Genomic DNA, 129,213 nt, shown 5'->3' with positions numbered 1-129,213 from the left:
CTGTTGTTGCGTCTGTTTATTCCTTTTCTTGTTGCTAAGTCATGTTCCATTGTATGAATGTACCACAATTTGTCTGTTCTCCTGTTGGTGGACATTTGGGCTGTTCTGGTTGGGGCTTTTATGAATAATGTACAAGTCTCTTTGTGGGCCTGCATTTTTATTACTCTGTGATGTGTGTCTAAGAGTAAGCCTCAGTCTTTTTAAAAGCTGCATGGTATTCCATTATAAATATGTACCATAGAATAAACAAGTCCCTTATTGATGGGCATTTGGGTTGTTTCCAGTGAATTGCTATTGTTAAAATAAAATGTCTGTACATACATATTTGTGCATCTATGTGAGGAGAATACTTTTCTGGAAGGCTGTGCTGGTCAACTGATGTGTATTTAAATCTGGGACAGATATTTCCAACTTGCTTTCCAAGAGGCTGTGCCAGTATATGGGTTCTCAAGAACTGTTCATGAAACCTTGCTCCTACCTACACGTAGCAACTCTGTGTATAATAACACTTCTTAATCTTTGCTAATCTGATAGCTGAAAAATGCTATTCATGACTTTCATTCACATTTCTTTAAATTGTGAGTAATGCTGAATATTTTTTCAAAAGTTTATAATCCATTTGTGTATCTTTTTCTGTGAACTCCCTGTCCAAAATTTTGTTTTGTCTGGTTTTTGGCAGCTGGCCAGTATAGGGATTGAACCTGGACCTTGGTGTTATCAGCACCACACTCCAACCCACTGAGCTAACTGGCTGGCCATGACCATTTTTCTAAGAGTTTTTTTTAAAAGGCCTTATTTATTTGTAAGAACTCTTTATATATTAATAAATTAATCATTTGTCTGTCATAGGAATTTTTATAACATACATTAAGATCTGGTGAGGCTGGTTATTTTCTGTTTAGTCTTCTTTTTCATTTTTTCCTCATAGCTATTCTTACATATTTTTTCATAAGAATTTCTGAATCAGCTTCTCCAGTTCCAAAAAAGTCTGGTTGGCGTTTACCTCTCTATCTGTCCTATTACTCTTCCCCTCACTCCAGGGCTTCTTGACCTCAGCGCTATTGACATTTTGAACCAAATAATCCTTTATTGTAAGGGGCTGTGCACTGTTGGATACTGAGCAGCATCCTGGCTTCTATTTGCTAGACGCCCATAGCAACCCTCTCCCCACTCCAGTTGTGACAGTGAAAATGTCTCTAGGAATTGCCAAATGTCCCCAGAGGGCAAACCTGCTTGTGGTTGAGAGCCATGGCCTGCTCTGATCCAGCCACACTGGCCTCCTTGCTGTCTAGAGTGTGTAAAGTCTGCTCCTCCCCCCTCCTGCCTTTAATCTTTGCTCAGATGTTACTTCTCAGGCTATTTGAAATTACAACCCACCCCCCGCCTGCCCCAAAGCCTCCATACATCCTTGACTTTTCTCGACTGTACTTTTCATCTTCTAATACACTATGTCATTTACTTCTTCACTTCTTGTCTGTCTCTCCCATCTGTAAGAGCATAAGCCCCACGAGGGCAGGGATTCTTGTCTGTCTTGCTCCTTCCTGGGCTCCCCATGCCTAGAACACAGCTGGCCCACGGCAGGTGCACATAAGTATTGGATGAATGAATGCATTGGAATAGATTTGTAGATAAGTTAGATGAGAAATGATATCTTTACAATACTGAACTGTCTTCCACAAGAAAATGGTGATTTTCCTTAAAGTTTTCTTTCATATCTTCCTGTAGTTTTAAAGTTTCTTACAAATAAGAAATTTTAAATGTTTTGTGTAAGTCAACATGTGCCCCACCTGTTTTTAAATTTTTTCCTGTGAGTGGACTTGGGAAGCTAATCTGCCCAACTCATGGGGTGGGGATGAGCCGCCACCTGGGGGTGAGGCCCCAGTGGCTTCCCTAGCCGGGGTCACCCTCGGGCCTGCTGTGGCATCTGGAGGCCCGTCAGATCTCTCTTCCCCAGATCCCAGCCCAGATTCTTCGCTCACCTCTTGGGAGGGCCTCCAGCTTGGCTGATGGTGCTTCCTGAAGTCCATCTCTACCCTCCTTCTTGAGAGGGCTCCAGCCAAGGGTCAGGTGACATTGTTCAGAATGATTCCACTGAGTGGGTCCTCCCCAGAGACGCAGGTGTGCCAACCCCAGAGGGTCAGCCTCGGGGAAGGGCCTCCTCAGTACACCTCTGGGTTCCTTCCTGAAGAAGAGGGACGATGCTCATCTCTGAGTTCTCCTGTGGGGCAAGTGACAAACAGGCTGAGGTGACCTAACCTTTCACAGCCTAGTGGGAGGGTCCGTGCCAGGTGACCCCTCATGCCCCCAGTGTTTTCTCTCGAGGGTCCAGTGGAGTAGGGTGTTGGAGGCGAGACTTTTCCTTGTCAGGGTCTGAGAGGACAGAGGAGAAGGGGCCCTCCTTCCCTTCCTGTGTTTCCCCAGACTCTACCAGATGGCCCTTCCTGTCAGACCTGAAGTGTAGGAGTGGTCGGGACACCTGGAGGCATGGCTGAGCTCTGGCCTGTCCTGTTCTGGGCGATTTGTTGCTTGTGAAGTGTGAGCAATAACCCTCCCAAGGTTCTGAGATCTCTCAGGGTACCACTGCTGCCCTCTCTGGGGTCTCCTTTCCTGCAGTGCCTATGAGGATGCCCACCAGGACCACGGGCCCCAGGTCCACCCCAAGGCAACTGACTGTGCCCAAGGAGCCCTCCAGATGGGCCTGAAGCTGTGACCTGGTGCCCCCCAGGGCAAGAGTAAAACTTTCAGAAGCACTAAGCACCAAGACCATGATGGGGCCCCTTCTGTTGGGTAAGTCAACACAAAACAGATGGGCTTGCGAGGTGAGACCAGTGCCACTGACTGCTGGTGTAGACTGCTGTGTGGTGTCCTGCCTCCCACTCTCAACCGGGGCTCTGCACCGTCTCTGGGATCCCCTCTGCGAGGCCCCCGGCATCCCTGCTCAGGGCTCAGAGCTTGGATTCCAGTGGGCAGGTCTGGGCTGTTTTGGAGGCTTGGCAGGCAGGCCCTGCAGTCTGCAGGGAGGCCGGGGAGCAGGCGCCTGCCCGCTGCTGGGCTGCGGCGGTGTCCCGCGGTTCGCCGCTTCACATTTATAGCTACAGCGCTTCTCAGTTTACTGTCCCTGCGGTGGGAGGCCCGGCTCTCTGGAAACCGCAGCTGTGGCTTGTTGGTGAAGGAGGCTCACAAGTCCCAGGTGGGCGAGGCCCAGTCCCCAGCCTCAGGCTTGCCCTGGTCTCTTCCAAGAACTGACTGAGGCTGGAGGGAGCTGCCAGCGTAGTGAGGGGCTCTGGCACCCCTCCCCCAGCCTGGTGCTCTGTTAGGGGCAGGAAACTCACCAGAGAGCAAGATGCTCCTTATGCCCCAGTGGGACTCCCGAAGACAAGGGGACAGATGGAGGAGGTGAGGGTGAGTCATGAGACTAGAGAAGGGGCAGAACTGGTGACCAAGGGCCTCCTGGCCCCGTGGTGCCACAGCCATGCTGTGCTCAGTGCGACCAGCTCCTTCCCTGTTCCCCTGCTATGGGCCATGTGGCTGCTCTCAGACCTAGACGGGGGTGGCCTGGAGCTTGAGCTTTGAGGAGGGCACAGGAAGCATGGAGACTATTTCTGAGCTCCCAAAGCTGCTCCTCTCAAACCTGAGTTTCTTCCTCTGCTGGGTTTCACAAGCAGCCCCATTGCTGGCGTGGCTGACGCTGGGCCTTTCCTGCCTCACAGTGTGACCTGATTGGTCCTTTCAGCAGGCGAGGCTCCCTTTAGCCAACAAGGAATCTGTGGCTCAAAGGGGTTCCAGGAGTTAGCAAGTCATCTAAACAGGACCAGAGCTGTAACCCTGATTCCTAAGCCCCTACCCTTTGCTCTGAACCATGGTGGCCCTGTGTGCTGTCTGAACTAGGGAGGAGGGCCCTATTGGCCGACAGAGGCCTGGGAGAAGCAGGGCCTGGCTCCTTCTGTGTGCCCAGGCATGAATATGCCCTGTTCTGGGTCAGTTGAGGGGCAGATCCAGTCCAGACTGATTTTTGCCTGTCCCCACCCCCTCCTGTAGGGCCCCTCAGCCCTGGCTCTGGCCTGCTCCTCACTAACTCTAGGGCCAGGGAGGGAGGGAGTCTGGGGCCAGCCAGGAGACAAGGCCCTGGGGCGTCTGGAAGCTCACACCCTGCAATCCAGGGAAACCCCAGAAAACAAACAGGGGAGGGAGGTGGGGCAGGTAGGGCCATGATTACTAGGTAGACTGTGGAAAGGAGCGGTGGGAGGGCAAGGCCCACCTTGGGGAGGTGAGGGGAGAGCGCTGCTGTCTAAAAACAGAGCTGATTTTCATATAAATAGAACACCTATTGGGTGTGTTTCTTTTTTAAAGTTAGGATTTATTTCAGTGTTCCCTTCCTCAACAAACATCCCTGGCATGCCAGCCTGTGGTGGTTTTGGCCCAGTAACATGGGCAGCTGGTTAGTGCAGGTCATGGTGCCCTTAACCTGGGTCTGAAGCAGTGTGTGTGAGTGTGTGTGTGTGGAGTGTGTGTATGTGTGTGTTTGCAACTGCAAAGAGCAAGTCAGTTCTACGTTTACTGACCCCTGCTAGATGCCTGGTCTGTGCTGAGAAAGGGGGTCACAGAGAATCGGTCTCTGTCCCTGCCCTTGAGGATATACCCAAATAAACAATCATCTTACAGATTGCATAGGAGAGGACAGGGTTAACTTGGTCCATGTGAATCAGGGAAGGCTTCATAGGATTTATTCTAAGCAGAGTTTTGAAGACAAATAGAGGGTTTTCACTCTCTCTTCTTGTAACGAAGAGTTACTGAGCACCTACTATGTGCTATGTATCAAACTAGCAATGAAGAGGACACAGGCCCTGCCCTTGGAAAGTCTGGCAGGAGACAGTCATGTGAATGGTGACAATACAACGTCTTAAGGTTTAAAATAGAAGCATGTGCAAGATGTCTGAAGGCCGGAGGAGGGAACTATCCACTCTGTGTAAGGGCCTGTGCAGGGAGTTGGCTTGTCCTGTGGCCTGGCTGGAGCAAGGGGAGCAGTGTGTACCAGGAGGACAGTCACGCTGGGAGACAGGCACTGGGATTGGGCTTCCTTAGGCCCAAGTGTTTAGCAAGTTTCCCAAGAGCGTGGGACCACCTAGGGGCAGCCGAGGGGTAGCCAGGAGCAGGACTGGTGATTTCAGACCAGTTGCCCATGGATGAGCTGTGTGGTCTGCGGGTGTTTGGACAACTTGGTTCTAGCTCTCTCTTCTTCACTTATGGGCTGGGCTCCCTTGAGCCACACGCTTTGCCTCTCTCAGCTCCATTTCCTCACATCTCAGGTGGGGATTGCGATGACACTAGTTACACCTACTTGGCAAGGTGATGTGAGTAGTAAATGAGACCATATGTGAAGGGCCAGGGACAGAGCCAGGTCCCACAGCTTATGGATGAATGGGAGCTGCTCTACGTCTTCTGCAGGGCTGCGGGGAGCCAGGGCCAGGACCGGGCCTGGGAGGGCCATGTGGAGGAAGGGTGGTCAGCACTCCTGACCCTGGTGCTCCAGGTTTGTGAGCAGGGACCTGATCCCACCCATGCTGACTGGGGTGTCATTGTTGGGCCAAGAGGTGGTGTGCTCTGGTGGACCCAGGGCTGGGAGTGGGGCAGAGCACTGTGGGGGACCTTAGCTGGCCCAGACTGGTTAGTCACAGGGGCTGTCCATGTAGGCCTGGCTCCTCCATGCTCCTTTGATTTTCTATTTTTTTACTTCTCTTCTTTTGTAAACTAGGTCTTGTTGGGCAATACCAGCCTATCTGTCAGAACTGTGCCAAACAGTCAGGGCTTGGCCCATCCGACGCTGGGACTCTGGTCAGGGCCGAGGGTGGGGTGGGAGTAGAATCTTCCAGAGTGCAGAGGCTCTGACCAAGGCCTGCTCTGAGGATAGTGCTCACCTCAGCTCTCCACGCCCCTGGCTCAGACCTGAGGCCCTGGGTGAAGCTAGGCAAAGCTGGAGCATCCCAATTACGCACAAGTCACCAGCGGTCTTCTCAAAAATCTGGTGCTGACTTGGCCTTCGTGCAGGCTGCCCTGGGAGGGGATCCGGCAAGACCGGCCTTGTGAAAGGCCCCGTTACCTGCCAGTGGTTGGCATCCAAAATAGAATCTTAAAGAGCAGCAAAGCCTTTAATTCAATGTGTCCCAACAACGGGTCGGTGTGGGGATGACTATGATTGGACTGGTCTGGAGCTATAATTACGGAGTCAGAATAAAAAATTACAGGCATTGTGTGGGCTTGTTTTAAATATAACGTAATCCATACCGTCCTCTCTCTTATTTGCTAGATTTGAAGTGGAGTCTTTGGCAGTTGGCACAGGTTTTGCCTGACGTGTAGCAGATAAAAATGGCCCTTGCCCAGTGAAGAGGGCACGGTGGGAGGCCTCCCCATACCCCTAATGTTCCTGACTGCCCACTGCCCAGCCCACAACCACACACGCACAGGCGTCTGAGCAAGTCCTCTGTTGATTACAGTATCTGAATGTTGTGTCTCCCCAGCTGGCCTCCCTGTCTCCAGTCTCCCCCAGGCTGGCCACTAGAAACGCCTTTGTAAAACCTGGTCTTGATGATTAAGAACCCATTAATGGCACCCCTCGGTCATAGAGTAAATCCAAACTTCAAGTTTTTTCATGACTTGGCCCCAAACCACCTTTGAGCATCCTATCTGGGAACAGCAGCTATAGAGCAGAGTGAAGTACAAGGGCCCTGAGATCCGGCTGTGTAGAATCAAGCTCAGACTCTGCCTCTTACTAGCCGAGTGCGAGTCTGAGCAGGTTACTGAACCTGTGTGCTTGGCTCCACCCGCTGCAGAGAGAATGACAGCGCCTCTCACCAGTGAAGACAGAATGAGGTAACACACTCCTAGAGTGATCCCAGCATGTCCCCTTTCCTCTCCAAGCCTCAGCTGACCTATCATTGAAAGGAGGCAGTAGACTTATTGACTTTCAAATCAGTAAATGCTTTTAAAAATGGTATTTCTTGGTGTGGCTAATGGTGTGTGGTGAAGTGGTCACTTGTTAGTTCAAACTTTCTGGAAAACAAAATAAAAATCCATATGCAAAGTCTTAAAACATGCTTATACCTTGTGAGTAAGAAACTAAGCTAAGGGAAAAATCAAATTGTGGACAAAGATTGACGCAAAAAGATGTTTACTTCAGTGTGTTTTTATACTCTTGAAAAACTGAAAACATAAATACTCAACAGTAAGTAATTAAGGTGTGTTCACTCAAAAGACTATTATGCAGCCATTAAAAGTGTTTGAGAAGAATATTTCATTATGTTGAAATTGCTTATAATCTAAAGTAAATAAAGCAGGTACAAACTCGTATATATCGTGAGATCTCAGCAATAATATATATATATGAACATGGAAGAAAGCTGAGATGGAAATATAAATAGCAGTTCCATTGAAAGTGGAGCAGCGTCAGAGGCCTGCTCTGGCCCCAATATACCATGTGGCATTGGTGGTTCCCTGTCCACCTGGGGCCAAGTGGATTTTCTGCCTGAGAGGTGAACTCTTTCTGCCACTCCAGGTAACAGGCTTATTGGAACAGGCAGGTAGGCTGAGACACTGTCACCTCCATGGATCCCTCTGCTGTCTACACATCTGGACTTTGGGGATCTCACTCACTGGCTCTTTCAGGCCACACATCCCCAACTGCCAGGACATGCAGCCCTTCTGGCAGGTTGTCTTGGGGTGGGGTGGGGGTGGGGGAATGGGCATCTGGAACACTTCATTGCAGGGGCTCACTGAGGGACAGCCTTGTCCCTCCTGGCTACTTCTTGGATCTTAAAACCACTGTTTCTGACCTAGAAGGTCAGTCCAGGTGAGGCCACCAGGGGAGATGAAAGGGGCCCTTCATGAGGCCCTGGTGGAGGAAGTGCACCATCTGAGTTGAGAAAGGTAGCTCCCCAGGGAGGGAGGCCTTGGAGGCCAGAGCCTAGAGCCCCATGACCAGAACCCTGTGTCCAGCATCTAGCCAGCAGCTTGGCAGGGCTTGGCTAAGACAAACCAGCCAATGCCTGGCCAGTTAGAAACCAGAGAAAGACAAAGGATTCAGAAGCTGAGAGACTAAGACAGACAGACTTGGAGAGATGGCAAGAACGACAGTCAGCAAGAGGCAGACAAACGTGTCGAGAGACACAGTATGAGAAACAGACAGCGTCTGAGATGTGGCAGGTGGCTATGACCAAGAGTGGACTATTTACATCAGCACCTACGAACAGGCTCATCCTCACAATAATCAGGCAGATGCAAATTAGAGTAACCCTGATGTGCCGTTTTATGCCAACTAAATTAGCAAACATTAACAAAATTATAATGTCTCATGCTGTTGAGGCTGTGGTAAAACCAGCTTAAACACACTGCCAGTGGTAGTGCAAATTAGCCCAGCCTTTTAGGGAAGAAATTGGGCAATATGGTTCCAGAGCTATTAAAATGGCAATTCCACTCCTCGGAATGTGTTGCAAGGAAGTAATTCAATGGAATAATACAAGATCTGTATATAAAGATGATGAATGAAGTGCTATCTGTTATGTCCAATATGCTATATAGTATAGCCACTATGATTATTTTTAAAAATAGGGAATGTGAAGACTATATAATAATATTTAAGGAGTCTTATGATATGTGAAAATAAGCATAAATAAAACCATTTGTACATTAAGATTAATAATTACATAAAACACCTGTCTGGAAGCTTGGCATGGCCCCACCCCTGCCGGTGAATAGTGAACTGTCCTTGATCCCCAGCTAGCCATATAGACACTTCTGTCTTCCCACTGAGGGGCCTGCCCTGCCACTCCCTGTCTGGAGCTGCCTCAACCACGAAGCCTGATCCATAGACCTCAGACTGGTGGGAAGACAGTCTCAGCAGAGCCTGCCCACCTGGCCAGTTCAGGAGGGTGGCCCCTGGGGGGCTCTCGCTGAGTCACACCCCCAGAAGTGTGATTCCAATGTCACACCTCAACAGGACAAACTGGAAAAGAAATGGTGGAGTTGGGTCTTCATTTAAGAAAAGAGAAAAAGTGATTTTGCAGGTTCTGAAGTGTCTTGCTTTGTATTTGCAAGCACAGAGATCTGTTTAAGCTGGCTGATGTCTGGACTCCCAGCTGGAGCATCACGGAGTGAAGGCAATTTAGAACAGATTGAAGGTAAAGGAAGAAGGGGTCTTGGGGTCACCTCTTTTGGCCTGTGCCAACAGTAGGCATGATCTGATTCTGAACTTGAATCCTCCAGTTCTGCCTTTTCTCCTAGCCCCTGTTGCCCATCACAGAAGCTGGTACCACGTGGGAACTCAGTAAGTTGTGGGTGAATGAAAAGGCGAGGGAGAAAAGACCATGTAGCATATGAATGAACATGTGTCACCAGACAATCCTGTCTTTATTCAAGGCCTGTCTAGCTTTCCAAATGTGCCCTTAATCATGTTCTGCAAAATGCTAGCCCCTTATGCCTGCCCTGCTTACTGCCAGAGGATGCCATGCCTTACAGAGGACAAGAACTTTCTGTGACCATGCCCGTGTCCAGACAAGCACAACCTTGTTCATTCGCTCCATGGATAGCTATGAACACAAAGAGGCTTTATGACAGTCCCTGCCCTTGATGTGCTTTCAGTCTCATGGGAGAGACTGGAGTAAACAATGAAGAATAATCCCAGGAGCAACCACATGGGTGCTGTAAAAAGAGGTGGCAGCAGTGGGGAGTGGGAAACACCAGGAAATGAGCTCAAGATGGGGGCCTGGGCAAGGCTTCTTAGGGGAGAGGAAATGAAGCAGGGCCTTGAGGACAGATGGGAGTTTACCTGAGAGAAGGAACTTTAGAGGCCCAGGGGCAAGTGGAAATCTACCTTGGCCTCCCCCAGCCTCTTGTCTGTGATCCCACCAATGGCCTTGGCTCAGCTCTGGCCAATCCTGCCCAGACTGAAGCAGAGAGCAGTGGCAGTCTCAGTCTGCACCCACACTGCTGAGGGCCCTGACATTCATCTTGACCACTCATTCATTCATTCATCCCTTTGTTCATTCCACTAATACTGACTGCACACCTGCTCTGTGCTGGGTACTGTTCTAGGTTTGGTGACACAGTGGTAAAGAAGTCAAAGTTCTTGCCCTCCAGTGGGGAACATAGACAGTAAACAGTTAAGCAATGAATAAAGAATATAAATTCACATTGTGATAAGTGATATGAAGAAATGCAAAGTAAGGGTTAGGAGATAAAAGTGATAGAGGTGGGGAAACTGGAGGGAGAATTAAATCAGAGAAAACCACAGTGGGGAAGCTATATTTGATCTGACACCTGAATGATGTGAAGGGGCAAACGATTAAAAAATCTGGGAATAGCATTTTTGGCAGAGTACATGTCAAGTGCAAAGGCTGTGAGGCAGGAATAAACTTGGCATGTTTAAGGATTAGCATTAAGTCCAGCAAGATGGGAAAGAAGTGAGGGGGTCAGGTGGTAGATGAGATCAGAGAGGCAGCAGGGATCTAGGCCTGGTCATAGCACTGGCTCCCGGGCTCCAGGGCATTACAGCATCACCTGTGTCACAGCCAGGCCCCTGCCTTGTGTTCAAGGTCTCAGTTGGGACTGGATTCAGGCCCTGAACACAATGTTCTTGACTGGATACGGGTATATGTCACACCCTTACCCAGAAGTGCTAGTGGGGTCAGCCTAGGACAATGGACAAGCCATGCTTAGTCCACTGCTCCCACAGGACACTGGGTCCTGTTGTTTTTTTGGTTCCATTAGTTCTAGTCCTGTACCTTCCTCTTCCTGTTCCTCCAGGGAGTGTTGTTGGAGTCCCAGTACGACTTGAAATCACGTCACATTAAGTGTGCTATTCCAGAGTGAGCCCTAGCAACATGTGACTGAGCATGGAGTGCCTAGAAGGACCTGGTGGCAGATGACACCAGAGAACTGAAGGTTGGGCCAGGGAGGAGGCAGGCAAGCACCGAAAGTGTTTGAGGGAGGGGTGAAAGAAGGAGTGAAATGCGTTTTTTAAAAACATCATGTTGGAAGCATTTTGGAGATGGATCAGAAGAGAGGAAACACTAGGCAAAGTGACAAAACCCTGAACTAGGGCTCTGGGGCTGGTTTCAAGAGACAAAGCAGATGGATCCCCTGGCCTGACTCGTGTGAGGGGGGAGGGGTCACCGTGAGAGAGAAGTCCAAGATAATGGAGGTTTCCACCAGGTGGCTGGGCAGATGGTGTTACTCACCGAGGAAAAGCAGGCAGAGGTATGTGGGAATATGGCCAAAGTTAAGGTGGGGAGTTGGAGACAAGGGGCAGACGGGCGTTTTGGACACTCTGAATAGAAGATGAGTCTAGTTTAGCCAGAACAAGATGTCCAGCCCATGACGGTCTGGTGCTCAGGAGAGAGGAGTGGGTGGGAGGAGCATCAGTGGTCAGGCAGCAGGTGACACTGAGAGTGCCTAGGCAGAGTGTGCAAAGTGAGAAAATATGGCCAAGGAAAGAATTCTGGAGACCACTGACATTTTCAGGGTTTGGGGTGAGGGGAGAGGACATAGTGAGAGGAGACTGGGTTAGAGAGTTCAGGCTCATGGAAACCAATGGAGGAGAAGATTTTGAGCAGGAGGGAATTATCCCTATTGTCAAATGCTACAGAAGGATCAGAGAGGATGGGGGCTGAGAAGAGGCAATTGAATATGACACTGGGAATAACAGGAAGAGACTTTGGGAAGAACAGAATTGGTGAGGATAGACGCAATGGTAGGGAAGGACTACCAGGATAGGGAAGTTTATGCAGCTCTTTGGAGAAGTCTGGGAGAGAACAAAATAAGATGAACTGTGGCTTAGGGCTGGAGTGGGGTGGGCAAGAGGCAGAGAAAAGGAAGTCCTGTGTGGGCAGAGGGGAGATGAAACATTTTTGTTGACACAGGTGAAGGAGCAGGAGGAGAGGGAAAGGCTGAAGACTCTGGAGAGGGAGAAGTGATCCATGGGCCTCCCACTGCTTTCTTCTCCTCCCCTGTCCTCAAACCTCAGGCTACCTGGGACCTTGCGGGGCCCCTGTCCAAGGCCAACCTAAACTCCCTCTTTTTGCTGAAGGAGACAGTGCTCACCACTGCATCACAGGACTGGCTCAACTGTTGGATCTGACATAGATGTGGCAGAGTGTTGGCTTTCAATGGGGCTAGCTGATGGGTATTGCTTTTCAGGTCTGTCTGTAGATTTAAGATTTTATAAGTGTGTTTTAAAAAATTCTTCCTTTTTCTGAGCCCAAACTTACTACCTTATAGCTTTTTACCCTTTGGTTCTAGTTCTGCTTTTGAGAAGACAGCCCTTCAGAGAGCAAGATGAAGCAGTGTCCACCTGGTTCTCCTGTCTTAGGCCTGAATCTCCCCTGCTCTCCTGATGGTCTCCGGGATATCTCCTGGACACACCGCACCCACCCTACCTTAGAAGCAGATACAATATGTAGAGGACTAGGCATCTATTCCTCTTATATCAACAGAAGCTAGTGGTTAAGAGCACGAGCTCTGGAGTCAGACTGCCTGGGTTTGAATCCTGCCTGTGCTTCTTCTGAGCCAGGAATGCTGGCTAGGTCACTTAACCTCTCAATCCCTAGTGTCCTGACCTACCTCACCTAGGTGTGGGGAATGCATGAGTTAGAGTACTGTATATAGAGTGCTTTGAACAGTGTCTGGGGGAGAGTAAGAGCTCAGTGCATGTTCACTGCTCTTAGATATCAAAGCTCCACATCCCTTCAGAACTGGGGGATAGGAGAATCTTCCCTGAACCAATGTGGCCGTGTCACATGAAGATGCTTTGATTTTCCAAGATAAACATGGCCCAATCCTGAATAACAAGACCTTGATTTGAGAAGCTAGACACCTGAAGCATTCCCAGGGGGTTTAGAAGAATCCAGAGACAGAATCAACCTGGCAAGTGGAGACTGGAAAGTGGCTGCAGCAGTGCCACCCAGAGAGTGACCCATGCCTGGGAGGGCCAGGGTGCTTGTGCTGTTGCTCTTGGAAGCTGTCGCCCCCTGGAGGCAAATAGGCTGGATCGTTTGTTAACAACTGCCACCTCAGGCCTGGCCTGAAGCCTCTGTCCTGCTTGGCACTCTCCCAGGTTTTCTGCTCCTCCTTCAGCCTTTGCCACTGTGTGGGGATTATCTGACCTCTACTGTCCACTGTCTGCTATGGCACAATCTTAAAGAAGGCCATGGACCCGGAGGGAACACTAGTGGGAAGAGGCATCAGAGGAACTTTTCGCCAATTTTTTTGACAGTGACTCCCAATAATAAATATATTTTACACTGTGACTCTGTACACAAATGTTTCACCAAACAATTCTTACCTTTACTATGTGTGAGCACTATGATGTTTTCTATATTTTATTAATAAGAAAAATGCTGATTGCAATCCACTAAATTGATATCACACTCCCAGGTTTTCTGGAATTTGAAAACATTTAGTGTACTAAATTATAGTTTCCATTCCCTCACCCCACCCCCTGCCCACCATCCGCAGTTTCACTTTCTGTGGTTTCCATTACCTGTGGTCAATTACAGACCAAAAATATTAGATGGAAAATTTCAGAAATAAAACAATTCATAAGTTTTAAATTGTGGGTTGTTCTGAGCAGCCTGATGAAATCTTGTACCATCCTGCTCCATCCCACCTGGGACGTGGATCATCCCTGATCCAGCATATCCACGCTGTATATACTACCTGCCCATTAGTCACTTAGTAGCCATCTGGGTTATCAGATTGACTGTCTCGGTATCACAGCACTTTTGTTCAAGTAACCCTGATTTTACTTAATAATGCCCCCAATGTGAAAGACTAGTGATGCTGGGATATTGTTATAATTGTTCTATTTTAATATTAGTCATCGTTAATCTCTTACTGTGCCTAATTTATAAATTAAACTTTATCACAGGTATGCATATATAAGAAAAAACATAGTATCCATAGGGTTTGGTATCATCTGTGGTTTCAGGCATCCACTGGTAGTCTTGGAAACTATCACACTGCAGACAAGGAGGGACTACTATAGCATATTAGTTTCCCAAACTTCAGTCAGTATGGACCATACCACTTTTGAACCTTTAATCACATCCCAGGCCAATTGTTTACGGAATTTGATTATCTTTAAATGAATTCACTTAAACATTTTTAGATACCGACTGTAGCCTAAGTAAAATACTGATGAAATTACAAGTTTGAGGTCTAGTTGTATTTTTTTCCCAGTGCACACTAAAATAAATATTTAACTACCAAAATTTAAAATGTGCTTCTATACCTCCTAAAATCACCTTGCACACCAGCAGTAATCTGCATTCCTCACTTTGTGAATCACAGATCTAGGGATGTGTCTAAAACATCTCATTTCACAGTAGGGGAAGTGAGGCCCAGTGAGATGAACTCACTTATCCAAGGCCCCCAGTAATCACATTTGCCCCAATTTCTCAGTCAATGGGAAGAAATGTGTTGTCTTAGGCCAGCTCTGGCCATATGATGTGCTAAGTCTATCAGTTTTATCACTTTTGGAGAGAGGTCCCACTCTATAATCTCATCAGAGCCCAGATGTCTGTGTATAGACACCTTGGAAGAGCCATTTAAAGACCTTCCTAGGTTCTACACGATCTTATTTTTGGAGGCCCTGATCCATATCATATAATGCATATTAGATTTTATCCACATTGGGACTTACCAACTTCTATTTTGTTCTTTTCTTTATATATTTCAAAGTCAATAAAATTTTCAGGTCTCAACTATTTTTGTAGGTCTTTGAAAAGTTGTAGTGACTTAATGGGTGAAGTGGCCTTGGATCTGGTAAAGGAATCTAATCAATGAATACATATTAAGGAGCAATTTAATTACTTAACCCCTCTCTCCTAGTCTTCTTAAAGGTACACTAAATACATGAGTTTCCACTGGTGAAATGTTTGCTATTCTGGTAGACTGCTGGGGGGTAGTACAATTGCAGGTGGGCCAAATGCTGTGTGGGAGAGTGCTTTCTCTCTGAGTCTGTCTCCTCACAGGAAAACAAAAGGATTAGACTAACTTGATACTTTTCAAAGATTTTATTTTAGCATTGGGGCCCCTTTTGCAAATACAATCTTATGAGGTAAAAAGTAGACCTGGGATGGACAGACTTCTGAGTCTAACAGAAATGCAGGTAAGTTTGTGAAGATATCCAGGAGAACCTCTCCTAGCTGCCTGCAAAGATAGAGAGGTTTCCTACAGACAAGGACAGGTTTAAGGACCCCTGGAATTACTGAGGCCTTGATTAGATGTCAGCTCTCGAGAACAGCACAATGTTTTTCAAAACTTTTTGACAGTGACGCACAGTGAAAAGTACAGTTTACTTTAAGACATAGTACACACATACTGAAACACAATTTTTCATGAACTGTACCTTTACACTGTAAAAGAAAAGACTGTCTCATACCTGGGCTGGGCCAGAGATGTTCTGGGGACATAAGCCACAAAACCTCTTCTCGGGAATCAATTTCTGCTAAAGTGCTTAAGCAATTTTCTGATGCATTTTAATGGGATTAAGACCTCTTCTGAGAAACCAGTTAACCTATCTGAAACAAAGCGAGCCGAGATGCCAGGTACCATTCAAGCTTTATTACAGGAAAAGAATCTGCCAGGCTGTGCCCAAAGTGGTGGGCAGCCCAGGGCTGCCTTCAAAATGGAAGGCAGCACTAGATGTGGGCGGTGAGAGGGCTTATATAGACTGATACAATTAAGGAGGGGCATTATGCTAATGTAGATCGGGGTGGAGAACTGTGTCCTTGTGGAAGCAAAAGGGGTTTCTGTTTAAGTCAGGAGGCTTCCCGTAAAGGGAAGGGGGGAGGGGCTCGGTGCTGGAGTGGAAGACGAGGCTGGTGGCTATTTTGTGCTTATTGTGTGCACAATGGTGTCCGTCACGTCCAAAATCCATCACTATGCACTCAGCTAATGTCAGCCTTGAGAGGGATGCAATGGCCTTTAACCGTTTCTCTAATAAATCTAATAATTCTTAACCAGAATTTTGTTTCTTGTATCCAGTCTAACAATGATTACCTAACCATTCTCTTTTCCTGTAAAATGTCCTTACCAATACGTATTCATTGAATTGGCTTGGTAGAAGTCTATTCCCCTGCCACAACATTGTGATAAAAAATTTGACACTAGATCATACTAAATTGTCTGAATCTTTTTTTTTTTTTGGTCTCTTCCTTCTTCCATACCTTCCATCCCTCCCTCCCTCTTTTCTTTTTTCAAACAGTGTGATGCACCCTGATATTTTTGTTCTATTCTATTTCATTTTTTAAAATGCTGATTGTGACCCACTAAATTGATTTCACTGCCTTTAATAATTTTGACTGGAAGTTTAAAAATCATTGGAATAGCACTCCTGGCGGGTCAATTTATTAAGACAGAAACACATTGCTGCCATTATGAAATGAAACCAGAGAAGGAAACCAAGTAAGATAAAGGCACATAGTGGGAGGTAGGAACTGTCTTTTAAAACTTAAAAAAAAAATGAAAATGAAAAGAGGGAGGCAAAGCACAAACTTTGGGAATATGCTTACAATGCAAATAAGTAAGAATTTGTATTCAGAATATTTAAAGAGCTCACAAAAATCAATAAAAAAAGGCAAGAAAGAAGAAAAATGAACAAAGGATATGAACAAGCAATTCACTGAAAAGGAAACCTGTATGGGTAATAAGCATATGAAAAGATGCTCTATTTCACTAGTAGACAGGAAAGGAGAGAGATCAGAATTACAAAAAGAATTACTAAAACTTAGAAACCTAGAGGAAGAACCCCACAGAGCTGAAACTCAGATTTCTGAAAAGGGGTGTCAGCTAGCTGGTACTGGTGGAAGTGGGATGCAATATAAGTGGTTCTTGAAACATTAGAAAGTTGCAAAGAGGATTCAGTGGCCACCAGGAGACAGCACTGCTGCTGCCAGGGTGAAGAGTTGCTGGTGTGGGTGTGCTCACAAGAACCACAGGAGGCAGGAAGACTAGAGAAAGCAGACAGGAAGCAGCAGTGTCCCCCTCCTCCAGACATAAAGCCTCGGTCTAGTGCCCCCTGTTGGCAGAGCTCATCATGGAGCCAGGCAGCAAAGCAGAAATATGGTTTGTGGAGATGCTTAGCCATGAAGCTGAGAGTAGAAGGAAGGTTTGGAGCAACAGTCAATCCTACTGGCTAATAAGCACTTATACTTGAACTTCTATACAAAAAAAATGTTTGTTTTTTCTTCTTTCAAATACAATGCAACTCTTCTTCATAGAAATAAAGATGCTATTACCCTCTCCTCAAAAAAAGAGAGGCGTAAAGTCTCAACAGTCAGTGTATCCATCTCTGGGAGACAGTAATATGAACTATCTTTGGGCTATAATAAATACTCCAAAAATTCAGCCACAGTCCCATCTGAATATTCTGTTGACTGAAACTAAATTGTAAAGTTAATCTTCAACAAAATTTGTATTAAATAAGGAGAAGGCTTCCAGCTAGAGTGGAGTAACAGGGGCTGGATTTATCCTCTTGCCTGAAGTAACTGAAGAAACAAACAAGAGTGAGCCCTACAACTGTCCCCACTTACTGCTTGAGAAAGCTTTCAGGCTGCAGTGCAGGGAGGAGGAAGCTTGGCAGAGTCCTTTTGTCTTCCTGAGTTGAGAAGATAGAGCTGGGAATACAGTGAGGCCAACACAGCCAGAATTCATGGGCAGCATACTGAAAATAAGAGAGATGCACAGGAAGAACTCTAGAAGCACAGGTCCCCATCAAGTACTTAGTTAAGTCCTTATCATTGCATGTGTGGGAGGAGACTATTCAAGTGCAGGAAAAGTGCCACCTGAAGGGGAAGGAACAATCCCCAAAGTTTACACAGCACTGAGAACAGGGCTTGTTCCCACCAGCCAGAGTGAGAAGCCTCATAATTCAGGGGTATCAGATAGAGTATTCAGAGAGTTTTTGCCTCAGCAGTGGGAAAAAATCAGCTCCTTCATTTAACACTTCTCTGGACCCACCAAATAAAGCTTAAAATCAAGACCCAAAGAAGATCAAACTTTTTCCAAGTAACTTACAGGTTACTAGAGGTAACTTAAAGGTTACTAGAACTAAGCTCAAGAATATTCATAAGAATACAAAAATATGCCAACACTTGATAAAGTAAAATTCACAATGCCTGGCATCCTAATAAAAATAACCAGACAGGAAAAAGCACAAAAATACAACACATAATGATGAGAAAAATCAATCATCGGAAATTGTCCCAGAAATAACACAGATGATAGAATTAGTAGATAAGGACATTAAAACACTTATTAAAACTATATTGCCCATGTTCAAAAAACTAGAGGAAAGGTTGAACATGCCAGGTAGATATAAAAAGGAATATATAGAATTTACTTATATATGGAAGGTATTTTAAAAACTCAAATTGAACTGCTAGAGATGAAAATAATGAGTAAGATGAAAAACACACTGGATGGTATTTATATTAGACATTGCAGAAAAAAGATTAGTGAACTTAGACATAGCAGTAAAACTATCCAGTGAAACACAGAGAAAAAGACTAAAAAAAAATGAACAGAGCATCACTGAGATGTGGGACCATTTCAAGTGGCCTAATATACCTATAATTGATGTCCATAGGGAGGGTGAGATGGAAAAAATGTTTGTAGAAATAATAGCCCCCAAATTTCCAAAGTTTTTTAAAACTATAAAACCAATGATCCAAAAAGTACTATAAACCCCAAACACAGGAAACATGAAGGAAACTACACAAGGCATCATAAATTGTTTAAAACCAGTGATAAAGAGAAAATCTTTTTAAGCTGTAGAAAAGCCTTTGTACAGAGCAAAGACAAGGAAAGAGCAAATTTCTGCTGTTGGAAATAATGCAAGTCAGAAGACAGTGAAGCAACACCTTTAAAGTTCTGAGGGGGAAAAAAAAGGAGAATTATTTACACAGCAAAAATATTTTGGATGTTCTGCTCCACAGCACTGATATGAGAAAAAGGCTATAAACAGTGCTTCCTGACTCGGCCTTCAGGAACTGACTCTAAGTCCTCTGACCAATAATGCACTAAAGATGAACAAAGAAGAATGAGGTTCTAGCTTTGAGGCCTGAAAGAACTACTGAAGATCACCTGAAAGAAGTGTCATACTTGGAAGGAAGGTGTGGAAAATACTATAGGTTGGCTCACTCAAAACCAACGCCTAACCACCTTCTTCCTTTCTTCTACTGTAGAGGCCAGAAAGCTAAAAATTGATTTCCCAACCTCCCTAGCAGGTAAGGGTAACTATTATGATTCAGTTTTGGCCAGTGAAATGCAGACAGAAGCCCTTAGGAAAGGGTTTCCCTTCCCAACTAACAAGGCAAAACCCTGCTGAGGAAAAAAACGCTCCACTCCTTCCCTTGTCACTTGTGTAAGTCTGGAATGCAGGTGTGAGGACCGGAAGTACTAAAGTACAGTTATGCACCACATAATGATGTTTTGTTCAAAGACAGACCGCATATATGATGGTGGTCCCATAGATTATAATGGAGCTGAAAAATTCCTTTCACCTAGTGACTTCGTAGCCATCCTAACGTCCTAGTGCAATGCATTACTCACATGTTTGTGGTGATGCCGGGGCAAACAAACTTTGCACTGCCAGTTGTGTAAAAGCATAGCACCTATGTTATCTCAGTACATAATACTTGATAATGATAATAACCATATTACGGGTTTATGTATTTTACTATACTATACTTTTTACTGTTATTTAGGGTGTACTCCTTCTTACATATATAAAAAAAGCTTACTGTGAACCAGTATGCCATGTTCTGCCAGCAGCAGCCTCAGACACTTTGTGTTTACAGAGTCTCTTGACAGCATCATTTCCTCTTGGGCTTGATTTAATCTCGTGTTGTTTTGTTTATCATGGTCCCCAAGCATACAAAATCCACAGCTAATGTTGTCAGTTAAGAGGCCACATCAAGTGACTGTGAAGTAGGCTATGTCATCTAGGTCTTTGCAAGTAAATGCTATGATATTTGCAGAATGACAAAATCACCTAATGATGCATTTCTCAGAACATCTCCCTGTCATTAAACGATGCATGACTATCATGTAACCATGAGGTAGTATGCAAGAAGGCAAAGCCAATGCACTAAAGATTGTAAAGCAGAAAAACAGAAATAAGCTGGACCTCTGATAGCACTGTTGTGGTGACAGACCCTCAGACTTCTTGTTATATGAGACAAAGCAGACTCCTACCTGTTTCAGCCACTTTGGAGCAGGTTTTCTATTATCTGCAGCCATGTAGTTCTAACCAGAGATAATTTACAGTGATATTTAAGATGCACAGGGCTTAGGCTGTTAGTAGGAGAAGCAGGGATAAAGGTTATTCAATCCAATAGAGGATAGGTCAAGTGTCCAGGGCTTGGATACTTGTACTACCTATACTGGGATGGGAGTAACAGAAAGAATGGAGGAACAGTAATTCTAGAAAGTCTAGATGAGGACTTGAACCAAATACCTCACTGTTTGGGCTCTTCTTTCTTCTTATGGCTTGTGTGGTCGGGAGTAAGAGTATTCTACCAATGGCATTTTTTCCTTTCAAGTATTTTCAACTAAACCGAAAGTAAATATACGTGATGAATCTTGTAGACTGCCCTCAGCTTATACACAAACAAGAGGATTATGAGGAGAATGAGAAGTGCTGACCTCTTCCTCAGAAGGATTTGTACTGATTTAGTTTTTCAAACTAACCTGGTAACTGAAGGCATGTCACAACTATTACCTGGCACAGCAAATCCAAAGGATTGTTAGATTGAGCCACTAAGGGCTTTCTTGGCTGAGAAAGGAAGGAAAGCCTTGCTCTTTGCTCATTACTGAACATACATTGTGCCCTTCATTACATAACACGTCACAGGTACAACAGTACCGTGTTCCTTTCAAGCTTCCAAGAGAGGACAACGTGAGCAGCATGACACACAGTATGAGTAACACGATATGGGCATAATGAGGAAATCATGTGACATACTTAATACGCAGCAGGCATAATTATGACAAACAGGCTTCTTTAACATACAGCATCATTTTTAAGCTGTGGAATATGGAATGTAAAACAGTATGTAAGGCAAATATTTTGTCACGTCCTTTTTCTTCATGTCTGTTGCCTTTTTTGACACTTTCTTGCTCTGTATCTCTTTGAATTTCAGCTTTAAAACATGAATAAATGAAATTGGAAGAAAAAAACTTACGTAAAACTCCTCTTATGAAAAAAGGATAACAAAAAGAAAGAAGATACCAGATCCTGTATCCCTCCTAGACAGTCCATCATCAAGAAACCAGCTGTCTTGCTTTTCAGAGTAACATTCAAAATAGTGTTCCAGGTACTACTAAGAAGGGGGATAAGAAGCAGTTAGTTAATGGAGAAAGGTCTGGAAGGATATGCACACCAAGTTGTTGACATTAGTTATTTCTAGAGGATGAGAATGGAAAGAAACAATGATAAATTACTAAATTTTTCTTTACATACCTTTAAATTATTTCGTGTTACATTAAGCACATACCACTTCTGTAATAAAAACAATAAGGAACATTATTCAAGAGAAACTACTTTGTTCATTTAAAAAATGTTGATTGAGTGTTTATATATAATGCACACAGTCTGTCATGTTAAAAAGAATTAGTAAGCTCACAAAAACAAAAATGCCAAAGGCTAATTATTAGTTTATAGCAGAAGTTTTATGAGGCAGAAGCATTAGGGTAGCCTCTGGGGTTTTATAACATTTCTCCTGGCATGAGCCTGTATTCTAGGGGACAGGACAGTGCACTCCCCTGTAATTAAATGAAGTAACCTGGACAATGACTTAGCACTGTGCCTGGAAATGGCAAGTATAGTCATACACTGCATAATGATGTTTCGGTCAACGACGGACTGCATATATGATTATGGTCCCGTAAGATTATAATACCGTATTTTTACTGTACCTTTTCTATGTTTAGATATGTTTAGAGACACAAATACCATTGTGTTACAATTGCCTACAGTATTTAGTACAGTTACATGTTGTACAGGTTTATAGCCTATAAATCATAGGCTATTCTATCTATGTTTTGTAAGTACACCCTATGATGTTCGAACAATGACAAAATCACCTAATGACGTATTTTTTAGAACATATCCCCATTGTTAAGAGACACATGACTTTACTGTAATTCACAATGAGGTCCCACGTAATCAGGGCCATTGACAGCCTGCTAGATGGGACCCTTATTGAACGCAGGGATGGACAGCTCCTCAAAGAGCAACATATCCCTTTCCTCCGAGAGTTCCTGCCCTACTATTTGCCAGAGGTCACTACCCCTAACCCTCTTCTATTAGCATTTCTTAGGCCTTACCATAATTCTGCTATGCAGAAGTGGGGTGCTTCCCCAGTGGACCATGCTCTAGCTTTCCAAGCTGCTAGAATGTTCAGTGTTTCTCAACCTTGACACCATTGACATTTTGGGCTGAGAGATTCTTTGTTATTGGCGGAGGTGTGGGGTGCTGACCTGTTTATTTAGTGGCATCCCTGGCCTCTACCCGCTAGAGGTCAGTAGTACCCTTTATGTCCCCTCACCCCATCCTGAGCCAAACAAAAATGTCTCTAAACATTGCTAAATATCCCCTGCGGGACAAAATCACCACCAGTTGAGAACCACTATCCTACATCCTACACACAGAAGCTAGAAGGATATTTTTAAAATGTAACTTGCATCGTATCACTCCCATGCTGAAAACGCTCCATTGTTTTCCAATTGACTTTAGAATAAAATCCAAGCTCCTTACTGTGGTTTACAAAACCCTCTATTAACTGGCCCTTGTCTACTTTTAACCTCCTCTCTTCCATTCCACACTCTCCCTCACTTACTAAGTTCCAGCCACACTGGTCTTTCTGTTCCTTGATCATTCAAAGCTTTTCCCCATCCGCCCTTTGTACTTGCTGTTCCTTCTGCCTGGAATGCACTCTCCCCAGATCTTTGCATGGCTCACTGCTCACCCACAGATATCTCAGATCAAATGTTACCAAATCAGGAAGGTCTTCTCTAACCACCTTATCTAAAGAATCTTCTTAGCTCCATTCTCTATCACGTTACCCATTTATTTCCTTCATATTGCTAATCACAATAGAAAATTGTCTTGTTTTGTCATGTGTTGTATGCCTCTTCACCAGAGGGAATTTGTCTGCCTTTTTCACTGCTATAGCCTAAGTGCTCAGAATAGTGCTTTCCACAGAGTAGGTACTCAATAATCTCCTCCTCTACCTTCCTCAAACCTCAGGTTAGGTTTCAATGACCTCCTCTTACTTTCTCTTCTAAGATTATTTTTGGTTGTTGGCGGGTTTGCCTTCATTTTTAATTACATCTGACCTACGTTAAAAAGTGGGTGGGTGGGGGTACCACGTACAAAGGCTTAGCATAAAGAAAATAACTGATTATTTTGCAACATAAATGCCAATTAATAATTTATGAAAGTCTATTTCATGCCCTTCAGGTTTTTGGCAAGCATATAATCATTCCATGGGTCATGATTTCAGTTCGGTCTCTGTTCCTTTTTCAAGTGGTGAAAATCTTTCAGGGGCTATGGATCCAAAACTCACCTGACTCAGAGGCTCAAACAGCGTCACTGTCCATCAGCCCAATTTATACTGTCCCACGGGCCTGAAAACCTTCTGTGCCTGCTTCAAGTTAAAATAGTTCACTGGGTCAAAAACAGGATGGTCCAGGGTGCAGCATGGTCAATAAATGTTGGCTGAGTCCAGAAACCGCAGCTTGGCTATTTCTCACATTGATTTCTGGGCTGCTTCCATGAAATCAAAGGTGACTAGCCGGCCTGGCAGCTGGCTCGCTGGCAACTGGGGGCAGCTCCATCTTGGCTGAAGGCCATGGCCCTTTCGCGCAGCCTTCGTAAAGCATTTCAGCGGGCCATTTTCACGTTCTGGCGAGCTGCCAGCTTGTCCCGCCGGGCCGGGCTCTCCACGCGGTGCAGAGACGTCTCCATCTGCAGGGACGAGGCCCGGAGGTGGCGGGAGGACGTTTCCGTGCGCTGCGAGGAGGTTTCCACGTGCTGGGAGGACACCTCGAGGACGTGGGGGAGCCGCTTCCCAGAGGGGGAAAGGGAGGGCCCCTTGCCGAGGCGCTGGGAGGTCTCCACCTGCCGGGAAGACGTTCGCACCTGCCGAGAGGATGTCTCTATGTGGTGGGACGAGGACTCCACGCGGACCGTGGAAGTCTCCTTATAGTGGGTGGTTTTCACCTGGGGCGAAGAGGGCTTTCCCCCAAGGGGTGAGGCCATCCTGCGGCTGTAAAAGGGTCAATGAGGTCTCGGGAAGCCTCACAACCCAACGGTCACCCTCAGTGTGACGCCTCGGGGTTACGTCACAGGGTAAGAAATGACGTCACCACGGGCACAAGGGCGGGAAAACTAGGATGCTGTCACAGGCGAGTACCACGACACGATGACGTGGCCGCACTATGGTCCTGTGGGGGCTGAAATGAAATGTCCCTTCAAAAGCCTGGGCCCCTGCCCAGTAGGCGCACCCTCGGCTCCGGCACCGCCCTCTCGCCGTTTGGGAGTCTGCGCGGGTGGAGCGGAGCAGGCCGGGGCAGGCCAGAGATGGGCGGAGCCGCCCGCCTAGGAGCGAGGTTGGGCCCGCCCTCGTATCCCACACTGCGTCGGGGCCGGAAGGGGGAGCCGCGGCTTCCGGAACCTCTGTAGGGCTTCTGGTTCTGTGGTGTCTTCGCTGGTTATGGCCGCTGCCGTCGCTATGGAGACAGGTAAGTAGCTCTGAGTCTCCAGTCTTTGCAGATACGTTTGTCCTCGGCCCAGACCCCTTCTTCCGCTTCCCCGGAACTTCTTTTCAGGCCTAACTCTCGGCAGGATAAGAGTTCGGGCCGGGAGAGGAGGGAGCTCTTGTAGCTTCTGGGGAGACGAAGGTAGTTTTGTATTTTTTTCAGAATTTGGTTGGTTGGTTCGCACATCTTTTCTCCTCTCGTGCCCTTCAAACACCGATCCCAGGGGCTCCCTGGCGTGGGTGAGACTAAGGGAGAAGACTTGGATCTTAAACCGTCTCCTCCTTGATTGGTTTTCTCCTTCTCCCAGGAGCTCGCCTAAGTTTGATGTCCTTGACAGACTTGTGTATCATTCTGCCACTGGTGCTTCTCACATGTGTAGACACTCCGTGATCTCTCACGCTCTCCGTAATCTGTTTTCAGCTTGCTTTCTGAACTTTTCCCTGATTAGCAACTAGCTTTTGCCTAATTTAATCACGTTAACAATTATTATAATGTATTATTAAAATAGGGGAAGCCGCAGTTATTACAACCTACCCAGTGGTCACTGTTCAAATCCCTACATTGTGGTCCACAAATGGTAGGTATCCTGGCCCGTTTGTGTTTGTTTTCTTTGGTGATTTCTCTTTAGCTTTAGAGAAGCTCCTTACTTATTCCTTTTGATCAGGACTCTGCTTTTCTTAGGATTCTAGGGAAAGTTTGTCTCCTCCCACGCTCAGTTTAGAAAGACCATCACATGCCTTTCTTTATACAGAAGTATATCTCAGCATTAGTCAGGTTACATTACTGCTGTTGCCTTTTTACAATCAGTATTATATACAGCGAGCTTTATTTTGGATGATTTTTGCTGTCTTCTCTCCTAGATGATGCTGGAAATCGAGTTCGGTTTCAGCTGGAGTTGGAATTTGTGCAGTGTTTAGCCAATCCAAATTACCTTAATTGTAAGTTGTTGAGCACCTTATTAAATTGAATAGCTGTTAATGATTTCTGACAGGAGAGTTGCAATTCGCAATGGTATCTGCTTTTGTACATTCTCAATTGAATGGAATCGCATTTATGCTGGTATATAAGTATAATTGAGCAAACTGGGACTTGTGTTTTAAATTGAGTTTGTGTTGGTGGTGGGGATGTTATGTAAATAAATTGTTTATATTAGAGGTCAGAAATCAATAGTCCATAGATTGGTTTGACCTACAGATTTTTTTTTTTTTTATGCCTTTCAGTTCTTGCCCAAAGAGGTTACTTCAAAGACAAAGCTTTTGTTAATTATCTTAAGTACTTGCTTTACTGGAAAGAACCAGAGTATGCCAAGTATCTAAAGTAAGTTTAATTTTTATAATCCTAATTATGTGTATACTTTATTTTAATCCAAAACACTGATATTTAACAGATTCTTAGTTTCACTTTGGAAAAAATATATTCTGAAACTCTCCCATTCTTTTAGTTCTCACTACCTTAATACAACACACTTTCATCTCTAACTTGGAGTACTACAGTAATCTACTCACTGGTTATCTCTGCTTCCACTCTTACCTTTCTCCCCCTGCACATGCCCCCCCGCCCCCCCAACCAAACAGCAAAATAACTTTCTACACAGACCCCCAATTTGATCTCTTAAAAATGTAAATCAGAACATGTCACTTTCTTGCTTAGAGCTGTCATTGGCTTTCCATTCCATGTTACTCTGTCATGGTCAGCTGATTCAATTGTTAGTCAGATGTTAGAAAGTTCTTCCTTATATTCCCTGGATTAACCCAGAACCAGTCCATGCTCTCTTTAGGACAACAGCCCTTCAGATATTTAAATTCAAGAGAGGTTGCAAATGAACCTTTGTTGGGTGTTTTCATTCAGTCTGCACAAGGTTTTAGTTTTTATTTAAATAGTTGCCAACATTTAAAGACTGGAAAGTTTTATATAACAATCCAGATTTCTAGCTACTCTTTAATATCTAGAAGATCTGGTAACTCCAGGTCTTCATTCTCCCAGGTCAACAGCTGTCTGGGACTGAAAGCCTCTTCTAGACACTTTCTACCACTTGGCCTACTTCAGGGATAGCCAGTAGGTGCATCCATATGTTTCTCTTACATCTGTTTTCCTCAACTACTTTGAGCCATTTCTTAGGTGCCGTGCCTTCCAGACTTCTTGAGTTCAGGTGCCCTCCTTTGTATATTTGGCAGTTGTACCATATCCAGTGTAGTCAATAAACTAAACACAGGCCCGCAGATGTGGTCAGAGTATGTTGAACCAAATGGCATTTCTTAGGCTGGCTGGTTAGCTCAGTTGGTTTGAGCGGAGCCTTTTAACACCAAGGTCACAGGTTTAGATCCCCGTCCCAGACAGCAGCCAAAAAAAAGTGTTACCCAAATGGCATTTCTTTTCTTCATGTGGACTTCATTACACTTCTTCATTACACCTTTATTAATTCAACTTAAGTTGACATTACTTTTTGGTGGGGAGAGAAGGGGATCACATTGTTGACTTGCTGGGAGCTTTAATTCAATTAAAATCCTTCAGTTCTTATTTTCTCAGTGCTGTTGAGTTAATCATTCATATTGTATCTTATTTTTAAAAAATCTAAATGTAGATCATTCCTTTTACCTTCTGTTTCATCTTATTGAATTGTAGCTTATCAGAGAATATCGTAGACCATCAGAGAATATTTATAATTCCTTATTCTGTCATCTTATGTATTCTGAGCATTGTCTTCTACAAGTTCAATATGATAAATGATCACTGTGTACCTAAATTCCAGTTATTGACTGAATGCTACTTGAGACCATTCTCTTGATTGTCATATTAATTTATTTTATGAATGAAGAAACTGAAGCTTAGAGAGGTTGACCTTGTTCAAGGCTACCCAACCTAGTACTCAGAACCAGGTCTTTTAAATTACTGATGCTGTCTTGAAAAAGAATTAGCCAGGGTAGGTGTGAATAGAGCATTCTAGGCTAAACTACCAACAGTTGCAGGCACTTATGTATTTTTGGAATGTAGATAGCAAACCTGTAATATCGAGGACAGCATGGTATCGAACCTTGCTATTCAATGTGGTCTTGAGACCAGTAGCATCGGTATCATTTGGGAGTTTGTTAGAAATGCAGAACTCAGGCCTCGTACCACACCTAATGAATCAGAATCTGCATTTTAAGAAGTGATTCGTATGCACATTAAAATTTAAGAAACACTGCTTTAGTGTACTGTTTCCGAAACTTTCGTTATTTGCATAGCACTGTACAATTTTGGCTGTGTTTACTGCATATAATGATGTAATGTATTTTAGTTGTCTCATTTAAATTTTATGTCTTTTCAGTTTGACGTAATTTCACTTACAAAGTAGCTGGAAGAATAGTAAAAAGAATTCCTGTATATTCTTCATGTAGATATTCTAAATGATAACATTTTATATAACCACAGTCCAGTAATCAAAATCTGAACATTAGTATTATTATCTAATCTACGGACCTCATTTAAATTTTGCCCATTGTCCCGCTGGCGTCCTGGATGTAGTACGGTATCCAGTCTAGGCTTATATGCTGCATTTTGTTGTCATGTTTTATTAGTTTCCTATAACCTGATTTCCTTGGTCTTTTTTTTTTTTTCCCCATGACCGTGACATGGAAGTGATGTATCCTTCATGGTGTATCTTAGTAGGAGTCACATGAAGTCTGTTTGTCCCACTACTGGTGATGTTAATTTTGATCACTTTGTTGAGGTGGTGCCTTCCAGGTTTCTCCATATCAATTTGCTATTTTTCCTTGTTTATTTAATAAGTATCTTATGGGGAAATACTTTGAGACTATGTAAATATCTTGTTACATACACTTTTGCTGCTAATTTTAGCATCTATTGAAGATACTTGCCTGAAACAGTTTTTACTGTGGTGATTTTCTAATTCCATCATTCTACATTTATTATTTGGAATTCTATTGTAAGGAAGAACATTCCCTTGTTTTCTACTTATTTATTCATTAAACAAATTTATATCAGTGTGGACTTTTGGATTCTTATTTTTATCCTGTGGATTAAAATTATGTATTTTCTTCATTTAATTATTCTAGATTTGGCCATTGGGAATGCCTTCAAATTGGCTCCTGAGTACTTTTGATATATCCCCATGAATTTTTAGCACATTTTTTTTTCCTGGTACAACATAGTGTTTTAGGCTTTTCTCGTACTTTCCATGTCCTAGCTCTGGAATCAGCTATTTCTCCAAGGAACCCTGGAAAATGCTATTTGAAAACCATGATCTGGGCAGTAAGTGTGCTGACTGGTACCATAGTGTCATTGCTTCTGGGCCCTCTCAGCACACAAGGCTTGGAACTTGTATGTATGTATGTGTATACATACACACATGCATATCTATGTCTATTTCTATGTCTGTCTGTAGATATATTAAAAGGTATAAGTACATACTGATGTTTTTACTTCCAACTAAGTAAGAGTTCATTCTAGTCTTCCCCGTTATCTGTCACTCCTTCCAGTAGCCAGAAATTTGGCTCTCTTTATCCACAGTATACTTATTTATTTGCTCAGTCCTAGAGTATACATAAAATCATTTCAGAATTGCTGTATTCTTGTGGAAAACTTAGAGTACAATATTTGTGCATAGTTCTTTTTGAAATTTACTTTTAAATAAAAGTTGTCTTTATCACTATTGATAGAAAACCAATAGCTATCAATTAAATACATAATTACTAAAAAAAAGTTCAGGTTCCTCACCTTGGAAACCACTAGAATAGAATGGCATGATTTGTACCCAAATTTTAACTCTGCTTACCAGTAACTGTGTTGTGTGGTTTTGGGCAAGTTATTTAATCTTTCTGAATTTAAATTTTCTCCTTTTGAAAATTTTGCTTAATACTGACTTGATGACTAGCTTTTTTGCATAAGCAGGGGAAAAAACCTATACTACCAAAGTGTGCTAAGTTAATGTTACAGAAATGGTAGGCTACAAGATCATTTTTAAGAGAGTAACTGAACTAGAACTTGGCATTATTGACTTAAATTATGTTGATCATTAACTTATAAACTTAAACCCAGGTACCCTCAGTGTTTACACATGTTAGAACTGCTCCAATATGAACACTTCCGAAAGGAGCTGGTGAATGCTCAGTGTGCGAAATTTATTGACGAACAGCAAATTCTACACTGGCAACACTATTCCCGGAAGCGGATGCGCCTTCAACAAGCTCTGGCAGAGCAGCAACAGCAAAATAACACTTCAGGAAAATGAAAAGCGGGATACAGACCAGGCTCTTTAAGACATATATATAATGTATTTCTTTTGTACAGTGAAGACAAAAAAAAGACTTTTCCTACCTAACCTTATTGTGGTAGCATCTAGAACGTTTAGTGTGCTTCTTATCCAACTAACTTTTTATTGTTAATAGATTATTTCTCTTAAACCAGAATTGTTTCCCTGTGGATTTGTATGTTTTTATTAGCATTTAACATAACCAACTGAATAAGAATGGAAAAGTTAGGTGCTTTAGACCAGTTTAAGGAGGCAGTGGGAATGGTTTAGGGGAGGGCCACCAAATATACTAAACTCTAGGCCTAGCTCTGTTTCTGACATATAGCAGTGCCTTGGGAAAGTCCATCTCCTGGAATCTTACTGTCTCTCAGATCAGCTGTTCTACCCCTGTTATCTACAGAATGAGAGAAGTGGAGTCACTGGCCTCTTTAAGTCACAGAGCAGGAACTGCACAAAGTTCTTAAATCCTACGTGAGAGGGCATACCTGTATCACCACTTGCTTTACAAGATAGCTTTAAGAAAGAATCACTGGTATGTCACTGATGTAATGATGGCAGGAAGAAGACTGGTGGTTAACCACTAATTGGACTCTTGACCTTAGAGTAGAACAAAGATGAGGAGCCTCAAATACTTGTGCTCATTTGGGAATGTTAACATTTATTTGGCAGGTACCATAAACCAGGTGCTAGTTAAGTGCTTCTTTGCATTCTCATTTATTCTCAGAACAATCCTTGTTTATAAAAGCAGAAATTGAGGTTTAGACAAGTAAAGTAACTTGCCTGTGGTCACATAGCTAGTGAGTGGTAGAATCAGCGTGACTGACTCACAGGCTGGAGTTCTTCCCACCACTAGGTTAATACGGTCTCTGTAGCCATTCTGTGCCAGTGAATGCCATTCAGCTGGAAAACAAAACTGCCTGAATTAAGCAGGGACTGAATTAGATGTACTGTGCTTACCTTCAGTGTTTAGACTGTTCTGCATTCGAAAGCTAAAGAAGGGGTTTTAGGAATTTATGAATTTACTTTGCAAATTCACAGAATTTAAGGTAAGAGATCCTAATCCCTTTAGAGATTTGAAAGTTATCTACTGCACTATTAGAGTCTTTTAGATATTTCTGTCACCTCCAGTAATACATTGCTTTGAGCCATTACTGCCACTCCTGAAGGAATATCGCATATATTAAAGATATCCACATATTACAAGCAAACAAGTTTCATGAGCATTTTAATGCACTCTCTTAGATATATACCAGTTGTTTTTAACATCATTTATTTATTCCTAACATGAATTCAAAACAAGTTGCAGTTTCTTTTATACTAAAGTAAATCAGGAAATCATGATACAATTGCCATCCTCAAGTCTTAATCTTCAGAGAACAACATCTCCACGAGATTGGCCTGAAGACACTCAGATTCTACCAGTTTTTGAGGCTGTAAGAGAAGAACAGTCAAATCTTAGCTACTCCTATGAAATGTTATTAGGAGTGGAGTGAGTTCTACTTTGAATGACATGAATCTTTGAACTGAGAAATTATGCCATTCAGAAATTATCAACTAGTTATAACAAGTTTTATGAAATAGTTAAGATATTTGCCTCAAGATGAATCATTAAAATACTTGGCTCAAGGGACTTAAACCCCAAATACCAGAAGCTCCACACACTAAAACAGGAGACAGCAAGCCCAATGCTATCTCCTTCCCCATAACCCTTTAATTCAGAATCCCAGGGGCATGACTGAACTAGAGGAGGAACCCTCTCTTTTCAACCATAATTATGGATTAAATAGAAAACAGCCAAGGATGCAAATGTTTTAAGGAATTATGACTCAACTTTCTGGCTATAGAACTTAAGAGTGGCTTAAAAACATGAAAAAGAGATAATATTTAGATATTTGCATTTTAATAGCTTATTGGGTTTGGCCACAGGGATGGACAGCCAAGTGGTTTGTTTTTAATGCACTCTGAACAGCAATGTTATGTTTGACATGAAATGTCAAGATCTGTTCAAATTTGAATCCAGAACAAGTTAAAAAGAGTTTTCACAGTGAATTATAGCCCCACCCTATTTAAAGAAAGATACTCACTGTTCCATATTTAAGTAGTGTAGGGACTGCAGTTACTTTCAAGTTTTTTCTGAAGTCATTATTTGGATCTTTCCAACTATTCCAAAAAGAAAAAGTGATCATGAAAAAAATTTACTTGGTTTATTAGTTTGCTTAATATTTGATATATTATTTAGTTTTTTAGTAATCATTGTTCTTGTTGTAAACATTTAAAAAACCTTGAGGACTATCTATTACCCTGTGCAAAGTTTTCATTTAAACTGTGACTAAGATATACAATAAATGTAAAGCCAGTTAAGTTCTGAACTTACACCTGGCCAAATTCATTGAATTACCCTTACGTAATTCAAGTGGCTGAACATTGGCATTTTAAATTTGTATTTAATATCTTTTAAATGTTTGACCTACCTCACTTTACCTTAGAACACAGAACCTGAGTGAGTCCCTGAGGCTCTTTCTGCTTAAGTTTGCAAGAGTCTAGTGCATGTTCTGTGAAATACAGTATACACTGCCACTTACTAAGGTTTTTCTCCTACTTGGCAGTAGATGAACACACATCCTTCACAAATGTGCTTCAGCCCCTCTCGAACAACTGGTTCGGCTTTAAAAAAAAAGTTGATATAAAATAATTACACATCGACTCTACATTTAGATATGCAATGATAAACAGCATCCCTCTGCCCTCCCCCCAGTCTTGGTACTCAGACTTTAACCTGAAGTTAGTCCTGCAGTTAACTGAGGTCAACAGAAATCAGGTGTTCTCTTCTGGTCTTAGTGACACTTTAAGGGTAAGGACCAAGTCCGAGTCCTGCTTGCCCCCGCGCCACACCATCCAGAACAATGAAAAGCGTAAATATTTGCTGACTTAGTGAAAGAAGAACAACTCACTACTCTGCAAGACACACATCATTTTGGGGAAGTGAGAAATTTTAAAGAACTAGATTCCAAATTATCTGGGTCGGATGGTAAGAAGAGTGCTTCTGGCAGGGCGGGGAAGGGCTTAAAAGGAGACACGAGGACAGCTCAGGTGGCCCCGCGGATCTCTGGGACCGAGACTCCTTCCTCTTCTCAACTCCGCTTTCTGCTGTATCCCGGGCCCTCCCGCCTCCTCCGTTGGGCAGCAGCCCCGGAGTCCCAGCCTCACCCTGCACGCAGTCGGGGCACCAGCTTTTCCCTTCGGCATCCTTCGAACCGGTGAAGTAGGCGAAAATGGTCTTGGCTTTGTGCTGCTCCACAGCCCGGTTGAACTCCTCGAAGCCCGACACTCTCACCTCCTCGTAGGGGGCCATCAGGACAGCACACAACAGGCTGCAAAAGAAGTCGTTCTCGGATCCCGCCGCTGCGGGGCGGAGCACACGAGGGGCGGGGAGAAGCCACTTCCGGGTGGGCTAGAGCAGGGCGGCGCATACAGAGGCCGTCGCCACTCTGCAGTGCTACGGCAGCCTCTAAAGGCCATAACTCATCCGTACCGTCTTTCTGCTCTCGTTCCTCAGTTCTTTTGGTGCTAACTTCACTCCCCAGCCCAGGCTTCTGCCCTAAGATGGTCTCGGTCCCGGCCCCGGCCCCACGGGTAGTGGCTGCAAAACCTGCTGCCCTGCAACTCTTGGACCTTTAAGTGGCTCGGGAGTCTCCACGACTCCCAAGCTGCCCTGCGCCTGTTGCTATGGCGACTGGGCGAGCGCCCGGAAGCGAGGCCTAGTTGGGGGCTCCCTGCCCGCCTTCCGGTAGCCGCGCCTTGCCCCAGGCCAGGTGGGCTCGGGCCGAAGCTGGGGGGATTCTGGGAAGCTGTGTTAGTAGTCAAGGACCTGGGGGAGAGGAGACCTTGACCAGGCAGGCCTTGCTGCTCTGTCCCCCCAATGACCTTTTCTTCTGTCTAGGCTTTAGGGAGGCCCACAGCGGGGACGGGGGGGCGGGCGTCCGGGTCTGAGGCGGGGTGGGAGGGGGGTGTTGGGTGCTTTAGGGTGGAGGGCTGGGCAGGAGAAAGGCTGCGAGGGCCGGAGCTGAGAGTGTGAGTGCGTGTTTGGAGCAGACTGAGGAGCGAGGTGCTAAGATGGAAAGTGCCGGGGCTGCGTTGGGGACGAAGGGAATTGTCCTGGAACTATGAGCCGGGTGACTGGCCGTGGGGCCTTGCCCATGGTGCGCGGGGGTGAGCAAGCGGCAAAGATGCTGGGTCGCTGCGTGGGACCCAGCAGGTCGGGGCGGGGAGTTCGGCGACCGTGGGGGAAGAGATGGGCTGCAGGGATGTCCCAAGGCCGTGGAGCAAGGCGCCGGCCGAGGTCCTCGGTGTGGGAGCCGCATTGTGTGATTGCAGAAAGGATGCAGGACTGTCGGCAGCCACGGGGGAGGAGACGAGCTGCGGAGACAGCCGAAGCCGCTAGGACAGATGAGGCTTCCGGGACATCTGGGGTTGCAGGCTCGATTGAGGCTGTAAGGGACCCTGGGGCTGTGTGGGTGAACGGAGCTGTAGGGGAGCCCGAGGTGATGGGGCCTGCCGGGGCCGTGTGGGTGACTGGGACTGGAGAGGAGGAAACAGACCATGGGATTCCCCGGGGCTGCGATAGAAAAGGTCGTCCGGGATCTCTGGGACATGAGAGCATTCTGGAACTGTGGTTGAAGGTGCAGGCTATGAGGGCAGCTTCAGGATGTGGGGAAGGAAGCAGGGTGGAACTGCATCCTGTGCTGGCAGAGTGGCCAGTCGAAAGGGGCCTGTCTGGCTGTGCTTCCTGGGTAGAGACCAGCCGTGGTGGTCTTACAGGACCCTGGGTGAAAGGACAGGTATTTCCCCTGAACTCAGGAATATCTACAGCTATGACATTCGGGGCAGCTTATGAGAGAGCCTCAAGTTTCTGTGGGCAGGGACAGGCTAGGCGGATGCCTTCTCGTGTAGGTGTGCCTAGGGCTGTGGAGACACACCTGTTGGGGAGGGGGCAAGCTGTGGGGGTTCCTGGGGTTGTGGAGGAGATAGGTTATGGGGTTGCCCCAGGCCCTTGGGGAAAAGGAGAGCCCATGAGGGTGTCTGGGACCCTTGGGTGGCCCGAGGCTGTGGGAGTGCCCAGAGCTGTGGAGGGAGAGAGGGGCTGCGGGGGTGCTCCAGGTCTGTGGGGGAGAGGGCAGTCAGTACAGGTTCCTGGAGCTCTGGCACAAGAGGCCGTCTGTGGGGATACTCCTGGCTTATGGGGAAGTGGACAGGCTGCAGGGATGCATGATGCTGTGGTGGTACCTAGAGCAGCGGAGGAGGAAACTGCCTCTGTAGGTGCCCCAGGTATGTGGCTGAGAAGACAGGCTGCAGAAGAGATAGGCTCCGGGGGCTTGTGGGGCTCGGAGCAGCCTGTAGGGGTGCCTTGTGCTACTGAAGAGGAAGCTAGACGTAGGGGTAATACAGGATTCAGGGAAAGGGGACAGGCTGTGTGGGCAGAGACAGGCTCTGGAGGTGACTCGTCATCATGGGGAGCCACACACACTGCAGAGTTGTGTGGTCCTAGTGAGCAAGAGGCAGGTTCTGGGGGTGCTCCAGGCCTGTGGGGTACAGAACAGGCTGTGGATGTACATAGAGCTTTGGAGAAGGAGAGAGGCTGTGCTTGTGTCACGGGGCTGTGGGGAACAGGGCAGTCCATGGAGTTGTCCCAGGCTGTGGTGGTACCGGGAGCCATGGAAGGAGAGACAGGCTGTGGTTGTGTTCCGGGCTGGTGGGAAAGGCAGCAGGCTCAGGGGGAGGCTGTGGGGGTGCCTCTGGCTGAGGCAGTGCCAGGGCTCCTTGGGGAGGAGACACGCAGTGGGAATGCCCCGAGCCTGTGGGAAAGGAGGCAGCCTATGGAGGAGCAAGAGGCTCTGGTGCCTACACCTTTAGGGGTAGCTGGGCCTGTGGACCAAGAGGCTGGCTATGGGGATGCTTCATGTCTGTGTGGGAGGAGGCAGGCTGTGGGGATATCTGAGACAGTGGGGATACCCAAGGCAGCAGGTGTGCCCAAGCACAGGCGTGCCCCAGCAGGGGTACCTGTAGCTGCGGGTGTGCCCAGGATTGGAAAGGTGCCTGCTGCTGTGTCGATATCTAGCCCAGTGTGTCAGGAAAGCAGTTCTAGAGATGTCTTGAACCCATGGGAACAGGCTCTGAAGGAGCTGTGGTCTGTGGGAGAGGATAGTGGTTCTGAGGCTTTCCCAGGATCATGGGGAAGGAGACAGGCTGTTGGAGCTTCCATGGCTCCTGAAGTACCTGGGCTTATGGGGGAGACTGGCTCTGGGCGTGTCCCGAGATCTTGGGGAAGGAGACAGAGGGCCAGGGTTCCTGGGGCCACTGAGGTTCCCACAGCTCCTAGCGTCCCTGGTCTTCTGGAGGTAGAAATTGGCTCTGGGGGTTTCTCAGCCTTGTCAGGAACGAGAAAAACTGCAGGAGTACCTGTGACTGCAGGGGTATCCACAGCTGGTGAGATGCCCATGGCTCCCAGGGTGCCTAGGCTTGTGTGGGAGGAAACTGTCTCTGGAAGGTTTTTAGGCTTGTTGGGAGAGAGAGAGACAGCGGGGGGACCTGCAGATGCCAAGGGTCTCACAGGAGTGGGGTTTCCCACCTCTGTCAGGATGCCTGGGCCAATGGAGGAAAAGATGGGCTCTGGAGGCATCTCGGACTTGTTGAGAGGCAGACAGACTGCAGGGGTATCCATGGCTGTGGGGCTGCCTGGACCTGTAGGGGGAGAGACACTCTCTGGGGGTCTCTTGGGCTTGTCGGGAAGAAGACAGAATGCCGGGATGTGTGATGCTGCTAGAGTTTCCATGGCTGTGGGAGTACCCACAGCTTCTGGGGTCCCTGGGCTTATGCTGGGGGATTCTAGCTCTGGGGACGACTCAGGCATATGGGGAAGGAGACAGGCTACAGAGCTGCCCACTGCATCTTCTGAACCTGTGGAGGGGGAGACGGGCTCTGAAGGTATCTCAGGCCTTCGGAGGATGAACAGTGGAGCAGCCCCTGAGGCTGTGAGAGTGCCTCTGCCTCTGGGGGTGCTTGCAGCTGTAGGAGTTCCTGTGGTGGGACGCCTGCCTGCCACAGTGTGGGTGACTGGGTCCACAGGAGAAGCAGCAGATGTGGGTGTCTCAGGTCTGACAGTGGTAAGGAGACAGTCCACTGAGGGAGCGGGGGCTTCACGGGAGGAGACAGGAGGTAGAAGTGACCTGGGACTGGCAGGAAGGAGCCAGGCTATGGGAGTGTCTTATACCTGTGGGTGCACAGCCAGACAGTGGAGCTGTCCAAGGTCTGTAGGGGAAGAAATGGCCTATGAAAATGTTCCAGGAGTGTCAGGGACAAGAACAGCGGTGGGGGTGCCTCCAGATTCAAGGAAGGAAACAGGACTTGGCCATTTCAGAGATCACCCACAGAGTGGGAGGAGACAGGCTGGAGGAGGGTCTGCAGTCAGAGTGAGGGGGAACAATTTCAGAGAGAATTATGTGGGGGACAGATTGAGGGAGATGTTCCAGTAGTATGTACAGGGAATAAGTTGGGGGGAGGTGTCCTGGGGTTCTGTGGGAGGGAACAGGTTGGGGAGAGGTTTGCCCTGGGTTGTGCATGAAGGCACAGGCTGTAGGGGTGTCTCAGGATGGGGGACAGAGATACTTTATTGACATGTCTCAGCATATATAGGGTGACAAATTGGTAGGTTTCCTGGAGCAATGGGGAAGGGACAGATTGCAAGGAGAGGGGTGTCCCAGGACTTTGTGTAGGGGAACAATTTGGGGGTGGGGGTTCTTGAACTGTGTGTGTGTGTGTGTGTGTGTGTGTGTGTGTATGTGTGCGTGTGCGTGCGTGCGTGTGTGTGTGCGTGTGTGTGTGTGGCATCACTTGAAGTGTCCTGGAACTGGAAATCACCTAGTTTTTTTCTAGTGGAGAATGGATTGTTAGGTTTTTGGCACATGGAAGCATCCGGAGGCAAAGTACTGACCACATAAAAGTCGCAGATGCCCTGGCCCTAATTCTACAGACTCTCTTCTGCAGCTCCACCCCCAGCCTGTAATGATGTCAAGCCAGTTGGGATTGCCTTGCTCATGTGCCTCCTGCCGTCCACTTTTTGATCATGTCTCTACAGCCTTAGCAATAGGAATCTTGGACTGCTGCCTTTATATTACTACAGATGTATCTGTCTTGAAGTATAAATCCAATTAGCAAACCTTGGATTTATTCAGAAGCTTAAATTAGGGATTTTTTTTTTAACCTTGAATTTTCCAATTGATTTACTGTAGCATTCTTTGAGAGAACAAATTCCCCAGTGCACTTACAACTAGTCAGTTCACAGAAAATCAGCTTAACTCAACAAGTGTTGAGTTAAATTGTCCACTATGCTCAAGGCATGGTGTTGTGGGAAATAGAGCGAGACAAGGCCCTTATCCTCGAGGAAAGTTGTCTAGCCAGGACGGTGAGACACATACCTGTGAAATAGGTAAATAACAATATGAGACAACACAGTGTGTGATAAGCAGCTGAGTGGCAGTGATACTAAAGTGTCTATAAAGAGGCCTTCTGAATAGCAAGAGACAATGGTAAGGGTATAGCCTTTATAGCTTACAAAATATTTTCATATCTATTGCGTGTGTGTAGGGTGGGGGGAAGAAGGGGAAAATTGAAGATTGAGAGAGGTCATTCAGCTAGTTAATGACAGATCCTGGTTTAAATATAGGAATTCTGATCCTATTGGGCTACGTGGTAGAGTGAAACATATGTGTACTACTTATAGACTAGTGGTATAGACGCATTATAGACTGTCCATAAAACTACTCTGCTGGAAAGTGCTAGTTTACCTTAGCAGAGCTCTGTTTTTGGAACAGTATCTTACTGGAGACCCTTGAAACTTGATTTGAAACTGAAGGGCCGGCCCGTGGCTCACTTGGGAGAGCGTGGTGCTGACAACACCAAGTCAAGGGTTATAAGATCCCCTTACCAGTCATCTTTATATATAAAAAAAGAAACTTGAAATGAAAAGGACCCAAGGGATTGTCAGTAAACTAGTAAGTGTCCCCGTTTTTCAAAAGTGTGGTTGCTTTAATAAATGGAAGAAACTATCATATACCTGTCCTTAAGCAACCACTCTTAGTATGAGGTTGCTGTGGGCTACTTCTGGAATATTGTTCTATGAGCATGGCATTGTGTTTATTCTTTTCCCTTGTTTGAACACTGTTGGTCTGAAAATAGCTTCGTTTCATTTTAGGAATGGTTTTAGGGAAGACTTGCCCGATGACAAGGCTGTCACTATTGTTCTACACTATCTGACATGATGGGACCAGGCCAGCCAGCTTCAGCCTGTATTCATCTAGCATCTAGTACCCAGCTAGATGGGAGTAGTGACCCCAGGAAACTTCAGACCCAGGTAGTTTTGTTTTTTTCTTCAGATTTTTGTTATAAAACATTTCAAAAATAAAGAAAAGTTGAAAGAAAAGGACAACGAACACTTTGAAATCACCTTGTGGTTTCAACAATGATTAACAAATCATTGTTCTATCTGTTTTTCTAACTATACAACTATCTGTCCCAAATTTTTGCAGACCCATTCCAAAGTAAGTTGCAGACATCATGACACTTCTAAATATTTGAGAATACTTCTAAAAATAAACTCTCCTTCTTAATCATAATACCATTATCACTTCGAAGAAAATGGTCAAAAAATAATTCCCTTGTATTATCTAATAATCAGTCTTTATTCAACTTTACTTAGTTGTCCCAAAAATGTTTTTTTCCCCAACGTCATATTATGAAAATCTTCAAACGTACAGCAAAGTTGAGTTTTACAGTGAACACATAGATTCCATTAATATTTCACTGGATTTGCTTCATTGCATACCTGTCCTTTGATCCATTCCTCTAGAGATCTATCCATCAATCCATCTTATTTTTTGACACATTTCAAATTCATTTGCAGACATGAGTACCGTAACTATTTCCGCAAGTAAAGTATACACTGGAATTCATTCTTTGTTGGCTGTTTTTTCACTTTTGATGTAAACTTTACATCAAAAGCGAATGCATTGAAATGTATACATCTTGTCACATTTTCTGAGTTTTGACAAATGCATGTATATGTGTAACCCATACCTCTATCAAGATATAGATAATTTCTGTTATCCTAGAAAGTTCTCTTAAGGCATTTCCTAGTCAATCCCCATCCTTCCCTCCAGAGGCAGCCACTATTCTGATTTTTTTCACCATAGACTAGTTTTGCCTGTTTTAGAATGTCACATAAATGGGATCATACAGAATGTACTCTCTTGTTTAAGTCTTCTTTGATTACGTGTAAAGGTTTTGAGATTCATCCATGTTGTTGCATGTATCAGTAATTTGTTCGTTCTTAATCCTCTTTCTAATTCCATAGTATGACTGTACCACAGTTTGCTTATCCATTCTCCAATTGATGGACACCTGGGCTGTTTCCAGGTTGGGGTTATTATAAATAAAACTGCTATGAATGTTCTCGTACAGATCTTTTTATGAGTATGTTTTCATTTGTCTTGGGTAAATACCCAGGAGTGAAATTTCTGGTTAATGGGGTAGGTGTATATTTAGTTTTATAACAAACCATTGGACCTTTTTACAAAGTGGTGGTACCATTTTACATTCCTCCTGACAGTGTATGAGAGCTCCAGTTGCTCCACATCTTTGTCAACACTTGGTGTTGTCTTTATTTATTTATTTTTGGTGGCTGGCAGGTACGGGGAACTGAGCCCTTAACCTTGGTGTTATAACACCATGCTCTAACCAATTGAGCTAACTGGCCAGCCCCTTGATATTGTCTTTTTAATTTTAGCCATTCTGGTGGGTGTATAGTAATATCTCATTGTGATTTACAAAGAAAAAAATTAAAAAGAAATGTTTTTGACAATTTCAGACTGACAGAAAAATTCTAAAGATAGTACGCAGAATTCCTAGATACTTGTCCCAGATTTTCCAAAGGTAAACATTTAACTACATGTCCCCCTTTGTTTCTTTCTCCTCACACATGCATATATTATTTTCTAAACTGTTTAAAGTAAGTTGTATACAGACTACCCTTTTATCCCCAAGTGCAGTACTTGTGTATTTCCTTTTAAAAACAAGGAGTTCTCTTATATCATCATAGTATGATTATAAAAATCAGGAAATTAACATTAAAATACTATCATATAATCTACTGACCTTATTGAGATTTTGTTAGGTGTCCCAATAATGTCCTTTATAGCAAAAGACAATCCAAGATCATAAGTTGTATTCAATTGTCATGTCTCTTTAGTTTCCTATAATCTGAATGATTTCTGAGTCTTTTTTATTTTATGATATTTTTGAAGAATACAGGCTAGTTATTGGAAGATTTTCTGTCAGTGTGGGTTTGTCTTATGTCTTCTCATAATTTCATTCAGGTTATGCGCTTTTGGCAGGAAAACCCCTGAGGTGATGCCGAGTACTTCTGAGGGCATTATATCAGCAGGTATACTGCTGTCGATTTAGTCCTGTCACTGGCAGTGTTGTTGCTTAAGGTGGTATCTGCCAGGTTTTTCCATTGTGAATGTACTCTTTTACCCTTTGTAATTAAAAGTATCTGTCTTTGAGATATCTTTTTACTCCTCAGACTTTCACCTACTAGTTTTAGCATTCATTGATGATTCTTACCTGAATCAATTTTTTCTTATGATAGCTGGCAAATGGTGATTTCAAATGGTGATTACACACTGTAAGATTTCACCCTTCCTTCTACATTTATTAGTTGGCTTTTCTGTGAGAAAGAACTTTCCCTTCTCTTCCTATTTATTTAAAGTCAGTGCAGACTCTTAGATTTTTACTTTATTTAGTAGGTTATAATACTTTATTATCATTATTTATTTTGATGTGCCAAGATTTATTTTGATGTTTAAATGGTCTCTGACTTGGCCAGTAAGAACCACTTCAAGCTGGCCCAAGTGTCCCTTTAACATGGTTCCATCAATCTTTGACCAGTTTATGGTATAAAAAGGTACTCCGGGCTGAGCTTGTTTTTTTCCTGTTCCAGCCATTGGAATCAGCCATTTATCCATGGAGCCTTCAGTAGAGAATGGAACTTAGAAATGAATATCTGGGACTAGATATACTTATTGATACTGGAGTGTCATTGTTTCTAGGCCCTCTCAGAGGGCAGAACTGGAAAACAATGTATACTCTTGTGTGCATATACACGTGCATACACACGTTCTTACTACATTCACAGACATCTATATTTCTCTCTCTCTCACTCCTTCTCTCCATCTCTGTCTCCTTTCTGTTTATTTCTTTTCTTTCTTGCCTCTCTTTCTTTCTGTATATCTGTCTGTCTTCCTATCTGTCGATATTAAAATCCATGAGTTCACACAGATATCTCCAATTCCAAACTAACCCTCCAAATCGGTAACTCCCTTGTCCAGCAGTGCAGAACCTGGCTCCCAGTATCCACAGTGTATTTACTTATTTGCTCAATCCTGGAATATACAAAATGTAGCTTCAGAATCATAATCCATGCCTCTGCAAGAACAGAAGTGTACAAAGTTTAGTATTTGTTTAGAATACTTTTGTCTTTAGCCTGTCTTTGGTCCAAATGCAGTGTTCAAAAGTTACATGGGTTATTTTTTTTCACCTTCACTTTTTAGTGTGGTTGTATTATTCATTTGAGAAATTCAATTTGGTTCATTGGTTTCTTTAAGTATTCATTTTCATGTTTTTCCTTCATCCTTATGGATTTTATTTATTTTCTTCCTTCTTTTCCCTCTCTTTATTCATTCATTTCTTTCTTCCTTCTTTCCCTTCTTCCTGTCTCTCATGTATATATGAAACATTAACATGGTTCCAAATATACATACACAAAAATGCAATTCGGAGGTATATTTGGGGAAGTGTTATGTGCTACCCCATTCCCTCTATTTTCCACCCAATTCCCATCTATGCTCTGTAGATAACTAATCTCAATAGTCTCCGATTTTTCTTTTCTCTTTCTTTTTGCACAAATGATCAGATGCATATATATTTTCTCACTACCCTTACAACATGGGAGTATTCTGAGATTGTCTGTATACTTAGTTTACTAATGTGTCTTGTACCTTCAGATGTTCTCTTGTTACACTTTAGTGTTGTCTTCTTTCAGTTTGAAGAACTCCCTTTAGCATGTCTTGTAATGCAGGTCTAGGATTGATGAATTCCCTTAGCATTTGTTTGTCTGGGAATTACTTTATTTCTTCTTCATATTTGAGGGTTAGTTTTGCTGGGTACAGAATTCTTGGATGATAGTCTTCTTCCTTCAGCATTTTGAATATATCATCCCACTCTCTCCTGGTCTGTAGGGTTTCTACTGAGAAATCCACTGAAAGCCATATTGGGGCTCCATTGAATGTTATGTGTTTCTTTTCTCTTGCTGCTTTCAGTTTTCTTTGTCTTTGGTTTTTGATAATTTGATTACAGTGTGACTTGGGGTGTTCCTCGTTGGATTGAATTTGATTGTTGACCTCTGTGCTTCTTATACCTGAATGCTGTCATCTTTCTACATGCTTGGGAAATTTTCAGCCATTATTTCCTTAAATACAATTTCTTTTCTTTTTTTAAAAAAATCTTTGAGGATGTTGGTAACTTAAATATAAATTCTGGATTGGGTTTCAAGATGGCGGTGGCTGCGGTGGTTGGCGCGGAGTAGCTGAGGTGGAAAAGGCGGCCACTGGGCCTCAGGTAGCCGGGAAACTTGTGGACCTTCCTCTTGCGGTCTCTTAAGGGAGGACTGCTGCTGCTGGCTGGTCGTGGGGGCTGACCGCCACTTTGCCCCCGGCAGGAGAGGCTGCCTCATTTACAGGCAACAGCTTTGAAGTGTGAAGCAGGAAAAGAACTGTTTCTTAGCTGCGAAAGCGAGTCTCTAAACAGGGAACACGGCACCAGGGCTGCTGTGGATGCAGACAGGATCCCGGAGGCCGGGGCCGCGCTGAAGGTGGCCAGATGCCCTATTCAGGATTCGAGGTTTCAGGCTGGCATTAAAGAAGATTCCTGGGAGTGCCGGAGCCGCGCAGTGGGACGACTGAACAGCCCGAGGCTGCAGCAGCCGAGAACGGGGAAGGCGACAAACCAGAGGCAGAGAGTGAGCGCCCGACCTGGTACAGCCCTGTGAGTGACCCCTGGCCAAGCCCTGCTCGGGGGGCTGAAGCCCACCCGGCTTCCACCTGCATCACCGGTTCACTCACCGCCCCGGGGCTGCCTCCATTTTCCCAGGTGCTGGCAGCTCCGGCCCGGCCCCTCACTGAGCCTTCCCAATTGCTTGGCCCGGCGCGGGGCTACCCGGAGAGCTGGCTGCAGGCGGGCGCTAGACTCGATCCATGCCGGGGGGATACAAAGGTGAACAAGTCCCGAGAAAGATCTACAGAATGCTATAAAGGCACCCAGAGTGACCGGTTGTCTGTGCCTAGCAGAAACCTGGTAGACTTCCTGGGCGAGGCGGTGCCGAGCAGGGTCTTGAAGGCCCAGCTGATAGACGAGGGTTGCAGAAGACACGTCCCCGCCCAGCCCAGTGCGCACAGAGTGGGGAGACGTGCGGTCAGGGAGGTGGAGACTCGACAGAAACCACACACCCTGTGGGGTCGCCACTGCATGATCCAACAGCCTGGGCCAGAGCACACGGAACAGGGAGAAGTCCTGCACGTGAAGTGAAAGCTCAACAGAGATCACACACCCTGTGGTACGTGATCCACCAGCCCAGCAGAGTCCAAGCTGACCAGAAAGGTGGCTCCCCGGAGAGGCCCAAGACCCGAGACAACCATACACACAAGGCACTAGAGGCCAACTGAGCAGTCACGGAGGTAGCCATACGAAATTGGCAACCACAGCAACATCTTAGTTAGTCTTTAGTCTCAAACCGGTGGACTGTGAAACCCCCTGCCACAATGAATAAACATCAAAAAAAAGATACCAGAAATACAAAAAATCAAGAAAGTCCACCACCAAAAGTTAATAAATCTCAAACTCTAGATCCTATAGAACAAGAAGCCCTTGAAATGACTGACAAGGAATTTCGAGTGATAATTCTAAGGAAAATGAATGAGATACAAGAAAACTCAGCTAGACATCATGATGAAATGAGGAAAAGTATACAGGATCTGAAAGAGGAAATGTACATGGAAATCAATGTCCTGAAAAAAAATGTAGCAGAACTTGCTGAACTGAAGAAGTTATTCAGCGAAATAAAAAACACAATGGAGAGTTTAACCAGCAGGCTTGTCAAGTTGAAGAGAGAACCTCTGAACTTGAAGATGGGCTGTTCGAAATAACACAAGCAGACAAAAAGAAAGAAAAAAGAATCAAAGACATTGAAGAAAATCTGAGAGAGATATCAGACAACCATAAGCGCTCAAATATCCGAGTCATGGGTATTCCAGAAGGGGAGGAAAATGGAGATTCCATTGAAAACATATTCAATAAAATAGTGGCAGAAAACTTCCCAGGTATAGGAAAAATCACAGATCTTCAGATCCAGGAAGCTCAACGATCTCCAAACGTATTCAACCCAAAACGGCCTTCTCCAAGACATGTTATAGTCAAATTGGCAAAACTCAGAGACAAAGAGAGAATCTTAAAAGCTGCAAGAGAGAAGCGTCAAATCACCTATAAGGGAGTCCCAATCAGGCTAACATCAGACTTTTCATCACAAACCCTAAAAGCTAGAAAGGAATGGGATGATATATTCAAAATACTAAAAGACAAAGATTGCCAGCCAAGAATACTCTACCCTGCAAGGCTATCCTTCTGAAAAGAAGGGCAAATAGTATATTTCTCAGACAAACAAAAACTGCGGGAGTTCACTACCACACGACTACCCTTACAAGAAATCCTCAAGGGAGTACTGGGTTTGGTTCCTGAAAAATAACTACCACTGCCATAAAAACCCAAGAAAAATCAAAACCCACTAGTATAATAAAAATGGCATTCATGAAGAGAAAACATGCAAACAAAAACGCTATCTACAACCTAAGGAACCAACAAACACAGAAACCAAACAGTAAATCAGAAAGCAAGGAACAAAAGACACCTAAGACAACCAAACAATAATCAATAAAATGCTAGGAATTAATCAACACCTTTCAATAACAACTCAACGTAAAAGGCTTAAATTCCCCAATCAAAAGACACAGACTGGCTGACTGGATCAAAAAGCAGAACCCAACTATATGCTGCCTACAAGAGACCCACCTCACCCATAAAGATTTACACAGACTAAGAGTGAAAGGATGGAAAAAGATTTACCATGCAAACAGAAAAGAAAAACGAGCTGGAGTAGCTATTCTTATATCTGACAAAATAGACTTTAAACTAAAAACCATAAAAAGAGACAATAAGGGACACTACTTAATGATAAAAGGACTGATCCATCAAGAAGACATAACAATCATAAATATGTATGCACCCAATGTTGGAGCAGCCAGATTTATAAAACAAACTCTATTAGACCTAAAGAAGGAAATAGACACTAATACCATAATAGCAGGGGACCTGAACACCCCACTGTCAATATTAGACAGATCATCTAGGCAAAGAATCAGTAGAGAAACACAAGATCTAAACAAGACTCTAGACCAATTGGAATTGGCAGATATCTACAGAACATTGCACCAAACAACCTCAGAATATTCATTTTTCTCATCAGCACATGGATCATTCTCCAGGATAGATCACATATTAGATCACAAATCAAGTCTCAATAAATTCAAAAAAATTGGAATTATCCCATGTATCTTCTCAGACCACAATGGATTAAAACTAGAAATTAATAACAAACGAAACTCTGGAAACTATACAAACACATGGAAATTAAACAGCATTCTACTTAATGACATATGGGTCCAAGAAGAAATCAAGCAGGAAATCAAAAAATTTATTGAAACTAATGAAAACAATGATACATCATACCAAAACCTGTGGGATATGGCAAAAGCAGTATTGAGGGGAAAATTTATTGCATTAAATGCTCACTTCAGAAGAATAGAAAGATGGCAAGTGAACAACCTAACACTTCACCTTAAAGAACTAGAAAAACAAGAACAATCCAAACCTAAAGTTAGCAGACGGAAAGAAATCATTAAGATCAGAGAAGAACTAAATGAAATTGAAAACCAAAAAACAATTCCAAAGATCAATGAATCAAAAAGTTGGTTTTTTCAAAAGATAAATAAAATTGACAAACCATTAGCATGGCTAACAAAAAAAAGAAGAGAGAAGACTCAAATAACAAAAATTAGAAATGAAAAAGGCGATATTACAACTGATTCATCTGAAATACAAGGAATCATTCGAGACTACTATAAACAACTATACGCCAACAAATTTGAAAATCTGGAGGAAATGGATAAATTTCTGGACACACACAAGCTCCCAAAACTGAACCGTGAAGACGTAGAAAATTTGAACAGACCAATAACAATAAAGGAGATTGAAGCTGTTATCAGAAGGCTCCCAACAAAGAAAAGCCCAGGACCAGATGGATTCACAGCAGAATTTTACCAAACATTCAAAGAGGACTTGACACCGATTCTTTACAAACTATTCCAAAAGATTGAAACGGATGCAAATCTCCCAAACTCATTCTATGAAGCAAACATCATCCTGATACCAAAACCAGGTAAAGATATAACCAAAAAAGAAAACTACAGGCCAATATCCTTGATGAATATAGATTCAAAAATCCTCACTAAAATACTAGCAAACAATACAGCAACACATACGTAAAATTATTCACCACGATCAAGTGGGATTCATCCCAGGGATGCAAGGTTGGTTCAACATATGCAAATCAATAAATGTGATACACCGTATTAATAAACTCAAACACAAGGACCATATGATCATCTCTATAGATGCTGAAAAAGCATTTGATAAAGTTCAGCACTCATTCATGACGAAGACCCTCTATAAGTTAGGTATAGAGGGAAAGTATCTCAACATAATTAAAGCCATATATGCCAAACCCACTGCCAATATCATCCTGAATGGGGAAAAGCTGAAAGCTTTTCCTTTAAGAACAGGAACTAGACAAGGATGCCCACTCTCACCACTCCTATTCAACATAGTGTTGGAAGTACTAGCCAGAGCAATCAGAGAAGAGAAGGAAATAAAGGGCATCCAGATTGGAAAAGATGAAGTCAAACTGTCCCTGTTTGCAGATGACATGATCCTATATATCGAACAGCCTAAAACCTCTACAAAAAAACTGTTGGAATTGATAAATGATTTCAGCACAGTAGCAGGATACAAAATCAACACACAAAAATCAGTAGCATTTCTTTTCTCCAATAGTGAACATGCAGAAGGAGAAATCAAGAAAGCCTGCCCATTTACAATAGCCACCAAAAAAATAAAATACTTAGGAATTGAGTTAACCAAGGAGGTGAAAAATCTCTATAATGAGAACTACAAACCACTGCTGAGAGAAATTAGAGAGGATACAAGAAGATGGAAAGATATCCCATGCTCTTGGATTGGAAGAATCAACATAGTGAAAATGTCCATACTGCCCAAAGTGATATACAAATTCAACGCAATCCCCATCAAAATTCCAAAGACATTTTTCTCAGAAATGGAAAAAACTATTCAGACATTTATATGGAACAATAAAAGACCACGCATAGCCAAAGCAACACTGAGCAAAAAAAATAAAGCTGGAGGCATAACACTACCTGACTTTAAGCTATACTACAAAGCTATAATAACCAAAACAGTATGGTACTGGCATAAAAACAGACACACTGACCAATGGAATAGAATAGAGAATCCAGAAATCAACCCATACACTTACTGCCTTCTGATCTTTGACAAAGGCACCAAGCCTATTCACTGGGGAAGGGACTGCCTCTTCAGCAAATGGTGCTGGGATAACTGGATATGCACATGCAGGAGAATGAAACTAGATCCATACCTCTCACCGTATACTAAAATCAACTCAAAATGGATTAAGGATTTAAATATACACCCTGAAACAATAAAACTTCTTAAAGAAAACATAGGAGAAACACTCCAGGAAATAGGACTGGACACAGACTTCATGAATATGACCCCAAAAGCACGGGCAACCAAAGGAAAAATAAACAAATGGGATTATATCAAACTAAAAAGCTTCTGCACAGGAAAAGAAACAATTAACAGAGTTAAAAGACAACCAACAGAGTGGGAGAAAATATTTGCAAAATATACATCTGACAAAGGATTAATATCCAGAATATATAAGGAACTCAAACAACTTTACAAGAAGAAAACAAGCAACCCAATTAAAAAATGGGCAAAAGAGCTAAGTAGGCATTTCTCTAAGGAAGATATACAAATGGCCAACAGACATATGAAAAAATGCTCAACATCACTCAGCATCCAGGAAATGCAAATCAAAACCACACTGAGATACCATCTAACCCCAGTTAGGATGGCTAAAATCCAAAAGACTCTGAACGATAAATGCTGGCGAGGTTGCGGAGAAAAAGGAACTCTCATACATTGTTGGTGGGACTGCAAAATGGTGCAGCCTCTATGGAAAATGGTATGGAGGTTCCTCAAACAATTGCAGATAGAGCTACCATACGACCCAGCTATCCCACTGTTGGGAATATACCAAGAGGAATGGAAATCATCAAGTCGAAGGTATACCTGTTCCCCAATGTTCATCGCAGCACTCTTTACAATAGCCAAGAGTTGGAACCAGCCCAAATGTCCATCATCAGATGAGTGGATACGGAAAATGTGGTACATCTACACAATGGAATACTACTCAGCTATAAAAATGAATGAAATACTGCCATTTGCAACAACATGGATGGACCTTGAGAGAATTATATTAAGTGAAACAAGTCAGGCACAGAAAGAGAAATACCACATGTTCTCACTTATTGGTGGGAGCTAAAAATTAATATATTCACACACACACACACACACACACACAAACCGGGGGGGGGGAGAAGATATAACAACCACAATTACTTGAAGTTGATACGACAAGCAAACAGAAAGGACATTGTTGGGGGGAGGGGGGAGGGAGAAGGGAGGGAGGGAGGTTTTGGTGATGGGGAGCAATAATCAGCCACAATGTATATCGACAAAAGAAAATTAAAAAAATAAATAAATAAATTCTGGGTCTCTTCCTTTCTTGTCTCCTTTGGGTTTGCCAATTATGTGGTTATTTCGCTTGAAGGAGTCTCATCATTGTTGCAGTTCTGTTTCATCTTTTCTCATTCTTTTTCCTTTTTTGCTCCTCTGATTTTATAATATTATGTGTTCTGTCTTTGAGCTCATTGATTCTTTCCTTTGTTTGATTAAGTCTTCTGTAGGAGGTTTCTATTGAGTTTTTCAATTCAGATAACATAGTCTTTATTTCTAGAATGTCTATTTTTTAAAAAAATTGATTCTATTTCTTTGTCAGGTTTCTTGTTCTGCTCCTGGATTGTCTTCCAAATATCATTTAATTTTTTATTTGTATTTTCTTATGACTCCCTGAACATCTTTAAGAGAATTATTCTGAATTCTCTGTTAGACATTTCTTAAATCTGCTGTTCTTCTGGGTCTGTTGCTGGTGCTTTGTTAGTTTCCTTTGGTGGTGTCATATTTCTCTGTTCTTTCTTGATCTTTGTGTCTTTATGTTGCTGCCTGAGCATTTGAAGAGATGACTACCTCTTTCAGGCTGTATAGGTGTTCTTTGATGGTGTTAGACCTTTCCTGTTCAATGTCAGAACTGTGTCTCTGGTCTGTGGTTTTTGTCTGTTCGATGGTGGATTAATAGCAATATCTGCCACTTAAAAACTGTACTTGAAGTAATTTGCTCTCCTATGGTTAATTCCTGGATTGGGGGAAACTTCTTGTGGGGACTAGAATTTGAACTCTGTGCCTGAGCTAAATTACTGCCTACTTTCTCAGACTGGGAAAAACTTTCTGTGCAGAATGGATTTTAAATGTTGTCTGTTTAGTCACTTTTGGGTTATGTGGGGTCACCACAAATGCAACTGGGCTGTGTGGAAATTCTGGCCTGCCCTCTACAGTTCTGTCACACTCACTGGTCTCCATGTGTGGCACTCATGCCAGTCGGAAGGCAGATCAGCTGCCTGTGCTGCTCCTTGATGTACCAATGGTGTATCAGCCCCAACCCCCACCCCTACCCCGGCACTGCAGACATTTCCTTGTGGAGCAGGCTTTGCATGAGTCCCCAGTGAAGACTCACTGACCTCTGGGTGAATCCTTTCTCCCACTGGCTGTGGCCCCTCCCTCCTACGTGGGCGCAGGGGAAGCTTGCAAGTAATGGGATGGTGCACTCAAGTGTGTTTTGTTTGTTTGTTTGTTTTTTGCCAGCAGTCACAGCACCCTTCTCCCCTGCAGGCTCCAAGTAGCTTCATGCAAAGGGTGCTACTGTGGTTTTGCTGTCTTCAGGTAGCTGCTCCGTGTGCTGATAGTTGCTCTGTGAACAGCTGGGACTGGCACTGATTGGGGTAATTCCTTTTCCCGCTCGCCATGGCTTTCCATGCCTTCATGGACTCAGTAGGTCTCTCTTCCTCTCCCCCACATTCCAATGATTAGAGGGTGGCAATTTTTGTGTTTTAATAGTTGTAAATTGATCTGTTGGTGTGGAGAGAGCTACGCCAAGATCTTCTATTCCTCCATCGTGGTGATGTCACTCTACATTCTATTTTCTCATGTCCTCTTTTTTTCTTCCATGAAGAGTAGTATCAGATACACTTTTTGTACTTTGCTATTTTTGCTGAACACTGTGTTTAGAGAGTTGTCATAGGGATCTTCCTTGTTCTTTTTTTACGTCTTCATAATACTCCATTGTGTGGATGTACCACAATTTGCTCAGCCACTCTCCTACATAGGTATTTAGGTTGATTCCAGTAATTTGCAATTACAAACAATTCAGCAATAGGTAACCCTGTGCATGTGTATTATTGAGGGTGTATCTGTAGGGTAAAGATTCCTAGAAGTGAGAGTGCTAGGTCAAAATGTAAATGCATATGTGATTTTGTTAGATATTCCCTAAATTCCATTAGAGTTGTGCTGATTTGCATTCCTGCCAGCACTCTGTGATGGTGGCTGTTTTCCCATAGCCTCACCAACAGCAGTATTGTGACACTTTTTAACTTTTGCTAATCCATTGGGTGAGAGATGTTATTTCGGTGTATTTTCAATTTGTATTTTTATGAGATTGAACATCTTTTCATATGTTTAGGGGCCATGTTTATATCTTTTTTTGTAAATTGTCTGGTCATGTATTTTTCCCATTTTCTGTTGAGTTTTAATCTTTTTTTCACCTCAGTTTTTAAAATTTCTTTATATATATAGGAGCTCTTTCTATTTGCAAATATTTTTTTTCCTGTTTTTCATTCTTTTTTTGACTTTGTTTATGGTGTTTTTTGCCAGGAAGAATTAAAAACATTTTCTAAAATTTTAATGTGGTCAAACATTTCACTCTTTTATCACATATTGGATTTTGAGTCACATATAGTTAGAAAGCCTTTTCTTATACCCAGATTAAAGTGGAATTCACCCATATTTTTTTTCTAGTATTTATATTAAATCCCTGAGGTATTTTAGGTTATTTTTTATTTTGGGGGGAGAGATTTCCTACAAATAAGGCTGTAAGTTTCAAGTACTGTTCATCAGTCTGTGTACCTTTCAGATGGTAACTCTTTTTTTCTTTCCAGTGAGGTTTTTTTTAAAACCACATTTCTTTTTCCAAAATATGTTCCTGAAGTTTTATCATAATGAGTTATTTAAAATTGACTCTGCATGTGATTATATAAATACAGTGACTATAAGATTTGGGTGGCCATCTCCAGGATAAAGGCATCACAGGACTGGGTTCATTGAATTTGTAAGCATTTACCTGTCTTTGACAGGTCCATTCAGGAAGCCTCAAGGAGGATACATATTTAAAGCCATAACATTATTTGTTCCCTTTGACATAATAATTTCCAGATTATTTATCCTAAGAAAATAATTTCAAAACAGAAAAAAACTAAATGCATGGAGATATTAATTGAAGTAATATTTCTACTAGTGGAAAAACTGGAACAATCTAATGTTTAATAATAAGGTTATTGTTAGGTTAGATATGAAAAAGCCATTCATTGGATTCTGTAAATGCAACTGTGAAAAATAATAAAAACTGAAGAAATATGGAAACATGCTTATGTTTAAGTGCAAAACAAAATGAAACTTGTATCTGTTATGAGGAAAACTGACAAAAGCGGACTGTTTAGAGCAAGATGTGCTTAGGTGCAGGATAAAAGATGTATCCAACCACTGTATGAAAAATCTTGAGAAGACCTGAAAAAATATTGTCAAATGGCTTAGGTCTGTTGTGGCTGTGTAAACATCTGTGGAGCAATTTTTAGGAAAGGTCTAATGGGTTGTATTGATCACTTGCTGGAGCCTGACATTTTGAAACGGGATGGAAGTCCATAATTGAGGAGTTGAGGAATTTACTGGTTTCTGTTTGAAGCTTTCTGGGTTGACTTTCAGAGGAGGATCCAAGTATATGATATTAGTAAACAGAAGGATAATACTGTGGGACTGGGTGACAGTAGGATAGAACCAGGTATATGTGATGAACTCAAGGGTGAATGAGAGTGACTGGGTCTATCAGTACAACAGAAAAATACCTCACAGCACTAATAATTTTGTGGGTGAAATTTTAGAAACTTGGTTATAGACATATGCCAACTATGCAGTGTGTCGTTTTTCTAATGTGTGCTTGCTTTTATTTACTTTTTAAAGAACCAGCTGCAGTTTAATAGGAATGTTCCTACACATTCAAGCAACTTGGCAATCCGATATTCTTGCCCACATGGAATTAGAATTGAAAAACTGAAGCACTCATACAATGAATCATACCATTGTAAAGATTCAGATTTTAGAGTCGGTCCTGACCTAAGCAGTTCTGTTTCATTTTCTGTCATATCAGAAGAGAGACTTAGCTATGCGGTCCACCTAGCCAAGAGAGATGTGAAACGAAGACAATTTGAAGACCACATAAAAGAACATCATCTCAGAAGTCAGCCCCAAAGCACTCAGAACTATGGACATACTAAGCATAAAACTTCTGACCATAGGGTGGAAAGGAGGGAATCAGAGAGTCAAGAAGTCTGTCAGTGCAGCCACCATCCATCCAAAGTAGACATTTCCAGCTCAGGTGCCAAGGTATACCTATACACATCTCATCCGGGACAGTCAGATCTTACTGTGCCAAATTTACCACCCACCCGTGATTCAGGACTTCAGCCACGGCCCAGGATAGGTAACCGCAAAAACTTATGTGAACATAAAAGCCTGCTGGAAGTTCAGCGACTTCAGAAAGAATTGAGCAGTTGTATCCACAAAATTGAAGAGGTAACTAAAAAAGGTGAGAAAAATTAGATTCTTCATTTTGATGAGATGCCATGAATGCAGGGTGGTTCAGATGCGTTCTTTGAGGACCGCCATCCCCATCATCTCTCCCACCACATTCCCTCCTTCTATGGATTGGTTCACTACAGTGTGAGCACACATGACAAGAGAGTTGGGCTTACAGTTTGACCAGAGTTGTCTTTCTCTGAAGAGTAAGCCCTGCCCTAGCCTCGCTTCCCAGCAGAGGCATGTGAAAGAGCTCCTTCACTGTGGGCTGCACTCTGTATATGTACTGACTGAGGGCCCAGCCTAGGAGTTATGTGCCTGCTGTCTGAAACTCACATCCTCTGGCACCCGAGTGCAAATTATACTCTGTTTTCCTTCCTTATTCTGAAGTCCTTCTGGCAAAATTATTTTTATTTTGCTCAAACAAAGAACATAGTATGTGTATATTTTAGATTAAATTAGTTGTAACTTTGGTTGTGTTTAGATGAATACACACCCGTGACAAGGGAAATTGTGAATATATGTGCAAAATGTCTGACCTCAGGGTAGAAAGGAAGGAGTGTAATCATCATATACTGTTTTCTACAATTCTTCAGTGTTCTTGGGGTCCTTGCATTTCCCTGGGGAATAGAGGATTGCTTCCTGTGGAGGATTTGGGGTTACTATAGCTAACAAGTAGGGGATCAAGCTTATCTTTCAGACTATAATACACAGAGTTGAGCATCAAAAGAAACTATTGTGCTAGGATGGTACGTAGTCTAGCATTGTCTTTTGCATTTTAAATTTAATATATGCATATGTACATATGTGCATGTTACATAAAGAATTCAAGGTACCTTAAAAAAATACCGGTGATGGAGCAAGATAAAACAAACATATGTCAATGAGGATATTGTGGCATAGGAAAAAATAAGGAAAGGAAAAAGAAGATTTACTAGGGATGGGTTATAAATTTATTTCTGAGCTTCCTAGAAGCCAGCTAAAGAGGGAACTGTGATCATTTGCAAAATTTACAAAGTCTTAAAACGGAAAAAACAATTGTGGAAGGAAAACGATGTTCCACCTACTGAGGCCAGATGAAAATTTCTCCTGTGAGTCTTCTTAAAGAGTATGTTGTGTAATCATGAACAATTCAAATACATTCTGACATTAAAGTAACAGAAGTGTTGTGGCTCGTTCCTCATAAACTTCCTCAATGTCAGTCTGTGGCATGACCTTACCATATACTTTGGGGAGAAACCATGTTACCAGGGGGACAAAGCCACGAGGCCCACTGCTCTAGTGATCTGGTATAATGCAGGAGGACCTTTAGAACAGAGCTTTTCAACTCTTGTGGGAAGGACTGGTTTGTTTTATTTATTTACATTTTCAGTTGGTCAGAAGTCAATACTTTGTAAACTATAATAAAAATGCCATTACAATGTCAAATTGCTATAAAACTGTGTAAATCCACACTTTCAGCTTCTGCAGTTACCTAATGGTGGATTAATAATGGTTTGTGATGGCCCTTAGCTGCACACCACCCCTTCAGTAGCCCTGAAGTACCCATTTGTGCTTCCCAAGTGCTGCTCTGTAAAATGGTTGTATCAGAATCATCTGCAGTATGTGATCCGGATTTTCTCCCTACTGTGCAGCCCAAACAAAAGATGGAAATAATTTGGTTTCTATACTCCTATGAGACCGCATCTGTATGTACAACTTCTGACTTCAAATTTTTGCTGTCTTCAAAATTAACTTCTTAATCAGTACATATTAAAAACTTGAGCTTATAAAATACTCTCGTACTAATAAAATATTTTTTTATCTGCCTTGCATATTGAAGTTTTGTGTAAGAATTTGTTTGTATAAACATATTTGAAAACCACAGACTGAAAGGAATAGATACACTGCATCGCCCTCAGGCAATGTTCCAGAAACAGTTTCTTTAAACTAATGTTGAAAATATGCAGCAACAGTGTGTACGAGGGGAAGTGTGTCTTCCTGACAAGCTGATGAAGACTTTTGGCGTTCCAATAATTTTAGCACTTGCTATTAGAGAAGGGATTTCTTTTTGGGGTTCAAGATAAGAAAGTATAAAAATAATCTTGCTAAACATAAAAATAGGCCAATATAGAGTTTTTGAAAAAATAGAAAGTATAACAGATTTTGGCTTAATATAGAGAATTTTAAAATAGTAAGAGATGCTGCACAGTGAAATAGCTGTCCAGTGGGATTTGGTTCAGGGAATTCCGGCATGAAAGGGAGCTTGGTCAGGTTAATGTCTTCATGTCCTTTTCATCTCTGCGTCAGCACACAGGCCCTTTTCTAGTTTCTTGGTTGATGAAAAATGAAATTGTCTTATGCTTGCTTAATTTTTTCTTAATAAAATTGAAGATCTCTAGTTTTATTATCTCTTTAAATAGTTGAAGTTTTTTATAAGTTTTTATGTATGGTTTGTAATCCACTTTTGGGGAAAAAAATATTTTCAGATAGACTAGAAGAAGCTTTGGATCCAGATGAAGAACGGCGAATCCGTATCAGGAGACAGGAGCAAGGTGTTCGTTGTGCCCGAATGTTCTACGATCTCCAGCAGCAGGTCTGGAAAGCCCCGGGGGAAGAGGGGCAGTCACCCTTGTATACTGCTTTCTTTGAGAATTTCAGTTTTCCTTTTGTCTCTTAAAGATTAGCATCAAAGTGTCCTACATGAATTCTAATGGATTTGTGAGGCTAAATTTCCTGAACACATGGACAAATAATAATTCTTGACATCTACCTTTATGTGTGTGTGTATATTTTGTGTGTGTAGCTAAACTCTTTAAAGAGTGGTTCTTGACTCTTTGAAGTCATAGATTCTTGAGAATCTACTAAAAGTCATTTCTTTCCCCTGAAAAAAATCCTTATACATTATACAGCATGTATTTTCACATATGATGTCAGGTGGGTGTTACCCTAAAACCCCTGGTCCCCAAGTGTGAGCTAGTCTTAGAGGAAAGGGGCCTTGTTAGTTTCCCCTCTGTCTCATGTTTATAATGTCCTAGAAGCGTAGTATATAGTAAATAATTTGATTATTCTCTTAAAAAATAAAGAATGATGACTGTGTTCGGTGTCTTTCAGGACCCATTTAATGGCTGATAAATAGGCATTGACATTCTTTATGTTGCTATGGATTTTTAAAAAATGTTTTAACTTTAATGCTTTATGCATTGAAAAGCCTTTAACTCATTTCTGGTCACTGAAGTCACACGTTGGCCTTCTTGCTTGAACCAAAAACTGTAAATTTTCATTTAAAAGAAAATGCCTGAGTTAGATTTTGTTCTGTGTTCTTTTTGGGTTTTATTTCTGTCCTTATTCTACACTGCTGCCATAGAGATTATTCCAAAACATGAATCTACCATGTCAGACCTCTGCTGAAAAGACTTCAGTGGCTGTCTGCAACTTAGAAAATGAAAGCTAAATTCTTTAGCTTGGCACTTAAGACTTCATGGTCTGGCCCCCCTGCCTTTCCAGAGTCACGTCCACCTTCGCTCCTTCATGTTAAATTCCTATTACATTGGGGACCACGGGATGGAAGGTGAACACTATCTAGAACTGGAAACCAATAACTATTTTTTGGGTACATGAATGAAGAGCCTTTTCTCATTTGGGAGTGACTTGAATTAATAATGGTTATATTTGACAAGATGTATCCTTTTCTACAAAAAAGATCAGTGGAAAGGTACCAAGTTTCCATTTCTCCCCTTTTACAAAACAGGTAAAAGAAATCCAGGAAGAATTGGATAAATTGAGTCCACATAAAATTAAACACACTAAAAAGGTATGGTGCAATTAAATTATGATTAGTTCTTATTTATAAACTGCATTTTCCAGTGTTTTGTTAGTTTTGTGTGAGTTCTCTGCACTAATACTTTCAGTGCTTGTAGAAACCTGTTAATAAGTGAGTGAACACCTTAAATGCTCTGAATGTGGGGTTGCCTTACAAGGAACAGGTTCTGAAAACAGATTTTTGTTGTTGCTGCTGATATAAGAAACAGAATGGGAAGGAAAAGACTTTGTCATTAGAAAATTTTGTACAATTCCCTTTACTATGAAAAAGTTTTCACAGTAGGAAGCACTTTATGTAGAAATAAAATAGATGGTGAGTATAAATATTCTTAAAGTTTGGGTTAATGTTAGGAAATTCTGGATATTGAAATAACTTGTCACATCTTGTTTCTTGCCAGTCATGGGCAATGTCTAGGCTGGCGACTGCCCATCGAGGAGCCATTAGGGCCTTACAGATGTTTGTCACTCAGTTTACTGACCGAGGGGAGCACCCAGTTCCTGCTCGGTGTAGAGAACTGGGCAGTCTTATTCGCCAGCTTTCACTTTGTTCTGCCAAGCTGGATGCCGATCCTTCTGTCCCTGATGTGGTTATAGATATCCTGCAACAAATTGAGGTATGAAATTGACTCCAATTTTTGTTAAAAGTGTATTGTTTGTAAGCAGAGAAGTAATACTGTCACCTAGTTTTGTTAGGATATATGGAGAATACAAGCCAAAGCTGCTACCTAGTAAATTAAAGCTTTGCAGAGGGCAGAAGGAGTACTTCATTTTAATTTTGTTGTTTTTACAGTCTAGTCTATATTATTGTATTTTACTTCTTTGAGAATTGGTGACTTGAGTGTAAAACATATAACAGCTTAAGCCAGTTCCATTAATTAAACAGAATGTTCTATTTCCTAGTCTTGCCATTTAATAAAGAATTTATTAGCATAGAAAAGGAAAAAAGTAAAGCAGTCTTAGATTAGTGTTTGGATTAGAATTTCAGTGTTTAATCTAGATGGATTTTAGAAAAGAAGGAACATTTAAAGATATATGGAAGAAGAGCCTCAAATCTTGTGATATAACTAGAGACTTCTGGAAATCACAGCTGGCATGTACTAGTCAGGAGTGAATAGTGATCTTAGTTCTCACTGGTGACAAAGGCAACAATACTAATGTACCCTTGATTTTATAGTTTTCTGAGTTTGCCAGTGCTCCCACATAATTGCGATTGGTTATATTACTACTATTTAATAGATTAAGATTTAAAAAAAAAAAAAAGCAAAGGTTAGAGAGATGACACAATTATTTCTCTTTAGAACTGGAAATCAAATTCCTATCCTTTGACTCCCATGCCAGTGTTATTTATGCTATGCCATACATATTCATCCACAAATGCCTTTATGTTAGCGTGGCATAGTAAGCCGTTAGCTGTAGAGCAAAGGTGTTGTAGTGAGGAGAATTCTGGACTAAGTGACATGTCAGTTTTACCATTCATTAACCCTTGGTGGTCTTTAAGGCCCCTTCTACCTTTACAGTTTCATTATCCAGCAAGGATGTTTGTGATTCGTGTTGGTTATGTTTGTGTATATAGAACCCACTGTCAGGAATGCTATTATTTATTTTTTTAAATTTTTACTTTAATTTTAATTTTATTTTATTAACATTTTTTTACATTCTAGGATGTTGTTGCAGAGCAGTTGAGAGGGAGTGGGAGAGGGGAAAGGGGAAGGAAATGTGATGGAAGAAGGAGGAAGAAGGGGAGGAGTGGGATTCAGGGCTGTGGCACCCCCCTCATTCCCACAGGGGAGACTGGGGGGCTTCCAGTGGTGGCTGGCTCATTGCTAGGCTGGGTGCAGATGTCAGGGGCATGTGGCAGAAACCCTTCCCCTCCAGCACCCCAGCTGGGAAACCTGGGGCCCTTCTTGCTGCTGTTTGGTGGTCGTCACTGGGCTGGCTGCAGGTGTCGGGGGAGTGTGGCCAAGGCCCTTGGACCCCCATCACCCCAGCTTGGGAGAGCCCCGGGGATGTCAGGAAAGTCATTGTCAAATGCAGGACCTCAGAACTTTAGGCAGCATATCAAATCATGTGATGCTTTTTAAATTTATCTTTAAGAAACATTTAATGGCCATAGTGATTTCATTTAGAGGACATATCTTCATAATCCTAGGAAGGATCTCAGATTATCTATCTCTCTCCTAAATTTTGGTCAAGACTACCTTTAACATAATCTTTCTTAAAAATAATGTTTATCTCCTTTATTTTTGAAAATATCCAGTAGTACAAGAAATTTATTATCTTTCTTTTTGATGTACTATACCATTTCACAGCTTATTATCTTCTTATTACTAACTAAATCTCCTTGGCTGTGCTCAGTTGTCCTTAATTTCTACTGACCAGGTGAAGACTAGGCCCTCACTGCCCAGTAATGAGTGGGTGGGTATGCCTTATTAGAGGATATGGCTTTTTTAGAAAGTGGGGGACACAGCTCTCCTACCATTATTGTAGGAGACAAGTGACCAAAGCCCCTGGACCTGCTGAGTTTTCTTTTAGTTTATGAAAATGTATGTTAAGTATAGTATGTGCGTCTACTTAAAATACTACTTGAATTTATAAGGTTTTTGTTGATAATTAAAGTGCTTTTAAAGCATATAGGATTATAGTCTGCAGATAGTAGTTAATTTCTAAAATGATGATTCTTAATTTTAGGATTTGGATGCCTTTAAAAGTAGTCATAGTTATTATCTCTTTGCTACTGGTTTTATTGAGCTGAACATGTAAAAGAACATATAGAAATTATTTTTATTAATTAGTGAGATATCCTGAATAATAAAGTTTTAAAATTAAGTTAAACAACATTTTGTTAACCTATAGAGATAACACATTTCTCTGGAGTCCTTATTTTCAGTTTTGTGATTAAAAGTCATACTTTTTTGAGATAACGTAAGAGAATAATTGACCGTTTCATGGCAGGCTTTGGAATGTCTCCTGGAAAAGAAACTGTCACCAAAAAAGGTGAAGAAATGTTTCAGTGAAATTCAGAGCAGATTTCCTATTGGTAGTCAAAGGACCTTAGAGAGATGGCCAAATACATCGCCAAAGAATGAGAGAAGACCCTTCGTAGCAAAGGAGACATTTCCACAGGAAACAGGTCGATCTTCAGTGGTGAAGAAACTTCTTGCTGGTATGTGTGTGTCTTAAAGTGTGTATTGTGAGACATTTATTCTTTGAGATCATCTGGGCTGTAACATTAACTGCACTGAGGGGAAAGTCATGATTTACAACCTAGTCCATGACAGATGCACTTAAACTAGGATTAGTAAGTAGCAACCAGCATGCTTCCTGAGGCTGCAGATGGGAGTATTCTTCCAGAGGAGGGTGAGGAAAGTAAAATTTCCTTTTCCTGTGTCATAGCAGGACACTACCAAACTAAACTCCTACAGAGCTGGAAGTTCAAACCCAACTTTTTTTTTTAGTTCGCTTATTATATTTTAATGATAGATATACACACATACATATTTGCATTTGTCATATATGTATTTTTTCACATAGGTAATAAATAAATCCTTATTATTCCAGGAAGTGGAATTGTTGAGTTACATGGTATATGCATTTAAACATACTGCCAACTTGCTCCTTAAAAGTGGGCATACAATTATGTTTGACTAGCAGTGACATCAGTATATATTTCCCATATCCTAGCCAAGTACTTTATGTAATAAAATTAAAAAACTTTTCCAGGCTCTCAGTGGAAAATGGTATATTGTTGTTTTATATTACATTTCATTGATTCCTTGCGAGGGTTATCATTTCTTTCATGTGTTCCTTAGCCACATTTGTTTCCTCTTCTGTGATTTGCCTGTTCATATCCTTTATCCATCTTACTGCTGGGTTATAGGCCTTTTGCTTATGGATGTAAAGAAGTTCTCTATGCATTCTAGATTTTAATCCTTTTTCAGATTACATATATTGCAAATATTTCCTCCTACTTAGTCATTTATCTTTGAAATTTGTTCATGATGTCTGTCTGATACAGAAAATTTTAATTTCATAGGCAAGTTCATCAGTCTTCCTTACATATTTTAATATTTGATAAGGCGGCTCTCCTCTCTATTATTCTTTTCCAAAATTTTGCTGATGGTCATTGCTTATCTTCCTGAGGAATTTAGAATGAGCTTTCAAGTTCCATGAAAAATGCTGTTGGGATTTTGATTGGTATTACATTGAGTTTACAGATTAATTGGACACATGACATCTTTACAATATGGGTACTTTCTATCCACTTATTCATGCCCTTTTTTTCATTCCTTCAGTAGAATTTTATAATTTTCTGCATGTAGGTTTTATAAATTTCTTGTTAGGTTTATTTCTAGTTTATATTGCTATTGCGAGTGGGATTTTCTTTTTCATTACGTTGTGCAATGGGCTATTGCTACTTAAAGTTAAGCTGATGGATTTGTACAGTGCTTTTATATTGGCACACTGTGCTGAAATCCCTTATTTGTTATGATGTATTTTGTTAGTTCTGAGGTACACATTTGAACATTTCTGACATTGGGGTGCATTCTCAATTGATGATTGTAACATTTAAAAATTTTAAACATTTTGAACAGCACTTTAAAATTTCTATTGATGTGTAAAGTAATGATGTGTCTTACTACTGATGTTTTAGACTTGATGAAATATGGAATTTTGTTAGTCAGTTCTTTTGTAGTTTTCCAGATAGATGAGATCATCTATAAATTAGTATGGACAAATCCAATAAACTAGTTTTCCTTTTTTAATTGAAGTAGAACATAGATTATATTTTGTACACTTTTCTGTCTTAAATAGAAGATAGAAAAGTGTACAAAATATAAACTCACACCTCAATTAATTACCAGAAAACAAAAACATTTGCATAACTACTATCTAAATCAAGAAATAGAACATTATCAACAACTAAGAAATTCTCCTTGTACTGTCCCTTTCCAGCCTTTATCCCCTTCTTCTCCCCCAAATCATTATTATTATTCTTATATTTAATGCTTCCTTTGGTTTTGCCTGATTTGGAACTTTATAAAACTGGAATTACATAGTAGATATTCTTTGGGACTGGCTACTTTAACTTAACACTGTGAGATTCATGTCCTCTTTTCATGTAGCTGTGATTTATTAACGTTCATTGCTGTATAGTTGTATGAATATATCACAAATTTTTTTCACAATTTATTTATCTATTCTATTGTTTTAATCATCGAGTTGTTTCCAGTCTTGGGTGATGGTAAAGAAAACCACTATGATTGTTCTTATGTATGTCTCGTGGTACATATGTGCATGTATTTTTGGTTGGGTGTGTTCCAAAGGGTATGAACTGTTAGGTCATAGAGTCTATGTTTGTTCAACTGTAATAGATAAAGGTTTTTTTCCAAAGTAGTTTTATCACTTTATATTCCTACCAACAGTGTATGAGAACAGTTGCTACACATCCTTACCAGCTGTTGTTATTATTAGTTTTTAATATTTTAGACACTTGGTTGGTATATAAGGCTATCACTATGGTTTTAATTTACATTTTCTGGATGACTAATGGTATGAGCATTTTTTCTTATATTTATAGTCCATTTAGATGTCTTTTGTGAGGTGCCAGTTCAAGTCTCTTGCCGTTCCTTCCTCCCTCCCTCCCTCTCTCTCATCTCTCCTTCACTCTCTTTTTCTCCTCCTTCCTTTCTCTCTCTCTCTCTTTATTAATTTGTAGGAATGTTTTTGTAAGAACAGTCTGTATATAGACCCTTTCTCAGTTATATGTGTTATAAATATCTTAGAAATAAGATATACCTTGCTTTTAAATGTCTCGGTGGTGTCTTTTGATGAACAGAATTCTTAATTTCACTGTAGATCAATTAATCAATTTTTCCTGCATGGTTTGTTTTTTCTGTTGTCGTTGTTTTTGTATCCTGTCTAAGAAGCTTTTCCCTATGCCAGGGTTAAAAGGACGTTTTCCTGTGTTACTTCCTAAAAGAGTTTTGTTTTGGATATCCAGTTGACACAGCTCTTTCATCATAAATCAAGTGTCCACATATGTGTGGGTCAGTTTCTGGGCCTTTTGTTCTCTTCCCTTGTTCTGATTATTGGTCCTTACACTGGTGTCACACTATCTTAAATTATTCTAAGTCTTGATATCCAGTAGAACAGCTGTTCCCACTTGTTCTTCCTCCATAGGAATTTTAGAGTCCAAGTTTGTTGATTTCTACCAAACCACCTCCCCCAACCCCTGACTCCAAAAAGCCAAACAACAGCCTCTATATTGGAATTTTGATGGGGAATCAGTATCTTTACAATATTGAGTGTCCCAATCCACAAGCAGGGTATATCCATCCGTTTATTTAGGTTGTCTTTATTTTTTATTTTTTGGTGGCTGCCTGGTATGGAGGTCTAAACCCTTGACCTTGGTGTTATTAGCATCATGCTCTAACCAACTGAGCTGACCAACCAGCCCTTATTTAGGTTGTCTTTAAATACTCTTGGTAATTTATATATACACTTTTTGTTGCTTAATGACAGTGATACGTTCTGAGAAATTTGTTGTTAGGCAATTTTGTCATCATGCATAAGTGCATTATGAAAGGGAACAGTAGTGGATTTTCCTATTATCTACACTGGCGAATAGTTACATAAGTGTGGGTCATCTAGTTATATTACTAAGTCTCTCTGTGCCTCATTTTCCTCATCTGTTAAGTGGGGATTAGAATAATACCACTCCCACAAAGTTGTGAAAATTAAATTATAGGTGGGGATTGTGCCTGGCACTCAGCAAGCACTCAGTGAGTCTTAGCTGTTATTCACTAATATTTTGCTATGGGGATGGATGGGGATCATTTAAAAATGCAAGAATTCTAAAGTAGACAACAACCCTCTCACTTGGGTTCAGACATGTTGTGTCAAATATTTGGTTTTCTGTCTTAAAGGTCTATGCTACCTTTGGGAGGGTCACTGTGTGGGTAAGCTAGGCACTCCTCCTCGATGTATTTTGCAGTAGATTTGTTTACACTGGCATCACCACAAACGTGAGTAATGTGTTGTGGTAGATGTTAAAACAACTACAATGTCACTAGGTGATAGGAATTTTTCAACTTCCATCCAAGTCTTATGGGACCACTGTCATATATATGGTTTGTCACTGACTGAAATATTATGTGGTGCATGAATGTATATATATTTGTGTGTATATGGATTTGTTCATCTTTTATTAGATTTATTCCTTGGTATTGATATTTTCAATGCTCTTGTAAATGGTGTCTTTTAAAAAATTTAATTTCTAATGCTTATTGCTGATACATAGACATACAGTTGATTTTTGTGTCTTGATCTTGTATCCAGCAACCTTGCTGACTAAGTTCATTTATTTCTAATTATTTATGTAGATTTTTTGTTTTGCTATGTATATAATCATATCATCTGTGAATAACCATTGATTTATTTCCTCCTTTCCAATCTTTTTTTTAAAATTCCTTTTTCTTAAGTAGTTTTGTTTTTGTTTACTTGACCTGTAGGTGACTGATACAAAGTTATGTTAAAATCTCTTGTGATATTGAGACTTTCTTAATTTCTCGTTGCGCTACTGTTAAATTTTTCTTTGTATATTTGGAAGTTGTGTTGTTTAGATGCAGAAGAGTTTTTAACTGTTAAATCTTTTTTGGTGGATTTTGTATGTTGTTATTATTAAACATCTCTATCTCTTCTCAGGTCATTTACACTGGGTTCTGTTCTATCCAATATTAATATTGCTTCATCTACTTAACTTATTTGGCATTTGCCTAGAACAAAATTTTCCATTCCTTTATGCTCAGTCTTTCTTTGATGTGTTATTTTAAGAATGTCTCTTGTAAACAGTTTATTGTTAGTGTTTTTAACCCTTTTGTAGAGTTCTATATTTAATCTACTTACTTACATTTACTGAAATTAATGACATATTTGAACTTCTTTCTACCTTATTTTATGTTTTCTGTTTGCCAAAGGTTTTTTTCTTTGTCGTAATTTACTATATTAATCAAAGTTTTGTTGTTTTTTCCCCCTATTGATTTGTAAGTTAATATATCAGTCTGCTCTTCAGTTAATTTATTTCTCAACCTGCCACTATTCTGTAGAACCTTAATAGCTTAGTGCTGCACCTCTAACATGAGAGTAACTGTAAAGGACAGGAAAAACCTACTGTTTTTTCTGCTCTCACTCAGCACTCTCGGTACTTAACTTCTGACACCAGATGTGTGGGCATTTCCCCCCCACACCAAGCAGTTCTCCAGCAGGTACTAACTGAGTGTCTCATAATTCAGTTCAATTCTGCCACTGTCTACCTAGAGTTGGAGTCAGATCCCACAAGTTAAGGGTTCAGTCCCGTAAGGCTGCCCCCACTTCAGACACCAATTGCAAGTCCCAGCTTGTAATCTGTGCTTCTGACTGACTGGCTGTAAATTGGGGTTCCACGACCCCTTCTTGGGGTTTGCTAGGATGTCTCACATAACTCAGGCAAACACTTTACTTATGTTTACCCATTTATATAAAGGGTGTTACAAAGCGTACAGATGAACAGCCAGATGGAAGAGATGTATAAGGCAAGGTATGTGGGAAGGGGCTAGGAGCTTCCATGTCCTCTCCAGGAGCCACCCTCTGGAAGCCTCCATGTATTGTGTAACCTGGAAGCTCTCTTCACCCCAGAGTTCAGAGATTTTTATGGAGACTTTATCACTTAGACATGATTGATTATTAACTCCATTTTTAGCCCTTCTTTGCTCTCTGGAGAAGGGAGGGTGGGGCTGAAAGTTCCAAACTTGTAGTGATGGCTTAGTCTTTCTGGTGACCAGCTCCTATCCAGGAGCGCACCAAGAAGCACCTCATTAGAACAAAAGATGCTCCTATCACCCAGGAAATTCAAAGAAATTAGGGGTTCTGTGTCAGGAACCGGAGTTAAAAACCAAATATTAGATGTACCTAGCACCTCTATTAATTGAGAAATTACAAGGGTTTTAGGAGCTATGTGCCAGGAACTGGGGCAGAGACCAAATGTGTATTTATTATTGTATCACAATATCACAGTAACAAAACCTAACTTACTCAATTACTATTAGATATTTGTTCACTATAATGGAATATTTTCTCCCCTTCCATTGGTAGGTAGGTGGAACTAATATAGTATCTTCCTTTTAATCAGAAGTCTGCCTTTGCTGCACTTTCCCTTGAGGATGAGTCTCACGTCTGTCTTTATGTCCTTCGTGACTAGCCAGTGTCTGGCACATGGTTAGGCACTTAAGGATTTGTTGAGAAGCTGTGAAGAAGTGTAATTGAATAAGAAAACACTTCCGAGCAGCAAATCACAGTAACTTGATGGAGTTTGGATGTGTTGTCCCCTCCAAAACTCATGTGGAAATTTGATCTCCAATGTGGCAGTGTTGGAAACTGATTGAGTCGTGGGGGTGGATCCCTCATGAATGGATTAATGCTCTCATTGGGGAAGGGGGGAATTAATGAGTGAGTTCTCGCTGTATTAGTTCCCGCGAGAGCTTGTTGCTTAAAAAACCCTGGCACCTTCTCTCCTCTCTCTTGCTTCCTCTCTGGCCATGTGATCTGCTTGTATCTGCCAGCTGCCTGTCACTTTTCCGCCATGAGTAGAAGCAGCCTGAGGCCTGTGCCAGATGCCCCTGTCCCAGAATCGTAAGCCAAATAAACCTGTTTTCTTTATAAATTACCCAGTCTCGGGTATTTCTATTATAGTAACACGAAATGGACTAAAGCAGAAAACTGAGGCCTGTGCCAGATGCAGCTGTCCCTGAATTGCTCACTCTGGATTCCATGTGAAAAATAAACTGTGGGGAGCCAGGAGTAGAAGCAAGAAGACCTAGTACAGTTAACCTTAAGCGACAGAGGTCGGTGGCTTGCATAGCAGTGAAAAGAGCTGCCTGCCACTTTTCCACCATGAGTAGAAGCAGCCTGAGGCCGGTGCCAGACGCAGCTGTCCCAGAATCGTAAGCCAAATAAACCTCTTTCCTTTATAAATTACCCAGTCTCCGGTATTTCTGTTATAGCAACACAAAACGGACTAAAACACTTGAGTTCTGGGTGCTGGGGAGCTCACTTTTGATACCCTGGAGGAAATGCAGAGAACATTACAGGCCTGCACGCAGAGATGCGTTTCCTAAATGAGTAAGAGGATTAGAGGTGCCCATCAACCGGCTAGTGAAAAATGAGGACCAGCTTCAGCAAGAAGGTGGAAAACCTGCTAATCTAAAACTCATTATAGAAACCAATGTAGGAAAGCCAGAAGACAAATGGGGAAAATTTGGACCAAGAAGACCTAGATTCTAGGCCCAGCTTTGCTAGTTTGTGATCCTGGGTTGATGTAATCTCTTTGAACATTAATTTTTTCATCTGTAAAATGGGGATAATAGTCCTTCTGTTTGACTGACTTTGTTCTAAGTAGCAAACTAGATAATTGCTAAATGCTATAAAAATGTAAGTTGTTGTTTTTGGTTCATGGTAGTAGCCCCAAGTAAATAAGAAAAGGCTAGATTATTTTAGGCATATTTAACTAAGAAAAAAAACCTTTGGTGGCCATTTTAAAATGAGTTTTGTGTGGTCCTTAAGAAGTAAGTTTCAGTTCTCTGGAAAAGGTATTTATGTGGAACAGTTCCATAGTCCCTGACTGGGCAGGATGAACAGGCCTAGCCCTGGACCAAAAGTCAGAAGGCTTGGCTGTGCCACTGACTCTCCCTGTGACCTTCAGTGAAACACTTCACTGTTACTTCCTCTCCTGAAAAACTGTAGTAATCCTGTCCTGTCTGCTCTGTGGTGTGTCGTGGTGCAGCTCAAATGAGGTGGTGAATGTGAAGTATAAACAGAAGTGTTGTACAAAATATGAGGGATGATGGTCATCGTTACTATCTTTGTTACAAATCCACGTGTGGTTATAGTTAACGACTTTGCAAGTTTAACTGCTTGCTCATGGGGAAGGAGGTGGTAACCGTGTTACTTTAGTTTTTATTGTTTTTTCTTATCCTTATGACCTGGACTCCAGAAGGCTACTTTTTTCTGTTTCTGATTTATATATCTCTCTACTAATTCTTTCATTCTGATTTCCTAAACTCTCTTCCCCACCCCACCCCTAAAAAAAATGTCATAGGTAGCCACTTGGGTGAAAAACCTCTGTGCCCTCTTCATTTGTGATATAAGCTTGAGCCTGATTTGATCAGTTATCTTGTGATTTACATAATTGTTGGCTAATATAGTTTGTTAGTGGCGTCTGAGATGTTCTTGCAGTGGTTGATTGCATTAGTATAACTTGTCAGCCATTAAGGTTGGTGGCTCCCTCCCTACCACCGGCAGTGTTCTCAGCTCAGCTGCTCCTGAAATTTGCACTGCATTTGCATGCTGATTTATGCAAATCATAACTGAAAAGCTGTCAGGACCTAGAGGTCAGAGCTGCTTTGATGTATGTACACTTGGGAGTTAATAAATAAATTACAGACTGAGGATTCAGTCTTAACATTCTTCTGTTCTGATTTATGTTTCCTTGTTGTATAACTTATATAGCTTTGAAAAGTGTCAGATGAAAGAAGTGATGCAGGGAAATCTTACCCTTACTTACTGCTGCTGTTAAAGTAGTCTGAATGGAGTTTTTCTTTGATTATGAAATATTTTAAACAGAGAAAGGAATACAAATAATAAACACAGTGTATCCATGACTCAGATATAACAAATTTTAACATTTTTGCTTTGTATAGAAATTTTTTTTAGAAATAAAATGCGGCAGATACACTTGAAGTCCCTTTTTTAAATGTCCACATGCCATTCCCCTCCCTCTGTCATTAGAGGTTATTATTGATATTATATCATGGACCTCTTCTGTTTCTGTATTTTTACTGATTATATATCTATCCATAAGCCATATAAAGTAGTTCTGTGTAAATGATATCTTACAGTATGCATCATTCTGTAGTTTGCTTCCCCCACTTGTTGTTCATATTGATACATGAATTTTGATGTGTTAATTTAAATGTTGTATAGGTTTCCCTTGTATGAATATACTGTAGTTTATTTTCTCAGTTCTTCTTGACGGACATTTGGGTCATTCCCAGTTTTTTGCTTTTATAAACAATAATGAGGTGAAGTGAATTATCTATGCCTGTGTCCTCCTTTGTACACCTGTGAGAGTTCCTCTAGGCTGAGTATATACCTAGGGATGAAATTGCTGGGTTGCAGTGTGTGCAGATCTTCAACTTTACTAGAGCAATTACGTTGCTCTCTGAAGTAGTTGGGCCAGTTTACTCCTGCGCTAGTAGTTTGTGAGAGTACTTGTTTTTCCACATCCTTGTTTATCCTTGGTATTGTTATACTTAAATTTTTCTGCCCACTCTGATGGATGTAAAATGATATCTCATTGTTTGAATTTTTCTGATTACTAGTAGTCAATCATCTTTTTATATTTTTATTGATAATTCAGATTTTCTGTCTAAATTGCCTGTTTCTATCCTTTGCCTATTTCTCTATTGGATTATTTTTCTTATTGATTTAAGTTCTTTATAAAGTCTGGATATTAATCCTATGCTAATTGTATTCATTACAGGGATCTACTTTTAGACTTTGCATCTACTTTTAGATAAGCATCTGTTGACTTTATGGTGTCTTTTTGTCAAAAGGAAGTTGTAGATTAGTGTAACTAAATTTAAATTTGTCAATATTATGTTTGAGTTTAAGAAAGTCTTTTCTCAAGGGTTTGGATCCCTGTACAGGCCAGCCACCAAAAGAAGAAAGTCTTTTCTACCCTGATGTCATGATATTCTCCTATGTTTTCTTCATAAAACTTTAAAGTTTTCCTACCACATTTAGGTCATCATTCCATTTAGAATTTTAATGTTCAATGTGAGACAAGGGTTCAGTTTTGTTTTTTTATCTGTGGATGCCAGTGGTCTTAGTGCTGTCATTTGAACACTGCAGTTTATGCTCACTGATTAGTCATGCTTTTGTCATATCCCTGTCCACCCTGTTTCATCGGTTCCAGCTGTTCCTGTGTCATTCCACACTGCCTTCACTTTTACAGCTTTATCACTGAGACTTTATCTCTGGAAGAGTAAGACCCCCACTTCCACCCCACTTCCCACTTTGTTGTTCTTCTGAATTATTTGGGCTATTCCTAGTATTTTACTCTTCAGATGTTTTATTCTCTAGGATCAACCTGTTTAGAGCCACATAAAAAAAAATCTGTTGGGATTTTAATTGACTATGCATTACTTTGGGGAGAATTGACATCTTCATAATAGTAAGTCTTTTCATTCATGAAAATAATTTATTCAGATCTTCTTTCATGTCTTTTAAAAATACCCTTTAATTTTTGTGTAAAAACTCTTGTACATCTTTCATTAATTTCTTTCTATGTGCCTTATAGTATATTTATATTTACTAATTAGTTATTTGATATGCGGGTATGATACAGATTTTTCTTATGGTTATCTTATACTTAGAAACCTTGCTGAACTCACTTCTTAGTTGTGTTAGTTTGTGTGTAGATTCTCTTGGATTTTCTATGTAGACCATTATCTCATCTTCAAATAAAGACAATTTTATTTCATTTTCCCATTCTAGGTTCAATGTCATGTATGGAGTTTAGACTTTATCAAATGAGGAGCCATTGACAGTTTTAAGTAGACAAGCAACATTTAAATATTTACATTTTAGAAAAACAATTTTGGTAGCCAGGTGAAGGTGTGGTTGAAGATGAACAAGAGATCATTTAGGAGGCAGTATTATTATAGTCACAAGATATTGCAAACCCGACCTTGGGTAGTAGCAGAAGGTAAGGAAGCAGAGGGAGGGAGGGGATTTGGGAAGTGATAGGTCGGGCAAAGGGCATAAAGACATATCACGATTTGTAAGAATGAATATGCTAATAATAAATAAAAATTAAAACAAAAAAAGAAGGGAAGGAAGAATAGAGATAAGTGCAAGAGATATTTTAGAATTAGGATCAAAGGGACCAAGTAAATGAGTAAATATGGGAGCTAAGATTCCAGGAGTCAACCATGACACCTAGGTTTCTGCTTCTAAGACTGCAATGGTATTCATAAGAGGAGGAGCAAGTTTGGCAACAAAACACCTGGTTTTCAGCAGGGCTAGGATAAATATTTGGAGCTTATGTGTGTGTAGATAATCATTCTTACTGACTTAATTTGAATAGCATTTCCCTGAGTTTGTCCTTCTGAAATCTCTATGTAGATAAGTATCAGCCTGATAAAGAGCTTCCAGTGGCCCAGAGGTTGGAGAGTGAGCTTGATGTATTAGATACGGATATCCTTCTGGAAGAAGCCCCATTTGTTCTAGACCAAAGTGCAAGCTTCAAAGACGAGGCATTAGCCCTGGCAAAAACAAGAGCAATGAAAAAGAAGCCTGTAACTGAGAACATGCCATTTAGAAGGAAAGATACTCTTGTGCCAGCAAGACTACAGCAAGTATGAAATCATTCCTTTCTTTTGGCCCATTTATATTAATCTGACATTGTTCAAGAAGATCACACAGTCTAGCAAGTGATGGAGCCAGGATCTGAGTTCTCAGGCATTTGGATGCTAGAGTCCTTGAATCCAGCTTTCTAAGCCGATATAGTTTAGTTCTATGTTATTTTTATATTTTAGCAAAAAATAACAATTTTTAATACTGGTGGTATGGAGGGACATTCTCTTGTGTCCTGGTTCAGTAAGATCTTAACTAATTTGATACCAAGGTCCTAACTGGGCAGCCTATTTTAAAATTAAGTTTTTTTCTGCTTCTGATTTGAGGGGATTAAAATTTGATTTCTGCTAAAGATAAATGTTGATCAATAATACTTACTGAACATTAAAAGGTGTCCTATGGTGTGTACTTTCTAATATGGCTTTGGGAGCCAGGTGGGTAGTTAGAACTTGGTTCTGAAACTAGGTTATATTTTAAGCTTCCATTTAAAACTTAAGGCTCTACCAGTAGAAAACTTGCCAGAAGACCACCTCCTAATCTGAATATTTTACCCTAGTTACTGCCATTTGGTGGTGCTGTCCAAAGGCTTCAGCAGCAAACCTATGTATTGTCAGGTGGCCCCAGAAAGAGGAGATTTAGCAATTATCCCCAGTTACTGACAGATCATGGATTAGGATCAAGTCCTTTATTCCTTTCCAAACAAATTTTTATGGGGGTCATTGGGAAGTCAGGATTAAAACTGTAAGAAATCACCCTGCTGCTCTTCTTCAGAAACAGAGCTTCGTTCTCTGTGGTGTTTTAAAATAGCTTGATTCATTCCATTTAGACTTAGTATTTTAACCAAGAATGCTTTACAATTTACCTCTAAACAATGTGGACTAAAATTATTTTTGTTTAATTAGGAAAAATGTATATGTAAATATATATTTTATATATAGTTTATATATATATAAAGGTGGCAGAGCCAGGGATTCCAATTCTCTACTTCCCCATCCCCCCCATCAGGGTTGCTTCAGTGTAATTTACACCCTCTCCCAAATTTCTACCATAGTTCTTTCTACGTAGGTTTTACTGAATGGATGCATGAATAGCATAGAGACACTTGGAGTCAGTGAGTTAGAGGTTGAGACCATATGGCTTTGTAATTCATATTTATCTCTTATAGGGACTCCACAAAGCTGAAAGAAGTAGACCAAACCACCCTCATAGCAAAAACAGGTTGCAACAGAGAACCGTCTCATCCAGATTAAAAATGAACCAACAGCCTGTGAAAGACCACAGGGCTCCTTGGATACCTCCAAATCCCACATCTCCACCAGCATCTCCTAAATGGTATGTAAAAGTTTAAGGGACCATTTGGGTATGGGATTTTATTTTTCCTACACAGTTCAAAGGTGACCTATAGCTTAGAGCAAATGAGTAGCAGCCTTAATTCTTCTCATTAAGAAGAAATGCTTATTTGAGTGGGTAATACATGAGAAGCTTCTTGGTTCCTTTTTCTACCTGGCCATGGTTAGAGTAATCTCCCAAGGGCCACCCCAATACCCAGTGGACCTGTGTCATTATGTGGAGGATCATGAGCTTCCCTTCACTTTTCTCTTTCCCCAACAATTCTAGTTACCTGAGGCCAGGGACTGTGTCTTTCTTATATTTGAATGTCCAGTGCCTCGCACATGGTAGGAATTCAGTAAATCTTTGCTGAATGAATAAATATTTAAAAATAATTCTAGTTCCAAGTCAAGATAATTATGAACTATAGAACCATGCAGATTCACAAACATTATCCTTACTGCAGGGGACATTTAGGATACTGCTGACATTACTGTCTTGTCATCCTCATTCATAGTACGTGGGGAAGGAGGAGCTACCATTCCACAGGTCTAGAGAGAAGGTGGTGTCCTCCAGGAGGAGCAGGGTCTACTTAGGTGGAAATAATCTTTTGGGGCCTTGCTTAAAGACAAAGGGGGGCTTACTTGCTGTGGGACAGTAGTTCTTAAAAACTCAGTGGAAAGGACCAGGAGGTAGAACAGTAAAAGGTGGGAAACAAAAAGCAGTAATGTGGGGAGGAGAACAAGGGAGAAGGTAGGTATCTAGAGGTGGGTCTTCCTTTTGGGAGGCCATCAGAAGACAGGGGGAGCAGCCTGGGGAACCCCTCCACCTTAAGATGACAAATGATTCTGAATGAATGGTTATGCTTATCCCCGTTAACCCTCATTTTAAAGTTGAGGAAATAATGTTTAGAGAATTTAATGTCTTGCTCTTCACGTAACAGAGCTCAGACTAAAATCAGGTCTTCTGATTTTGTAATGTGCTTTTTTGTTTTTATTACTCTGTTCTGATCTCTGCATTTTTATATATAAGTATTACTACAGAGATGTGAATTCAGTTGGTGAGCTCATAAAAACATCAATTGGTTGAAGTTTGTATTGCAAACCAAATACACAGTGATTGTACGCGTGGTGGGTGGAAGAAGAGGGTGGATATGGCTTCTAGGCTGTGAGTGCTATGTTTGGCCTTATAAAGGTGCAGAGTTGTCTTGTAATATGGAATATATTTGTGACCCAAATCTTTACATTATAACAGCATTTTGTTAAAGTTCACCCAGTATTCTGTCATTGACAATTGTTTTTTCATTTAAAATAGTGCTTGCTTCTTTGAAGTGAAAGAGAACTTCTCTTCTTTGACACTGAACCTGAGTGCTGGAGGGACCTCACTCTTCTTCATGTTTAGCTTCCGATTTAGGGCCCCATGCTATAGATCACCATTAATTTAGTGCTCTTGTCTTCTCTGAGCTGGCAGCTTTGGATGAATCATGGGAAATGGAGTGAATAGTTACAAAGGTATACTTTTCCATTTTTTGCAGTGCTGCATGGCTGAAGGTGAAATCTAGCCCCAGAGATGCTACAAAAGAAGTCTCTCTCCAGCAAGAAGATACTCAAGAGGAAGGTCAATTGAGAAGTGCTGCTGAGCATGAAGCAGCCAGGTTTGTGCTGGTATTTTTCAAATCTTTGAAAATTAAAGGGCTTTTTCTACATAGACTCTAAAGTGCACCCTTCTCTTTCCTATGTATAAAAAGTTGCTTATTTGCAATGTAGGTTACTAAACTTTTCTGCCAATCTATACAGCTTACAGCAAGCCCCCCTTTTATTTCTTCTTATTTCATTCATTTGAAAATTATATGTCAGTAGTGTATCAGTTGCTAGTTTTGTATATTGCACAGTTGCGAACTCTATGGAGACTTTTAGAAAAAGGGCAAATAAGACATAATCCCAGCCCTTGCGTATTTATAGTCAGTAGAAAAGATATGTAATTAACTATAATTTAAGATACAACCTGCTATGTACTCTAGGAACTGAAGGGTTAAGAACTGAGAGAGTTTAGAAGGGGGAGGAGTTACTTCTTGTTGCAGAGATCTAGGCTTCCTGGAGGGAGATGGAAATTAAACTAAGACTTGAAGAATAGGCAGGATTTAAATAAGGGGGAATGGAGTGAGAACATTCCATAGGAAGAGAGTAGTGAAAATAGGTTGCTCTGCATTTGTTTGTCTGAAATTATTCTTGCAATTAAGGGAAAGCAAAAATGCAAGTGAGCCATTAAATAATTTGATAATATTCACATTTCTTTAGCCAAAAGAATCAAAGCCCTTTCACATATAATAAAGTTGTTCAGACTTAGCTTTCCCTTTTGTGTTTATGTGACTTCATTATGCCTGTATGGCTCTCCTGGGGGCCCATTTCTTTGTCTAAACTTGAAGGTACAGCAAGGGCTTTGTCTTAGTCAAACAGGAAATCCTAAGTACAGTGATGGCTAGTTTTCTTGAGAACATTTGTAGGCAGTTTCTTGTTGCTCTACGTTCTAATGCGGAGTGCTTTTGTGTGTAAATGGAAAATGACATGGAGAATTTTATGGGTACAGAGAGGTTAATGTTATTGAATCCTTGTTGGAGCCAGGGTGGGGGCGGGGGTCTAGCCTTCTGGTCTGTTTCTGTGATGACACCCTGGAGGGTTGAGGCAGAATTGGTTTGACTTGTTTGTACTGTCTGCTAGGCTTGCTTGGCTTGATGTTGAAACTTCCAAAAGATTAAAGGAACTAGGAGAATTAAAAGCAGAAGAAATGGACAAAATGCAAAAACACAGGTAAATATTTGTTTCTGAGGTAGACAAAAGTGTAAGCAGGCCTATTCTACATCATTTAGCTATTTTAATGACGAGTCAAGATTGTTTAGGTCTAGCCACACTTCTTGTATTTATCGGCTGTCTGCCTCTTAAAAGACTGTGATGTCACCTATGTAGCCTACACTGGAGCCAAGATTGGAGCCCAAGGGAGTCCTGACTGCTTTGGGGAGAGTTGGGGTGACTCTTTTTGCTGTCCTCTAGGCTTGACTGGCTTGATGCTGAAACTTCTAGAAGAACAAAGGAATTGAATGAACTCAAAAGTGAAGAAATGGACAGAGTCCAAAAATTGAGGTGTGTATTTCTGAGGAAGAATAGTGAATGCTTGCCTGTTCTAATTCATCTAGATAGTTTTAACAACCAGCCTGGACTGTTTGGCCTAATCTCATTACCTGAATGAGTGAATGAATGAATGAATACCTGCATGCCTACATGTATATTATACCATATTTTCACTAGGAAGTGTTTCTTTTGTGTGGAGTTTCAAGGAGAACTGAAAGAACATCTACAATTTTGGGGAAGTTCACATGAAGTTGTAATAATGCAGAGAGGAATCTTGGTTACCCTTTACCCAGTTTCCTAAATGGTAATATCTTGGGAAACTATATAGACATCGATGTAGTCATGATATATAACATTTCCATCACTACAGGGATCTCTCATTTTGCCCTTTTATAGCCACACCTACTTCTTTCCTGCCTCCATCCACTGCTTAGCTAAGTAACCCTGGGCAACCACTAATCTTTTCTCTCTGTCCATAATTTTGTTATTTCAAGAGTGTCATATAAGTGGAATCATACAGTATGTAGCTTTTGGGATTGACTTTTTTCCCTTACGTAACTCTCTGTAGATTCAGGCATGTATCAGTGGTTTAATTCCTTTTTGTTGTTGAGTAGTATTCCATGGTGTAGATACACCATAGTTTGTTTAACCATTCATTTGTTGAAGGACATCCGAGTTGTTTCCAGTTTTGGGCTATTATTAATAAAGTTTCTATAAACATTCATGTACAGGTATTTATATGAACATAAATTTTCATTTCTCTGGGATAAATGTCCAGAGTGAAATTGCTGGGTTGTATGCTAGTTGTATGACTTGGTTTTTACAAAACTGCCAGACTTTTACAGACTGTGTCTCTTTGTTCCCACCAGCAATGTTGGAGGGATCCAGTTGTTCTGCACGTTTACTAGCATTTGGTGGAATCACTACGCTTTCTTTTAGACATTGTGATAGGTGTGTAGTGGTATCTAATTGTTTCAATTTGTATTTCCTTACCAGATAATTATTTTGAACATCTTTTCATATGCTTTGGTCTTTGCTGGCATGTGGCTACAGGTATTTTTGTGGTGTTTGGCTGCAGTAGGGCAGTTATTTTTTGAAAGTATTTTCTGAAAGTTTTCCATTTTTCTAGACTGCCCCTTTCTTGGTCCTTTGGCCAGAGAGAGCAGGCTTTCAATGGTGTTTTTTTTTCTTCCTGTACCTATTAGTGTTTCTGGGTTGCTGGCTTCTTCAGTATCTAGTCTGTGTATATGAGTGAAAAAGAAAACCGGGGAACTCACCACCATGTCATTCTTTGAGTCCCAAGGTCCCTAGCTGGTCTGCCTTCTCTCTACCTTTCTGAGTCCTTTTATGCTTGTTTATATTTAATGTCCAGGGTTCTTAGTTCTACTTAACAGGAAGAATAGGAAAAAGTACATTTATTCCACCTCTCTAGAAGTAGAAGTCTAAGCAGAATTTTTAAAACATTATTTTGTTGTCTTGTTTCCAGTGAGAAATCTGAATCCTGCTGTTTGCTCCTTCTCTAGAAGCTTATAGACCCCTCTTTCTTCCCAGTGTTCTGATATTTCATAGTGACGGGACATGGTGTGGGTGTACTTTCATTCATCAGACCTTTTCAGTCTGGCAATATTGTCACTTCTTGCTGTGTGACGGAGACTCAAAGATTACTCAGAGACCAAATATTAAGAGCAATGAGAAGCCCAAAGAACTGCACCTAGAAAACTCACTCAAGAAGGGAGAAACAAGACGCAGCCCCGAATTGTATTTGCTTCAGCTTTTATTGTAAAGACAAGGAAATACAAGAGAAAAAACAACTTAATCAATCATTTATCAAAGGATTGAAAAGAAATTGGCTATGGGGCAATCTCTGGAAAACATCTTAATGTTTTTATCTAATCTAGCAGAACATCCTTGAAGATCTTTGCTGTGCTAAGGCTTTTGCCCTGTTTTGCCTCAAATCTCTTATCTATACTAAGGGCTTTTGCCCTGTGTAAATTCCCTGGTCTTTCTCAATCTTAACATTCCTACACTCCTCCACACAATATGTTACCTTTAGTTCTGACAAATTTCTTACTTTATTTTGCACTTGTTTTCTTAACCTTTCATTTTTCTATTCTCTCTGCAACTTCTGTTCTTTGATGTTGCACTTCCTGGATTGGTCCTCTGATTTTTATCTGTTTTTTCATTTTTTTTCCCTCTCTCTTTCCCTGCTTTCCTCTCTCTCCTCCTTCTTGCCCTCAGTAGATTTCCTCAAACTTATTTAACCAGTCTATTGAGTTTGTCATTTCGGCTGCAGTGTTTTTAAATTTTAAGAGCTCTATTGTATTCTCCAAATTTCACTTAATAGTCTCCTAGTCTTCTTTTATGAATACAGTGCTATTCTCTTTCTCTCTGAGTATATTAACAATATTGGCCCCTTCCCCTGCCCCACCCCGTCCTACATAATTTCTTTCATTTCTTTCTTTTCCTTCTTCAGGTATCTGGTAATCCTGGCTACTTTCTGCTGTTTAAATGTAGGGAACTGATTACTGATTGAAAACTGAGCATGTGGGTTGGAATTAGTATCTTAGTTTTAGTGTTTTTTTTTTTAATTGTTTTTGTTGTGGTATAATTTACATATAGTAAAATACAAAGAACTTAAAGGTACAGTTCAATGAGTTTTGACAGATATGTATATCTTGGGTAACCAAAACCACAGAGGCCGCAACTTCCTGATTTCTTTCACTGTAGAGTAGTTTTGCTTGTTCTTGGACTTTATATAAATGGAATCATCAGGATCTACTCCTTTGTGTCTGGCTTCTTTTGTTCAACAAAATATTTGAGATTTATCCATGTTGTGCATATATCAGTATTGTTCTTTGCATTTTATTGCTGATTAGTATTCCATTGTATGAATATACCACATTCTATTTATCCATTCTCCTGGGAATTAACATTTGATTTATTTCCCATTTTTAGCTAGTATGAGTAAAGCTACTATAAACATTTTTACATAAGACTTTTTGTGAAATCATTCTTTCATTTCTCTTGGGTATCTACCTTGGAGTAGAGTTTCTGTGTCATAGGGTAGGCAGTTGTTTAACTTTATAAAAATGGTGAAATTTTCCAGAGTAGTTGTAACATTTTATGCTTCCATCAGCAATGTGTGGGAGTTCCTTTCCAGTTGTTCTACATCCTTGATAACATTTGGTCTTGTCAATCTTTTTAATTTCAGCCATTTGGGTGAGAATGTGGTGGCATCTTCTTGTGATTTTAATTTGCATTTCCTTGAAGACTATGTATTTGTGGGGTACAGTGTGTTGTTTCTTTTTTTCTTTTATATTTGTGTGTGTATGTATTGTTTCAATGCATGCATATACTGCACAGTGATTCAGTTAGGGTAGGTAGCATGGTTTGTACCCATTAGTCTACCGGGGCACTTTTTCTAGTATTTATTGTGAAGTGTTTTCAAATCTTTTGACCATTTTTTAAAAAAATTATTTGTTTGAGTTCTTTATATTTTCTGGATATGAGCCCCTTGCCAGAAATATGTGCAGCTAATATTTTCTCCCAGTCCTAATGGTGCGTTTTGATGACTAGAAGTTTTAAATTATGATTTAGACTGGTTTATCAGTTTTTCTTTTATGGTTAGTTCTTTTTTTGTGAACTGTCTAAGAAATCATTGCCTATGCTAAGGTCTCAGAGGTATTCTCCTGTATTTTCTTCTAAATGCTTTATAGTTTTAGCTTTTATTTTTATGTCTGTGATACATTTTGAATTAATTTTTGTGTTTGAGGTACTGATCAAAGTTCATTTTTTTCCTTATGGATGTCTGGCTACTCTAGCATCATTTGACAAAAGAATGATCAGACTTGGGCTTTACCGTAGGATCCTCTGGATGGACTGTTTGTTAAGGACCCTCATGTTGGTCTTTAGGACTTACCCTCGGGGTGAGTCAGACTGCCCAGAGAAGTTTTCTGATCTTCTGCCTGGAGGGTCAGGGTCTGGACGCTGGTGTCCTAGGAGCTGAGTTGGGGAGGAGAGCGGTGAGTCTTCTCACTCAGCATTCAGCATGCGTACATGACCCCACTTTTCAGCGTAGTACCTACAGCCTGAACTGTGATTGGCTGCCCCCGGTCAAGAGACCCTGCAGAGAATGAGCAACCTGATTTCTCTTAGAGTTGGAGTTAGGTGGTTGTCAAAAAGGGTGAAATAGGGAAAGGGACCAAGGGATTGAGCTTCTCAGACATCATTTGACTCTTGCCTTTTGTTTTTAAGCCACCCTCTCCCAGCTTATCCCCGTACCTGGTACTTCCAGTCCTGTGCCTGTTTACATCAGCAATGCAAATTGTGTAGGATCTCAGTTTTTCCCATCACTGGCTTAGAATTCAGCTTTCTTGGGTCAGCTAAGTTAATTGTCACTTCTGTCCTTTGTTTTCCAGCACCAGTTTTTTTCTCCTTTTCTTAGTGGGTTTATATCTAACTCTACTTTTTGTTTTCGTGGGGTTTTGGGAGAGAACAAAATTAGTTTCTTTTGTTCAGTCTGCTACCCTCTATAGTTGTTTAAAGACAATCATTATTTTTTTAAAGTGTACTCAGAGCCTAACATACTTCTTCATATGTTACTTAAACCCTTGTACTCACGTGGGGGCCAGGACCAGCAGTGCTGCGTCACCTGGAGATTGTTGGAAATGCAGAATCTCAGTTAGACCAACTGAATCAGAATATACATTTTAATGAGATCCCCAAGTGATTTGTATGGCCAAAAGTTAGAGAGCACTGAGGTTTTTATAATCATTTGATTTCCCTTTACCTGTGGTAGATAAGTATGCAAAATAGGATTTTATTTTTGCTTTTAATTTTAATTTTCAATTTTATTTCTAAATAGTGTTTCTGCCACTCGGTTAGCAGACAAGGTAGAGGAGGCAGTTCTGGAGCGTTTGAAACCTCTTCTGGTCAAAGCCCAGGTAATCTAGTTCATCTCATTTGCCTGCCTTTTGGAAATTCTAGAATAAAAAGAGTTGCCACAGAGGTCACACTGCCCCTTAGTAGGGCTAAGCGTCTCTTTCACAGTTGGAGGCTGCAGTGCTGATCGATCTGCATTGCATAGCATGTGCTCAGTGCTGCTGGGGCCTTTGGACACTCCCTGACCACCACACACTATTGATGTCTCCTCCACTGTGGGGAAGGGATAGAGATAAGGGGAAGAGAAGGAATTTCCCCTTTTGAGAAAGGTGAGATTTTAGTTTAGGGTATGAGTTTAGATTGCAATTTCCATTCCTAATCAAATAGATAGATTGGTGACACTAGTGTTCAATTAACTGCTTCCACTCTAATGCTGTGCTCTTTTACTTCAATGGTTCAAAATGATTGGCTCTATTTTTCCAAAGGTGAGATGTTAGGATAGCTTCTGAGCACAGATCAGTACTTTCTTTTTAAAAAGATGACCGGTAAGGGGATCTTAACCCTTGACTTGGTGGTGTCAGCACCACAATCTCCCAAGTGAGCCAACCGGCCATCCCTATATAGGGATCCAAACCCGTGGCCTTGGTCCTATCAGCACCACACTCTTCCCAAGTGAGCCACGGGCCATCCCTATATAGGGATCCAAACCCGTGGCCTTGGTGCTATCAGCACTGCACTCTCCCAAGTGAGCCATGGGCTGGCCCCCAAACCAGTACTTTCTTATGATAAAATGACATGTGGCATCACCAAGAGGTTGTGCCATCCTCCTTTAAGCAGTAAGCTGAATTCTATAGCCAGACCCTGTAGGTCCATCAGTGAATGAAGGCAATCTTGTTTGTATGGATGGATGAGACCACAGAAGAATATTATAATCTTAAATGGAATGGGTGACATTCTGGGTCCCTGAACAGGGACCTGAATGTCTGTATTTCTAGTTTAAGAAATGTTAAAATATATTAGAGTCCATAGAAATCTTGGGAATATAGAAATAGTAAGGCTCTTAGGAGATTGCATAGTCCAACCTCCTCAATTCATCATTGAGGAAACTGGAACAGAGAAGTTGAATGACTTGGTTAAAAGTACACAGCCATTCTGACAATGTTTACAAAGTCGAGGGAAGAAAAAGAGTGGAAAAACAAGATCAAAACATGACATTTTCATGAGGACAAAGTGCTTTGAAATGCTGTTAAGAGCCTAATGTAGCTAAAGCTGTGAATAGTTCCACACACAAATTATTCTGGTAACAGGATTCATTTGTACTAATTTGAGCTATTAGTTTTTATAATTCATGAATGGTATTTTTCTGTTTATTAATAGAGAGTCAATTCTTCTGTGGAAGCAAATACTCATTTGAAGGATTGTCCATCAGTAAACACAGCAACAGCCCAGTCTGCAGAGGAGGTATGTGTTGTGTGCAGTTGGCATTCTGGTATTATTATGTGATGATGTCTTCAGTTGTAAGGAAAATGATATGCAGATTACTTTGCAAACACTAGATTATCCTACTCAAGAAAGGTGAAAATTATTTTTCACATTTGGCATTTTAATTCTTACAGTGTATATTTAGCATTATGACTTAGATCAGCCTTGCAAGCAGTGCACAGAAATCTCTAGAGGCATGGGTTTTTGACAGTGGCTCTTTATGACTCCCCCTGATGACAAAATGTGGGTGCACTTTGTGGCCCTGAACGTTGATGGACTGTGGCAGAAGAATGGCCGCCCTCATTTCCTTTCATTCAGCCTGGTTTTCCTTATTATTGGTCTAATTTCCTTTATATTTAGGGCCTAATATTTATTGTTAGGCAAGCATGTTTTGAGTGCCTAATATGTGACCATATTTGGCCTACCAGAGAGGAAAGGCTGCCCAGGAAAGAAATGAAAGTATTTGAGAAAAATAAAAACATATTTTGTTGTTGTCCACCCTGAGCTCTTCCTCTGGAGGGCTTGTTTTTAATATTTGTGGGAATGTTCCTAGCCCTTGCCTAGGCTTAGGGCTGCAGCGTGGAAGGTGGAAGTTTTATCCATTTAATCTTTGTGGAGGTTGCAAAGATGTTTATTGCTTTACTTGCTCAGAGCAAGTAAAGGGCAGAGCAAGTATAAAGATTTCAGAGTTAGAAAAAGTTGGAAAGAAGCTCCACCAGCCCAATGACTTTAGGAACAGGAAGATTTTGAGAGAATGTATTCCTATTCTAATTATTAAACAGTATTATAGCTGCAGCATATTTTCATAATCTTCGTGATTGTAATTTTATTGTACAAGTATTTTGTGACAGAATATTACGTGAGGTAAGGCTTCTAAGACTGGAAGCTAAAAGCCTACTTTTGGCCTTTACAAATTCAGGTGTGCTATGGCTTGGTGTTTTGTGCAGCATAGCCACTAAATGATAAATATTTTTTTTCTAGCAAAATAATGAAACTAACATCTAATCTTTCATAACTTCAATATGAAAGGAAATGAAGTAATTGTAAATGCTGACAGTGAAATAGACATGATTGAATATTACTACAGCCTTGCATATCAGAATTATTCTATAGGCATTAAATGGTCTTTAAAACAAGTTATTGAAAGAGAAACATTGCTTTCTAGTGTTTAGAATTCCGGGGTGTTGTTAAACATCAACATTATTGCAAAGAGTTTCCTAGGCAACACCACCAAGAGTAAATGTTTATAAACAGTGAATAAAAACGAACTCATAGAAGTTTGCATGAAGTAGAATTTTTTTTTTCTCTGTTAACTTATGAAAGAGCTGTGGGGCTTTGAACACAGATTCTCAGAATTCTCATCTTTAAAATGGAAAAGACATTTTCTGTGTTTTACTTGCACTTTATAAGTAAAATACAGCTCTCAGTAGATTTACTTATGTACAAGATGGTCTCTGATATTGGGAAAAAGCTCTTGTAAGGGTACCTGTATAACATATTTGTCTGTTGCTGCTGCTATTGTCATTAACTAAACCTGCACATGAAATATATTTTTCCAAAATGTCTGAGGTGTTTTTTGTTTTCTTTTTTGCTAAAATGGAAATTTATTTAATGTAAATGCATACATTAATAAAAAAGAAAGATCTCAAATCAGCAATCACCTTTCCACCTTAAGAAAGTAGGAAATGAAGAGCAAACTAAGTCCCAACCTAGCAAAGGAAGTAAATAATAAAAATTAGAGCATAGATAAAAGAAATAGAAAATAGAAAAAAAAAAAATAGAGAAAATCAATGAAACCAAAAGTTGGTACTTTGACAATATCCACAAAATAGACAAACCTTTACCTAGATGGACTAAGAAAAAAGAGAAAAATACTAAAATCAGAAATGAAAGAGGGGTCATTACAACCAAATTTACAGAAATAAAAGGGTTATAAGAATACTGTGATAATTGTTGGTCAGCAAATTAGATCATCTAGATGAAATGAATAAATTTCTGAAAACACACCATCTACCAAGACTGAATTATGAAAAAACAGAAAGTTTGACCAGAACTATAGCTAGTAAGAAAGATGAGCGATGACCATTTTTCAGTTTCCTGATGCAGGACTCCCTTGAGGATTTCTTGCGGGGCTGGTCATGTGGTGGTGAACTCCCACAGTTTTTGTTTGTCTGGAAAATACACTATTTCTCCCACATTTCTGAAGGATAGCCTGGCTGGCTGTTTTTTTCTTTTAGTATTTTGAATAAATCATTCCATTTTCTTCTGGTCTGTAGAGTTTCTGTTGAGAAGTCTACTGTTAGCCTGATAGGGGCTCCCTTATAGGTGACTGGACGCTTTTCTCTTGCTTCTTTTAAGATTCTTTGTCTTTGAGGTTTGCCAGTTTGACTGTAATGTGTATTGGAGAGGATCTTTTTGGATAGAGTCTATTTGGGGATCTTTGAGTCTCCTGGATCTGAATGTCCATTATCTCTCTCCTGGGAAGTTTTCTGTTATTATTTAATTGAATAGGTTTTCTACACCTTGTCCTTTCTCCTCCCCTTCTACAACACCCATGAATTGAATATTTGTGCACTAGAGAATGTCTGCTAGCTCTCTTAGATTTTTCTCCATTTTTAAAAAAATTATTTTTTCCAGGGCCGGCCCATGGCTCACTTGGGAGAGTGTGGTGCTGATAACACCAAGGCCATGGGTTCAGATCCCTATATAGGGATGGCCGGTTTGCTCACTTGGGAGAGCGTGGTGCTGACAACACGGAGTCAAGGGTTAAGATCCCCTTACCGGTCTGCCTGGGTTATTTCAAGAAGACTATCTTCAAGATCTGAAATTCTTTCTTCTGCTTGTTCTAGCCTGCTGCTTAAGCTGTTGGTTGTGTTTTTTATTTGGTTGAGTGAATTTTTCAGTTCTTTGAGTTCTGCTACATTCTTTTGTAAGGTGTTAATCTCTTTGTAAATTTCCTCCTTCACATCCTGGATTTTTCTCTCATTTCCTTATGTTGTCTGAGTCTTCTCATATCTCTTTTTCCTTAAGATTGTTCCTCAGAGTTCCTTTTCAGTCATTTCCAAGGTCTCCTGTGTATAGGGTCTGGTATTTGAGAATTACTGTATTCTTTTGGTGGTGTTATATTTTCTTGGGTTTTTGCATTTCTGGTATCTCTGTGTTGATGTCTGGTCATCTAGTAGAGCAGTTTCTTCTGTTACTCTGGAGTGGGCTTTGAGGAGAGAGACATCCTCTTCTTTTTCTGGTCTCCGCTGGTGACTCTCCTTGTGTCAGTGCAGTCAGTGCCTGGTAGGCCAGTTACACAGTGGCTGTGGCTACTGCTGTGGCATTGGGCTGTTTTTGAGGCAGCCGTGGCTGTGGGGTGGCTGTGGTGGGCCACCCATGTGGAAGTGGTGTTTTCATTGTGCTCTTTGCCTGCTTCTGGGTGGAGGGGGCGGCTGCCCTCGGCCTGTATGAGTTTGTTTTAGAATTAAAAGTTATTTATGCCCGTGGCCAAAAATTCAATCATTTCAGAAAAAGTATAATAGGAAAAGTTTGGTCTCCCCACTAACAGATGCCATATAACCGTTCTGTACCCTGCTTCTTTGTTGATAATGTATTTTGGTGCTCTTTTCGTAGCAGCACACTGAGACATTCCTCATCTTCTTTAATGGCATGTTATCTTCTTTAATAACATATTAAAGGAGGTAAAGAAGATAAGGAAGGTATTCTTGGTATTCCATTGTTTATAGATGGAAAATACCACACATGCAAACATACACACATTTCTTAATTAACCAAGACCTGTATTATTGGTTAAAAGTTGTCTTTAGATTTTTTTGTAATTTTATTATATTGGTTATTCAACTGATTTTTATTTCTTTAACTTTGATTAAGGTTGGGCATTTTTTCACATCTTTATTGGCCATTTATACATTTTTATCTGTGAACTACTTGTTAAGAGGTTTTTTAAATTACAGTAATAGTGATTCATTGAATGTCCTATTTTGTGCCAAGCACTGGGCTAAGTGTTCCAACATGCAAGCTCTTGTGAAATCCTTACAACTCTGAAATATAAGATTGTTATTTCCACATTACAGATGAGAGGACTGAGGACCAGAGAGGTTAAGTAAAGTTGCCCCAAATTGCTGGCTTATGAGTGGGCAGAACCAAGATTTAATCTCAGAAGTGTCTCATTCTATGCCCTGATATGATCATTTCCTCAGCAGACATTCTTTGCAAAAGCCTCTTTCAGAGCAGATTATAGACATATATAAGAATCAAGAAAAATGCAGTACATGTAAAAATGCTTTGCAAACTGTAAATGTGTTAATGTAAACGATACAAGGTCAAGAAAGGCTGGTATGGCTCTCCCAGCTTATATACTGAGTCTCAAGCTTTTGTAAAAGCACCAAACCAAATGAGAGTAGATATATCCTCTGAATTGTGCGACATGTAAAATATTGGATATTCTGAATATATCAAAAAGAAGATATTTGCTGTGCTAACTGGCAAATAGATGATAATGAAAATTTACACGGACTATGATCGTATTACTTGGTTGATACTACAAATGATTGTGATAACTGAAATAATATTATTGCTTTTGATATTTACTAACTTAGGAGAGGCTTTTTTTTAGCATAGAAACTCTACCAGTTGGATCACTAGGCTATTGGTTTGTTATGATCAGCAATATTCTTTAAGTTTTTCTGGTTTTTTTGTATTGTCTTTCCACCCCTCCGTCCCTCGTTTTGTAGGCTACAGCTGTTGATTCTGAATCCAACAACATTCGTCAGCTGGATGATTTTTTGGAAGATACTGCTCATGAGCTCTGGGCTGTGACTCATGCTAAGATCTTGGGGTCTGAAACCTTAGCCGCCTTGGAGGATAGTAAGGACAGCCCAAACCTGGGGATCATGATGCTCCGAATGGAAGAAATGGAAGTAAGATCTGGGGCTGTTAGTCTGGCTCACCGCTGGGGACTGGCCTTTGCCAAGTGCAGATCCTCCTCATGCCTCTGTCGCTTAATACATTAGAGTTACATAGTCCTGGTTTTCAATCCCAATTCTACTGCCAGCATGGTGTATGATCCTGTATAGTTACTTACTCTCTCTAATAAGTAAGGTGTTTTTAAGGATAAAATGAGGCATGGAGTATCGAGCACACTACCCAACATGTAACCCCGTAAGTGATCATTATTATTATCCCCCTGGTATCATTGGTATGTGATTCCCAAAACACTGAGACTGGGGCCTGGTTACACAAATAGGACCGTAGACTTTTTCTTCTCTCAGCTTTTAAGTACAAGCATACTTCAAAAAGTTTGTGGAAAATAGAGTTGAAAGAGAATACGAATTTTTCCATGAATTTTTGAAGACCCCGCGTACTATTCAATTGCCTCTTCTACCCTGCTAGAGTGTGATCCTGTCAAATCACAGATAATTTTAGATTTCTTAATTTCTATGATTCTACTTTTAGAATTCTTCTCTCATAAAATTCTAGACCTCAGACATCACCCAGCCCAACCCTGGATTGTTCAGAGCAAGAAATTGAGACATAATTTTTGTAGCCAAGGTCACAAAAAAATTCCTGGTAGAACTAGGATGAGAATTCAGGACTGCTGACTCCCAATTCAGCATTTTCTTTTCAATTGCACCATGATTAAATCTCACTTCTGCTTTGCTGCTAAATAGAAACATTATAGGGAAGATAATTTTTTTGTTGGTTCCTGAAAATTTAAAGAAATGCAGTTTCTCCCAGTCTTGCAACTGATTTTCCCTTCTTGGGGATAGCTGTCTAGACCTGAGCTGTGTAAAACAGTAGCCAGTAGCTGCATGTGCCTGTTGAAATGTAAATTAATTGAAATTAAACACACTGCAAGTGGTTAATAGTTAGTGGCTACTGTGTTGGACAGGGCACATATAGAACATTTTCATCATTGCAGCAAGTTCCAGTGGACAGTGCTGGTCTGGACTACAGTTATGTTAATTGCTTCATTTTATTTTAGACTTTACCTCATGAATTAATTACTCCCTGGCCTGGCAGATGCCCATTTCTGGCAATGTGTCTGTATCAATTATATCTGCTGTACTTTTACATCCTTGCTAGTTCTGGTTTGCAATGAAACTCATTTTTTCTCATAAATTAAACTTTTTTTTTTTTTTTTTTAAGAAATACCAGGAGACAGTTCGCCAAAGGTACAATAAAATTGAATATACCGATCCTCATTTTTGGATGCAGGAAGAAAAAAATGGTAAGTGTTTCCACCACTTTCCCCCCAACAATTTATTCTGAAAAGTTTAAAACATAGAAAAGTTGAAAAAATTGTACAGTGAACACTCATAGCCACCTTCTAGATTCTACAATTAACATTTTACTATAAGGCTTTTTCACATATCTATTTATTCCTCTATCCATCCATCAGTTCATAATATCTTTGCATTTCACATGCATCTTAGCTATACATTTCAAAGTAAGTTTCAGATATCAGTATACTTTACCCGTAAATATTCAGCATGTGTATCATCAGCTAGAGTTTAATATTTACTAATGGTTCTTTTTTTTTTTAGATAAAATTTACATATAATAAAATGCGCAGATGTTAACTGTGTCATTTGGGGGGTTTTGACAAATGGATACATGTTTGTTACCCAAACCCCGGTCAAGATATAGAACATATCATCACCTCGGAAAGTTCCCTCATGCTTCTTCCCAGTCAGTTCCCTACCACCAAGGCAACCACCATGCTTTTTCAGTTTGTTTTGACTATTCTAGAATTTCATATAAATGCAGTCCATACAGTATGTTTGTTCTCTTTTGTCTAGGCCTCTTTCATTCATGTAGTATTTTATAGATTTATCTGTGTTGCTTATTTCCTGTTGCTGCTATAACAAATTTAAGTTTGTAAGAAGTTTAAGCCACAAATTGAGTGGCTTAAAACACAAATTTATTCTCTTACAGTTCTAGAGGTCAGAAGTCTGAAGTGAGTCTTAAAGGCTGAGATCAAGCTGTTGGCAGGGCTAGTTTATTCTGCAGGCTCCATGGAAAAATCCGTTCCTTGCATCTTCCAGCTTCTAAGTGTTGGGCTATTGGTTAATGTACACAAAAAATGATTATATATTGTAATGATGGATAAGCTAATTATCCTGATTCGACTATCACATGTTGTACACAAGTGTTGATAGTCAATTCTGTACCCCACAATTATGTATAATCAATTAAGTTTCAATAAAAAAAAGAATCTGCTGTGAATAGATAGATTCATGTCTAGTCTTTTTTTTTTTTTTTTTAAAGATGACCGGTAAGGGGATCTCAACCCTTGACTTGGTGTTGTCAGCAACATGCTCAGCCAGTGAGCTAACCGGCCATCCCTATATAGGATCCGAAGCCATGGCCTTGGTGTTACCAGCACCACATTCTCCCGAGTGAGCCAGAGGCCGGCCCTGTCTAGTCTTTGTATGGACATAAGTCTTTGTATATCCATATCTCTTGGATAAACACCTAACAGTAGATTTGCCAGGTCTCAAGGTGTGTGTGTTTAACTCTACCAGAGCGGCTATACATTTCATACCTGTCAACATTTCCATCTGCATTGAGCTGCTGTTGCTTGACATCCTTGCCAACATTTGGTGGTGTCAGTTTTTTTAATTGTAAAACCATTCTGGTGGTGGTGTGGTGATATCTCATTGTGTTTTTAACTTAATTTCTTGATAAATAATGCTATTTAGAATCTTTTCAAGTGATCATTAGCCATTTGTATATCTTCCTTTGTGAAGTGTCCAAAATCTTTTGTCTATTTTTTTAAAAAAATTGGTTTGTCTTTTTGTTTTTGAGTTGTAGGAATTCTTTATGTATTCTGGGTACAAATTCTTTGTCAGATATATGTTTTTGTTTGTTTTTTAAAGTAGTTTTAAAGAGATATAATTTACATAACACAAAATTCACTCTTTTAAAGAGTACAATTCAGTAGTTTTTAGTATATTCACACAGTTATGCAGCCATCACTACTGTCTAACTGCCAAACATTTTCATCACCCCAAAAAGAAACCCCGTGTTTATTAGCAGTCACTTCTCCTTCTCCCTCCCCCTCCTCCTGGCAGCCACTGATCTACTCAGATAGATGTTTTACAAATATTTTTTTTCCTATCTGTGGCCCAAATATCTCTTTTCTCAAAGGTGTTTTATGAGCAGATATTTTAAATTTTGATGAAGTCTAACATCAATTTTTTCTTGTGTGGTTTTTGCTTTCTGTGATCTAAGAAACCTTTACCTACCTTCTAGTTGAGAAGAGATTCTCTTGTTTTCTTCTAGAAGCTTTATGGTTTTAGTTTTTAATGTTTATTTCTATGATCCATCTTGAATGAAACTTTGTGATTTAAAGTAGAGGTTGAGGCTCAATTTTTTTTTTTTTCCCCTAACGCATACCAATTTGTTCTAGCACCATTTGTTGAAAAGCCTTTTGCTTTTCTCCTCCACTTTTCAAAATTCATACATAAGCATTTTGGTTGTAATCGTTAGGCTACTTGTACAGTTTTGGCTGAAAAGTGTTGCTCAAATTCTATTTGACCCATGCTTATCAGTTACTGCCTTACTCAATGAAAGAAGGAGAATAAAATATGGTTAGACATTACCTCTAAAGGAATGTAAGCATGAGGGGTATAGAGCGTTTACAGCAGCAGCATATTTCACATGTAATTATTTTAAAATATGAGTTTGGTGTACTGTGTTAGAAAAAGTATTCTCCGTGTCAAATTTTGGTGGAAAGATGAGCCGTCTAAACGAAATACTTATTTGTTCCTTTTATGTGTTCTGTGTTTTCAAGCATTCAGTTTTTTGCTCATGTTCTCTCTTCCCCCAACCCTCATCCAGAATCCATTTTCCTCTTCAAGTACCAACTGAGCCGTTCTCCCAGGCGCAGCTCAGATGACCCTTCTGTACTTGTGTGCTGCTTTTCCTGGTATTCGTACACTGGAGCTTTGCTATCTTCCTCCCTTCTCTGCCCATGAACTCCCATAGCACTTTCTGGCACGTTCTACCATGTGTTAGAACTGTTTGTGAAGGTGTTTTATCTCTGTCAACTAAGCCACAGATTCTTTGAGGCCAGAGAGTTTGTCGTAGTCAGTTGTGTCCCCCACTGTGCCTAGCACAGGGTAGCACAGCAAGGGCCCTTTTAATCATTGTTTAGTTAGTCACTGGGCATTTTAGCATCTTTTTGTATGGAAGCAGAGGACAGAAAACATTGAAGGGCAATTTGTTTCACTGATGGCTTGGCCATTGGCCACAAAGTCAGGTTGCATCACGTAGAAGACAGCCTTTAAAAGGCTTAGTGTTCTCTTTTTTCAAGGATGATTTAAATTATTAGTCACTATCTATGACTCTGCAGTGTCTAGATATGGACTTAAAAAGAGCTTTTTAGAACACTAAGGACTGAAATGAATTTTTAGATACTTGTAATTCCAGAGTCATGAAATTATAATAAAAATCCTATGTTTTCAGTTGTTCTGATTGTTTTTCCAGTTGCATCACAAAACTAAATTTAAAGTGATCTTTGGATCGTGCAGTATCTAATCTATATCTCTTATCCTCTCTGTGAACAATTGAAAATTGATTGTACTCTCAGTAGTAGTTCTACAAAATCTGATTTATGCAGTATTTCTGACAGTAAGAAAACATAAGCATATAAATGTGACTTAGAGAGAAAGTTGCTTGACATATACAAGGGAATGTCACAAAATTCATGGAAAGATTTGTGTCATCTTTTCATTCTATTTTTCCATGAACTTTTTGAAGTACCCTTATAGGTGCTTCCATCTTAAGAGAAGGACAAATTTTCTTCCTATACTTGAAATACATTTAAAATTATAAATAGTCTGAAACTCATAACAGCTTTCGTCAAACTTACCAGTTAGTTAATAAATTAATGTTTTGACTATTGTCATGCAGATTTTTCTAGCAATGCCCAGAGACAAATTAAATCAGCTAATGAAGTGTTCAGGTGTGAGTGGCTTTTTTTCTCCTTCAGTAATGAAAGCACTTAAAGATTAAAAAACAAACCCAACTGCCTGAGACTCCTTGCTGTAGTGGCTGGGTCTCAGTGGACGTACATAGCCTGGGGCTTTGCATAGACCACTTGAAGAAGTCATTCTCAGAGCAAGCAGAGGCCTAGAAGGAGTTCATTATTTCTTAAAACCTATTTCTCATTGGTTTCTTTGTAACTTTTAAATTCACCTTTGCATTTAAAACAAGAATATTTTTCCCATCGCTTCTAGCTAAGCCCATTATGCCTAAGAAATATACATGTGACTTCCTCACGGGGTGGCCAGTAGGACAGCTCTAATATGGACATCAACTTTTCTTTATAAGCAGCCATTTTATACCTCTCCTTTTCTAGAACAAAAAATTCCAGCAGTAAGTGAAAGGCCTCTGCCTCCTCATCCAATCAGGATCACAAAGACAGCAGCTCGCAAGGATCCAGCCGTGACCATCATGTTAGAAAAGCCCTGCAATGGCAAGTAAGTGGCAGCAACACTGATTTTATTCTAGTTGATTGCCTTTGACATTGTGTTTTGGATTCCTTTAATTCCCACAAGACAGAAAAATATTCTTCTTTTGAGCAAGATCTTGCCAAACTCCAAGATGCACAGTAAAGTAGCGTGTTCGTGAGATGAGTGTTGAGTGTGTTGCATCTTAAAGAGCCTTTCAGTTATTCAGTAACATCTAGTTGGTTTTTACTGTTGAAATTATCATATTGGTACATGTGGGTTGTACTGATATTTACTGCAAGATTTGCTTTAAGAATTCCTTTGTCTGAGGGACAAAAATTCCTATTGTGTTGAGGGTTAGTCCAGCGAATGGTGATAGATGTTGCGTTTTGTTCACTATGAGACAGAGCAATGAAGGTGACCCTTTGGTTTTTAAGCCATCAAGGTAAATTAACAGTTTGTCCTTGCTTACAGATGATTTGGAATGCTTTTATCATTTTTATTTATTCTCAGTTCCCTGGATGAAAGTGTGGTAACTGAGGAGAGATTGGAGAAAAGAGAAGCTGTCCTTCCCTCCTTTGCAGGAGATTCTCAACAGAAAGAAGGCCGAGCTCCCCTCTTTGTCCCACCAGGTATGCGGCACAGCATTGGTGACTACTGCAGTCGTTTTGAGCAGTACCTCCGGATGATATCTCATGAGGCCATAGGCTCCTTCAACCCCTGGCTGATAGCTGAAAGGTCAGTAAAACGTTATGTGCCTCTGTTTAAGAACCAAGTGCCAAGTTTTAGACTTACAGAAAAGCCAGAGAAAGAATTAGCCAAAGGACTAGCCCGTCTCATTCCATGCTTTGGGAGCCTGCAGTTCCAGTGGTTGCTCTTGGGCTAGCAAACAGGCCTTCTCTGCTCACTGCTTTTTTTCACATATGGGAGACCATGAAACAGCATAGGTGATGCCACTGGAACGAATGCTCTGCACCGTCTCCTTCCTAGGCAGAGTGTCTTAGCTTGGGCTACCATAACAAAATTCCACAGACTTAAACAAAGGAATGTATTTCTCACAGTTCTGGAGTCTGGGAAGTCTGAGTTCAAGGTGCTGGCAGATTCAGTGTCTGGTGAAGGCCCTCTTCCTGGGGCTTGAAGACAGCTGCCTTCTTGCTGTGTCCTCACGTGGCAGAGTGTGAGCTCTGGTCTCTCCTCTTATAAGGACACTAATCCCATCAAGGGAGCTCTACCCTCATGGCTCATTTAAACCTAGTTATCTTCCAAAGGCCCCACTTCCAAATACCAGCACACTGGGGGTTAGGGCTTCAAGATATAGATTTTGGGGGGAAACAGACATTTGTCCCTTAACAGCAGAGGTATAATATTCAGAAATCAAGTCAGGACTGATTTCCTGTTGTCAACAAGAGTGATGTCCCATCAGAGACCACAAAATATTGCTGGGCAGCAAACAGTCATGATCATGAAATCTTCATGGTTGGGACAAGCTTGCCTTTACAAGCAGCAGGTCTCTAACTCTGCAACATTTTCTTTAACCCTCTCCTTGTTTGGGTTTGCCTCCCCTAGGAAAGGTAGTTTCATGGAGTCATAAAACAGGATCCTGTAGCTACTGAATATTTGAAAAATGCGTTGCCTTCTTTTATATACAAAATACTTATTTAAAAGATATGTATAAATCTATATTTTAATAGGGCTGAAATTTAAATTCCTCATCGGTTTCACTTCTTTACAAACATGCAAGATATTTTTTATCATTTAGCTAAGTAGTATACCATGATTACATTTCTTTCTTGAACAAGTTTTGAACATATTCCAGGAGTTAGTAAGTACCTCCTTTCTATTTGCTAATTCTTTTATGTATTTATTAACTTTCCCCACACACTAGCCAACAAGTTCTCAATATAATTTTCCTCATGATCAAAAATATCAGTTAATCTCTATTTCTTGACCCTACTCCTACTTTTTCTTCTGAGACCCTCTTTCCTCCTACTGCAGTCTGGGCCTCTACTCTCCAGAACTGCTGTATGGCTCTTGTCCTGCGACTTTCCTTCATAATCACCCTGAGTGTTGGGTTACCTCTCTCTCATATTAGATTTCTTATTTTCTAGTGCCCTTGTCTTCCTCTCTCTTGGTTTACTCTCTTATTTTAATGGAAAATATCCTTTTATGTGTATTGGAGGAAATTTCTTGAGACTTACAAGTTTGAAAGTGTCTGTTCTGCTTTCATACTTGATTGATGATTTGGCCGAGTTTAAAATTACTGGTTCATTTTTTCCAGAGAATATACCTTCCTTCTTCTGTGGCTGTAGAGAAGGGATAGTCACTTAGCTGCCAGGAGTAGGGGTGAAGATCTATCAGTCTGCTTGTCTGGCAAATTTTCAACCAGTTTCCTCATTTTCTACCACATAACTCACTCACCTTCATGACTCCAGTGCTCTTACTTCCTGAACCTTTCTGATGTCTTGTGGGACAAATCGGCTTGCTTTTCCACGACGTCCCCCTACAGGCTGGTAGGTTTCAGCTTCCTCTTTACTTCATCTATGCTGCTAAATCCATGTGCTTTGTATCTTCTGAAAATTTTGGACATTTCTCATCTACTTTTGTCTTTTTTTTTTCCTCCTGTTTTATTTATCTATTTCCTTTTATTTTAGTGGAATTTTGGAAGGGATCATAGATAATCACTTATGTTCAAGTGCTCAGGTTTGACCTGAAGTCCTGAAACTTCTTTTTAATATATAGAACCCTTCAAAGCACACATGACCTTTTCTGGTTGAGATGCATATTTTTCTTCACATGTGCTCTGAAGGGTTATCTGGGGGAAGAGAAAGGTAAACGCAGCCCGCCTCCATGTGTTAACGCACAGTCCCGTAGCATACTTACTCATCTTCTCTTAGCCTGTCTGCAGAGGTTAGGTTAACTGGCATGTTGGGAAATCCAAAAGCAGGCCAAGGATAGACTGTTCCTCGTATGTTCTTATCTTCCATTTTACTTGATAAAATGATACATTTTGTTCATAGTGTTTTGTAGGTGTAGGGAAAAGCTCTCTCAGCCTGTAAGTAATAATAGGTTAAAATGTAGAGGACAAAGTTTTTAAAATAGGCCTGGATTTTTACAGATGTTTTTCTCTGCTATTCTTTGACCCCAGTGACAGTGCATTTGAACATTCTAGCTGTTTTTTATTTCTCCTGTTTTTATTTCTTATTTAAATGTTCCAAAGATGTATTACCAGATCTTGAAAAAGTATCCAAAGACACTTGACTTCATCTAGTAATCTGTCGTGTAAGGGGAAAGCTAGGTGAGTTTTTTCCTTTCTTTAAATGTCTCTATTCCTCCTTCCACCTGAAGAACAGCACTATTCCAGTGATAAGAGTTAGCAGATGATATAAACTGGATGCACATGAAGAAGTGATTGTGAAAGGAAAGGCTTAAGCTAATAGTGCTTTTGATGAAAGCAAACTCTTAAGGATTCCTGGTTTGAAAGTAGATCTGGAGAGTTTTGGTTGCAGGGGACACATTGAGCATGTCTATTTATCTCTACTCACTGTATCCCTATCTCACTATATGTCACTAAAAGAATAAATAAAAGGCATGAAATCATGACAGCAAACAAATATCAATAAAAACTTGGAAGTCATAAAGCAATTAGACAAATGGCAAATGACTTAGCAGACCAGAGAAAACCAAGCACCTAATGGGGGTGAAGCCCAAAACTAAGTTTTCTATGCAGAAGAATGTTGGTAGAATTAGAAGCACCAGATGGTTGTGAAGGCATGAATATAGGTGAGCCAGAAAACAGGATACTTGATTGAAGTTCTCATTCTTGAAAATGAGCAGACAGCTGAGATGACCATACATTTGATGAAAACCATGAAAGATACATAGGCTTTTATAACAGACCAAAGAACTTTGAGGAAGCAGAGATAATGCATTAAGCAGAATAAAACATTAAAAACAAACAAACTAGAATTAATATTTTCAGAGAGCTAAGTGAAGCTCTTAAATCGTGAAATGAGGACAAGATACTATAGGAAAAAGACACTATGAAAAGAACTTTCAGAGAATAAAAAAAGTTCTTAGAAATTAAAAACATGATGGCTGAAATAAATTTGCCAGAAGGATTTAAAGAAAAAAAGACAAATCTTTCAGGCAGTAGAATAAAAAAACAAAGAGCTAGGTAATAGAGAAGAAAAGATATTTAAAAATTAGAGGCTTGATCTAGGAGACGTAACATCTGAATAGTGTGAGTTTCAGAATGTGAGAAGAGGAAAAAAGCATGAATGGGAAATTATCAAAGAAATACTATAAGAAAATTTCCCAGAAGGATGTTAGTCTTTAGATTGAAAGAATTCATCAGTTGTCCACTGAGTGAGTGAGTGCGTGAGTGAATGCTAAATAGAACAGAACACAGCATGGCACATCATTATGAAAAGGGAGTTTGAGCATCCCAGTGTAAAGAGAAGATGACAAAAGAATCCAGAGAGTAAAAGCTGGACACATTCAAATCATCAGAATTGAGAATGGCATATTGTTTTCAATAGCAACGCTGGAACACATTAGAGCACACTTCCAAAATTTGACCTAGAATTCTGTGCTCAGCTAAATTACCAGTTAAAGTAAGGATAGAATAAAAACACTGTTAGGTATTCAAAGTATCCAAAAATGTAGTTCGCATGCACTGTTTCTCAGTAAGCTACTGGATGACATATGCCACCAATGCAAGGAGGACTTGGGATTTAGGAAACTTAGACGCCAACATGGAACTTCCAGGAAAAAAGCAAAAGCCATTTCCAGGAGAAGAATTTTTCAGTGAGCATAGAAAGCAACTAGTTCAGATTGGAGTAGAGGGACAGAGGACTCCAGGAGGGATGTAGGAGGAAGGATGCCTCCGGGAGGGATGCTTTTTCCCTGAAGTGAAAGGCAGAGTGAGGAAGGTTAAAAAAAGAAGAAAATGGATACATTATCTGATGTGTTGGAATGTACTGGGAGCATCTTTATATTTCTCTCACAGTGACAGGAATATAGAAACTGAAGCAAATATAAAAACGAGGTAATCATTTCTGTTTCTAGTAATGATGTACTTGGTAATTTGGACCACCTCTCCCACTGAGGATAACTGTTAATAGAAAAACTATATTAAAAATAAAACCTATATGGGCCGGCCCCATGGCTTACTCGGGAGAGTGTGGTGCTGGTAGCACCAGGGCTGCGGGTTCTGATCCTATATGGGGACGGCTGGTGCACTCACTGGCTGAGTGTGGTGCAGACGACACTGTACCAAGGGTTGTGATACCCTTACCAGTTAAAAAAAAAAAAAAAACTACTATATGCTTGAAGTCATCAAGAGGTTAACGAGGTAATGATTAATAACTGGGCCAGGATCCTGGAGAAGACAGGGACCCAGGGAGGGTAGTCCATTTTTTGGCACTGGATAGTCAATTGTTGGGAGTGGCAAGTGGCACTTGTGACAGCCTTTTCAGATCAGAGGGCACAGGTTGAAATCCAGGGGTTACCAAGGTCAGGGAATTGCCCTGGTAAATTTTTCTCACTTTTGATTGGGACCCTGACAGTTTACACTCTAGAAGTACGGTGACCTGGATGTAAATAGGGCTTATCAGGGCCTCCACCGAGCTCCAAATTAACTCAGTTCCTGAGGTTGGATTGAGGTGATTCTAGATTGTTATTGTCCCCCTGGCACCAGTCATAAGCAAAAGTAAATTTTCTCTGGAGGAAAATAATATTATCTTAGGACTCAACTTATTTCTACAATTTTCAAACACAATGTCTGGTATATGGTGAAAAATAGCCAGGCAACAGAGAAAAAACACAATAATAAGAATAGTCCCACAGCAGTTTCAAATATTAGAACTATTTCATAGACATTAAAATAACTGCCTAGTGTGTTCATAGAAATAAAATGCACAGCTTAGAAGTTTGGCAGAGAACTGGGAACTAAACAACATCCAAATGTACATTCTAGAATGAAAAATACAATTTCTAAAATGAGGAATTCATTGGGCTGAATAGCAAATTAGACACAACAGAAGAGAAAATTAGAGACTTGGAACATGGATCAGAAGAAAAAGTCCAGAGTGATGCTTGGAGACACACAAAATAGATGAAAAGTAAAGAAGAGAGGGTAAGGGACATAGAGGATAAAGTAAGAAGGTCTAATATGTATATGGTTGGAGTCTCAGAAGGAGAGGAGGGAGAGAAAATGAGTTAGAAACAACATCCAAAGAAATGATGTCTGTCACTTTCCCAAAGCAACAAAAGATATCAAGTCAGAGATTCAGAAAGCTCTAAAAACCTCAAGCAAGAAAAATAAAAGGATATTCAAACTTAGCAATATTATAGTACTGTTGAAAAAGAGAAAAAATCTTAAAATCAGCTGGAGGAAGAAAAACAAAAAAGAAACTAAAATAGTAGAAAGAGGAAGACCTGGCAGATCTTTCAAAATTACAAAATAAAAGAACTACCAATCTGGAGTTCTAAGCCCAGTGAACTATATATCAAAAAGGAAGGTGAGAGGAGAGGTTCCGGGCAAATAAAGCTGAGAAAATTTAATACCAATAGACCTTCACTATAGGACGTATAAAAAGGGTATTTTTCAGGCAGAAAGAAAGCGGTCACAGATGGAAGGTCAAAAATATAGGAAGGCATGAATTTAAAAAAAAAAAAAGTAAATATAAAGGTAAATGAATTGTAAAAAACTTGTTTTCTGCTGATGTCTTATGGGGGTATGTGTCTAAGCATACATGTTTAAAGTATGCTGTAACAATAGCATATAAGATATGTCAGGAAGGGGATAAATGTAGCTCACAGTCTAAGGTTCTTGCATTGTCTGTGAAAAGGGTAAGAATATCAATTAACTTTAGATGTTAAGTCAAGGATGTTTGTAATCTATGGTGGCCACTAAAGGAATAATAAAAGCATATATAGCATTCAAGTTAAAGAAGAAAAAATGTATTTAAAAATTACAAAATTTAGAAGGCAAGAAAAAAGAGAGAACAAACAGACAAATAGAAATACTTAGTATTAAGTAGTATAAACTCAAATATATCAGAATAACGTTAAATGAAGAAGGACATTACATGCCAAATTAAAAGACAAAAGATTGTCAGATTAGCAAAAACAAAACCAAACAACTGGGGTGCAATTGGGATAGGAAGGATACGAGATGGGGACTGACTCTTAATCTGCATTTGCCTTTTTTACATAATTCTGACTTTTGGAACCATGCTCATGTTTCCTACACATCCCCCCTGATCAATAGGATGGAGAATACCCTAAATTAGAATACGTACAGAAACAGGAACCTAACTGTATTTCAGATAAATAGCATAATCATACTAAAGGGGACTGAGACAGATAAGAACTAGCCTAAGTGACTGTTGAACACGGTATTTTGACTCTATATCTTCTGGCTGAAGACAAAAAGAACTGCAAAGCACATGCTGAATTCTGGTTAGTAGGTTTCTTTTACACAGTGACATGGGTCAACAATTCTAAAACTACTTTCTGTGTATTTTAGGATTGATCAAATAAGTACATTGTGAGTAATGGGAGTGAGGTTACTGAATGAATCCTCTGTTGAATTGGAATTAGAGGTATTTCTTATGAAAGTACGGTTTTTGATAGATATAGCAATAGATATAGGGGTGTGTATGTGTTTCTTAGTTTGTCTGCTAAGAGGACCCAGAAACCGAGGTACCAATAGCAGTGAGCACACCTGGCATCCAGATCTCGGTTTCTAAATGCTGTTCTCCATGAAGAGGTACTAGGGCTCTTTGGAGAAAGGGCTGATTCCAAGACTGGTGCTGTAAGATGAACCTGGAACATCATATTGTGCCAGAAAGGAAGTGCTCAAAGAATGATGGGGACACATCAAGAGGACACTGGAGCCAGCTTGAAGGGGCTCCTGCTGGCCAAATCTAGGACTTTTTCAAGCATCAAAATAAATAATAATAGTAACAGACTACAAACTGTTGAATAAAGCAAGAATCTATAAAACCAAACTGATAATGAATGAATGAATGATTGAATGAATGAATATATAAATAAATAAGGGAGATGGGAAAGCTGTCTCTCTCGCTGTCTCCCCACCCCCTTTTTTTTTTTTTGCATGTAGAATGTCAACTAGTAGATGGAGAAGGAATGATGGAATTAGAAAATCAGTGTTTGGCAACCCTGTAATAATTGATTCAGGCAAGTTCAGTGAGAAACAGGATATTAACATAATCTCAAATAACACGTATTATTAATTACAAAGAGAATATAGTAACTTTCCAAGTGAGAAACCTGGCAGACATCACTGTAACCAGGTAACCAAAATGGGACAAATAGATGTCATGATGTACTGAGGGGACACAGTGTCCCTTCTGTGGCATTTGTTTCAAAAATGTATAGCTTGAGTCTAATGAGGAAACATCAGACAAACCCAAATTGAGGGACATTCTACCAAAAAAAAAAAGGCCTTTATTCTTCAAAAAATGTTGAAGTCATGAAAGACTGAAGAACTATTTCAGATTAAAGTAGACTAAAGATACATGACAACTAAATGCAACATGTGATCCTGGATTGAATCCTGGACTGGACTGGAAAAAGTTTTCTTTTAAATGACATTATTTGGGTGGTTGGCAAGATTTGAATAAGGTCTGTAGATAAGATTAGGTAACAGTTTTGTATCAGTGTTAATTTTATGGTTGTACCGTGGTTATCTAAGAGAATGTCCTTGTTTCTAGGAAATACACACGCTGAAGCAGTTGAGGGATGTCAAGTCTGCGACTTACTCTCAATCAGTTAAGAAAAAAAGGTGTGTGTGTAGAGAGAGAGGAACAGAGATTTGGAGTATCAACCCACCCCACAGAGCAGGCACTCACCCTTTCCTCTGTCAGGCATTTAGGCAGCTGTCAAAGGTGGATCTGAACTGGGGCTGGGTTGCAGCTTGTTAGTTTCTGGTCACCTCCAGTTTCAAACATCTCTAGGGTGAGGTGCATTCTGTGTGTTACAGGCTCGTCCCTCTAGCAGGACTTTGGGAATCTAAGCACCACCATCTTAATATATAGGAATCAAGGCCTCTTGCTGTGTTTTTCTCTTCAGAAGTGTCTTGGCTATTCTTGGCCTTTTAACTATCATTTAAGTGTTAGAATTGACTTGAGTTCCCCAGCTGAGAAGAAGAATGGCTCCCATGTTTGGCTGTACATACCTTTAGCTGTGTCGTTTGTATTCTAGCTTTTCTGAAGAGCTGATAGATGACGCTCTGGGGGACGTGGCTGCTGAACTCCAGGATGTGTGTGAAGATTATGCAGAAGCTGTGTTCACCTCAGAATTCTTAGAGGCTGCTACGTAAAGGCTCTCCAAGGCCGCTCGTGTCACACTGGAGAAGGGACGGCGCCGCCCTTTGTTTTAGCCCACAGGAAATCTTTATCCTCAGCTGTCCATCCAGGCCCAGAAGGTGCTGCCCAATGAAGGAAGGAAGAAGTGCCAGTGGGGTCATCCTCACTTTGCATTTTCTCAGAGCAGTGGTTCTGGAAGTTTATGATGGGATATGTTACGTTTCTCGGTGCCCTGGAAATGTGAATTGATTATGACAATATAATATTTTCGGAATGTATAATTTTCCTATTGAAATATTATTATGTTCTTTCCTCTAGCTCACTTTGGTGATCAAAATGTTTTGAAAGGTAATAGATAAGTATATTTCACAGAGATTCAAGTTGCTTTTGAACTCTGGGAGGCATCGATGCCAACACAAGTGTTGTTACTCTCTGGTCCCATCACCTGACCCAGGTTTCCCATCTGTGGCAGTTTCCTGTCAGGATGCCTGTCCCTGCTAGGTTATAGACTCAGGCAGAGCACAGTTTGGTTATGCTGCCAAACCTCTGCTCTACTGCAGCTTAGTAAAAAGAGGAACCCCCCAGTTGTCAACACACTATAATAAACACACATTTCTTTAATGTTCAATTCCCAGGTGATTTTTCACATTTTTGGTTCCTCAGAGTCTTTTATTGCTGTGTGTTGACACATTCCATTATAAAAAACTTTCTCTGATTTCAGAGGAAGTTTGAGGACATCAGGAGAGGACCAGGCATTCTCCTGAGCCTGGTTAAAGGTACAGAGCTCACTCTCTCTCTGATGGGGTCAGGAGTTTCTACATTTCCATACCACAAAGGAGCCCTGTGTGGGAGCAGAGAACAGATCTGGATGGCTTCCCCAGAGACAGGGAGAAATTGAATAGCTTGGTCCTTGAACATCTTATAAGTCATGTTTTGCCAAGAGAGCAGTCTCTGTGTTTTCAGAAACTCTGAATTCAGAAAAAGAAAAGAGATGTGCATAAAAATAAAACTACAGCCTGGCAAAAGTTTCCTTCAGTTTTTTGCCTGAGGCTTGGTGGAAGAAATGTGAAGAGACAATGACATGAGACGTGTCCTAGGGAATAATGTGAGTCTTTTTATAACGTGTGTGGTCTTGTCATCTGGGATTTTTCTCCAAAGTACAAGTATTTCAGGTGATAATTTAAATTGCTAGATCACACTTATTTGTGCAAAATTGTGTGAAAGTTTTTTTAATGTTAATGTTTTCCTGCTTAATTTTATATAACTTCAGAATTTAAAGAGCTTCAAGGGAAATTACAGGTCTTTAATCTGAGGAGTTAAATATGTACACTTGAATTGACAGGAGCACCTGTTGTTGATAGTGTAATTTGTGTGGCAGTTTTTACTGTGCTGATTTTTTAAAATAAACTCAATATTTTAAAGTATGTACATGTCTATTTGAAGTAATTTACATCTTTTTTTTCCTTATGCGAAGTGAAATATGATTTACAGAAACCACTGAGAGCACATGTATATTTGATTTGAGCCTAGCGGATTATTTGCCACCCCTCGAAACCCCCCTGAAAAAAAAGTAAAATGATAATAAAAACCAACATGTACTGAGCACATACTAGAGCATTGCTCTAAGTGTTTTCCATGTACTAACCTATTTAATTCTCATATCATCTGTGTGAAATGGGTACTATTATTATTCACATTTTATAGATGGATAAAATGAGACACAGGAGGAGATAATTTGATCAAACACATCTGTATTTCCTGGTGCTGTGGTCATGGATTCACTTATCCCCATAAAGATGATTGTAGCAATTTTGAGAGTTCACTTGAGTGCATTTTCCTGCCTCTCCTTGTCCCTCTCAGCATGTCCTCTGGAGCAGTCCCTTTCCTGCCGCAGCTTGTCCACTGAAGGATCAAGTCCAGATGTGCCTTGTTTCAGGATCTTTCCAGTCTCCCCTGCCCCTCCCACCAGGTGCATTTCCCCCTCTCTGACTCATGTGGGTGAGTCTTAGGCCTGCCTGCCTGTCCTGGTGTCTACTCTGTAGCTCTCGCCCATGGTGAACCTCTGCAGCCAAAGCATTCTCCAAAGACACAAAAATAAATTACAAGAAATAAAAACCTTTGTATGAAAATGGAAGTTGAATCCTTAGGATATAGATTTTCCCGTTTATAGCCTTGTAGCTATCCCAGATCTCTAGGATATTTGTTCTTTGTGAGCAAGGGCCGATCACGTATGAGTCACTGTCAAATTCCCTTCAGTTTTCTCATGACCTGTTCACATATTTTCAGAACCAGAGACAAGCATGAGTTTAGTGCTTTTGAGTTACGTAGGTGTCCCCAGTTTACAGAGATGCTGAAGTTCATAAGCGTGTTTTTAGCACTTCCCACTCTGATCTCTCCAGCTTCACAGCTCTGGTCATGTTGGGTTTTTACCTGTTTACATACTTGCCTCTAGTCTGTTCAGCTCCTTGAGGGCAGAGACTGCCTAGCATGTAGCTGGTGCTCAGTAGATTCTTTTAATAAAGAGAGAAGGAAGGCACGCTTTTGGGGGGATCGATTTTGTACAGCAGGGGGTCTATCGTGTCTAAGTATAGTCCACGGAAATCTATGTTGACCTTTTGTGACCCTGAAATAGAATGCCATCTATGAGAAGTATAGATCCTATCTCTGAGGTGCTGCTGCCATTGGAATTACAACTCGGATGGCAAGAGAGGGCTTCTCTCCTCTTAGAGCAGGGGGTGCATCTCTCAGCCTCGCACTGCTGCTGGAGCTTAGCATGCTTTGGTCAGGGTGCTCCTGCGGATTGGGCTTGGGGTGGGCCCCAGGCCTGGAGAAGAGGGCAGAGAGAAGTGAATGGGGGACCACCGAAATGATGCCCTCCCTCTTCCTCTTTGTACCTGTTACAGTGTGGGCATTGTGGCCCCTTCTCCTCTGCCTGTTGGTGCCAGGGGGCAGGAAGTGGTGGGGGTTGGAGGGGAGATGGTCTCTCTTTGCTCCCTCCCTTGGCTCACAGTCGCTGCTTTCTTGAAGGCAGGGAGAGTGTGTGTAGGGGGCGTGGGTGCGCTGGAGGCAGTGTTGGGGGGGGGGTGTCAGCTGCCACCCTGTGTGCCAGTGGGTCTGAAAGGCAGGAGTAAGGGCCTAAGCCAAGCCCCAGGGCCAACAGCGGGGAAGGGATCCCAGTCAGGAAGTCTCTGTGTTTTCTGTGAGCTGTGTAGGTGTCCTAAACTCTCGTAGGTTCCTGAGAGGAGCTCTGTGCTTTAGCAACTTGAGCCAGTGATGAGAATTCCTTACAACACCTGTCAGTCAGGGGTGTCCATGCCACCATGGGCGCATTATCACCACAAAAGCACCTTTGGAAGGGCTAGCCTAAGAGAACTCCTGGTTCCTTGGACTCTTGAAAAGCAGCAGAAAGGAAGCAGCAGAAAGGCGGTGACCTGTGTCTTTATAAGACTTGGCCTTCTGTTTGGCTCTGTTGGGTCAAGAGCAGAAATCTCCGATCCGTTCACACTGGCGTGTGTATTAGCTGGCTCAGCCCAGTAATGAGGGCCTGTGTTGGAAGGGCTTCTTATCAGCCTTAGGAAACCCTGATTGGGACCCTGGGTGGGCCTGCAGGCCCAAGTGAACCCAGTCAATACTGTCCCTCAATGCTGGTCCCACCCTGACCTAGATCGCAGCTCTGCTGGCCAGACTTGACTGGCTTCTGTGCTCAGGCCCCCCTCACTAGCTTTAGGGCCCCCGTGCACAGTCTTCACAGGGCCTGAAATGTGGCTTCTGACCCTCCGCCAGGAGCAGTGAGGCTGCTGCCAAATCTCCCTGAGGCTGCACCGCCCTCCTCGGGTGACCCGCCTAAGCTGCTGCTCTCCCTGGAGTCCCTCGCTGCTCCTGTGCTCCACCTGCCGGTAGACTCACTGACTTTTCTTGAACCCAAACTGCTGCCTTTCACCATTGTTCCTGGCTGACTTTCCATCTATCCATCCAACTGGACTTTCTCCCGTGGCCTGCAGGCAGGTGGTCCATCCATTCCCACCACTGAGTCCACCCCTGCCCAGCCCCCCAGTGCCCCAGCGGGTGTGTCCAGATAGGCTCTGCCATGTCCTGCTGCCATGGAATAATTAAGACACCTCCACCTTTCCCCTTCACTGAGCCCTGGCTCTCCATGGGTCTGCTATGGAGGCTGCTCCCTTCCTGTTTCCTTCTGTGATGCATGAGAGGGTATTAGTATCTCCTTGCTTCCATTGTGTCTTCCTGACCACTACTGCACCCTCGTCACAGGGTGGCTACCCCCTTGGGAAGGCCAGGCCCTTCCCATGTGTGTTCTCCTCCCTGGTGGTACCAGTCATGCCCCCATGATACACACTGTGGGTCTTATAGTTTTTATCCCTCCCTCTACCCATTCCAATAAATCTTTGTGGAGAACCCTAAAAAGTCTTTCCCAGTAGTTCCTGGAGCATCCTTATGCCAAAGAGCTGTTTAGCTCCTCCGTCTCAGCAACCCAACTACAAGCCGGCTGCTGGCAGATCATAAATGCAAGACACCGCCTGCTCCGAGTCCTCATCTCCGAGCCCTGGCAGCCTTCGCTCCCCCAGGCATGCTGGCCTTTGCTTGCACTGCCGCCTCCACCCAGCCCCCTGTGCGCTCTCCTTTTCCGGATCTCTCACTACCCTGTGTGCTCTGTGCCCTCCTCCGCCCCTCTCTGCCTCTCCACCTCCCACCCTGGACATAGTCATGCATTTCCCTTATGCTCTGCTTAGCTCCCGAGGATCTTCCGCCCACGCGTCTTCCTCTGTCTTCACTGTCGGTCCTGGTGAGGTCAGCCTAAGACCTCCCACTCATGGGCTGCCGAGCCTGCAGAAGGTCGCCATATCTATTCTGAGAAGCTCACTGCACATTCCTGCCACCCGCAGAGTGGGGCCTGCAGCACTCCGAGTCCATCTCTATCCTTGCCTGGCACCTTGTGTGACAGTGGGAGAATTCCAGGGAACCTCCCAGCTCTGAAACGCTGTGATCAAGAGAGGCAGGAGCATTCCGATCCCAGATGTGTGGGCTCTGCCATCTACCCTGCAGCTCCACAGTTTCCTAAGCCTGAGCTGAATTTGACCTAGGAAGCCCCCCGCAGACACTGATTCCTCGTGAGCGTGTGGGAAGCAGGCAGTCCAGGGAGCCTTGGAGATCGACTGGCCACAAGAACATGGGCAGCCACCGTCCTTCACGGGCCTAAAGACTCCCGGGAGACAGTCCCATCTCCAGGGCCAGGCTCCGTAAGAGAGCTGACTTTTCTTAACCCTAATTGTCAACACACTGCTTTTGGAGAGTTATCTAGAGACCAAGAGAAACTATATGAATACTTTGGATTTAGCAGCATCTCACATCCACCCAGCCCTTTATGATTCACAGAATGCCTTTAAATATATTCTCTTCTCTCATTAAGTCGCTATAGCCTCCCCTGCTTTGTGTACCAGCAGTAATTCAGCTGGTCAAGAATTCGAGCCATATGTTAAAATCCTGTGGCTTCTGTGCCTCAGTTTCCTAATCTGTGAAATGGGGATAGAAATAGTACCCACCCAGCGTTATTGTAAGAATTAGAGGAAATTTCCATGAAGACACTTAGAATAGTGTCTTACTGGCAGATAGTAAGCACTCAAGAATTGATAACTATTAGGTTTATCACTAATAGTGAGAACCTGATAGTAGGAGACCTTGGGCTTGTTCTCACAGGCTTAGTTCTTTTTTTGTTTGGTTTTTTTCTTTGCTTCCATGTTTTTATTTTATTTTTTATTGTAACATAGTTGATTGTACATACCCATGGGGTACAGAGTTGAACATCCATACTCATGTGCAATATGTGATGCTCAAATCAGAATAATTATTATATTCAATAATATACACTGTCATTGCTATTCGTGGCCCTTGACCCATTCCTCCCTCCCCCCTCTCTTCCCACTTCTAGTAACCTCAGTTCTCCTTTTGAAAGTTCGATGTATTATAGTGAACGTTGTATCTTTCTTCTTTCTTTTATTCATATGTTTACTGTTTTAGCTCCCACTTGTGAGTGGGAACGTGCAGTGTTTCTCCTGTGCCCCAGGCTTCGCTCTGGAGTGCTTTCCTCGCCCTCTTCTCCACCCTATTGTCTCTGCTGACTCCTGTGTCTCGCCCTGCCTTGCCTTCAAGCTGGACACTTGGCGGCGCTTCTCCCAGCCTCGCCTGTGGCTGCCCTGAGTAACCCACTGGCTCCCCACTCCAGTTGGTCTGCTTGGGCTGCCTCTGAAAGACGTGCTTGCTCCGGGGCTTCCGGTGCCACCAGAGCTTCCTAAACTGACCCACATGCTTATGGGGTAGACACAGTGTTAGCCCCACTTTACAGGCATGCTCAGGGTCAGGCAGACACAGTGACAGAACCAGAGATCAGTTTGAATCTTTTAGTGTCCTCTCCATTCTGTCACATGGTTGTGTCTTTCTCACAAGCAGGCGATTCTTAGATGGCCTAGAAAATCTTAGCAGATGTCAAATGTAAGTGCAATCTCAATTTTTTTAAAAGTCAGCAAATATTTACTATGGTCCTGCTCTTTGCCAGACACTGTGCTTAGTTCTGGGCATACAAAAATGACTTGGACGTGTTTCCTACTTTCCTGGCACAGCCCAGCACAGAAACCAGGTCAGAGCAGAGCTGCTGTCTCAGTTTCCATCCATTCCATCATAATCTGCTTCCCACATCCCTTACACTCCCGCTAGGGCTGGGGCCTGCTGGGAGCCCCACCCACAGAGTCACGGTAGTGACTGTGTATAAGGAGCTTTACTTACCTGATCTCATTTGATTCTCACATTAACACTGAAATAGAGATTATTAACCCATTTTATGGATGAAACTGAAGCCAAGTGAGGTAGAGATTTTTCAACTAGAAAGTGGTTGTCATCAGGTCTGACTACAAATATGCTCTTCCCAGCAGCAGTGCTGCTGCTTGGGCCTGGCACCCAGCCTGCGCTGGCCAGGCCCCTCTTCCCAGAACCTCCTGCAGGGGCCCGGGGCTCCTCTCTAAAGGTACAAACGCTGCTCTGCTGTCACACCTATGGCCTGGGCCTCCTGTGCCAGGCAGCATGTGCTGAATTGGATAGCCCCCCCCCCCCCAGCCAGAGATTTACTTAACTAGGCTTGTGTGTGCACTGAGCACCATTGTGCAGATGGCCCTTCTGTCCCCACCCAGGCCAGCCTCAGGGGTGAAGCCAATGTCCCTAGCTCTCCAGTCTGGTTTCCTCCTCGGCCTCGCAGAGGTGTCATTCTCAGGCAGCCTCTCCCAACGTGGTGGCAAAATGGGCACAAGCAGCCTCAGCCTGACAGTTTTCCCATTTACCAACCACGACTGAAAGAAACCCCTCATTCCCATGGAGGCCAGAAAATGCCCCTGGCTTAGTGCTCCGTTGGCTCTTGATTGGCCCAACTTGGGTAACAAGCCCATCTCCCGTCCAGTCCCTATGCTCTGATTGGTCAGATTGGAATTACATGTTCACCCTTTGAAAAGGGGATGGGTCAGCATTATTTCAACTGTGTGGACTGAACGAGGCGGGCAGATTCCTGTAGGAAAACCACCAAGTCCCAAAGCAGAAGGAACTGAGGCTGCACAGAGAAAAACTGCCAATGCACAGACAAAAAGGCACCTCTCTTAAGACTAAGTAATAAGGCATTTTAATTTGCACTAACATTCATTTAAGGTTCAGTGCATGTTATGGAAATGCTGAGATAGTTCAGGCACAGGCCCTCGTATGGCAGGACGAAAACGAAAGGGAAGTGGAAGGAAAGCAGCACACCGTGGTTGCCCGTGTTTGCCCGTTGCAGGGAGTGATTCGTTTCTACCGAGTGAGGGCTGCGGGCTGTGCTTTCAGCAGTCTTCATGGAGGAGGTGGCATTTGAATTAGATCCTGAAAGATAGTTGGGACTCTAATAGTTGAAGAAAGGAGGGAAGGACCCCCGGGCAGAGGAAACAGCACGGACAAACCCTGAAGTCTTGGAAGGGGGGAGCTTAGGTGTGAATATGGTGTGAATAGACAATATAGGCTCTAGAGGGGCTTAGCTGGAGTTGAGTCCCACGCTGTCATCGCAGTCCCAAGGCAGATGGAAAGGAGAGCACCATGTACCCAATGAGGCTGAAGTGTTTGAGGCAGGGAAGAGTGGCCTCAGCAGCTCATGTCTTCTGCTGGCAAAGAAATTTCTCCAGCTGTGAGAAGATGCCTTGGAACGTGGATGAGCAGCTCCCCCCATCCTGTCCTCCCTCCCTTCCCTTGAAAGCATGATTTGCCCCAGATTGCCCTTGCTCGAGCTTTCTAATCTTTATTCTGTTTCTAAATGGGGGAGTCTACTGGGAGCCCCAGGCCCTTGCCAAGAGCTCCATCTGCATTGAATCAATCCCTCCTCTGAAATCCAATCCGTCATAAATTCTAGCCTCACAATCAACTTGCAGAGAGGTCTGCAGGCATGGGATTTTTAAAATAGTGAATGAGAAACAGAATCGCTGCCCAAACTATTGAATCGGGAACAATGGGAGTCTGAGGGAGGTGCGTGCAGGAGGGGCAGCTACTGAAGGCCGGGCAGCTGCGACAGGGGACTGTGGAGCCCCACTGTGCCCGGCTGCGTGTGTGCCCGCTCTGCAGGCCGGGCCCTGCCCTCAGCCTGGCCTCTTCACCTTGATTAGCTCTTGCTAATGGATTTCATATCTGCTCAGTGTGACGGAGGAGTCTTGGCAATCCTCAAAGACCTGCAGAGCCTCCTCCCAGCCTTCCAAAGAGAAGCTGGCAGCCTTCGTCACTCGCATAGATGGCTCTCTGGCCAACATTTACTTTAGTGTCAAAAAGAAATCCCAGGCGTGTTTGAAGCAGATGTGGTGCCGAGTGGGCGGGTGGGTCTTCGTGAGGACAACCAGGCAGGGCCTTGGGGCCTGGGCTCTTCTGTTAGTGTTGATCCCGTTGTCCTCGCCTCTGCAGGGGAGCGCAGCCATTCCGGGCACTGCTGCAGCCCTCGTGACCCACGGCATGTGTGACAGAGGCCGCCTGGCGTGGGGGGACAAGGATGCTGGCTCAGCCGCCAAAGCTTTTAATTAACTCAGCTTAATTGTTCACAGCTTAAGACACGAACAAGCCCCAGACTCCCTGCACTGACTCAGGGGGCCTGTTTCCCATCTGAACAAAGGGACAGATTAAAACAGAAGTTTGTGCTGTTTGAAAGGTTGACTCCTTCAAAAATCTGGACAAAACTTCTCATCAGAAAACACACACATATATACACACATGTATATGCATATATACACACCACACACACATATACATGCACACATACCCACCTACTCATATATATATACATACACACATGCACATATACACACCTACATGCGCACAACACATACATGCACAAAATGTGTGCACATAAATACATGCACATATACACACAATATATACACATGCACATGTGCACATGCAACATGCATGCACACAGCCCATACATGCACACACACACACACACACACTTTCAATTTCATGTGCAGTTTCAGGGGGCTCACAATCCTAGGTCTAGGCAGTCCTGGGCCCCAGGTTAAGGAGCCCTGAACTGAATGTTTAAGTCCTGGACCCTCCCCTTTAATACTCTCTGAAGTTGTGTATGTACATAGCAGTGTTGCCATCACAAAGCATTTTCCAATCTCTTCCTTTGAGGTAGACAGAGGAGTATTTATTGACCCCTTTTCTGCAGACAAGAACAAAAGCCCAGAGTGGGAACAGGTCTCACAGGAAATCGGCGAAACTGGGACTAGACCTAAGGTCTTCTAATTCCCACTCTGGAGCTCGTTCGGCTGCATCACTGTTTCCTCTAGCTTTTTTAGCCCACGCTCCCTTTTGATGCACAATCCAAACGAAGCAAAACCCCTCATTCTCCCCACCTCAGGAATTTCTAATAACCCTCTCACTGTTGGGAGGGGAGCAGAAATCTACTCCCCGGAGTTGAGGCTCACTGAATCTCAAGCTAAGAAGGCTCTTGTAAATTTCTACTTTGTATAGCTTGAAATAGAATTTCAAGAATAGAACTCTGAAAATCATGTTATTCTTATTTTCCAAATATGAAATATTGCAAAGTGGAAAGATGTAAAACCACACAGCCCCGCCAGGCAAGCGCTAGGGAAGGACTGCAACCTCCTCATTCACTAGCCCGGCTGATCTTAGAGGCCTCCAACCCTGCTCTGCAGTCTCCTGCTGAGGACAGCTGGGACCCTCAGGCTGGGTGGAGTGCCAATCACAGGTGACTGTGAGATGTGCCCCCCTCACACCCCCTGACAACAGGCAGCTGCACTTCCCTGAAGGTTTCTGCAACCCTTAACTGTGGCAGGGCTTTAGGGATGAGCTTTGGGGGGATTGCTGGGTCCGCAGGATGACAAGGTTCGCAATGTCTAAGTAATTTAGAAGTCATGATGCAACCTCTCATGGAAATTGTCCAGCCCTCAGAAATGTATTGCACTCTCGATGTCCCGAGAATACGGTCATGTGGATGCAGGACCCCACATCTCAGGACAAGATTCTCCATCTCCCTTTCCCACACCTGGAAGCTGGGCCATGCTCACGTGTCCCAGGCTTGGCCACTCAGGCCTGGCTCGAATGAGTGATGCAAAATTTTTGTATCTTTAGAACCCCATCAGTGGTCAGGTGTCTACAGTAAGAGAGTAGCCAGCTGGCCAAAGTCTTCCTACTGAAAGGCTGCTGTTGTGCTTTATTATAGTTCTTGGGCCTCTCGAGCTGCCTCAGTTCCTGTCTGCTGACAGTTCCAAGACTGCCCTTTGATTCTCTGAGACCCTGACAGACTGCCAAGAAACTGTCTTTTTGCTTCAGAGAGCCTGAGCGTGTGCCGGCTGCTTACAACAGAAGCATGCGTGTTGTATACACATGGCCTGGACCTTGTGCAGCATCAGTGAACAAGTGCAGTCTGTGCACCAGTGACATATCCCCTGGCAGCGTGGGGTGGAAGGAAGATTCTGCTGGGGACACCAAGGAGAAAGTGTAGAAGTTATTGTACCAGTCACAAGCTGGTGAGGGCTCCCTACATCGCCCTGGAGGGCATGAGAAGAGAGCTCAGAGCTAGGAGCCACCAACACTCTGTTTTTGAGTCCCCCTGCTTTACCTGGGGCCCATGTGTACCATCTGTACGGCGAGTGCTGGGTCCCACGAGCAGGATCGGAAGGACCTTCCAACTCTGACAGGTCCTAAGTCCAAATTATCCATCTAACTATGCGACGTCCCCATCAGCAAAAAGAAAGCCCCCACCCACTTAGGGTTCACTCCCCAGGTGCTCTGAGCCCCAAAACAAAGCGCAGTGATGATGCCTCACCCCCATCCATCATGTTCTCCAAGTCTAAACACACCCCACACCTCTCTCTCTCCCCCCTCACACACTGCATTGACTGAAAGTCAAGGCTTCCCACGAATACTTTCCTTTTAACCTTTGCCTTCCTGCCTTTAGAGATGGATTTACATGAAATAATCAGAGGGGATTTCTAGAACTGCCTCTTTACTCATCAACAGCTTTTCTGGGCTGAGATGTTTTTTCCTCGGTGCACTGCAATCCTTCAGCTGGTAATTCAATTGGCACCTGCTTGGTGAGATGTCTCCCACCCTGGTTCACCAGGAGCCGCTTGGAAAGGGGTGCTCCGTCTTCGTGAAGGGCCGTGATGCCTGGAGTCCCCAGAGTGTCCTTTTGCTCAGTGTGTAATCTAGTATATCTTTAATAAGTGGAGTCAATTCACTTCCAAAACCCTTGTAAAATTCAGCCTTTTAGTCATTCTGACCAGAAGCATTCAAATTGCAATATGAATAGATAGCCCCCTCAACCCTGGGAGATCTTCCTGGGATATCGGATTGGCAGCCAAGGAGGGAGGCATTAATAGCCCCAGGAGGCCTCAGGCAGACAAAGGCAGCCACATCTGTGCCCAGGAGAATCCTGCAGACTCAGCTCCTTCCTCACCTCCTCTACCTGCCAGGGTATCTTGCAAGGGGGATTAGGAAAATTGTGGGGTCAAAGCCAAGCTGCTTGGGCTCTGGCAACCCTGTGAGTCTAGTGGGTTTGCTGTATAGACAAGGAAGCCCTGAGAATTGCCAAAGCTTGCACAGGGAGTCGGTGGCAAAGCCTCAGCCTCTTGGTTTCCTCTGCCTTGTTTTGGTCTTATATTTTCTTATCTTCTTCCCTCTAGTGGTTAAGACAGGAGCACGTGGCATCAGAGGGCTTGGGTTTGAATACTTGCTCCAGGACTTATTAGCTGTGTGACCTAAAGAAAGATTCTTAGCTTCTCTGAGCCCCACAAAATGGGAATGGTCATAATAATGCCTCCCTCATTATGTTGTTACAAAGAGGTAACTGCATGAAAAGCACTCAAAACACTTCCAGGCACATGGTCGTCACTCAGGAAATATCTACTATTGTTACCGTTATTGTTATTTGTATCCATGTGTTGCTGTTACAGTAGGAGAGAAATAGAGCAAACACAAGGATGAGCTTCCCAGCTAGCAGAGTTAAAGAATTAGAGTGGCCTCCCTCATAAGTGAACAGGTTTCTTCCTTACAAGCTTTAAGCCCAGCAGAGGTCTGAAGGTTTTTGCAAAGTCAGGAGGCAGGGGGATGGACAGAATGACCCTTTGTGGGGGGCTCCCTCCCTACAGTGACTCTGCCTTGATATTTATTCAGCAACTGCCTGAGCCCTGAGCAATGTGGGGTCCTCGCTGGGAAGTGAAACCAGTATACCTGGAGATCTGTATCGACAAACAAGGGCAGATTTTGTCTCTGCAGAGCAGACCTGTAGCAGGAGCTTTCATCTGGGTAGATGACAGGGGCCACCAAGGTTTATTTCTGTTGTTGCACGGGATGACTTTCCATGCTGCATTCAGCTCAGACCCCTCACTTATCTCCTGTGTCTCCTGTGAAGGGAGCCACAGTGCTTGGACACGAGGAAAGAGACAAAATGTCCATCGCAGGGCGGAGGTGGGGGAGCTCTGGGCTGGACGTCAAAATGCTTGGGTTCTAAAACTAGGGTGAGCCATTTCCCTCTCTGGGCCTGTCTTACCGTGTGTCAGACAAAGGCACTGGCAGGACAACCTCTCTAGAGAGCAATCTGGTGAAGAATTAGGTAGGGACGCGCAGGGGATGCTCGTGCAGTGTCACTTGTAACACAGCAAGGAGCTGGGAAACCTAAATGGCCATCCAGAAGGAATTAGAAAAATAAAATGAGGTGTATCACACAATAAAATAGTATGCAGCAGTCAAAAGGAACGAGTCAAATCTACAAATACCAAATGCGGTTGATCCCAGAAACAATACTAACAGGGAAAGTAAGAAACAGAATAAGCTGCCTACCATGGTGCTGTTATGTAATGTTTAAATGCACACACATATTTGGAAAAAACTTTAGAAGGTAGACTGGAAAACCTGCAGATTCAGAGTGGATCCCTGGAGGAGAGGAATGGAACGGGGTTTGGGGGGAAATAAAGGATTGCCCAGACTGACGGGAGATGCTGTGCACTGAGGACCAGCATGGTGTCACCCATGCTACCGTATCCCATCACGCGCATCTCAGGTTAAAAGCGAAGAATTAAAGATGGCTTGGGTCTGGATGAACCGTCAGCATCTTCCAACGCTGCCATTTGTGTTTCTGTGACATTTGGCCAGCACAGAGGGCTGGAACCAATGGTGGGTTCCAGAGCAAGGACCACACTGAGCAGTGGTGCCTGAGAGCAGAGTCGAGCTGAGGCAGGTTGTACAAGAGCCGCGATAGATGCAGATAGTGTAATAGGTGCACATAAAGCTGCCATCCATTACATAATCCATCTGCATAATGGCTTTGTGATTTCCTGCCCTTGTCCGAAATCGTTGCATTAGTAATCAGGCAATTTTTTTCCTGTTGATCTATTTCTTCTTTAGTGCCTTATCATTTACAACTGTGTTTGATTTTCTGGGTTCTGGAATCTGTCATAAACAAATAACGTTGTGTGTGGGGGGGGGGGAGGGCGGGCAGGGGAGGGACATGGCTGAGGTCACAGCATCTGGGTTTGCTTGTTCCGGGGCACCCAGTGCTGCTGGGTGTTTGCAGGAGTGCAGACACACACAGCCAGTCTTGCAGTGAGTTCTGAATTGTCACCCAGTTCCTAATTTTTATTTGGTCTAAATGTAACTTGAAGACAACTGGGCGTGCTTGGGGCCAATCTCAACAGTCTTGACCTCAAACAAATGCAAAATACAGATCCAGCTGTGAAAGCTTCAGGAGCGAGAGATAAATTGTTGCTGACATTTCCATGGGCAGGGAGGAGGGGTCCCACCGTGTATCACACAGCAAATCCTATAGGACAACTGGATCAAGCTCTTTCCCCACTGTTCCTCTCCTCATAGCAGCTGCTACTTCTCTCCCCGCCTCCACCCAACCACCCCATTTCTTGAAAAGCTACCCCTCAGTCTCTCCAGACCCTCTTTGCAAAATCTCATCCACCAGTACACCCCACTTGGTTAGATAAAAGCAAGCTAAACAGCACCTGGTAAAATAAAATCCACACTTGAGACTCAATTCATCTCAGCATCTCCAGTAAAAATCTGATGACATCCAATTCAACAGATTCTGCAAGATGTCCCCAAACATTGTTTGAAAACGCTGAGGATACACGCACATGTATGTTGTCTAGATTTTGCAGGAATAGAGTAGGAATGCTCTCTAATGCCAGAGTACTGCATTCAGTTTGGTCTGCTGCATGAGGCTCTTTGTTGGCTGGGGGGTCCTCACCCATGGGGGCCTAGGGTTCACCTCAGGGGTTATTTATTGATTTTAAGGGAATCCTACTGCCTCTGCAGGAAACCACAAATGAGACCCTTGGCAACCCAGTGTCTCCTTTATAGCATCTGCCTTGAGGGTGAGGCCATGATGTCAGTGCAAATGCTGAAAATGGACCCTCACCAGAGGGGATGAAGACAGGCAGGTCCTAATCCTTCCTGAGGTGGAAGGTAGAAGCATAGACTGGATAAGCCACAGCCACCTGTAAGAAGCAGCAACAGCACTGAATGGAAGGGCATGTTCTACCCCATGTCCTTCATGCTGGGCAGAAGTGGGTGCAGCCTGGGGTGAGAAGGAGAGGGTGAGAACAAACCATCTGTTCTAAGAGCTGTTCTGGAAGGCTCCAAAGAAGAGTAGTTAGTTGTGTCTGGGGCTGCCTTGGTGATTGTGATTGGAAGTGGTCCCCAGGGCAGCGGACAGCAACCAGGCGACTTCAAAACACGGGAACCAGTGAGGAGAGGGTGCAGAAGGGTGTCGAGCCAGGCCAGGAGACACTTTGGGAAGGGAAGGAGCTGCCAGTGGTTCAGGTGAGAGATGACAATGTGACATCAGTGAGGGAGCAGGACTAGAGAAGAGGAGTATGGAAACCTAGAAGTGGGAGAACACTTACAGCTGGGAGGTTGAGAGGGACTTTTGGAGAAAGAGTGTTTGTGCTGAGCCTGGAAGGATGGATGCGCTTGTCTGTCCATGTTCATCTCATTCTCTTGGCTTTGGCCCATGGTCTCAGGTTGTCAAGGCCACTGTGAAAGGCCATGCATCTGGCCAGATGATGCCCCATGTGGTCTGCAGGAGCTGCATCCTTCTTGTCCTGCTGATTGTTGTGGGCACCTTTGCTGAAATGCGCGATGTGGCCCAAGTCCTGTTGGAAGCCTCCCTCCACTGGAGTCCCTCTAGGAGTGGACAGGGATAAGTCACTTGACCAGGCCATTATCTTGCTCCTGACTCCCTCTGCTGCTCACAAAGTTGCCATCAGAGAGCTGGGCAGCAGCTGTGCCCAAACCCAGGCCCAGAAGGCATGGCAATGCCCAACTCCACCAATCACTGTAACCGTGTCCAAAAGGGAAATGAGCTTAGCTTGGCACGACTGGCTTTCCATGGGACCATGCTGGCTCCTAGGGACCATCACCTTCCCTTCCAAGTGCTTGAACACCATCTGTCCAGGTTCGATAACCAGGCCCGGGACAGTCATGTTGAAGAGTGGTCCTGCAGCCAGCTCCCACTCCCCACCTGCCTGGAGCTCTCCAATCTGTCTATATCCGTGCACAAGTCCTCGGTCACTGACAGCCTGGCCTCTGCCTATTTTCCCCAGTTCTCTGAGTTATAACGCTTGCCGGGTCTGGAAGCAGCTGGCTCCAGCGGAGGCAGAAGCAGAATGAACTGTGGTCAGAGGAAAGGCCTGGGTGCCAGCTCTCAGAGGAAGGATTGGGTCTGGAACCCTGACATGGAGGCCCGGGAGAAACCGGCTGGCTCCTGCTTCTCTGTCCTCCAGTCAGCCGAGGTCAGCATCTCTAAATTGCTAGTTATTCCTTTCTCCAATTAAGGATGGTTCTTCTGACTCAGGAAGTTGACTCCCACCGGTTAATCTAATGGCCTTGAGTCCTGGTGTGTTTGCTCTGTCTGAAGGAAGGGACAGAACTTACTTGGCAGCTGGTGACAGCACACTCAGGACCTGCGCTGTTGGACTCCAGAGCCACCCAACAGTGCTGGGCTTCAAACAGGGGCTCTGGCTGTGAGTAATGCTTACGGGGGAAGCCATGGATGGAGCCAGAAATCTTGGTTGTCACGTGGAAGTCTGGCCCATTGTCTTTCCATCTGAGAAATGGGGTGGGGAGGGTGGTCTGGCAAGATAATTTTTTTTTTTGGCAAGATGATTTCTGAAATTTTCTTCAACTTGGCTCCACCCACCCCCTCCCAGGGCAACTAGTTTATGGTTTGTGGTGACTGGCTTGAGCGGTGGGGGGTATAGAGTCTCAGTGCCCACCTAGAGAGCATCTTCTGTGAGCAGGACATGTTTGCCTGTGTCTATATGTGTGTGAATGTGCACACACATGCACACACATGTACACACACACAATGTGCCAAGAAACAGCAAGGCCCCTGACATACCTTGGTCACTGTAAGCCAAGGGCTGGGGGTGGTGCTCAGACCCAGATGTGTTCCCTCTGCAGCAGGTTTATTGCTTTTCCTGCCATCTGTAACTACTCACACACCCACAGACCAGGTGGTCAAACCTGGACATTATTCAGTCTGTCAGACCTCGGAAACTCCCTCAGTTGCAGGGAAGGGTGAGGACAGTGAGGCAAAGCACGGGTCTGAAATCGAATCCTGCATAATCAAACTTTCTCAGCCCGTTTCCTTATGTGTACACCGGAGATAACACAGTATGCCCCAGGGAGTACATGAGGGTTAAATGACAGGATGGGGCTGGTTGTTTATCTCAGTTGGTTAGAGCACAGCCTTATAACACCAAAGTCATGGGTTCGGATCCCTGTATTGGCCAGCAACCGAAAAAAAAAAAAAAAAAGAAAAGAAAAGAAAAAAAAACCCCACTAAAAGACAGGGTATATAGAAAGCCCCAAGCATACTGCCTCTCCAATAAATATTCATTACTGATCCTGTTCCTACTCCCAACCCAGTTGTGGAGAGGGTTGCAGGGACCATTCACATTCTCTCGGCTGGTGACCAATGGCATGTGCTGGTGCACAGCTCTGTATTCATGACCTTGGAGCTTGTGAAATTCTGTGTCTACTGGAGTCTGGAGTTGGTGCTGTTGTCTGGCTCTGGGACCCAGTGCTCTTGGGACTGAGGGGTTTCCTGGGAGGTGAAACTTTCAGTGCTAAAACTAGGACAGTCCCTGGCAATCCAGGATGGTTGATGTCCCTCAGTGAAGCCACACTAGAGAGTTTATACAGAGGGCCCTGGGAAGCCTTGGTTTGGTCGGTGAGGCATCAGAATGCAGAGCAGGACCATGGTGGGTCATACAGGTTGCAGATTTCAGCTCAAGTAAGGAAGCATATCCTCATGGCCAGCACTGTCCAAAGATGGAAGAATCCTCCCTTGAAGTACTGAGCTCCCTGTCCTTGCATGTAATCAACCAGGAGCTGAAGGGCTGCTTAGCAGGGATCCTGCGGATGAGGTCAAAACTCCAGAGGGAGCGCCAGACTAAATGTCCCCAGGTCCCCCTTTAGCCCCATATGTACCCAGTTTACCTAGAGGAGCTAATGGGACCCTGGAGTCAGGATCATGGCTAGCCCAGGGGTGGAATTATCTGATTCACCTTTCCCCCTGGCTGATGAAGGTGGGACAGGGTGGGTGCCTGGGTGCAGATCGTAGCTGGGTTTTAGCCCTTACCAATTCCTGGGAGAGAAGCAGGGCATCTTCTCAGTAGAGGGCTTGCTCAGTGGGGGTTGAAAGTAATCTGAGGAACAGCACTGCCCACCTCTATCCAGCAGCAGGGAGCCAGACAGCTGGTTCTGGGGGATCTTGGGAGTTGCCAAAGGCTGGGCCCACAGGCCTGGCTGGGTCCTGAGCTAGGCAGACGCTTGCTCTCCACTAGGGTCTACCACCTGAGTACCTACGTCCCAGGCTCCACCAAAAACCAATGCCATCTCCTGCCCCCTGTTGGAGCTGGACTGGAGATTCCCGGCTGCCACTAGGCAGAAGCCATAACCCAAATCTCCCCAGCCCCCAAGAGGCCTGTTCACTAGAATGTCTCCATCCCAGATTTGGGAAGTGGAAGGGGTACACAAGCCGGCTGGGGTCCACAGACACTGGTCCAGACTGGAATCCCAGGTGGGATTTGCATGTGTTTTACATGTTCCTATTTAGAGTTAAAGTCATGGGAATTCCTTCTCTTTCAAGGCTAGGTTCGACCCTGGAAACGACCCAGCATCCCTGGAGTGGGAGCTGGTGGAGGGGGGGTCCTTCTCTTATCTCTGAGCCCGGAGTGACTTCCCTCTCGGCTGGGAGCCTCCCCGTGTCCCCCTCTTCCTCTCTCCGGCTCGCTCTGTCACTCTCTGCCCGGTGCCAGGCTCTGGGTCTCTGGGCTCCTCTGAATTTCTCTCTCCCCGTTGTGGTTTCGCCCTCGGAGTGTCTCTCTCTAGCGCCGTGTCTCGGTGTCTCTGCGCTCCCGGCTCCCACTGCACGTCCCCAGCCCGCAGTGTGTCCGGCTCTGTCTCTGCGTCTCTGCGCCGGTCCCGGTCTCGGTCGCCGTGGCCCCCCGCGTGCTGCGGTGACCGCGCGGGCCGGAGCGGAGCGGGCTGGAGCGCTGCGGCCGCTGCCCCGGGCGGGGGTGCGGGCCCGCGGGGGCGGCGTTGGGCGCCTTCCTTCGTCAGTCCCTCCCCGGCGGCGCGGGGGGGCCGGCGCGGCCGCCGCTCGGCGCCTTTAAGGGAGCGGGAGGGCGAGGCGAGGCGGCGGCGGCTGCGGTGGCGGCAGCCGAGGCGAGCGGGGCGGGGGCGCGGGGCGCGGGGCGCGGCGCTCGGAGTCCGCTCGGGGCCGGAGGCGCCGCGGCGGCCGGGACCGGGCCCGGGAGCCGCGAGGAGCGCGGGCAGCGCCGCCGGAGCCCGCCGCCCGGGACATGGCCAAGGCGGGCCGTGCAGGTGAGGGCGGGCGCCGGGAGGGCAGGGCTGGTGGCCCGGGGGGAGGGACCCACGCGTGCCGAGGAGGGGCCGCCGGCCCAGGTGAGCCCCTCGCGCAGGTGGGCGGAGGTTCCGGGAGGGCTGGAGGGGGCGGCGGCGAGGCCGGAGCCCTGCGCGTGGAGAGGGGGGCTCCGCGTGCCCCACGTCCTTCCTGCGCCCCCGGTCACCTCGTGGGACACCGCGTCCCCCTCTCCATGGCCCCGCTGGAAAGGGCCCGGTCTACGGCGCTCGGGTCCAGTCCCGCGGTTGTGAGCTATCATCACCTTTCGGAGGCCCCGGACAGACCCGGGCACGGGGACCGAAGGGGACGTCCCACGGCCGCCACTTCATCCCACGCCCCCCAACGCAAGCGGGGACGCGCCCCCTTGTCCTGCCGCTCTATCCGGGACGCGACATCCCCCGCCCCCGCCCCCAGCTCAGTCAGGAGACCCAGATTTCTTCTCGGGAAGGAGGGGTACTCGGCGACACCGGCTACTGGGCTGTCCCGCCCCCTCCCCCCACCCGGCCCTGACAGGCAGAGCTTCAGGTGCTGAGGTCTGAAGGTGGCTCTGCCCTGCCCTAGGCTCAGGCGGTATGGCCCGTGGTTTGAGGGAGTGGGCATTAGTCGTTCTTTCATTCATCCAGCCAGTCGTTCATTCAGCAGCATCTGTTCTGTGCCGGGCCCTGAGCTGGGCACTGGGGATCAGGAGGACTCAGCCCAGGTCTGCACAATCTGGGCCCGATGGTGCCTTGGGATGGTGCCTTGGGAAGCCCGGGTGGAGGAAAGGCTGTGCCCACAGGGCCGGGCCGGCCATACAGTAGGCAGCAGCAAGCCTGGTCTCAGCAGGGCTTCTTGGGAGGCTGGTGTGTGAGAATCTACCATGAACTCACACCCAACCTGTGACGTTGGCAGGTGCCATGCCATCCCCCAGAACCAGGCATGACAGTGATGGAATGAGTGTGAATTCATGCATACACACACTGAGTGGGAGTACCACTGGGCTGTGTGTAAATCCACCCCCCGCACCTGAATGAATGGTGCCCGGGACCCTGGGCGGGGTACAACTCTCCCTGTGTCCGCACCAGGGCATGTGGCTTAGGTGCTGAGAATATACTTCCATTCGTTCCCTGAGGAGTCCCGTCAGGGTGGGGCTGCTTGTGTGAGACGCAGCGAGTGTAGAACACATCTGAACACCCACTTTCTCACTTCCCTCCCTCTCCCCCTCAGGAGGGAGGGAGGCAGGCACCAGGAGATGACACTAAGGAGGCTGGAAAAGGCTCCTTGCCTCTCTCCTCCTTCCACCGTGCCTAGGTCCTTACCTGCCTCCTCTTCCTCACAAAGGGCACATGGCAGGGTGTGTGTCCCAGTCTACTGCCCTACCCTGTGTGTGTGCATGTGTGTGTGCCTGTACCTGGACGCCATGGGCACAGGTCACCTGCTAGGGCACTGTCATTGGAATAGCTCTAAACAATCATTGAGTGTACTATGTACCAGGCAAGGTGCTAAGCACTTTATTGCACAGTGATCCTGGGAGGTAGGAAATGTTACTCTTCCTTAAAACATCTGGAAACAGATACTCAGAAAAATAGCTCCCTTGAGGTGGCCCAGAGAGTCTGGCCAGATCCTGGACTCAGAGTCAGGTCTATTGGACTCTGAGGACTTTCTCCATCACTACCCTCACAGTCATCCCCCTCACCAAATGGGGGTGCCATTCCCAGCCCCTCTCCCTTCTCCTGTGGGTCCTTCACTTCCTGGGCTGAGTCCGTAAGAACTTGTTCCAGTGACAGGTGGAAAAACTGCCCTGCTCTGAGCATCGCTGCCTCGCGCTGTTCTAACATTGTGTTTCTCCTGCTGCAATTTCATGCTTGGCCCTTTCCCTCAAGGCAACGTAGATTCCCCTCCTCTGTGGATCGAACTGCCCAGGCTCCTCTTTCCTTACTCAGCTGCCACCCCACAGAACCTTTTGGGACTGATCCCCCAGCAAGATCTGATTACTCCTCCCTTTCTCAGCTCTTCCAGGCTACTTTGCATTTTGTAAATGTCCCTTCTCTTCTCTAGGCTCCTCAACCCATTGAATTGAAAACAACACACAGTAATATGTGTATGGGAATCATATCTTCACCACTGGCAAAATTTATTTAGAATAAATCGGTGAGCTTTAGAACAGAGGGAGCTATTAGAGACCAAGAGCCCAAATCCTTCTCTTTACGTCTGGGAAAACTGAGGCCCAAGGAGGGGATGTAATACAGATACCATCTACCTCAAATGGGTAGACTGAGGTGCAGAAATGATCAGGCCTTCACTCTGGGGGGGTGACCCTGGAACAAAGGGAGGCTGAAGGCTAGGAGTGGAGGCTGTGGGAACCTGGCCTGTGAGTGAGGGTTCTATTTTCTGACCTGTGAGTTGTTCCCTCTAAAAACTGGCCAGTAGACTACCTATGGAGAGAAGAGTTAGGAGTTTGAGCCCCATGGCTGCCATGGTAACTGACTCCAGGTCGTCACATTGCATGGTCTGGTGAATGGCACCTCTGGAGTTGTGCAGTACACAGCCTGAGCATCCGGCCATGGCTGTACCAGCTGTCAGACAGGAGCTGAAGGGAGGCAGTGAAAGGACTTTCACACTGGCAGGAGAGTCCAGGTACAAGAAAAAATGTAATCAGTCCCAGAAAGGATGGGATAAATCTGCAGAGGGTGGATCTAAATGTGTGACTGCCAGTTCCTAATCTCTGGGGAGATTTCAGTCACACAGACAGGAATCACTATTGCCCTTCTTCCCCGCATCTTGAGGGGAGAGGTGAGGGGAGAAGAGCCCTCAGTCTTGCCCTGAGGGAGCTTTTGGTCTGTGGACAAAGGAAGCGGGAGGCCTACCTGGGAACGAAAGCCAATGATGGAGAGGTCGGGCTGGGAGTAGGAGAGGATTCAGGAGCTCTATTTCTATTTAGGAAATGACAGTTTACAGTAGAGAACTACCTATGAGGCAGGGGAGGACAGTGAGTAGCTTACAACAGTGAGGGCTGGATTTCTCTCGGGATTGGCCTTAAAGGCTTGCAGGGTTTGGACAGAAAAGCAGCAAGGGGCAGGCTTCCAGGTGGAGGTAAAAGGCTAGGAAGTTGGAAGGGGAGAGGTGTATTGTGTAGTTATGGAGGTGCTGCTGTGGGGAGGGGGTGTGGACGGACAGGAGGTGCTCAAGAGTGAAGAAATCTGTCTGTCTGGGGTGGAAGTTTCCTAGGGGTTGCAGAGGTCTAAAAGGAACTCTGAAGTGCATCAAAGATTGGAGGGACATGGTAAGATTTGGGCATTTCAGCAGATCCCTCTGGCTGCTACGTGAGGGCTCCTGGGAGGCTGGAGAGAGAGGCCAGCCTGGCGGAGCTGCCTTTCTTTGGAAAGGTTTGTTCTGATGCCTGCCAGCTGCACTGCCCCTCCCTTCCTCTGTATCTCCCCCTGGCCCTCCCTCTGCACCCCAGCAGGCTGGCAGGGGTGTCCACCACTCTGGAGCAGTGCAGGGGAAAGGTCCCCAGGCCAAGCAGGAACAGAGTGAGCAGCCAAGAGGGTCGTGGAACCTCTCAGGCTGGGGCAGGAATGTTTATAGAGACATGAGGCCATAGGGCTGGGCCTTCCAGGCTGGAGGAACCAGTTTATTGTACTCCCTCGCAGGTGTTGGCCTCTGCTCCAAGGGGAGGAGTTGGTGGGCTGGAGTTTATCAAACCCAGTAATTTGACTCCATAAAACACTGATCCTACAGTGTCAGAATGGGAGGGGACATGTCCAGATACTCATGTTCAAAGCTCTTGTTAGCAAGGGGACACTGAGGCCTGGGGAAGGATAGGTATTTGCCCAAGGTCTCAGAAAAAGGTGGTGGCAGAGGTGGGCCTAGTATCTGGGTTTGGACCTTGCTCTGCTGAGTTAGTCTCCTTTTTGGTCTTTCTGGAGGTGGGCCTGTGTCCTCACTCAATCCCAAAGCCAGGCCTTCTCCTGGGCCTCTTGCTATGTGGCTCCCAGGGACAGGGACCAGTGGCCAAATTTCTCAGAGGACAAAACATTTGGGAAAGGGACTGGCACTGGGATTCTCAGGACTTTAGAGAGGTGCCAGGGGATTTGGGGCATGACTCTGAGAAACACCCAGGCCTGTGGTACCAGGAGTGCTTTGCTGTGTATCTCCAGAAGAGCATTGCGCTCTGCGAGGAGTTTGCAAATTCACTCTCTCAAGTCAAAGGCTAAGGCCAAATCAGATGCCAGTGTCCACACTCCAGGCCATCCTAAAACACTGCCTCCAGGAAGCCTTCCTGGACTTCCCTGCAGCTGGGGATGTTCTGGAACTTGGGCAGGTCTCATATTCTCATGCAAATACATTGGCCTCTGTGGAATTACCTGTCACCAAAGCAGACTGCAGGCCCCAGCAGGCCTGAGCTTGAGACCCTTTGCTGCCTCTTAGTCCTGGCTGTGGTGTCGTGTCATGAGCCAAGGGTGGTACAGCTCAAACGGAGGCCCCACTTCAAGCATATGACCTGTGCTTGGAATCCCCTATCCTCCATTGGAGGACTCCGTGACTTGGCCTGTGTTTGGGAATCTAGTGGTGGGACACAGAATGTGAGGGCATGTCTAGATACCTCTCCACCCCCGCCCCTTGTGGAGAGCCATGTCTGGGTCAGACTGGCCAGAAGGTGTGATGCTTTCTCACGTACATCTTAGTATATTGTGGTTTTTCATGGGTGGAAGAGGCTTGGAGATCTTCCTGTCCTACCTTTTAACTGAGACCAGCAAGGCAAAGGGTTCTTCTGTGAGGTCTGGTGTTGTTTCTCGCTCAAGGACAGGGAACGTGAACTCCCAGAGACCAAAGAGGCTTTGGGGATTGGGAGGTCCTGGCAGGACCAAGCTGCTTCGCAGGAATTGTCTTAGATTCCAGGCTTGGGAGAAGGAGCAAAGGGTCAAGGGTTAGCAGCCTAGGAACAATCTTGCTCAGTTTTTATAGCAGCCCTCAAGATGCTTTACTATGCAATGGCTCGACAACATCTCTTACAGGTAGGGCTAATGTCATTCCCATCTTATGGAGGAGAAAACTGAGGCCCTGTAGGGTAAAATGTCTGGTTCTAAAATCACATGTAAAGTGAGAGGCAGAGCTGGAATTAGAACTTAGGTCTCTTCTACTCATGGAGTCAACATTCCTAGGAGTTAAATTGTCTAACAAAGCAGAGACCCAGCTCTGGTGCTGGTTGACCTTGAACTGCCCACTCTGTGCCTCAGTTTCCTCATCTGTAAAAGAGAAAGGGGAAGAAGAGTTTGGGGGTCAGGGTGAAGTTTACATTCTTTCCAACCCTAACGCTGCTCTTTCTTCCTTTGTGGCTTCCCTCGCTGCAGGCTTTACTGTGCTATGAAGGGGATTCACTCCCTCACCTCTCTTACCTCACATTGATCCACCCAGATGGGTGCTTGAGGATAAGGGGATAAGTGGGGGGCTGAGGACCTGCACATGGAGAGCATGTGCCTTCTGGGGGTCCTGGGCCCCAGTCCACCCCAAGATCTGCAGACAGGAGCCACTTGGAAGGGGTTGGCCAGGGCCCCCAAGGGAAGGGATGGAGTGGGAGGGGGGAGGAGAGAATGCATAATAAATGAGTTTGGAAATCAAATGAGATCTGAGCTCCCCACCCACTCCCTCAAATCTCTCTACACTCTCTCTTTTAAAATTCTTGTTTTCTAAAGAGAGAGAAAATGCTAAATGGCACCCCATTTTTGCAAACGAATGGGAGCCTTAGTGAGTCACTCCGGAGGTAAATGCCACCTCCAGGGTCCCACGTGTGCCTGTGGAGGCCTGCACAGCTGTGTGGCCAGCAGCCACCATGGGGTATGTGTGTGGGTGGAGGGTGTCAGGGGGCGGGGAGCCTCCTGCCTGTCCTCAGCTCTGGATGGGAGTTGAGTCTTAGCACGGGGGCCCCACCTAGCCAGCCTGCTTTCTCGAGGCTCTTCCAGGGCTGCATTCGTGAGGCTAACGTGAGGGTGGGCCATGGCTCAGGCTCTGTTTGAGGTTAGGAGTTGGGTGCAGGGTGTGGCATGTTGGCGCTCCATCTGTGGCTGGAGTTGGGCACAATGTGGGTGAATTCAGGGTTCCAAGAGGGTGAGAAAGGTCAGTCTGTGTGGCCAGGGCTGGCAGGGAGCAGGTGAGCTTTGCATCTGCCTCTGGAAACCAGAGTTCTTGGGGGTCAAGCTGTTCTCTCTAGGTGTCTTGGTGAAGCTCTTCTCCAGGGCTGGCCAGCAAGAGAGCTCAGAGGGGACAACCTGCCAGGAGAAGGTGCCATATCTCTCTCTGAGAGAGTCATCCTGCTTATTAGCAGACCTGGGGCAGGGGAGGCCAGTGAGGAGGTGTTTCTCTTCCCAGATGACCCATTCTTCTGGAAGGAGGGGAAGTAGCCGTCTGTTAGCCAGGGATGCCAAACAAGGGTTGAAAG

At 43.0% G+C, this 129,213-nt stretch overlaps 5 protein-coding genes across 8 annotated transcripts; 3 read left to right on the top strand and 2 right to left on the bottom strand.

Moving 5' to 3' along the window:
* Positions 1-23,891: 23,891 nt before the first annotated feature.
* Positions 23,892-24,455, bottom strand: C10H17orf100 (chromosome 10 C17orf100 homolog). The gene has a single exon (XM_063109124.1). It carries the CDS (start codon positions 24,314-24,316, stop codon positions 23,939-23,941), a length of 378 nt encoding a protein of 125 aa, XP_062965194.1. The 5' UTR covers positions 24,317-24,455; the 3' UTR covers positions 23,892-23,938.
* Positions 24,456-24,712: 257 nt separating this feature from the next.
* On the top strand, positions 24,713-30,177 carry MED31 (mediator complex subunit 31). Its single transcript, XM_063113003.1, has 4 exons — positions 24,713-24,798; positions 25,677-25,754; positions 26,037-26,133; positions 29,854-30,177. Exons 1-4 carry the CDS (start codon positions 24,771-24,773, stop codon positions 30,044-30,046), a joined length of 396 nt encoding a protein of 131 aa, XP_062969073.1. The 5' UTR covers positions 24,713-24,770; the 3' UTR covers positions 30,047-30,177.
* Positions 30,178-31,275: 1,098 nt separating this feature from the next.
* Positions 31,276-33,684, bottom strand: TXNDC17 (thioredoxin domain containing 17). 2 transcript variants are annotated; one of them, XM_063112754.1, is made up of 5 exons: positions 33,600-33,684; positions 33,275-33,438; positions 32,650-32,731; positions 32,152-32,227; positions 31,276-31,498 (listed from the first exon to the last, which is right to left on the bottom strand). In XM_063112754.1, the coding sequence occupies exons 2-5, from the start codon at positions 33,417-33,419 to the stop codon at positions 31,430-31,432; spliced, it is 372 nt and encodes a 123-aa protein (XP_062968824.1). In that variant the 5' UTR covers positions 33,420-33,438; positions 33,600-33,684; the 3' UTR covers positions 31,276-31,429. The 2 variants fall into 2 exon arrangements, with proteins under 2 accessions (XP_062968824.1, XP_062968823.1); XM_063112753.1 differs by lacking the exon at positions 33,600-33,684 and having other exon boundaries at positions 33,275-33,485.
* A 140-nt stretch (positions 33,685-33,824) lies between these two features.
* KIAA0753 (KIAA0753 ortholog) lies at positions 33,825-104,713 on the top strand. Of its 3 annotated transcripts, none has more exons than XM_063111324.1 (19): positions 33,825-33,879; positions 39,315-39,473; positions 53,849-54,473; positions 56,932-57,038; positions 58,194-58,256; positions 58,663-58,878; positions 61,217-61,427; positions 72,485-72,717; positions 73,881-74,047; positions 75,579-75,698; positions 76,762-76,851; positions 77,092-77,181; positions 82,034-82,112; positions 83,428-83,511; positions 88,272-88,457; positions 89,686-89,767; positions 93,905-94,025; positions 94,509-94,733; positions 103,227-104,713. In XM_063111324.1, the coding sequence occupies exons 2-19, from the start codon at positions 39,378-39,380 to the stop codon at positions 103,342-103,344; spliced, it is 2,913 nt and encodes a 970-aa protein (XP_062967394.1). In that variant the 5' UTR covers positions 33,825-33,879; positions 39,315-39,377; the 3' UTR covers positions 103,345-104,713. The 3 variants fall into 3 exon arrangements, with proteins under 3 accessions (XP_062967394.1, XP_062967396.1, XP_062967395.1); XM_063111326.1 differs by having other exon boundaries at positions 94,509-94,627; positions 103,227-103,283; XM_063111325.1 differs by lacking the exon at positions 76,762-76,851.
* On the top strand, positions 34,231-37,596 carry LOC134387048 (collagen, type I, alpha 1b). Its single transcript, XM_063109269.1, has one exon. The coding sequence runs from the start codon at positions 34,231-34,233 to the stop codon at positions 37,594-37,596; it is 3,366 nt and encodes a 1,121-aa protein (XP_062965339.1).
* Positions 104,714-129,213: the final 24,500 nt, after the last annotated feature.

This window comes from Cynocephalus volans, chromosome 10 (genome assembly GCF_027409185.1).
Source record: "Cynocephalus volans isolate mCynVol1 chromosome 10, mCynVol1.pri, whole genome shotgun sequence".
In the NCBI taxonomy this organism is placed as follows: Eukaryota; Metazoa; Chordata; class Mammalia; order Dermoptera; family Cynocephalidae; genus Cynocephalus; species Cynocephalus volans.
The sequence above is the reverse complement of the archived record's forward strand: the minus strand, read 5'-3'. Positions and strand labels throughout refer to the sequence as shown.

What these genes read in the sequence shown, in the direction of transcription:
- MED31 (XM_063113003.1), top strand. Translation starts at nt 24,771, where the DNA reads ATGGCCGCTGCCGTCGCTATGGAGACAG. An exon ending in TGCCGTCGCTATGGAGACAG is followed by an intron (nt 24,799 to 25,676) that starts GTAAGTAGCTCT and finishes CTTCTCTCCTAG; the next exon opens with ATGATGCTGGAAATCGAGTT. An exon ending in CAATCCAAATTACCTTAATT is followed by an intron (nt 25,755 to 26,036) that starts GTAAGTTGTTGA and finishes TATGCCTTTCAG; the next exon opens with TTCTTGCCCAAAGAGGTTAC.
- C10H17orf100 (XM_063109124.1), bottom strand. Translation starts at nt 24,316, where the DNA reads ATGGCCTCACCCCTTGGGGGAAAGCCCTCTTCGCCCCAGGTGAAAACC.
- KIAA0753 (XM_063111324.1), top strand. Translation starts at nt 39,378, where the DNA reads ATGATGGGACCAGGCCAGCCAGCTTCAGCCTGTATTCATCTAGCATCT. An exon ending in TCTACGATCTCCAGCAGCAG is followed by an intron (nt 57,039 to 58,193) that starts GTCTGGAAAGCC and finishes TTTACAAAACAG; the next exon opens with GTAAAAGAAATCCAGGAAGA. An exon ending in GATGCAGGAAGAAAAAAATG is followed by an intron (nt 89,768 to 93,904) that starts GTAAGTGTTTCC and finishes CTCCTTTTCTAG; the next exon opens with AACAAAAAATTCCAGCAGTA.
- TXNDC17 (XM_063112754.1), bottom strand. Translation starts at nt 33,419, where the DNA reads ATGGCCCCCTACGAGGAGGTGAGAGTGTCGGGCTTCGAGGAGTTCAAC. An exon ending in GTGCCCCGACTGCGTGCAGG is followed by an intron (nt 32,732 to 33,274) that starts GTGAGGCTGGGA and finishes TTTTTTTTAAAG; the next exon opens with CCGAACCAGTTGTTCGAGAG. An exon ending in CACTACTTAAATATGGAACA is followed by an intron (nt 31,499 to 32,151) that starts GTGAGTATCTTT and finishes CTTCTCTTACAG; the next exon opens with CCTCAAAAACTGGTAGAATC.
- LOC134387048 (XM_063109269.1), top strand. Translation starts at nt 34,231, where the DNA reads ATGAGCCGGGTGACTGGCCGTGGGGCCTTGCCCATGGTGCGCGGGGGT.